The sequence below is a fragment of the Aotus nancymaae genome, unplaced genomic scaffold (genome assembly GCF_030222135.1).
Source record: "Aotus nancymaae isolate 86718 unplaced genomic scaffold, 86718_ANA_hifiasm-v0.15.2.pri h1tg000004l, whole genome shotgun sequence".
NCBI classification, from domain to species: Eukaryota; Metazoa; Chordata; class Mammalia; order Primates; family Aotidae; genus Aotus; species Aotus nancymaae.
In genome coordinates, this window is record NW_026988415.1 from 18,901,919 (window position 1) to 19,042,438 (window position 140,520).

Below are 140,520 nucleotides of genomic sequence, written 5' to 3' on the forward strand. Positions count from 1 at the left end.
GGGATGTTGAAAAATGTTAATGTTCTTTTTAAAAATAAAACTACAAATCCCTAAAAAACATCAGGGTCAGAGGATAGCTCATGATTACACTCTTCTTCTTTTAAGTGTTTAAATCAAATGACCTCTCCAGCATTAACTTTTAAATCTGCAAGTCAAGATATTAAATCAAAGTTCAGATGTCCAATTCGGAGAAACTGGACTCTAAGCCCATGAGAACTACAGCTCAAAGCAGATGGAATTTATGCTGCCTAAATCTCCACATCGACTTTTTTTGCCCCCTTTTTTTTTCTTTTTAAATTTTTTGTAAACCTAACCAGAATTCCAAGATGCTGCTGCCAAGTTCTCACACTGCTCTAAAGCCGAGCAGGTCGCTCAGCTCCTAGTAGGTCCCTTTAGAGGCCAGGCCCTGTTGCTGGGAATTCACCTTTGGCCACTTCTAGCAGGCCCTAAGGCAGAAGAAAGGGGCTCAGTGAGACACCATCCAAGCCCAAAGTGGGGAGTGGAGAGTTGGGGGAGGGCGTTGGAGAAGAGGAAGAAGATAAAGGGCACTAAGCTGACTTCCAATAGCCCCCAGCCGTTCTCAAAGCAGAGCAGGCAGGAGACTAGAGAGCTCAGTGCCTGCTCCGGGTGGGTTCGCCCACGCATTCCTCTGCTCTGCTGGGAGCCACATTGCAGTCCTCGAACTCGCCGCCTCTCTCGCAAATGTCCCGGCCACGCCACTGCCCTCTCCCGGAGTCCCCTACCCCGCGGCGACGCGAGCTCCCAGGCGCGGGGGCCTGGGTCAGGTAAGGGGTCCATTTGGCTTCCGCCTAGAGGAACCGCAGCGGCCAGCGGAGATTTGAAGTGATCCGGGGCTCAGCAACGTTAGAATTGACAAGTTTCAGGGAACTTACCTCTGTCCAGTGCCTTGTTTGAAGCCGCTGCAGCCTAGACGTCTCCAGCGAGGGCTCAGGGGTCGGAAAGCTCCCCTCTGGAAGTCCAGGACGTGTTACTAAAAAGAAAACAGGCCGGGTGCAGTGGCTCATGCCTGTAAACCCAGCACTTTGGGAGGCCGAGGTGGGCAGATCATTTGAGATCAGGAGTTTGAGACCAGCCTGGCCAACATGGTGAAACCCCGTCTCTACTAAACATTCAAAGTTAGCCAGATGTGGTGGCGCACTCCTGTAATCCCAGCTACTCGGGAGGCTGAGGCAGGAGAATCACTTCAACCCAGGAGGCGGAGGTTGCAATGAGCCGAGATCACACCATTGCGCTCCAGCCTGGGCAAAAAGGGTGAAAATCCATCAAAAAAAAGGGGGAAAGAAAGGAAAGAAAGAAAAGAAAGAAAAAAGAGGAAGGAAGAAATAAAAGAAAAGAAAGAAGAAAGAAAGAAAAGCAGAATCGCAGACAACTAGTCCGGCTCTCTCCCAGAGTCCTCCTCTCCCTGCTTGACCGCCTCCTACTTTTGCGGCCCTGTCTGCGGCTGATCAGCCTTGGAGCTGCCAAGATAACCTGACTTACTCCGGTGTCGAAGCCACCCGCTCGCACTAGTGCTCCGAAGCCTGGGTGCCGGCTCGAACTGAACACTGAGCCCCCATGCTCGTGACCCGGGACGCGATCCCACTCCACTCCTGAACGAAGAGGGGACTCTGGATGAGGCGCAGTACAAAGGAGCGCAGGAGTTGGGGTGTGGGGCCAGAGCACCTCTCCACCCAAACCAACACCATCTTCCCTTTGCCCCACAGCCCGCAATTGCCTGCCGCCCCATCGCAGTGTCCAACCACTCACATTAAAGTTCTCTTTGGCTGGCCACGCACAGTGGCTCACGCCTGTAATCCTAGCACTTTGGGAGGCTGAGGCAGGCGGATCACCTGAGGTCGGGAGTTCGAGACCAGCCAGACCAACATGGAGAAACCCCGTCTCTACTAAAGATACAAAAAATTAGCCGGGCCCAGCTACTCGGGAGGCTGAGGCAGGAGAATCGATTGAACCTGGGAGGTGGAGGTTACGATGAGCCAAGATCGCGCCATTGCACTCCAGCCTGGGCAACAAGAGCGAAACTCTGTGTCCAAAAATAAATAAAGTTATTTTTGTCTGGAATGGTAGGCTCGGGATTCCCCCTCCATTGCCCGCATGGACTCTGGGATCCGAGTAGGGGAAGCGGCTCTCTTGCTGGCAGCCCCTTCCTCCCGGGGCTGGACTGGCGGTCCCTCGGAAAACAGCTTCCCTTCTTTGGGGTGGTCTCAGCACTAAGCTCGGCCCAGCTCCCCACTGGGTACCCTCTAAACCTGGAGAAAGTCCCTATTTAACCCCTTAGTGTTCAGTTTGCTCCCACCATTTGAGAGGAGAAAGTAGGAGCCGGGTGAAGCGGCGCAGAAGAGCTGGCGGAAAAATGGAGGGGCCACTACAAGGCCGCAGGACAAAGCCCTCAGTGGCGGAAGATGGACAGGAAGCGCGGCAGAGAGAACCTTGCAGGCACCCAGGGAAGCAGGGCAGGCCCTCCAGCTGGGACAGTGGAGGCCGGGCCTCCTAGAGAGCGTGGGGCAGTGAGCATCATGGAGCCTCCTTTCTCCGTCTCTTCTGGATCCCTTCTGGGTCCCTGAAAGAGAGCCAGAACAGGAAATAGCTGTGGACGCATCTGGATCAGCTGCCCGGGCTGCTCCTGGCTGCAGTCCCTGAGCCAGCCGTGCTAAACACTGGGAGCTCAGGCCCGGGGAGGCTGCTCTGCACTAAGCATTGAAGTTGAGCGTGTTGGGGGAAGAAAAGATTGTAGTACTCCTCGAGGAGTAGGCTGCGGTTCCTCCAATTCAGTGCTGAGCCCGATTCAGGGCCACAGAATCGCACAGCGGAACGAGTCTTTGGAAATGGATTGGGACGTTTTCGTTTACAGAGGAGGTCCAGGCAGGTTCTGTCACACAATGACTATGGTACAAGTTCTGAATGTGGCCTGAAGAAGAGCCCTCAAGTGCAGTAGAGAAGACAAGGCAATTAAGTTTCAGTTCTGTTCAATTCGGGGATGGAAGCAAAGATTTCTCCAGTGACAGCCAGTCCGTTTTGGGGTCACTGGATGCAGAAAAGATCTATACAGCTCAGGCAGAAGAGACACTGCTGAGAAAGAAGGCAAAGCACATCCAAAGTAATAAATTGAAGGAAGCAGCCACCATCTGAGGGCAATAACATGTCAAGAAGAGCTATCGGAACTCAGAGTTGGATTCCATGGAAAATACGGAAATACTTCTTTACCAGCAAGAGTTGTTCAGCAGGAGAAGGCAATTGTATCTTGGGGGGTTTCCATGATATTACCAATGGCTAAGCCAAGACCCTGTGGTAGCCACCCCAATATTCACCTCTCTTTTCTTGGTGGCCACCTCACGTCCTTTAGTGTCACATTCCTGTGCTGGCTCACCCCTGGAACTATAATTCTAAAATAAACAAATTAGCGTAATTCCTATCTAAATCAGTCAGCAGAGTCCCATTCCCCGCCATTGGTTGATTTTGTTCAGGCTTTGGGAATAGTTTTTCTTTCGTATTTGGGAGGAGTTTAAGAGGCAACCCTCTCTTCATGCGCCCAAAGAAACAAGGAAATTTGGAGCTGTGGGCAGCCATATCTCAACCACAAGGAGAGCCAAGTTGAAAGAAAGCAGACATCAAGAAAACATAGGCAGAAAGAAATCTGACTTTGGTGCCATTTTTGAGCCTCTGAATCAAACAGGTTCTAAACCCAGGTCTACTTTTGTTGGTTACGCCAGGGGGATTTGATTTTTCTCTTACTCGTAATTTAGTGTTTCTGATACAAGCCCATTGGTCATTTTCAGTAACAAAGACCCAAGTATGAAATAAGCAGGATTAGATAACTTTTTTTTCTTTTTCTTCTTTTTTTTTTTTTCTGAGACGGAGTTTCACTCATTCACCCAGGCTGAAGTGAAGTGATGCTATCTCAGCTCACTGCAACCTCTGCCCCCTCACCCACTCCAGGTTCAAGCAATTCTCCTGCCTCAACCTCCTGAGTAGTTGGGACTGCCGGTGAATGCCACTATGCTCGGCTAATTTTTTTTTTTTTTTGTATTTTTAGTAAAGACAGAGTTTCACCATGTTGGCCAGGCTGGCCTCAAACCCCAGAACTCAAGTGGTCCGCCTGCCTTGACGTCCCAAAGTGCCAGGATTACAGACATGAGCCACCACGCCTGGCCAGGATTAGGTAACTTTTAAGGCCTCATCCCAGTGGTAATATTCCACAGCTCAGTGGCAGAGCTATAGGGAAATCCTGAGAAAAGGAGGAGACATGTAATCTGATCTGATTCATGCCTTTTTTTTAAGAATAATGGAGAGCCAGCTTCTTACCCTTCCCATACATGCTGACTCAGAGGAAGAAATAGCCATCTGCCCAAATATTCAGTCATGAGAGCTCCTGTAGTGGGACTGACTGGTGAAAAAAATTATTTTTTTGAGACAGGGACTCACTCTGTTCCCCAAACTGGAGTGCAGTGGCACAGTCGCAGCTCACTGCAGCCTCGACCTTGCAGGCTCAAGCGATCCTCCCTCCTCAGCCTCCTGAGTAGCTGGGACTGCAGGTGCATGCTACCATGCTCAGCTAAATTTTTGTACTTTTTGTAGACAGGGTCTCACTATGTTGCCAAGGCTGGTCTTGAACTCCTGGGCTTAAGTGATTCTCTTCCCTTGGCCTCCCAAAGTGCTGGGATTACTTGCATGAGCTACGGCATCTAGCTATGAAATTTTTCATATCTATTATTGTCCAGAATATTTTATACTTCCTTTTTCTCATTAGACTATGAATTCTTTGAAGATTGGGGCTGCCAAGCATCTTTCTACACTATTCAGCTAATAAGTTAGACACTCAAAAAATGGGAGCTGGAATGAAATTTATCAATCATTTGACACTATAACAGTGCATTTCTTTTCATGCTCTAATGCGGCCTTTGCATGCGCTCTTTTCTTTACTTTTTTTTTCAGACAGAGTTTCACTCTCGTCATGCAGGCTGGAGTGCAATGGTGCGATCTTAGCTCAATGCAACCTCCACCTCCTGGGTTCAAGCGATTCTCCTGCCTCCACCTCCGAAGTAGCTGGGATTACAGGCATCCACCACTATGCCCAGAAAATTTTTGTGTTTTTAGTAGAGATGGGGTTTCACCATGTTGGCCAGCCTGGTCTCAAACTCCTGACCTCAGATGATCCACCCGCCTCAGCCTCCCAAAGTGCTGGGATAACGCGTGAGCCACCACACCCAGCCGCGTGTGCCTTTTTCAATGAGAAAATATTATTCCCACAAGTGTATTTCCTATAAAATCTTTGTCCACTTGGGACTAGAAGGGATAATATGATGGAAAAGTTAGTTTAATAACAAACCCTTCAGTTAATCACACACCAATCACAGTTGAACTCTCACTATTCTCCTCTAGCTAGCAAGAATTTCCCACTTCTGGGATTTCCTGGCAGAAAACTTGTTTACATTTACTCTTTTAACATTGGTAAATACAAAGATTTCCCTAAACCTTGCTGATGTTCTTGTTTGTTTTTATTAAGGTGAAATTCACCTAACATACAAGTCACCATTTAAAAGGGCATCTACTAGTCTAATAAAGCTGTGCAACCACCGCCTCAAATCCTTTCATCATCAAAGAATAACATTATGTACCCAGTAAGTAATAAGAAAATTAGGAAGCTGCTCACAGAATAGGAGAAAATATTTGAAAATTATATATCTCATGTGAGTCTAGTATTCAGGATATAGAAATAACTTCCCCAACTCAACAACAAAAAGATAAACAGCCTAGTTTAAAAATGGACAAAAGACTTGAACAGATGTTACTGCAAAAAGGATATCACATGTCCTATAAACACATAAAAAGATGTTCAACATCATTCTAATGCAAATCAAAATCCCATGAAATGCCACTTCACACCTACTATTATGGCTATTCACAAAAAGGAGAAAATAGCAAGTGTTGGAGAGAATGTAAATAAATTGGAACCCTTGTGCATTACTGGTGGGGAAGTAAAATAGTGTAGCTGCTATGGAAAACAGCTTGGCTGTTTCTCAAGTCAAATGTATAATTACCATGTGATCTACCAATTTAATTACTGTATATTTACCCAAAAGTATTGATAGCAGGGACTCACACAGGTATTTGGATACCCATGGTTATAACAGTGGTTATTCACAATAGCCAAAAGGTGGAAGCAACCCAAGTACCTATTGATAGATTAATGGATCAACAAAATGTGACGCAATGAAATATTACTTGGCTTTAATTTTACCCCATATTGGCCTGAAAACCCAACCTTGAAGTTGGCCGTCATGCATTGGAGAGGGGTACAAGGCCAGGAGCTAGACGACCCTGACTTGGCTTTAAAAAGGCATGAAATACTAATACATACTATAGCATAGATGAACCTTGAAAACATTATGCTAAGTGAAATAAGCCAGACACAAAAAGGCAAATATTGTATGATTCCACTTATATGAAGTATCCATTATAAACAAATTTATATATGAGAAAAGTATAATACAGTTTATCAGGTGCTGGAGGACAAGGGTAACAGGGAGCAATAGCTCAACAGTTACACTTCCTGTTTGGGGAGATGAAAAAGTTATGAAGTCGACAGTGGTAATGGTTATGCTACAATGGGAATGCATTTAATGCCACTCAATTGTAACCTTAAATTGTTAAAATGTAAAATTTGCAATTTTTATATTACACATATTTTGCTACAATTTTTTTAAATAATGTAATATACAAAAACCATTGCACTCTACTCTTTAAATGAATGATTTGTATTGTTTTTGAATTATAGTTCAATAAGGCTGTTTAAAAATCCATTACCACCCCAGCCAGGCTCAGTGGGAGGCTGAGACAGGCGAATCATGAGGTCAAGAGTTTGAGACCATCCTGGCCAACATGGTGAAACCTCATCTCTACTAAAAATACAAAGATTAGCGGGGCATGATGGTGTGCACCTGTAGTCTAGTTACTCGGGAGGCTGAAGCAGGAGAATCGCTTAAATCTAGGAGGCAGAGATTGCAGTGAGCTGAGATCTCACCACTGCACTCCAGCTGGGCAACAGAGCGAGACTCCATCTAAAAAAGAAAAAATCCATTATCACCCCAAAAAAGTAGCATCAAAAAGAATAAAAAGGCCGGGCACAGGCGCTCGCACCTGTAATCCTAGCACTTTGGGAGGCCAAAGCAAGTGGATTGCCTGAGTTCAGGAGTTCAAGACCAGCCTGGGCAACATAGTGAAACCCTGTCTCTACTAAAATAGAAAAAATTAGCTAGGCGTGGCAGTGTGCATCTATAATTCCAGCTACTCGGGAAGCTGAGGCAGGAGAATTGCTAGAATCCGAGAAGCAGAGGTTGCAGTGAGCTGAGGTCACGCCACTGCACTCCAGCCTGGGCAACAGAGCAAGACTCCATCTCTAAAAAAAGGACAAAAATATTAGAGAACAAATTTAACCAAGAAAATGAAAGACTCATACACTGGAAAATGCAAATTATTCTTTAACAAAAGTTAAGAAGACCTAAATAAGTGGAAAACCAGTCTAGTTTCATGAACTAGAAAGCCAATGTTTTTGAGATGGCAATTCTCCCCAAATTGATCTGCAATTTGAATGCATGGCCTACCAAAATACCACTTGCCTTTTTTGCAGAAATAGACAAGTCTATCCTAAAATTCACATGTAATTCAAAACATCTTCTAATAGCCAAAACAATTTTGGAAAAGAACAATGGGGAAGAACCCATACTACTGAATTAAACAACTTACTACAAAGCTGCAGAAATCAAAACAGTATAGGTCTGCCATGAAAAAAATATACACAGCAATGGAATAAGAGTCTAGATATAAACCTATAAATCTATGGTCAACTGATTTTCAGCAAGGGTGCTACACTGATTCAATGGGAAACAACAGGGTTTTCAACAAATAGTTCTGTGACAATTGGATATTCATGTGAAAAATAATGTATTTGGCCTCTAACCCATACCACTGACAAAAAATTCACTCAAAATGGATCAAAGACCTAAATATAGCCTAAAGCTATAAAACTGTAAAAGAAAACACATACTAAATCTTTATGACCTTGAATTAGGCAATGGCTTCTTAACTATGAAACCAAAAGTACAAGTATGAAAATAAAAAGTAGACGAATAGGACTTTATTAAAATTAGCAATGTTTGTGCCTCAAGGGAAACTATCAAGAAAGTTGATCAGGCAATCCACAGAAAGGGAGAAAATATTTGCAAATAATATAACTCATAAGAAGATGGTATCCAGAATATATAAATGATTCTCTCACAACAGCCCAGTTTAAAAATAGACAGAGAACTTGAACAGGTATTTTTCTAAAGATATACAAAATAAATATGCAAATGTAAAGAGAGCCAATTCATTAGTCATTATAGAAATGCTCATCAAAATTATAATGAGATATTACTTCACACCCACTGGATAGCTACAATTTTTTAAAAGTTAAAAAACAAGTATTAGGAAAAATGCAGACAAACTAAAACCATCATACATTGTGGATGGGAATCTAGAATGGATCAGTCCCCGTGGAAAACAGTTTTGCAGTTCTTCACAAAGCTAAACATGGAGTTACCATATGACCAAACAATCTGCTTCTAGGTGTATACCCAAAAGAATTGAAAACATGCTCACACCATATTTGTCCACAAATTCTCATGATGTTCAGCATTATTAATAATAGCCAAGGCCGGTTGTGGTGGCTCACACCTATAATCCCAGCACTTTGGGAGGCCGAAGCAGGCGGATCACCTGAGATCAGGAGTTCAAGACCAGCCTGACAAACATGGAGAAACCCCGTCTCCACTAAAAATACAAAATTAGCCAGGTGTGGTGGTGCATGCCTATAATTCCAGCTACTCGGGAGGCTGAGACGAGAATCATTTGAACCCAGTAGGCAGAGGTTGCAGTGAGCTGAGATCACGCCATTGCACTCCAGCCTGGGCAACAAGAGCGAAACTCCATCTCAAAAATAATAATAATAATAACAGCCAAAAGTAGAAAAACCCAACAGTCCATCAATTGATGAATGAGTAAACAAAATGAGATATATCCATACAATGGAATACTGTATAGCCTAAAAAAGGAATGAAGAACGGACATATATTATCACATAGACAAACACTGAAAACATTATCCTAGGTAAAGAAGTTACACACAAAGACAACTTATTCTTTGCAGAAGAGGCACATGTAAACAGAGAGAGCAAGTAGACTAGTGGTTGACTATGATTAAAGGTTACGTAGGATAGAAAAATGATGACTAGGGCCGGGCGCGGTGGCTCAAGCCTGTAATCCCAACACTTTGGGAGGCCGAGGCGGGTGGATCACGAGGTCAAGAGATCGAGACCATCCTGGTCAACATGGTGAAACCCCGTCTCTACTAAAAATACAAAAAAATGAGCTGGGCACGGTGGCGCGTGCCTGTAATCCCAGCTACTCAGGAGGCTGAGGCAGGAGAATTGCCTGATCCCAGGAGGCGGAGGTTGCGGTGAGCCGAGATCGCGCCATTGCACTCCAGCCTGGGTAACAAGAGCGAAACTCCGTCTCAAAAAAAAAAAAAGAAAAAAAAGAAAAATGATGACTTAAGACTACAGAATTTCTACCTAAGGCAATGAAAATACGTCATAATCAACTGTGGTGATGATGCACATATCTGTGAATATACTAAAAACCATTGAATTGTGCAGTTTAAACGGGTGAATTTTCAAACAAAGCTATTTGAAAAACAGTTGTGTTCCTATATACTAGCATAAAATAACCAAAAGCAAAACTAAGAAAAGAATTGCATTTTAAACAGAATCAAAGCTAATAAAACAGGAATAAATTTCACCAAGGAATCTTAAGACTTGTACACTAAAAACTATCAAACAATGTTGGAATAAATTAAAGAAGATATAAATAAATGGAGCGCCTTCCCAGTTTCATGAACTAGAGAATGTAATATTATTAAGATGGCAAACTCCCCAAATTGATTTACAGATAGGCCTATCAAATCTGCCTTTTCTCCCCAACATAGATGAACTGATCCTAAAATTCATATGAAACTGAAAACTACTCTAAAGAGCAAAAACAGTGTTGAGAAAAAACAATGTAAAAGAACACAGATCTCTTGATTTCAAAACTTATTACAGGCCAGACCTGTAATCCCAGCATTTTGGGAGGCCGAGGTGGGTAGATCACTTAAGCCCAGGAGTTCGAGACCAGCCAGGCCAACATGGTGAAACCCCACCTCTGCTGAAAAAAAAAAAAAAAAAAAAAAGAGACAAAACAAACAAACAAAAATTAGCTGGACATTGTGGTGCATGCCTGTGATCCCAGGTACTCGAGAGGCTGAGGCATGAGAATCCCTTGAACCCAGGAGGCAGAGGTTGCAGTGAACCAAGATCGCCACCACTATACTCCAGCCTGGGTGAGAGTGAGACTCCATCTTAAAAAAAAAAAAAAAACCTATTACAAAGCTGAAGTAATCAAAACATAGGATACAAACACAGAGAAGTGGAATACAATGACCGTCCAGATATAAACCAACACATCTATGGTCAATTGGTTTCTTTTTCAAGTTCAGAGTCCTTTATTTATTCATTTCTTTATTTATTATTTTTTATTTTACTTTAAGTTCTGGGATACATGTGCAGAATGTGCAGATTTGTTACATAGGTATATATGTGCCATGATGGTTTGCTACACCTATCAACCCATCATCTAGGTTTTAAGTCCCGAATGCATTAGGTATTTGTCCTAATGCTCTTCCTCCCCTTGCCCCCCATCCCCTGACAGGCCCAGGTATGTGATGTTCTCCTCCCTGTGTCCATGCATTCTCACTCTTCAAAAAAGATAAACCAGTGGCCAATAAGCACATGAAGGGATCCCCAACATCAGTAGTCATTAGGGATATACACATCAAAACCATGAGATACCACTTAATATCCACTAGGGTGGTTATTATTAAAAATTTTTAACACAAGTATTTGCAAGGATGTGGAGTATTAGAGCCCTGATATGAGGGTGGTGAGAGCATTCTGTAGTACAGCTGATGTGGAAAACACTTTTTTACAGTGTTTTACAAGTTTAGCATACGTAGAGTTACCATGTGACTCATCAATTCGCCTCCTAGGTATACACCCAAGAGAATTAAAAGCATACTTTTGTAAACAATAATGCTTCCACAAATGTTCATAGCAGCATTATTATTTTTTTAAGGTTTTTTTTTTTTTTGAGACTGAGTCTCGCTCTGTCGCCAGGATGGAGTGCAGTGGCGAGATTTTGGCTCACTGCAACATCCACCTCCCGGGTTCAAGTGTTTCTCCTGCTTCAACCTCCACTTTCTGGGTTCAAGTGATTCTCCTGCCTCAGACTCCCAAGTGGCTGGGACTACAGGCACACACCACCACACTCAGCTATTTTTTTGTAATTTTAGTAGAGACAGGGTTTCACCATGTTGGCCAGGATGGTCTTGATCTCTTGACCTCGTCATCCACTGGCCTCGGGCTCCCAAAGTGCTGGGATTATAGGTGTGAGCCACCACGCCCAGCGTTAGTTTTTATTTTAAGTTCATGGGCACATGTGCAGGATGTGCAGGTTTGTTGAATAGGTAAACATGTGCCATGGGAGTTGGCTGTACAGATGATTTCATCACCCAGATATTAAGCCTAGTATCCATTAGTTATTTTCCTGATCCTCTCCTTCCTCCTACCTTCCACCCTCCAAGAGGGCCCTGGTGTATGTTGTTCCCCTCTACGTGCCCATGTGTTTGCATCATTTACTTCCCATTTATATGTGAAAACATGTAGTATTTGGTTTTCTGTTCCTGCATTAGCTTGCTAAGGATAATGGCCTCCAGCTCCATCCATGTCCCTATAAAGGACATTATCTCATTTTTTATGGCTGCATGGTATTCCATGGTGTATATGTATCCCATTTTTTTATCCAGTCTATCATTGACGGGTATTTGAGTTGATTCTATGTCTTCGCTAAGCAGTATTATTCTTAATAAACAAAAAGTAAAAACAACCTAAGTGATCATCTGATAAATGGATGAACAAAATGAGGTATAACCATAAAATGGAATAGTATGCAGCCATGAAAAGTAGTGAAGTATGGCTACATGCTACCACATGAAAAAGAAAAACCTTGAAAACATTATGCTTGGTGAAAAAAGCCAGAGACAAAACTTGCACATTCTTTAATTCCATTTATATGAAATGTACAGAGTAAGCAAATCTAGGGATACAGCAAGTCGATTAGTGGTAGATTACATTTTGGGATGATAGAGAGACACTGAATCACACATAAAGTGCACAGTTTCTATTTGAGGTGATAAAATGTGCTAAAATCGGCTGTGATGATGTTTGCACATATCTGTGACTATACAAAAAACATAGGAGTGTAGACTGTGTGGGTAAATTCTATGGTACATGAATTATATCTTAACAAAATGCATACATATATAAAAATGGTTGCTTTTTTATATATTGTCACTGAATAATCCAAAACCAAAGTTAAGGAAACAATTGCATTAAACCTTGTCTCATAAAGGATAAGGTACTTAGGAATAAATATAACCAAGGAAGTAGAAGATTAATACACTGAAAACTACAAAATATTACAGAAAAGAAACAAGATTAAGTAAGTACAAAGATACCTGGTTCCATGAATTAGAAGACAATATTGTTAAGATGCCAATACGCACAAGATTTAAAATGCCAATGCCCCCCTTTTTTGCAGAAATGGGCAAATCGATTCTAAAATTGATATGGAATTGCAATGGAATAGCCAAAACAGTCTTGGAAAAGAGCAACAATGTAGAAAAACACTCACATTCCCAATGTCAAAACTTATGAAAAACCTGCAGTAATCAACACTGTGGTCATGCCAAAAGAATAAATACTATAGCTGAGAAATACAATGATAGTCTGTCTAGAAATAAAGCCCATACGATAAGAAAAAATAGTGTCTTGAACGAATGCTTCTGGGACAACTGGATATAAACATGCAAAAGAGTGAATTTGGGGCTGGGCCCAGGGGCTCACACCTGTAATCCCAGCACTTTGGGAGGCCGAGGCAGGAAGATTGCTTGAAGTCAGGAGTTCAAGACCAACCTGGCCAACATGGTGAAACCTCATCTCTACTGAAAATTAAAAATAAAAATGACAGGTATGGTGGTGCATGCCTGTAATCCCAGCTACTCAGGAGGCTGAGGCAGGAGGATCACTTGAACCCAGGAGGCAGAGGTTGCAGAGAGCTGAGATCGTGCCACTGCACTCCAGCCTGCGCAACAGGGTGAGTGAGACTCTCTCAAAAAACAAACAAACAAACACAAAAGAGTGAAGTTGGCCCTTGCCTAATACCATATACAAAAATTAACTCAAAATAGATAAAATACCAAATTGTAAGAGCTACAACTGTAAACTCTTATAAGAAAACATAGGTGTAAATCATTGTGACCTCAGATTAGACAGCACAAGCTTAATTATGATACCAAAAGGACATGTAAGAAAAGAAAAGTAAATGAATTGGATTTCAACAAAATTAAATATTTTGTGCCTCAAAAGATACTATCAAGTAAGTGATGAGACAAACCACAGAATGGGAGAAAATATTTGTAAATCACAAATTTCATAAGGAATTAGTGTCCAGAATATATAGAGAACTCTCTCAACCCAAGAGTAAAAAGGAAAACAGCCCTGTTTAAAAATGGGTTAAGAAATTGAAGGATTTCCCCAAAGAAGATATACAAAAGGTCAATGAACATGTGAATAGATGCTCAACATCATTAATCATTAGGGAAATGTACATCACAACAACCACAGTGGGCTACCACTTCGTCTGGCAATAGATAGATGACAGTTGCACAATATTTTGAATATAATAAAAATGACTGAACTGTATACTTTAAAATGATTACTTTTATGGTATGTGAATTTTACATCTCAAATAAAATTGTTTTCCATAATGAAAAATATAGAAAGCAATAAAAACTTATGTTTTATTTTTAATCCCTCCAAACAGATAGCCAGTAAGGACTTCTTAGTATATATTCTTTTCCTTCTAACCTGTGTGTGTGTGTGTGTATACCACATATTTCAAAACTGAAAGTGAGATCTTAAGTACAAGTTTATTACCTAATTATATTCTATGAAAAAATTTATACCCTTATCATGTGGATACAACAGTATAATTAATCCCCATGTACCTACCATTTAGATCAACAAATATTCAACTCACAGCCAATTTTGCCTTCTCCTTACTTCTTGATTAATTTGAAGCAAATCCCAGATATCAATTCATTTCAATGGTATCAGCTGCAGCAGGCATGGCTGGGGCTGCACACACTATGGAGCAGGCAGGAGCCCCATCCTCCTGGGTGGGGCTGCAGCTGCCCAAACTGTGGCTGTAGATCCGAGCCTCCCTGTGCTCTTGGTGGGTGCCAGGAGCAGGCAGGATCTCTGCCCTCCCAAATGCAGCTGCAGTCACCTGACCTGTGGCTGTAGACCCAGGCCTCTTGCTTCACTCCACAGACAGTAGCTGGGGACAAGCAGGAGCCCTGTCCCTTCTGAATTGGCTGGACCGGAGCTCCTGGGATGCAGCTGTAGCCACCCTTCCAGTGCAGGACCCTGGTGTTTCTGCAGCCTGCACCCTCGGGGGCCTGGAAGGCCATAGCCCCCTGTGTCCCTGCAGGCTCGTGGGTGTTTTCTGCTGCTGCCTGGCATCTCTCTACTCCCCGCACTCCCTCTGATCTTGGAGCAGGGTTGGGGCTGAGCTCCAGTGCTGTCACGCCCTGGCTGGGTGTACACAGATTCAGAGCAGTGTTGACATACAGGCCTCTGCCGCCTGGGACCCTCCAGACTTTGGGCACCAATGAGCACAGGAGGGAGGCCAAGATGGGACTAGGGGCAGCTCAGCACTGGCCTGCAGGTGCCCCTTGGCTCTAGCAATCCGGGTGCCATAGGCAGAGGCAGGAGGCAGACAGGCTACTGGGTGGGAAAGAATGGGTCCTGGGTAAGACCTCACCTTCAGGCCAGGGAGAGCCTGAAGGCTGGGGGCCAGACTGCCAGACCTGCTGACCAGAGTGGGGTCTTGTTGTGCCTCTTCCAGGCCACCCATGGCTGCCCATGGACCAATCAATATGAACTTCCTCCCCTCTGAGTTCCATAAAAGCCCCAGGCTCAGCCAGAGCAGGGCAGAGGAAGGAGAGGGCAGAGGACAGAGAGATGATGGGATGACCAGCGGTAGAGAGGAGCTACCCTCTCTGCGGAGAGCTTCAGAGACCTGCAGAGAACTAACTGATATTCAAGTTGTCCTCTCTTTGAATCTTCAAGTTGACCCCTGAGTCCTTTTTTGACATGATTCAGTGGTCTTTGGTACTTAATTTCTGGTATGACAAGATGTTCCAGGATCATCTTGTAATATCTTACTTCAATTCTATTTAATGTTTAAGGAAAGCCTGGTCAATTGGCTCATTTATGGTCTGGCACATAAAATAAACTAAGGTACATCATTTGCCTATTAGAAACATCTGTCTCTAGAATGGGGCTTGCAAACAATGAACTAAAAGGTGGTAACAGACATGAAATAAAACTTTTTTGTGGTGAGGGAGGATAGGTATACATTTAGTCTCTGATACTCACTACTGATACAGAATATCTAAGGATATTCTGCTTTTATTTATTTATTATTTTTTTTGAGACAGGGTCTCACTCTGTCACCAGGCTAGAGTGCAGTGGCACGATCTCAGCTCACTGCAACCTCTGCCTGGTTCAAGTGATTCTCCTGCCTCAGCCTCCCGAGTAGCTGGGACTACAGGTGCACGCCACCAATTGACCAGGCTTTCCTTAAACATTAAATAGAATTGAAGTAAGATATTACAAGACAACTTGAACATCAATTAGTATAATAAATATAATGGATTGGAACATATCAAATCTATTTCAATGCATTCATTCAGATTGATATTCTAAAACAGTGCTAGGGAATCAACTTATCATTTTGAAGACTATAAAACAAAAGAGAATGAAACAAGCAATTATTTTACCTTTCATATGCATGATGTACCTCAGATTAATCATAGCCAATAAAAGGACATTTCTCTTCACAGAGGTATTCCAACTAATACGTGAAGAAGAAATGATAGAAATTATTATTCCCAATGAAACAGTGTGGATGGAAAAAATCTGCAATGGTAGTTAACTTCACAAAAACTGACAAGCAGGTATTATTGCCCTGGCGGCATATATACAACACCACATATGAAGCATTCTTGCAAAAATTCAAACTAAACTCTGATCAAGCCTCTAAATGTATATAATAATTTCAGAAAATACAGAGGATAAATAACACATTAAATGATAATTCTTTTAAACCTAGATTATGGAAAACTCTATAGGACAGACTTTCTAGTATTGCCTCAGCATATAAATTGAACGAGAAGGAGGGAGGCATTCTAGATTCAAAGATGCTTAAGACATTATCAAACCAATATAGTGTATGGTACTTATTTGAATCTCAATTTGAACACATCAACTGTAACAAAATCATTCATGATACAGTTGGGGGAAATCTGAACACTGTTGATGTTATTAAAAATTATAGGTATAAGGCCGGGCGCGGTGGCTCAAGCCTGTAATCCCAGCACTTTGGGAGGCCGAGGCGGGTGGATCACGAGGTCGAGAGATCGAGACCATCCTGGTCAACATTGTGAAACCCCGTCTCTATTAATACAAAAAAAAAAATTAGCTGGGCACGGTGGTGCGTGCCTGTAATCCCAGCTACTCAGGAGGCTGAGGCAGGAGAATTGCCTGAACCCAGGAGGCGGAGGTTGCGGTGAGCCGAGATCGCGCCATTGCACTCCAGCCTGGGTAACAAGAGCGAGACTCCGTCTCAAAAAAAAAAAAAAAAAAAAAAAAAAAAAAAAAAAAAAAAAAAAAAAAAAATTATAGGTATAATAATGGTATTATTGTTATATTTTTTAGAAGTGTCCTTATCTTTTAGATATGTATATGAAATGTTTATGAATAAAATTGTTACCAGATCTTTAGAGTATTAATTTTCTTCTCAGAAACCTTTGTGGTTGGTGGCACCTTTGCCTGAATTCTTGACCTGTGTTCAGGAAGAATAAGGCATGCAGACAAGTGAAGGGTGAATAAGATGAAGAAGAGCTTTATTTAGTGTTAGAACAACTCAGAGGAGACCCGCAGTGGGTAGCTCCTCTCTGTGGGCAGGTCATCTTGTGGAGTGTTCAGCTCTCAACAGAGAGGAGGCCTTTGGGAGGCTGGCTCTTCTCTGCTGGCAAGTCGTTCAGAGGTCTCTGCAGGTCTCTGAAGCTCTCCACAGAAAGGGTAGTTCCTCTCTACTGCTGGTCATCCCATCATCTCTCTGTCCTCTGCCCTCTCCTTTCTCTGCCCTGCTCTGGCTAAGCCTGGGGCATTTATGGAACTCAGAGGGGAGGAAGTTCATACTGATTGGTCCATGGGCGGCCATGGGTGGCCTGTACTCCACTCTGGTCAGCAGGTCTGGCAGTCTGGCCCCCAGCCTTCAGGCTCTGCCTGGCCTGAAGGTGAGGTCTTACCTGGGACCCATCCCTTCCTGTCCAGTAGCCTGTCTGCCTCCTGCCTCTGCCTATGGCACCCAGATCAGATCACTAGAACCAAGGGGTACCTGCAGGCCAGTGCTGAGCTGCCCGCAGCCCCATCTTGGCCTCCCTCCTGTGCTCATTGGTGCCCACAGTCTGGAGGATCCCAGGCGGCAGGAAGCTGTGTTGTAAATCTAGCAATCCTATGGATGAGTAGAGAGTAGTGGTGACTGATCTTTGAAAATTAAAAAGGACTACATATTGTATAAAGTAGAGCAGCACTTCTAAACTTTAATGTACATGCAAATTATCTGAAGTGCATGTTAAAAAGCATATTCTGGGTTGGGCACAGTGACTCACGCCTTTAATTCCAGCACTTTGGGAGGCCTAGGTGAGTGTGGATCACAAGGTCAGGAGATTGACCATCCTGGCTAACACAGTGAAATCCCATCTCTACTAAAAATACAAAAAATTAGCCAGGCATGGTGGCATGCACCTGTAGTCCCAGCTACTCGGGAGACTGAGGCAGGAGAATTGCTGGAATCCAGGAGGCAGAGGTTGCAGTGAGCTGAGATCACGCCACTGCTCTCCAGCCTGGGTGACCGAGCGAAACTCTGTCTCAAAAAAAAAAAGGAAAAGCATATTCTGATCCTGAAAATCTAGAGCAGGACCAGAGCTTCTGCATTTCTGACAAGCTTCCAGTTGATGCCAAACCTGTTGGTCTGTGGACTACTACAGTTTGAGCAAGGCTGCAGTGGAAAGGGCTGTGTGTGTGTGTGTGTGTGTGTGTGTGTGTGTGTGTGTGTTTACTGTCCGACATCTGAACTCACTTTCTGCATCTAGAGATTTGACCAACATATGAATCTTGAGGAAAGTTCAGCATGGTTCCCACTATAGAAGCTGATAGAAGGCGTCAAATACTCACTTTACCAGCTTCCTGTACAGCCTGGATTTAGTTATATGGCCTACACTCTACCAATCAAAAAACCTGCATAGGAATTTGAGTTATGAGCTAGTCACATAAAAGCTAGGATAGCAGTGAGTTCTCTCTCTTTCAACAGCCACAGTTGTGGGCAAATTGATCTCCCAGAGCAGTAGTGTTGGTAGAGGAAGGGGCAGAGTCCAGGACACTCAGTAGAATTAGTTAAATCAGTCTTCTCACTGGACTGAATCTACAGCATGGTTTGGAGCATCACTCCCAGATACAGAGCTTTGAGTTTTTTTCTCAACCTTCACAAGATTCTGTGAGCTGTCCAATTTCTTTCACACTTCAATCACTCAGAATTGATATTTGTTGCTTGAAACTAAGAACACTGATCAAGCCAAAGCGTCTGCCAGAGTCTAGCTGGCTTGTACAACTGGCAGTATGTGTGTGGGATCGCCACTTGGGGTAATCTCTGCATCTCTGGGTGAGGACCATTTTGAAAGAGGGATAACCTTCACTTGTGGGAAGGTTATCTATTTCCTGCTATGTCTCTTATTATTGCCTCAGCTGATGACTGATCTTGGCACAATAGGACTAAATTCATATGCTAACCCTATCATAACTAGTCCTCTGTTTCCTTGGCTGTTAGAAGAGGCAAAGACAACTACATGGTTTTACTGTTGCATTTATTCATATTACATTCTTATTATTTGTTTTCTCTAGTTTCATTGACGTACAAACTACACATCATAAAATTCACCCATTTCAAGTGTACAATTCAATCACTCTTAGTAAATTTATCATGTTGTGTAACCATCACCATAATCAAGTTTTAGAACATTTTAATCTCCTTAATAAAATCCCTCAGGCCTCATTTACAGTTAATGCCCATATCCAACGCCAGGTAAGCACTAATCTACTTTCTGTGTCTATAGATTTTTTTTTCTGGCCATTTCAAGTAAATAAGATCATACAATTATAATTATTTGTCACACAAGTTTTTGCTGCTAGATGGTGAGTTCCCAAAAGGCCTGTGTCTAAGAGCAGAAATCAATGAAATTTAAAACAGAAAATAAAGAAAATCAATAAAACAAAGAGCTAGATCTTTGAAAGGATCAATAAAATTGACAAACCTCTAGCAAGTGTGACAAAGAAAGAAAGACACAAATTACCAATATCAAAAATGAAACAGGGAATATCACTGCAGATGATGAAGACACCAAAAGGTCAGGAAGAGAATAATACAAACAATTCTACACAAATATATTTTAGAGTCTAGATGAAGTTGACCAATTGCTTGAAAATCACAAGCTGACAAAATGCACCAAAGACAAAATAGATCATCTGGATATTCTTATAACTATTAAAAAACGTGAATTCATAATTTAAAACCTCAAAAGAAATCTGCAGGCTCAGATGGTTTTATTTGTTTCTACCAAATATCTAAACAGAAATAACACCGATTCTCACAATCTCCTCTAGAACACGAAATAGGAGATAACACTTCCCAACTTATTTTTGAGGTCATTATTACCCTGATGGCAAAACCAGACAGACAGTACAAAAAAAAAAAGAAAGAAAGAAAACTACAGATTACAGACTAGACCTAATAGGAACTTAGATGCAAAATTCTCAACAAAATATCAATCAAAAACTGAATCTAACAATGTATAAAAAGAATTATATAGCATGACCAAATGGGATTTATGTCACCTATGAAAGTCTGGGTCAGCATTTAAAGATCATTCAACATTTCCAACTATATCAACAGGTTAAAAAAGAAAAATCATATGATCATATAAATTTATACTGAAAAAGCATTTGGCAAAATTTAACCCTCCATTGATGATAAATGGGCTCAGTAAACTAGGAATAGAGGGGAACTTACCCAACTTGAAAAAGAATATCTACAAAAACCTACAACTAACATTAGCTTCATAATAAAAGGGCATCATACATAATAGTAGAAAACTATTTTCCTAGGGGAGTGAAATACACCTATCTGGCCCCAAGAGAGGAGCTAGGGTCCAGCCTGCCCACCTCTCTCTGCCCCCAGGCTCTGGGTGGCACCCATAGCCCCGAGAAGGGACAGTGGTCCAGCACAGCAGGAAGTCCAGGGCCTCAGCACCTTTGTCTGCAAGGACGAGTGGCAGAACATTAGTATCCCTTATAAAATAAGTTTGGGGAAAGATGGTTCCAAGGCAGGTCAATCGAGTAAACCAAGGATGTCATCAGGACCCAAGTGAATTTTTTTCTTTCTGCTTTGCCACCTGCAGTATGTAGTAATATTCCTCTTACTTCCTGTCATCGCTGTAACATGGCTTCAGCATTACTTGGTGTCAGATACAAATGGGAGCACCTAGAAAAGAAAAGGGATACTACCTTCTATACCTATGATTCATTCTCTCTCTCTCTCTCTCTCTCTCTCTCTCTCTCTTTCTCTCTCTCTCACACACACACACACACGCACACACATCTCTCTCTCTCTCTATCTCTCTTTCTCACACATCTCTATCTCTCTCTATCTCTATCTCTATCTCTATCTCTATCTCTATCTCTATCTCTATCTCTATCTCTATCTCTCAACAAAGGAAGGGAAGCCCTTTCCAGAGACCTCTAGCAGAATTATCCTTGGGTCCCATTAGGCAAAACTGTCACACATCTATCCTAAACTAATTCTTTGTAAGGAGAATGAAATGAATCAAATCCACACCTCATCACTTTCCCAGAGCATGTGGTAGGGTAGGCTCCAAACAACACCAAATTTTGCCAGAAAGAAATACGGAAAAATGGCTGTGGCTTAGAACCTTAGAACCAGATTTCTTCATCCTCTCTCTCCTCCTCTTAAAATATATTTGTACATAGGACCCCTACCGCAAAATGTTTCTGCACCTACCCCTCTTCATCACCTTTCAATTGGTCTATCTTCACCCAGATTCTTCAGTATTTTAAGAGAAGAGGTAATCCCCCTTCCATTTCAAGACCTAGCTCTCTATCTCTCTACCTGATAGATCCTTGACCCTGTTCTTGTCCTAGCCCCTCACACTGGTCCCTGAACCACACCTGCATCCTGTTCTATTTATCACTCCATTAGTGAGAATCAGAGGAGATCTAACACTCTTTTCTTTTTTTCCTGGGAGAATCCAGATTTAAAGATGCAAGAATCCTTTCGAATCCTATTAAGTGAGGCAGGAGTAGGAGTGGGAAGGCAAGGACCAGAAGCATGCTTTATTGTTTACTACCAGGATTCTGTACACAAGGATTCTCTGTCACACTCTGGGATGTAAAAGTACCATGTGGTATCCTTAGCCGCTTGTCTGGGGTCTGTTTCCATCTCTTCTCCCCTACTCCCTAACAGTCCCAATCCCTTAGAGATAGGATTCCACCTTAATTTTCTGTATCCCATCCTGGAGAAACTCTAAAAATGACTTGGCTTGAATCTGAAACTTGTTCCATTTCTTTTGTATACTCCCATTTATTTATCCATTCATTCAACAAATATTAAACTCTATTCCAAGCACTACATCTTTGGTGAATGAGCCATGGTTCCCTGCCTTCATGGAACTTGCATTCTGTTGGGGTAACTTTGTCTCTCCCACAAGACGTGGCTTGAAATTTATGGCTCTCTCACAGGGACCAGAATGGAAACAAACTTAACAACAATGCTGGCCAGGTGCAGTGGCTCGCGCCTGTAATCCCAGCACTTTGGGAGGCCGAGGTGGGTGGATCACCTGAGGTCAAGAGTTCAAGACCAGCCTGGCTAACATGGCAAAACTCATCTCTACTAAAAATACAAAAATTAACTGGGCATGGTGGCAGGCACTTGTAATCCCAGCTACTTAGGAGGCTGAGGCAGAAGAATCACTTGAACCCAGGAGGCAGAAGTTGCAGTGAGCCAAAATGGCACCACTGCAATCCAGCCTGGGCAACAGAGTGAGACTCCATCTTAAAAAAAAATGCTGGAAGTAACTCCTGACGGGCACTCAGAGCAGTTCCGATGACTGTCCACAACCTGTACCTGTTTGACCGGAATGGAGTGTGTCTGCACTACAGCGAATGGTACCGCAAGAAGCAAGCAGGGATTCCCAAGGAGGAGGAGTACAAGCTGATGTATGGGATGCTCTTCTCTATCCGCTCCTTTGTCAGCAAGATGTCCCCGCTAGACATGAAGGATGGCTTCTTGGCCTTTCAAACTAGCCGTTACAAACTCCATTACTACAAGACGCCCACTGGGATCAAAGTTGTCATGAATACTGACTTGGGCGTGGGACCCATCCGAGATGTGCTGCATCACATCTACAGTGCGCTGTATGTAGAGCTGGTGGTGAAGAATCCCCTGTGCCCACTGGGTCAAACTGTGCAAAGTGAGCTCTTTCACTCCCGACTGGACTCCTATGTTCGCTCTCTGCCCTTCTTCTCCGCCCGACCTGGCTGAAGCAACCTACCTCATGTCTCAGCAGAATTAATATCTGCCTGGGGCCCTTCCAAACCTGTGCCACCTAAGGGCTCCCACTGTAAGCCCCCCATCCCCCCACCCAGAACAACAGCCTAAAGGCCTGCCCCGATGCTCTCCTCCTACCAGAATGAAGCCCACAGAGTCCCTCCACCTTCAAACCAGGCCCTCTCCAGTTTTATCCCCTGCCTGACGCTGTGAGAAGCACAGAATAAACTTTTTGTCACTCTCAAAAAAAAAAAAAAATGCTGAGTTATTAACTCTGTACAGCATCACTCATGTCTTAATTCTTCACAAACAACTATTATAAGTTTAAATAATTTTAATCTTTACACAACTAATAACCTATTTTTTTTATTGAGGCCATTGTTTTAGACAATTTCTGTTTCTACAAAGATAAGCAGAGCACAGGGCAATGTACTCGTAGGACAGTGCACTTTATTAATAACAGGGCTTGTCATCTGAGCAGGTTATGGATGGATGATTACAACAAACATTGGGCCCATATCTGATCTGAGTTTATGTATCATCAGAGTTGTTAGCCTTTCTTTTCTCACAGTCAGGAATCTGTCAAATTCTTCAGTAGAATGATTTACAGAAGCATTGTTAGGAGATAAAATATTTACTGTTACCTATCCCTCCTCCTTTGCCTATACTTGCTTGAGGATATATAGTAAAAGAGAATTGTAATTTCTTCTTTACCTTTCAAAATTCACCTGTTTAATATTCCCATTTTGCTCTTAGTAAAAAAAAAAAGAGAGAGGGGGAAGGACTCTCAGAAAAAAAGTGCTACACTATATGGAAATTTAAAAACTGCTTTTGTGGCCAGGCACGGTGGCTCACACCTGTAATCCGAGCACTTTGAGAGGCTGAGGCAGGCAAATCACCTGAGGTCAGGAGTTCGAGACCAGGCTGGCCAACATGGTGAAACCCCGTCTCTACTAAACTACAAAAATTAGCCAGGTGTGGTGTCACGTGCCTGTAGTCACAGCTACAGGGACTTCTTGGGAGCCTGAGGGAGGAGAATCATTTGAACCTAGGAGGCGGAGGTTGCAGTGAGCAGAGATCACACCATTGCACTCCAGCCTGGGTGACAGAGCGTGACTCCATTTCAAAAAAAAAAAAAACTGCTTTTGTATTTTCTACCAATCAAGCTTCTTCTTTAGATGGTATCATGGACCTTTGGTGTCTAATTTATCCTGAAAGAAACCAATTCACAACGTAGGTCCTGAAATGAGTCCAAGAAGGTAGATGTAGCCAAAGTGAAACCAGAGCATTGAAATGAAATATGACTCAGTCCAGGCTGAGGCAGGAGGCCACATGGAGCTTACTTCTATCATAGTACTTATATGTTTGTGAACCCTTTTTCACCACTTGAATGTAAACAATTTGAAGGCAGAGACTGTATCCCATTTATCTCAGTATTCCCAACATGTGGCATGGTGCTCAATAAACATTTGCTGCATGAATGATTATGTACATGAATAAATGAGTAAGTATTTAAACTCATTTCCCATACCACTCATGTTATCAGTAGAGGGTCTTGACTGCAAGTTGTCCAGGTTCTTGGCGTTTTGAACAAAGAATTGGACAAAATGCACAGAAAAGGAAGGAAAGAATGAAGCAATGAAAGAATGAAAGCAGAGATTTATTGAAAATGAAAGTACACTCTACAGTGTGGGAGCGGGCTAAGCATCGGCTCAAGGGCTCCAGATACAGAATCTCCTCAGGTCCAAATACCCACCTAGAGGTTTTCCATTGGCCACTTTGTGCTCACCTCCTAAATGAAGTGGTGGCCCACAATCAGAGGCTGAAGTGAAATTACAAAGTCTTTCACTTTGTGAAACTCCTGTGCAAAGACTTGGCCTGAAATCAGTCTGATTGGTTGCAGAAAGCAGAAAGCAACCAATCAGAGGTGTTTTCAATTTTCCATCTACTATGCAGAAAAGGTAGGGGATTGCAAAGGGAGTAGCCTCTGGTCCTTCTGTCACTTAGTCAGGAAAGTTAGGGGTTTCCTTTCAATTTATTACCAGAAAGTCAATGGGAAACTGCCTTGGGTTCCCTGCCTCCAGAACCTATTCTCCTGCCTCATCTCCCCCCGAAAGATGTGATCCCCATAAATCTTTATAGGAGGCAGAGGGACTGACAGTCTTTCTTCTGTAACTGCTTCACGCTGACTTGGAGCATAGTCCCTACCTGTTGGAGATCATGGAACTCTTGTCCTACGCTGTCTAGTGCAGGTGGCTTCTTGATGGCTGGGGGTGGTGTCTTCACCTGGAACTGGCTGGAAACCTTGTTTCATGAACATCTGAAGCGCAATGGTCTCTATGCAAGAGGAAATGAATTCAGTTAAAAGATTTAATGGGAACTATGGGGGTGGATATCTATGCTGTCAAGAATGTTTGTTATAGAAATGTATTAAAATATTCTGCTTAATTACTACAAAGGTAGTGATTCCATCCATTTGGAAGAAGGCAATTAAACTGCAAACGTTTTTTTAAAAATGGCTACTATTATCCAGCCTACAGTAACTACTATGCAACAAAGACACCAAGGAAAGTTGGTAGGCATTTTGGCTGTCTTCTAAACAGGTATTTCAGGGCCTCTACAGGTTCGCAGGTATAGTGGCTGATGGGAACTTCAGGTTCCCCCAGGGCTTCTAGGTTTTGCTGGTTTGACCCTTGAAAGATGTATCTAACTATCTAATCCTAGTACTTTTAACACAGAAGCCATGGCCAGTATTACTGAAAACGATCCCTTCCATTTTGGGTTGTAATTGTTGATCAGGTGATCTTCCTTCCATGTTTTAACAAGTACTTTATCTCCTGGTCTGATTTGGGGTTGCTGATTAGTTCCCAGCGTAGACAGCCTCTGAATTCCAAACTTTTTTTTGTAAAGCCTGCTGAAATTGTCCTAGGCGACTAGGTATTTTACTGAACTGGCTGTTTCTGGATCAGTAATTATATCATTAGTTAAGAATGGCCTTCTGTATAACATTTCATATGGGCTTACATTAATTTTTGCTGTAGGGGTATTATGGACCCTTAAGAGGGCTATGGGCAGTAAGCTGACCCAAGTTTGATGTTTCCTGACATAGCTTAGCTAACACTCATTTTAGAGTTTGCTTAGCCCTTTCTACTTTCCTAGAGGATTGAGGCTTTCATGCTGAATGTAAAACAGTATTTGATTCCAATAGCCTTAGCAACCCCTTGAGTTATTTGGGAGATAAAGGATGAGCCATTATCACTTTGGAGGCTCTGAGGTAACCCAAACCAAGGGATTCTTTTTTTTTTTTGCTGTTGCTGCCTAGGCTGGAGTGCAATGGCACAATCTCAGCTCACTGCAACCTCCTCCTCTTGGGTTCAAGCGATTCTCCTGCCTCAGCCTCCTGAGTAGCTGGGATTACAGGTGCGTGCCACCACACCCAGCTAATTTTTGTTATTTTTAGTAGTGACGGGGTTTCACGATGTTGGCCAGGCTGGTCTTGAACTCCTGACCTCAGGTGCACCCACCTCAGCCTCCCAAAGTGCTGAGATTACAGGCGTGAGCCACCGCGCCCAGCCCTGGATTATTTATTTTAAGAGAACCTTTATAGTCTCATTAGCCTTTTCTGTTCTGGTAGGATAAGCTTTGACCCAACCAGTAAAGGTATCCATTAGCACTAACAAAAACTTGTATCCTCTGCAAGCTGGCATATGAGTGAAGTCTAATTGCCAGTCTTCCCCTCAATAGGTTCCTCTCCTCTGGACTGGTTCTTTTAGAGGAGACATTTTGTTTCCTGGGTTGTTAAGTGCACACAGTAAGCAGGCTTGGCAGACCCGCTTAGCCACTGAAGCCAAGTTAGACCCAGTAAAGAGCCTATTTATCATGGCCAGAGTTGTATCCCTCCCCACATGGAAGGAGACATGCAGGGCTTTTATAACTTTCCACTGGGGTGTCTGAAGGAGATACATTTTTGACCCCATATGCCACCAGGATCCTTGTTTTTGTCCCCCTTGTTCCTTTAACTGTCCTTCCTGTAGTGTGTACTCAGGTTCTACTGGGGAATCATAGAAAGGCAGTAGTGCTAGGATCTGTTGGGATTGCACCCTGAGGGCTGTGGCTTTGGATTCTCTATCAGCCTTTCTGTTCCTTTGTGCTATAGGTGTTAAGCCCCTTTGATGCCCCCTATAATGGATTATAGCTACGGCCTTGGATTACAGCTACAGCCTTGGTGTATTGCTTCCAATAGCTAAAGAATTTCAGGCCCATGTTTTATGGGGGAGTGTTTGCTAGTTAGTAGTCCCCTTTCTTTCCTGATTGTAGCATGAACATGAACCACAAGGAATGTATATTTAAAATCTGTATAGATGTTAAGTTTTTCCCTTGTCCCAACATTAATGCTCGGTAAGAGCAATGATTTCAGCCTTTTGTGCTGATGTGCAAGGGGGCAGTGGCTGGGCTTCGATAATTGTGTTATTAGTCACTACTGCATATCCAGCTTGGCACTCCCCATTTGATGCAAAACTACTGCCATCTGTGAATCAGTCATCCTCAGAATCTGGGAGAGACTGATCTTTTAAAGCAGGCCAGCTAACATATGCGCAATTGACCTGCTCATAGGAATGATCAGTTATTGGGCCTGTGGGCAGCAATGAAGCTGGATTCAGAGTGTTAAAGATTTTAAGGATTACATCTGGATTGTCTAGGAGGATGGCCTGGTATTTGGTTATCCTTTCCCCCATCATCCAGATGTGTCACTTTATCTCTAAGACTAACTTTACCTGATAAGGGGCTAGAACTTCCATTGGTTGGCCCAGGGGGATTTTAGTGGCTTCCTCCACTAACGCAGCAGTGGCTGCTATTGCCTGCAGGCAACTTGGCCACCCCAAGGCTATTCTATTCAACTTCTTTAAAAAGTAGGCAGTTGGTCTGAGTTCTGATCCAAATTTCTGGGCTAGCACTCCCACAGCTATGCCCCTCTTCCCTATTACATACAAAGAGAAGGGCTTAGTTAGGTCTGGGATGCCAAGAGTGGGAGCCTGGGCGAGAGCCTGTTTTAACTTAGCAAAGGCTCCTCTCATTTCCAGGGTCCATTCCATTAGCTGATTTTCAGGCCCTCTTGTCGTTTCATATAGGGCCTTTGCCCTGAGTCCTAAATTTGGTACCCATGTTCTGCAAAATCTGGCCATTCCCCAAAAGAACGAGCAGCTGCCTGGCGTGGGGGGCCCCCAAACCACATATGGCTCGCACTCATTCTGGGAATATTTGTCAGGCTCCGGGTGTTAAGACATACCCTAAATATTGGACTCATTAAAGGGTAATCTGTGCCTTCTTTTTGGACACTTGATATCTCCTGTCTTCAAGGAAAATCAAAGTTTTTATAGTATTTTGATGAGAAACCTCCTGGGTTGGGCTACACACAAGAAGTTCATTCTCATGCTGAAGTATACTCCTGTTCTCCAATTGCAGATCCCTCAGACCCCTCTCTAAGGCCTGGACAAAGAAATGGGGGCTATTCCAAAAGCCCTGTGGGAGCACCATCTTAGTGTATTGTTGCTTTTCCCTGGTATTAGGATTTTCTCATTTGAAGGGAAAAAGATAATGGGACTCCGGGGCCAAGGGATTGGAGAAGAAAGCATCTTTTAGGTCTAGGACTGAGAACCATTTTGCATCCCCTGGAACCTAAGCCAGGAGGGTATATGGATATGCCACCAATGGGTGGACAGGGATAACAGCTTCATTAATTATTCTGAGGTCCTGTACTAACCGGTATTCCCCTGAAGGTTTTAGAACAGGTAAGATGGGGGTACTGCAGGGAGAATTACACAGCCCATAAGTAAGTAATACACCTTAACTATTGCTTTTTTTTTTTTTTAATGGAGTCTCGCTCTGTCACCCAGGCTGGAGTCCAATGGTATGATCTTGGCTCACTGCAACCTCCACCTCCTGGGTTCAAATGATTCTCCTGCCTCAGCCTCCTGAGTAGGTGGGATTACAGGTGCCCACCACCATGCTCAGCTAATTTTTGTATTTTTAGTAGAGATGGGGTTTCACCATGTTGGCTGGCCAGGCTGGTCTCAAACTCCTGACCTTGTGATTCACCCACTTCAGCCTCCCAAAGTGCTGGGATTACAGGTGTGAGCCACCACGCCTGGCCATAGCTGGGGTTTTTAAGCTGTATTTTGACTGGCACTGCCATTTTAGCCTTGCCCAGTTTTCTAGTATACCATGCCAGCAGGTTAACCTGTTTTTTAATATGATCTGGGACATTGTCTGTATTTTTGACTATTAGCAATTTCACTGGGTGATGATTAAATTATTGTAGTGTCCCTATTTTATCCACAATATCTCTTCCCAACAGGGGTATTGGACAGCTTGGTACTACTAGGAATTCCTGCTGGAAGATTTGTCTCAAATTGAAAAATCAAAAGAGGAGTAAAAAATCTTGTCTGTGGCTTCCCTTCCGTTCCCATAACACTTATGGACTGGGAGGAAAGTTTTCCTGCATAAACAATAAGAAAAGAGTAATTTGCCCCTGTATTGAAAAGAAACTGAATTTGGGTGCCTGTGATGTCCAGAGTTACCTGGGGCTCCTCAGTACACAGGGGCTGCCTGTGATGTCCCAGTAAAATGTTCCTGGACAAGCATGGTTTAAAAGAATCTCAGCCCCTTCAGTCTTCATCTAATTCCTCCTTTTGCACTGCTAGAGTTTTGCCTGACTGAGCCCTTTGGTGAGAGAAGGGACAGTTAATTCTCCAGGGCCAGGGGGCATTACTGGTGCCTTTGTATTGATAGCAGGGGCCTGGCCAGGGCTTAGTACATTCCTATGCCCAATGCCTATTTTTCTTGCATTTGAAGTAAGAGCCTTTGCTGGCATTATCCTTATGGCCCTTTGGGTTTTCCTTAGATGCTCTTTGAGCATTCAGAGCACTGCCAATGATGGCTGCCATAATTTTGGCTTGCCGTTTTTCTTTACTCTGTTCCCTTTCTTCCTTCCTCCAGGTCACAGTTGTTATACACCATAAAGGCAGTATCAGAAAGCTGATTTTGATTAGTTTGTGGCCCCATTTGTAGCTTTCAGGGCTTACATCTAATGTCTGGGGCAGACTGGCTAATGAAATGCTGTGCCATTAATATTTTGCCTTTGGGAAAGGAAGGGTCCAGATTAGTATATTTTTTAAAGGCTTCCTCTAGCCTACCATAAAACATGGCTGGGTTTTCCTCCCTGCCTTGTATAATCTCCCTTACTTTATCACAATTCACTGCTTTAGTTATTCCCTTTCTCATTCCTCCAAGGAGAGCCTCAAGAAATTTAGCCTGGTTGTTCATTCCCACAGGAGTGTTATAGTCCCAATTAGGATTGGTAGTGGAAACTGTGCCTGGGCCTGGGTGATTGCCCTGAGGGTTTTAGGTGAATAATTTGGCCACTTTCTGGTGGGTGGCCTCAAGGACTTGTTCCTTTTCTGAGGGGGTGCAATAGGTTGCTAGAATGAATTGAACCACTCTCCATGAGAAAGCAAAGGCTAAGGTCAAAGTTTGGAAGCTATCTGCAAATTTCCTAGGATTCTCAGAATAGCTTCCTAGCTTTTCCTTACAGTGTAGTATATCAGTTATAGAGAAGGGGGCCTGCACTAGGACTGACCCCTTGGCTCCTGCTAATTCCCTAAGAGGCAGCAGGACTGAGAGTTGAATAAGGTGTTCCCTTCTGAGTGTAAGGGGGACTTAGTAGGGTCCCTGGTGTTTGCTCCTCGGTTTTAGCCTCAGGAACACTTGGCAAGGGGCTACATGGGGGTGGTCACTGTTCACCCTGAGAGACAGGTGGCCCTTCTAAAAGGGGGTCATCTATAATATTTAGTTCTGCCTTAGAACTTTCCTTTTGGGGGGGTGGGTTCTGTGAGTTTCACATATTGTTAGGTTTTGTTATAGGATCGTGAAAGCCTATACATATGGGATTTCTGACCATTTGCCATGCCTCTTGCAAAATAGGTCTAATTGCAGGGTGATGTCATAATTAAGCTACCATTGACTGCCCATTGGTCCAGGCTGGACAGCTCATAATGGGGCTAGACAGTATGCAGAAAAAAATTATACCTGTTCTCTTTAGATTGTCAGGGTCAAATTGATTCCAACAGTGGATGATGTAGCTAAGCAGGGAATCAGGTGGAATAGGTGGGGAGCTGCCCACAGGGGAATCAGGTGGAATAGATTGAGAGTTGCCTATAGTGATCTGGAAAAGAGAAGAGGACTTTGAAAAGTGGAGGGCTTATTAGGTGACCCAAATTTTACCCGGGTGTCCCCAGGGAAAAATTCTGGGCCCAGACTAGGTTCCCTGAGGGCATCCCCGCTTAAGGACCCCAACTTAGTCTGTCAGACATCTGACCTTAGACGTGTGGCGGCACCGCTTTGGAATGGTTCCCTCCACCACTGAGGACCTACTATAACTTTCCTTAAGGTTTCTCTGTCTCACTTAAAGCAACCCTTTGACACTCTCAATTGAGGCAATAATAAATTCCCTTTCATGAATTCCCCTTTCCACCCCCCCCCCCCGGGGAGAACGGAAAATTTTAGCATAAGAAAAGGAGGTTTAAGTCGCCTGAAATGCGTTAGTTCGCTCTGGATGAACTGCCGCTGCCAATCCCTTCACACATAGGGATCAGGGACTATAACGGAAAATGATAGAAAAGAGTCTTTCCCCCTTCTGGACAGGACAGCGATCCCTGTTCACTCCCTAGCCTTCAGACAACAAAGTGGACCCCGCCAGTTCCCCTCAATTACTACTACTAGGAAACAGCAGCTGAAAGACTGAAAAATGAAAAAAGAAAAAGAACTCATAAAAAGGAAAAAAGGAATAGGACTCAGAAAAACAAGAACAAGGGAAGGACTCAGATACCTTACCCAAACCAGATGGTGGCAGTCAGGCACTTCCACATGGAAGCCTTTCAGTTTCACCAGAGTAGCCCTGGCCAGAAAGTTGCAGTTGTCGGCGTGCTTAGGTGCTGTCCACTGAGGCCCCTGAGTTGGCAAGGAAAAGAGGCAGAGAGAAAGATTTCCCTGTATGTAAAAGGGGAAAGGAGAAAAATAAATCCGAAACTTTGGGCCTGCTTTCTCCTGGCCGGCTTGCCAAAATATGTTACCGGTAGAGGGTCTTGACTGTAAGTTGTCCAGGGTTCTTGACATCTTTTTGTTTGTTTGTTTTTGTTTTTGTTTTTGTTTGTTTGAGACAGAGTCTCACTCCGTCACCAGGCGCCATGCTGGAGTGCGGTGGCGCGACCTCAGCTCACTGCAACCTCCGCCTCCTAGGTTCAAGCAATTCTCCTGCCTCAGCCTCCCAAGTAGCTGGGCCTACAGGTGCTCACCACCACGCCCAGCTAATTTTTTTGTATTTTTAGTAGAGACGGGGTTTCACCATGTTGGCCAAGATGGTCTCGATCTCTTGATCTTGTGATCCGCCCACCTTGGCCTCCCAACCTGCTGGGCTTACAGGCGTGAGCCATCGCATCCGGCCAACGTTTTTAAATAATTGGACAAAATGCACAGCAAAGCAAGGAAAGAATGAAGCAACAAAAGAATGAAAGCAGAGATTTATTGAAAATGAAAGTACACACAGTGTGGCAGCGGGCCTGAGCAGTGGCTCAAGGGCTCCAGATACAGAATCTTCTCAGGTCCAAATACCCCCTAGAGGTTTTCCATTGGTTGCAGAAAGCAACCAATCAGAGGTGCTTTCAATTTTCCATGTGCTGAGCAGAAAAGGTGAGGGTTTACAAAGGGAGTAGCCTCTGGTCCTTTTGTTACTTAGGCATGGAAAGTTAGGATTTTCCTTTCAATTTAGTTCTAGGAAGTCATCAGGAAATGGCCTTAGGTTCCCTGCCTCCAGACCCTATTCTCCTGCCTCGCTCATACACGACATTTCCTCTAATCAGACTGGTCCCATTATTGTCTCACAGAAGCATTCTTTTCAATTCTGTCTCCTTACCTTTTCTCCTATCACTACTCTTACCTGAAATGCCTCTTCTTTGCCTTATTAAATTGTATTCAACCTTCAAGATCCTGCTTAGTCTAAACTCAAGCTTAAGAACAAGCCTTCCATGTCTACTTCCATCTGTTATAATTTTCCATTTCTCTGAATTTTTTTCTGTACTTGACCACACAGAGTTAATATTTGATTGTACATGTTCTTGCATTGCTCACTAATCATTTCTGGAGTGTTGGGCCTAACTTGCCAATAGCTGTTAATGCCATAAGAGAAGCGTCGATATTATATACTTATCTGTGCCTTTCTTCTAACATATAGCATAATGCAAAGTACTGATTACATACACTTAAACCTCTCACTTTGAAAGGCTAAGTCAATTTATGTATACAGTTATCAGAGGACTGTGAAAATTCTCTTTTCCTAGAAATTATATAAGTGGCCTGATCACCCTTGTGACTAGCTCAAGAGTCCTCTACCACTAAGTGGCTTAATCAGAAATGTGAGAGGCATAGAAAGGTCTTAATTGAAATCTTAGAGACCCAGATGATTAAACATATCTCTTCCACCAAGACCTTTGACAGGAGTGACTTTTCTTCCTGGGAGATACATTCTACCGGCTACTTACTCTATTTCACTTATATTTGGTTCTACATGAAGACAGCATGGTGTGATATTCCCTCTGTTATTTATTTATTTATATTTTTTTTAGGTGGAGTCTCGCACTATCACCCAGTCTGGAATGCAATGGCATGATCTCAGTTCACTGCAACCTCCACCTCCTGGGTTGAAGCAATTTTACTGCCTCAGCCTCCCAAGTAGCTTGGATTAAAGGCGCCCGCCACCACACCCAGCTAATGTTTTGCATTTTTAGTAGAGACAGGGTTTCACCATGTTGGTCAGGCTGGTCTCGAACTCCTGACCTCAGGCAATCCACCCACCTCAGCCTCCCAAAGTGCTGGGATTACAGGTGTGAGCCACCGTGCCCAGCCTCCCTCTGTTATTTATGACATACTCCAAAGCTTCCAATCTTGGTGTCTCATGCTATTTATACACTTATTCATTCATTCACTCAACCTATATTTATTGATCACCTAAAGAGACAGGATAGTATAATGGCTAAGATGCCAGATGCTAGAACCAGAATACCTGGGTTCAAATCCTAGTTTTACCCCTTTCCAGTTTTGTGACAACAAACAATTTTTTAGACATCTCTGTGCCGTCTGTAAAATGGGATGTTAATAAGAGTACTTTACTGATAGAGTTGTTGTATGAAATAATTCATATTTATAAAATACTGAGAACAGCGGTGGCTCACGCCTGTAATCCCAGCACTTTGGTAGGCCGAGGCGGGTGGATCACGAGGTCAAGAGATCGAGACCATCCTGGTCAACATGGTGAAACCCCATCTCTACTAAAAATACAAAAATTAGCTGGGCATGGTAGCGTGCGCCTGTAGTCCCAGTTACTCGGGAGGCTGAGGCAGGAGAATTGCTTGAACCCAGGAGGCGGAGGTTGCGGTGAGCCGAGATCGCGCCATTGCACTCCAGCCTGGGTAATAAGAGCGAAACTCCGACTCAAAAAAAAAAAAAGTACTGAGAACAGTGCTTTGCACACAGTAAGTGCAGTATAATTTTTATCCACAACTTTTGTCATTTGTATATATCCAGTATCTCTACTCCTACCCCTCTTTTCTTTCCTTCTATTCATTAAAGTGAATACCTTCCATTCACTGAAGTGTTCTGAGGGGGCATATTCTCTAGAAGGCCCCACTCATAATAAACATACGTTCCTGGGAATTTTTATTATTTTATTAGACAGACTACTTGACATATTCATTTTTGATGGGATGAGAAATAGAACAAGAAACATTTAATGCAGTATTATTAAGTACAGATGGGAAGAGCATTAGACTGGGATTAAGGAAACCTAGGTTCTAGTACTTGCCCTGCCTTTTTTCTCTCATCCCTTGTGTGATGTTGAATAACTATTTTAACCTTTCTAGGTTTCCATGAACATATCTTTAAAATTGGTGGCTTGGCCTAGAACAATAGCTTTCAAATGTTTATCACTTATTTCATGTCAGTGGAAACTTTTCTTCAAAAAATATTAGGAGGAGCTCAAAATGTAAACATGGAGTTGCTGCTTTGGCTTAAGAGAATATAAGGAGCTTTCTGAAGCACATTTACTTAAGCATTAGACCATAGAGACTGAAGCCATAAAATTCAACCAGGGGTTTATGCTGGTAATCCAGCTCTCATTGGCAGTGTTTGTTGATTTCCTGTGGTGTTAGTACTCCCACTATGGCAAATTTCAACCTACCAACGTGACATAACTGAACAAGTAAAGAAGAGATATCTACAATCAGCTCTTCTAAAGTGAGTAGGGGCCAACTCCAGCATTTTTAGACTTTTAGATTCCAGCCAAGGAGAGTTGAGAGGACTTAGAGTTTGCGTGGATAGGCAGAATGTAGGGAAATGATGTGTGCTCTTGAATGCCAGATGGGAAGAGATATTTATTTATTTATTTGAGATGGAGTCTCGCTCTGCCACCCAGGCAGGAAAGCAGTGGTGGTGCCATCGTGGCTCACTGCAACCTCTGCCTCCCAGTTCCAGTGATTCTCCTGCCTCAGCCTCCCAAGTAGCTGGGATTACAGACACCCACCACCATGCCCAGATAATTTTGTTTATTTTCTTTTTTTTCCTCATTATAAGACTTAGCAGCTAATTTTTGTATGTTTAAAAGAGACAGGGTTTCGCCATGTTGGCCAGGCTGATCTCAAAACTCCTGACCTCAGGGTCCTCCTGCCTTGGCTTTCCAAAGTGTTGGGATTACAGGCATGAGCCACCATGCCCAGCCAAGATATTTAAAAGAAAGATAACAAGGGTTAGTTTTAACATTTTGCCAATGTTACTTTTGAGGGCATATGACTAGGGATTTAGCACTTTATGTATTTACTTCCAAATTGTCTCCATATTTCAGAAGGAGAATGAGCTGACCAAAAGCCACTGAAGATCCATACTCCTACTGAGAAAAAAGAAAACAAAACAACAATCTTACAGATGTTTTTTATAATAATAAGTAGAGTAAATTGAAAGCACAGATAATCTGTCAGCCCACTTCTTGATGTTGCCTGGACAGCCCAATAAATATTCCTTTGTGACCTGCTTCGAACTTCTCTGTGCTTGGGAACATTATAGCTGATAGATGAACACAGAACACCTACCTTGGGCATCAGGTTCAGCCCAAATTCAAGCCAGGAAAGAAACTGGAAATGGAACTAGATGAAATGGTTCAACTTTTTCAGGTCATGGATAATTCTCCCTTCCTCTCCATCCTTTCTTATCTCTTCTCCTTCCTTCTATCCCTTCTCATCCTCATCTCCCATCCTTTCCTTCATCCTCTCCCCTCCTTCCTCTCTTCCTTTACCTCCTCCAACTCTTCACCCATGCCATCTTGCTCTAGAAGGAGGCTGTTTATTGGGCTTCTGTGTACCAACCTAAAGCACAGCGATATCAAAATAAAAATGAGAATGCCTCAGGCTCAGGCAGATGGCAGATGTGAGGTTTAGTTTCTCTGACCTGTTCCCAGTTCCTGTGTAACATGGATGTTGAATGGAGAACAAGTGGGCCCACCCCAGCAGATCAAAGGGTGAAACCCAGGACCAGTAGACTGACTGTAGGAAGTGACAGAAATTCTGAGATCAAAAGCCAGCAGACACAAAGGTACTACTTTACACTCACTAGGATGGCTAGAACCAAAACAACAAAAGCAAAAATGGAAAACAACAAGTGTTGGTGAGGTTGTGGAGAAATTGGAATCATAATAAATCCTAGTGGGAATGAAAAAATGGTGCAGCCACTGTGGAAAAATTTAACAGTCCATTAAAAGTTAATTATAGTTATCATATGACCCAGCATTTACACTCCTAGCTATATAACAAAGAGAAATGAAAATATATTTTCACCCAAATATTTGCACATGACTATTTACAATAGCCCAAAAGTGGAAACAACACAAATGTTCATCAACTGACAAATGAATAAATACAATATGCTATAGCCACGGAATGGAATATTATTCAGCCACAAAAAGGAAAGAAGCACATGCATTATGCTAAGGGAAAGAAGCCAGTCCCAAAAGTCAGTATATTATACAATTCCATTTATATGAAATGTAAAGAACAGGCAAATCTGCACAGACAAAAAGTAGACTAGTAGTTGTGTAGGGCAGGAGAGTATCTGGTAGGAAGGGTGGGGTGAGTAAGGATATGGTGACTAATGCGCACAGAATTTCTTTTTAGGATGATCAAAGTGTTCTAAAACTGACTGTGGTAATGGTTGCATATACCTGTGACTATACCAAAAACCATTAAATTGTACACTTTAAGTGCATAAATTGTAGCTTATGTGAACTTTATCTTCATAAAGCTTTTTTTTTTTTTGAGATGGAGTTTCGCTCTTGTTGCCCAGGCTGGAGTGCAAGGGCACGATCTCGGCTCACGGCAATCTCCACCTCCCAGGTTCAAGCGATTCTCCTGCGTCAGCCTCCCGAGTAGCTAGGATTACAGGCATGTGCCACAACGCCCGACGAATTTTGTATTTTTAGTAAAGACAGTGTTTCTCCATGTTGGCTAGGCTGGTCTTGAACTCCCAACCCCAGGTGATCCACCCACCCCGGCCTCCCAAAGTGCTGGGATTACAGGTGTGAGCCACCGTGCCCGGCCTTCATAAAGCTTTTTAAAAAATCTTGTACACCAATTGATATGGCTAGGCTTTGTGTTCCCACCCAAATCTCATCTTGAATTGTAATCTCCAGGTTTTGAGGGAGAGACCTGGTGGGAGGTGATTAGATCATAGGGGCAGTTTCTCCCATGCTGTTCTCATGATAGTGAGTGAGTTCTCCTAAGATCTGATGGTTTTACAAGTGTTTGACATTTCCTTCTACACACACTCTCTTTCCTGCCACCTTATAAAGAAGGTGCCTGCTACTGTTTACAATAGCAAAGACCTGGAACCAACCCAAATGTCCATTAACAATAGACTGGATAAAGAAAATGTGGCACATATACACCATGGAATACTATGCAGCCATAAAAAACGATGAGTTAGTGTCCTTCATAGGGACATGGATGAATCTGGAAACCATTATTCTCAGCAAACTGACACAAGAACAGAAAATCAAACACTGGATGGCGTCATTCATAGGCGAGTGTTGAACAATTAGAAAACGTGGACACAGGAAGGGGAGCATCACACACTGTGGTCAGTTGGGGGAGACTAGGGGAGGGACTGTGGGGGTGGGGAGGGTGGGGAGGGATAACGTGGGGAGAAATACCAGATATAGGTGATGGAGGAGGAAGGCAGCAAACCACCTTGCCATGTATGTACCTATGCAACAATCCTGCATGAGCTGCACATGTACCCCAGAACCTAAAGTACAATTAAAAAAAAAAAACACCGGTGCCTGCTTCCTCTTCCTCCATGGTTTTAAGTTTCATAAGGCTTTCCCAGCCCTGCAGAACTGAGTCAATTAACCCTCCTTTGTTTATAAATCACCCAGTCTCAAATAATATCTTAATAGCAGTGTGAAACAGACTAGTACACTGATATTCATGGCTACATTATTTATAATAGCCCAAAAGCAGAAACAACCCAAATGTCCACCAACTGAAGAATGGATAAACAGAAAGTGATATGTTTGTACAATGAAATATCATGCAATATAGAAAGAAATGAAGTGGCCCCGGTGCAGTGGCTCATGCCTGTAATCCCAGCATTTTGGGAGGCTGAGGCGGGTGGATCACTTGAAGTCAGGAGTTCAAGACCACCCTGGTCAACATGGTGAAGCCCCATCTCTACTAAAAATACAAAAATTAGCTTGGCGTGGTTGTGGGACCCTGTAATCCCAGCTCCTCAGGAGGCTAAGGCAGGAGAATCACTTGAATCTGGGAGGCGGAGGTTGCAGTGAGTGGAAATCATGCCACTGCACTCCAGCCTGAGAGACAGAGCAAGAGTCCATCAAAAAGAAAGAAAGAAAGGAAGAAGAAAGGAAGGAAGGAAGGGAGGGAGGGAGGGAGGAAGGGATATGTGCTACAACATGGATGAACCTACTTTAGAAACATTATAGTGAATGAAAAAACCTAGACATGAAAAACTACATGATTGCATTTATATGTGATATCCAGAATAGGCAAATCCATAGATAAGAAAAGTTAATTAAGGATTGGTGAGGGGATACAAATAGGAGGAAATTAGGAGTGGCTACTCATAGGTTTGTGGGTTTTCTGGTGGGAGGTAATGAAAATGTTCTGGAATTAGTGGTGATGGTTGCACAATACTGTAAATATATATAAGAAATCACTCTATTGTACACTTTAAAATGGTAGCTTTTTTTCATGTTAATTTGTCTCAATTTTTAAAATTGTCAGAAAAAGCTATACAGGAGTAAGCCCTTATTTACTGGAAGTGCTGAAAAATAAAAAATAACATACAGCCAGTTAGTCAAGAGAACCAATATAGAGTGGTTTTCTACAAGCCTGGGGAAGAGTTTTAAGAATAGACAAAACTCACGCAATTTCCCATGTGTTAATTCCATTCTCACCAGACATTCTTTTAATTATTATTATTTAGTTTCTCAAATTTTCGTTTGATAGAAAATTGCTGACCAGAGTCTGCAAAAAGTCAACTGACTAGAGCCTGCTGGTCTTCTTGGAAATATTTTTCAGGAAAAAAAGAATAAGTTAGATTGAAAATTGGGTGTGTGAGTGTTTTCTGGTCATGCTGCTGAGGCAGACTGACCCTTCCTCCTCCTAATTTTAGGTTGGATATAAACACTCATGACCCTAGATATGCCAAGAGCATTTGAGAGAAATTTTATTATCCAGGGAACTAGTGGGGGTAGGGGAGTGGAGGGGTAGGTGCTGCAAACAGGTCTGGGCTGGCTTGAGAGAGGCAGAGGAAGTTGGATGGGCCTTTACAGTGTCTAGTCTAGGAAGCGGGGCTGGGGAAAACGCTGCACAAGCTATAGATTTGCAAGTTTTAAATTTCTCAACTGCACCAATTTTTGTTGCCAGTTTTAAATTTCCCACCAATGCCAAAGAAGGAGACAAGCTGGAGAATTACAAGTTTTAAATTTCGCACTAGTGCCAAAAGCAAAGTCATGCGGGCTGTAGATTTGCTAGTTTTACATTTCCTGCTGGCACCAAAGGAGAAGGTGCATGGACTTTATCACCCTGACCAGAAGCAGGGACCAACTATGCATGCTCCAAGATTTGGGGACTTTTCACTTTTCTGTTTATTTTGATTATTCTCTGTCTTTTCCTGTAAAGCTTATTTTCAGGGTCAGAGGTAAATAGCTGTATAGATAAGAAAGAAGAAACTAGCTCAAATAAAAAAATTAGTAGGATTCAGTGACTGCGTTTATATATGCGTTATGTGAGTCACACGATATTTTCAGTCTCGGCAACTCTTAAGAGATGAACCGGGTCAGGCACGTTGGCTAACGCCTATAATCCCAGCACTTTGGGAGGCCAAGGTGGGCAGATCACCTGAGATCAGGAGTTCGAGACCAGCCTGGCCAACATGGGGAAACCCCATGTCTACTAAAAATACAAAATTAGCCGGGTGGTGGTGCACGCCTGTAATCCCAGCTACTAGGGAGGCTGAGGCAGGAGAATCGCTTGACTCCAGGAGGCAGAGGTTGCGGTGAGCCGATATCCCGCCATTGCACTCCAGCCTCGGCAAAAAGAGAGAAACTCCGTTTAAAAAAAAAAAAAAAAATGAGAGCCAGAGATGAACCAGTACTGCCATAAACCTTGTGGAGAAAATTGGGAGAGGGAAATTTTACAGTTGAAAGCACAATGTTTAGAAAACGTTTCTGTAAGCAGTATTTTGGCAAGTGTTTTCCTGTACATGTATTTTTTTTTTTTTTTTGAGATGGAGTTTTCATTCTTATTGCCCAGGCTGGAGTGCAATGGTGCCATCTCGGCTCACTGCAACATCTGCCTCCTGGGTTCACGTGATTCTCCTGCCTCAGCCTCCCGAGTAGTTAGGATTACAGGCATGTGCCACCACACCCACTATGTTGGTCACACTGGTCTCGAACTCCTGACCTCAGGTGATCCACCCACCTCGGCCTCCCGAATGCTGGGATTGCAGGCATGACCTACGACGCCCGGCCATAAATGCTTTTATTCTTAGCACTTTCATAACTACTATAGGTATCCATATAGCAATTAGAAGTAACAGAAAGACAAGCAAAACCATATGCTTAAAACAAAATGTGGTGGCTAGGTGTGGTGGCTCACGCCTGTAATCCCAGCACTTTGGGAGACCTAGGCGGGCAGTTCACAAGGTCTGTAAATCGAGACCATTCTGGCCAACATAGTGAAATTCCATCTCTACTAAAAGACAAAAAATTAGCCAGGCGTGGTGGCGCACGCCAGTAGTTCCAGCTACTCGGGAGGCTGAGGCAGGAGAAATACTTGAACCCGGGAGGCAGAGGTTGCAGTGAGCTGAGATTGCGCCACAGCACTCCAGCCTGGTGACAGAGCAATACCCCGTTTCAAAAAAAATACAGTATTTTGGACGTGTTTAAAGTACAGTATTTTAAAAAAAAAAAAGACTATACATATATATATATATATAAAACGAGTGTCTTTAACTCTCACACCCAAGGAAGACCCAGAATTCATGTTTCTATGTGGTCAGATACAGCGTATTTGGGGGGAAGATAACCACAGGTTAAATGGAAGGTTTGCTTAGAAGAGGTGCACGTTGGTACATTGCCCTTGCTCACGTGACCTTCGATGGTGAGTAAAGTAGCTGCACAAGTAGTACCCGCCGTCCGCGTCGGTTAGGAAAGGCGCCGGACGTTCAGGGGGTGGAGTCGGCGTCTACCCATGAGGCAGCGCGCGCAGTTATATACCCCTCCCCGGGACTGAGGTACCAGTTTTGCGCTGGAAGTCTCCGTGGGAGTCGCTATTGCTGAGGCGTTTCCCCGGGGTTTTCGCGCTCCTCCTCCTCCTCCTCCGCACCCCAGTCAGGCCGATCTGCTCTGCAGTCGGTAAGCGTTCCCCGCCCCCGCCTGTGCCGCGCGGAAGCAGGCAGTGGTTCTCCCGCGCGGCCGAGGCAGCTTTCCCCAGAGGACGGTTCTGAGGGCGGCGGGCTGAGGGTCTGTAAGCCGGCGCGGGTCGACAGGGGTGCGGGGGAGGGGACAGGCTTGGCGGCGCGGTAGCTGGTGGGCCACCATCTTGCGCCGGGCCCTGAAGGGGGAGGGTTTTCTGGAGGTACAGCCTGGCGGGCCGCAGCGGGCTGTAGCTTCGCGGGCCGCGGCGTCTTCGGCCGCCCTCTCACCTGCGGAGTCTTGCCGGTCTGTTTCCCACCTGGTTTTGGCTTTTCTTTTTGGCGGCAACTCCCCTTGGTCTTTCGTACGGTCGATACCGCTGTTTGACGGAGACCCGCCCACCCTCAAGTCTCTCCAGTCAAACGAAAAGAGACTTGAGGGGCTTCCGAACTTTCCGGCATCAGAGATCCTGCGACCCCTTCGTTCTGCCCAGGTTCCCTCCACACAGGGGACCGGTCGTTCCATGCCCACAACCTTGTTCTGGCCAAAGGGACTTCGCTTCTCTGTCACAGAAATCGTGCTCCATTCCGTTATTGTCTAGAGGATAAGAGCCCTGAGGAGAAACGTGGAGTTAAATCCACTATTTTTCTAACAGGGAAGTTTGCAGATTTTACTTAAAGGGATGGAACAAATTATGCTGAGGTAGAATCCTGCTCTAGAAGTGGAGGGAGTTCCTCTCAACTTCTCTCAGGTTTTCATGCTTTTTAAGGAGAAATTCGAGAGGAAAATGTAAAGTGAACCAGCTTCTGCAAGCACGGGAGACCTTCCAAGGGATTCTCTTTGTTTGGAAAGATTTGTTTGGTGGATTTTTTTAAATCTGCAACCTTAAATTTTTTTACTATTGTTTTCAGGTTTGGACTGTGAGTTGTAATGTCTTTTAGTGCCACTGAACATAAAATAGAAACCTAGAAGTAGAGTTTTAAACTGCAAAAGTCTGCTCTTAGTATTTGTGAGGTGTCCTGGTTTGGGGGTTACTGTGTAAACTCAGTCCCCTTAAGCAGAAACTTTACTGAGCCTACAAAGTCAGTGATTTGCTTATAAAATTAGGGCTGTGTACCTTTGATGTTTCTACAGCACTGTAAATTCCATTATAATCGTATTTTGCGTTTGTATATTTCATTGGTAGCACCCCTTTTGAGATGGGCTGGAGGGTGTTGATAGAACTGTTTGAAGATGAGGAAACAGCCTCAAGGACAGAACTTTACTGAGGTCGTGTGCCTGGGAAGTGATAGAACCAATTTTTAAACCTAGACTTTCTGACCCTCATCCAGTGTTCAATTTGCTATGTTATGTCTCACTTTGTGTGAGAGTGAGGTGGTCACGGAGATTAAGCAAGGAGGCTCACTTAAAAACAATTTTTTTTTTTTTTTTGAGATGGAGTTTCACTCGTTACCCAGACTGGAGTGCAATGACGCGATCTCGGCTCACCACAACCTCTGCCTCCCGAGTTCAGGCAATTCTCCTGCCTCAGCCTCCTGAGTAGCTGGGATTACAGTCACGCGCCACCGTGCCCAGCTAATTTTTTGTATTTTTAGTAGAGACGGGGTTTCACCATTCACCATGTTGACCAGGATGGTCTCGATCTCTTGACCTCGTGATCCACCCACCTCGGCCCCCCAAAGTGCTGGGATTACAGGCGTGAGCCACCGCGCCCTGCCCCAAAAATTTTTTTAAGTTTTAATCAATTATCTTTTTCTTTGTATTTTTTCCTTTTCCTTTGTATATTTATTAAGGCTTTTTTTTTTTTTTTTTTTGGAGACGGAGTCTCGCTCTGTTGCTCAGTCCGGAGTGCACTGGCGACATCTTGGCTCACTGCAACCTCCGCCTTCCAGGTTCAAGTGATTCTCCTACCTCAGCCTCCGGTAGTTGGGATTACAGGTGCCCACCACCACGCCCGGCTGATTTTTTTTTTTTTTTTTAGTAGAGACGGGGTTTCGCCATATTGGTCAGGCTGGTCTCAAACTTCTGAGCTCAGGTGATCCTGCCGCTTCAGCTTCCCAAAGTGCTGGGATTACAGGCGTGATCCACTGCACCCAGCCGTTTTTCAACTTTTTAATACTTTAATGTTATTTCCAAGCATGTTGAAAAGTTGAAGAATAGCCTATTGGAAAAGTTCTTAGGTTGAATAACTTCAAATCTCAGCTTTTCCTGTTCAACCTATTTTCCCTAGTTAGATTTTCTAGTTTAGTCTGGCTTTTGCAGTCCAGTGTTTTACTACTCAGCCTTGTCTTTTTTTGGTAGGGGAGAGGAGAACAAGGGGAAGGGGATATATAATCCTGTACCCTCCTCTCCCATTTGTTTTCTTTCCTTTATTCAAGAGGATGTTTAGAACCATACCAAGAATTTTTTGTTGCTGTTCTCCTAACTAGGCAGGTGAAATACCTAAACAGAATGGCAATTTTTGAAAATAGAAAGTAATCTATAGTTTTAAGTGACGGGATATTGAAAATTTATATAGAAAACATTATGTTATCCAAAAGTAACTTTTTCCAAGATAATACTTATTATTTATGTTCACTAATTAGATATGTAACCTAAATATTTTTTCTGTGTCTTCCTGCTTCAGAGAGAAACTTAAAAATACTTGGTTTTGGCCCAGGGCTGTGGCTCATACTTGTAATCCTAGTATTTTGGGAGGCCGAGGCAGACAGATTACGTGAGGTCAGGAATTCGAGACCAGCCTGGCCAACATAGTGAAACCCTGTCTCTACTAAAAATACAAAAATTCCCTGGGCATGGTGGTGGACACCTGTAATCCCAGCTACTTGGGAGGCTGAGGCAGGAGAATCGCTTGAAACCCGGGAGGCGGAGGCTGCAGCGAGCCAAGATTGTGCCATGCACTCCAGCCTAGGTGACAGAGTGAGAATCCGTCTCAAAAATAAATAAATAAATAAATAAATAAAAACCTTGTTTTCAGTCAGTTTGTCTTAAGTAATGATTCAAAAAGATTTTATTTCCTCCATTTTTTTTTTTTTTTTGAGACGATGTCTTTTTTTAATAGAGACGGGGTTTCACCATGTTGGCCAGTCTGGTTTCAAACTCCTAACCTCAGGTGATCCGCCCGCCTTGGCCTCCCAAAGTGCTGGGATTACAGGCATGAGCCACCACGTGCCGCCTTCCTCTGTAAATTGAATCAAAAATATGTCTAGAATTTTTTTCCCAGTGCTCTGCATGTTCAGAGAAACATCACTAGTAATGAACTGTAGAAATTACCCCTGGCAGTATAGTGTTTGTCTAGACTTTATTCATTCACTGCAAAGTAGTTTTTTTTAAGCAGTATTTCTTTTTTTCTCTTTTTTTTGTTTACTTTTTAATTTTTTATTGGCAAATGATAATTGTATGTTTATAGGGTACAATGTGATGTTTTGATATATGTATGCAGTATTGAAAGAATCAGGCTAACTCACATAGCCATCACCTTACCAATTTATCATTTTATTATAAGAATGTTAAAACTCTATTTTAGCAATTTTGAAATATACAATACATTATTAATATTAGCTGTGGTCACATTGTAGTGCAATAGATAACTAAAACTTATTCCTCCAGTCTAATTAAACTTTGTACCCTGGGATCAACATCTTCCTTTTCCCCATCTGTTCCACCCCGGAACTCCCAAGCCTCTGGTAATTATCTTTCTACCCTCCGTTTCTATGAGATAAAGTTTTTTAGATTCCACATGTAAGTGAGATCATACAGTATTTTTCCCCAGAGACTGATAAGAGAATCCAGCTGCCTTTTATTAAGATAAATATTAAAAGCATTTGCAAAAATGTAAATCAATATTACTTTTCTCATTAGATTTTTTTTAATTATTCTCATTAAAAGTATTTTTATTAACTTGTAATGGGCTTGTAAATATTTTAAATTAAAGCATTAAAATAATTTCTAATATGGGAAATACCGACGCATATTATCCATATAAATATAAAGCTCATTGGCGTTCTCAATAAATTTTAAGTGAAAAGAAATCCTGGGGCAAAAGAGTTTGAGAACTGATGTGATGCAGTTTATGATACCATTTTCCATTTTAATTGAGCTCTTTATGTGAACTAGATTTGCTTGTTTTTTTAAGTGCTCGTACTCCTCAACTTATGGTATGACTTCAGGTAAAGAAGGAGAAGTTGAGGAAAATAGTGCAAAGTACTGTAAAAGAATATTTCATGTGCTTTATTTAATGTTCACAGTAGTGCTGCGAGGAAGGTATTGCTGTTTTCATTTTACAGATGGAAAAACTAAGGCTTGCAGAGGTTACGTAAACTTCCTATAGATTTGGCAACCAGGAAGTGGTAGACCAGAAATTCCCACTCAGGTTTTCAGTCCCTATGTCCAGTGTTCCCATCATTGCACTTATTTGATATTTTCCCTGGTAGATAAGTTTTGCTCCTATAAAAAGCAAATTAATAATACATACTTCTTGAGATTACTTTAGGAATTAGTGATTATAGAATATCTTATGAAACTTACATAAAATATTTACTATACAGATTGGCTTCAAAAGGCCAGTAATTGTACATTAGTGTTTTCCCCATGTTATATCTTTTTTATTTTTTATTTTTTTGAGATGGAGTCTCGCTCTGTTGCCCAGGCTGGAGTACAGTGGTGCGAGCTCAGCTCACAGCGCTGCCTCCTGGGTTCAAGTGATTCTCCTGCCTCAGCCTTCCAAGTAGCTGGGACTAGAGAGGTGTGCCACCACGCCCGGCTAAGTTTTGTATTTTTAGTAGAGATGGGGTTTCACCATATTGGCCAGGCTGGTCTCGAACTCCTGACCTCATGATCCACCTGCCTTGACCTCCCAAAGTTCTGGGATTACAGGTGTGAGCCACTGTGCTTGGCTATCCTTTACATATGAAAGATAATAAAAACCTATGCCTATAAAGTCTTTACCTTGTATATAATGTAAAATTTATTTTTAGAAAGTATATTTTATTATAGTGCCCTATCCAAAAACTGTCATAAAAGTAAATGTTTTAAGATATAGGCAAACTTTGCAAAGTATTATACTAATGAGTTTCAAATCTTGTGTAAACTATTTTCTACAAATAGATGAAGTATGAAAATTAACAGAGACAAAAGTTGAAAATGAACAAATTAGGATGAAAATAATAAAGTTATAAAATGTCTTCTTAAAATGTACCCGGACTTCATGTGTTCAGGCTTTCAGAAAAAAAGATAATTTGCACAATATAAAAACTTGGACAAAGAAAAGATGGAGAGCCTCTGTTTTCTTTCTGAATTGTATATAATTTGTTCCCAAAACCTACTTTGGAAGTTTGAATCATTTAGATGCCAGTGAAATTGTCTAAGGAATCGAGGTATAATTCAGTGTTTCTTGGATTTAAGTACTATACCAATTACTTCTTGTTATAAGAAAAACATTTCACAGACACCCCTGAAATTAAAGTGTTTGAAATATTCTTAGAGTTCTTACACAACCATAAACAAAGCAGTCAAGTGAAACTACAAAACTATTGCCATTTGAATCAACTTTTATATATTGAGTGAATATGTATTTTGCTGAAACAGTCACTGCCTACTTCTATTGAGTTTTCCATATCTATAATTCATACTTATATATAATAGCAAGGTTTTTTTATTTGAACCCTTTCAGTACCTTCATTTCTATAGCTAACAATATTGTCATTACCCTTCGTTTAGTGCAAATACATTATTTAGGTATATAAGGTGGTCACCCAGGGAATCCCCAGAGTAGGCTTATGTTAAGTTTTTTAGATAGCAAAAATTAGCAAAACAAAAATAATTATGTTGTTATAGAGCTCTCTTGCACAATCTGTAATTTATCTATTTTCCTGAGAAGTCTGTTGACCCTGGTTTGAAAAATGGGGTAACATTGATGAGTTTATTAATAGTCTTAAACACAGTTGCCAGAATCCTAGCTCGAAGTAGATTAAACCAAAAATGAGTAATTTTTTTCTCTCTCAACTGAAACGCTTTAGGATAATTTGCTTCAGGCATGGCTAGCTTCAGGTGTTTAGATGGTATCATCAGGACTTGAATGTTTACCTACTCTCCTTTTCTCTCTCTAGAATCTTACGGGTTTGCTCTCTTTGTTAGGTTCTTTTTTGGTACTGTTTCTCCACATTACTCCCAAGCTTATATCCTACCAGCTTATTATTTTCTTGATTGTATTATTGAGATACAATTCATATAGCATACAATTTACTCATTCGAAGTGTGCAATTCAGTGGTTTTAGTGTTTTCACAGTTGTGCAAGTAGCACCACAGTTAATTTTAGAATATTTTCATCACCCCAGTAAGAAACCTTGTACCCATTAACAGTCACTTCCCATTTCACACCAACCCTCCCAACTATATGCAGCCACTACTCTACTTTCTATCTATGGATTAGCCATTTCTGGACATTTCATATCAATGAAATCATATGCGGTCTTTTGACTGTCTTCCTTCACTTAGTATAATGTTCTCAAGGCCCATCCATGTTATAACATGTATCAGTGCTTCATTCCTTTTTATTGCCAAATAGTATTCAGTTGTATGGATATATCACATTTTGTTTATCCATTCTTGAACTGATGGGTATTTGAGTTGTTTCCACTTTTTGGCTATTGTGAATAATGCTGCTGTGAACATTTATGTGCAAATTTTTGTGTGGACATATGTTTTCAGTTGTCTTTCTCTAGGAGTATAATTGCTGGGTCATGTGACAACTCTGTTTAACGTTGTGAGGAACTGCCAAAGTGTTTTCCACAGTGGCTGCACCATTTCATATTCCCACCAGCAGTGTATAAGAGTTCCAGTTTCTCGGCCGGGCACGGTGACTCACGCCTGTAATCCCAGCACTTTGGGAGGCTGAGGTGGGCGGATCACGAGGTCAAGAGATCGAGACCATTGGTGGCCAACATGGTGAAACCCCGTCTCTACTAAAAAAATACAAACATTAGCTGGGCATGGTGGCACACGCCTGTAGTCCCAGCTACTCGGGAGGCTGAGGCAGGCGAATTGCTTGAACCTGAGAGCTGGAGATTGCAGTGAGCCGAGATTGTGCCACGGCACTCCAGCCTGGCGACAGAGCAAGACTCTGTCTCAAAAAAAAAAAAAAAAAAGGGTTCCAGTTTCTCTACATTGTTGCCAACACTTGTGATTATCTGTCTTTTGGTTCTAGCCATCCTAGTGGGTATAAAGTGACATCCATTAACTATTTAAATGTTTTTTATTGTGGCAAAATACATATACTGTTTACCTTTTTTTTTTTTTTTTTTTTTTTTGAGATATCTCGCTCTGTCACCCAGGCTGTAGTGCAGTGGTGTGATCTCGGCTCACTGAAACCTTCGCCTCCCAGGTTCAAGCAATCTCTTGCCTTAGCCGCCTGAGTAGCTGGGATTACAGGCACACACCACCATGCCTGGCTAATTTTTGTATTTTTAGTAGAGACGGGGTTTCACCATGTTGGTCAAGCTGGTCTCAAACTCCTGACCTGGTGATCTGCCCACCTTGGCCTCCCAAAGTGCTGGGATTACAGGCATGAGCCACTGCTCCCGGCCTTATTTACCATTTTAACTATGTTAATCTATTATTTTTAACTTTTTGTAGAGCAAAGTCTTTTAAAACATAGTTGAATTTTAGGTATATAAAAGCTGAAAGAAAAATAAATAGAAATTATTCATACAGGCAGTCTTCAAAAAAATGAATGGTTGGTGTTCAATAGGTGTTTCATAAGTCAGTTTTCAGAATTCGTTTTTCCCCCAGAAGAACAGTGTTAACATGGGCGTAGTATCCCCACCTGAATCAATAGCTGAAATATAGAGTGTTCTTTCCTCTTTTGCCTATTTTGGTGCCAACTCTGAGTTGCAGAACCTAGAGACCCTCTGGAGTTGCTATTAAAGGAGTTCTAAGATTCCCACTGCATATCTTTGCTGCATATTCCATTTCTCTGGCAGCTGACTTAATCCTCCATACAATTCCTTCCCTACCACCAAAATTCTGATGTGGTGACTTTAGGGGTTTTTGTGATGATAGTTTTAGAAGGCTTCAATCCTTTCCCAAAGGAACCCGTGAAATTTTATGTATTTGTTTATTTTTAAAACTAGAACTAAGTATGGTAGTATTCTTTTGACGTGTTGTCCCATAGAAATTCCATGGCTGCACCATCCACTACAGTAGCCACTAACCACTTGTGGTTTTTGAGCATTTGAAATGTGGCTAGAGTGACTGAGGAGCTGGATTTTTTTTTTTTTTTTTTTTTTTTTTTTTGGAGACATAGTCTCCCTCTATTGCCCAGGCTGGAATGCAGTGACGCAGTCCGGGCTCACTGCAACCTCCGCTTCCCGGGTTCAAGCGATTCTCCTGCCTCAGCCTCCCGAGTAGCTGGGACTACAGGCATGCGCCACCACACCCGGCTAGTTTTCTTTTATTTTCAGTAGAGATGGGGTTTCACCATATTGGCCAGGCTGGTCTTGAACTCTTAACCCCGTGATCCACCCACTTCAGCCTCCCAAAGTGCTGGGATTACAGATGTGAGCCACTGTGCCTGGCCTGGATTTTTATTTTTTAATAAAGTTGAAGTAGCCACATGTGGCTAGTGGTTACCTCATTGGACAGCACAGCTTTGGACTGAAGTTATCACTCGGCATCCAAAGATAGCCAACTTTTTAAAATGTTTATGAACATACCATTTGAGACTCCTTAGGGGCTGCATTTGGGCCTCACAAGCTATCTCTATAACCATAGGCAGTAGATATGACTTGTTTATATAGACTACTTGTACATTTAGTAATCATTTTAGGATGGTTATGCCAATAAATATTTTATATGATCATTTAATTGAAGTGTTAAGCCAGGCACAGTGATGTGCACCTGTAGTCCCAGTTACTTAGAAGACTGAGGTGAGAGGATCACTTGAGCCCAAGAGTTCAAGGCCCTATGGTATGTGATGATCAGTCGTGCCTGTAAATAGCCACTGCACTCCATCCTGGGCAACATAGCGAGAGACCTTGTCTCTAAAAAATAAAAATTAAAAAGAAACAAAAAAAACTAGTGTTATATGAGTCTCATAGGCTGTGCAATTGTGACTTTAAAAAATGCTGTGCTCATGTATACCTATGTAACAAACCTGCATGTTCTGCACGTGTACCCCAGAATTTAAAGTACAATGTAAAAAATAAAATAAACTGCATGTCAAAAAAAATTATATGCTCTTGGTAGCAGTAGATCCTTAATGGTAAGCAAGAATTGTCTTATGTTTATCTACATGACATATGCATTACCTTAATTCTAATTTAGGAACAAGCACTAACTATTCAAATAGGTGAGTTTAAAGAGATGTGAATAGTCAGACTTCAGAACTAGGGACATTTACTAAATTACAGAATTTACTAGAGACTCTTGTAGAAATCCAAACATTTATATAAGTAACTTCTTCTGGAGTTAAAGTAATATTTTCCCCTTTGGTCTAATTCAGTCCAAATAATTTGGAATTAGGGAAAGTTTGCTTTTGCCATTTGGAAGATAAAGACAAATGTGGAGACTGAATTAGCTCTGTGTATCCTACTTTAGATTTCTCATGTCTAATTTTTACCTTTTTTGTTTTATAACTGAAATCGTATTTTAAAAGTGTTCTGTATGTAGACTATATGGTATGTGCAGTGCATAAGAATTCAGAATACAAATTCCTGTTTCAGAAAGAAGTTCAACATTTTTTTGATAATGTTTAATGTAACAGCTTTTTGAAAAGCCCAAAGAACCATAGACAGGTTGTAAACTTCTGAAGACAAGGACTATGACTTACTCATCTTTGTATTTTCCCTAGAACCTAGCACAGTACCCTGAGCACAAAAGACAATGAGTAGTTACTTTATAATGAATTGATCTATTATGCAATTTATCCAGTTATTTTTCGGTTACTTTTCAATTTGGAGTTTATTCAAAAAACTAAAAATACCTAAATGTGTTTTTTCTTATAGTAATAATAATATTTCTGAAATGTGAAGAATAGGCATCAGTTTAAGATTAATGTCACTTAGCATTTCAGAATTCAGATTTACTAAAACAGGTATATTACAGGATAATTATTCATTTTTGGATAAAGATGACTTTTAAAGTTTATTTGTAATATGATAACTCAGATTTCTTCAAGTAGTTAATACATTTAACATTTTATTTAGTAAATTTGCATTCATTTGGGAATGAACCAGTTATGGAAAATGAATTACCTGTATGTATTAAACATATGAAACTCAAAAGCTGAGTTTTTTGTAGGAGAAAAAGACTAAATTTGTATGCATTCAATTTAACAAAATTCACACTAGTAGACATCTTTATTTTAGAGGGTGGAAAACTGAGACCTAGCTTACTATCTTGTCTGGAGTCATATGGTGAGTGTGCTGCAGATCAAAATTAGACCCAAAGATTTTGGATCTCAGGTTTCATGTTTCAAAACTTGGTGTTAAAGTGTCTCATAACACTGATTGATGTCATGTGATGGTATTTAGGTGACCTTGCAACTTGATGGATGACGACGAAACTTTTCAACGAAAAAGTAAGTATTTCTGCTGTTGTTGATACCAATAGACATGTTTTTTATACTGTAAACCTTTCTTCAAAAGAAAAGATTGGAGACAGAAGTGGGCACATTTTCTTAAAAACAAATATTTACTTATTTATTTAAGACAGATTCTCACTCTGTCACCCAGAGTGGAGTGCAGTGGCATGATCTCAGCTCACAGCAACCTCTGCCTCCTGGGTTCAAGTCTCTTGAAGGGAGGGAGTAAAGGAGAGAGAGAGGTAGAGATAGGTGTGTATGTGTGGGCACATGCACATTCCTACATACTCCCTGTTTTTTTCAAGCTAAAAAATTGAAAGCATGTACTTTCAGTTGTTTAGCTGTTTTTCTAATAATTCCTTCCACATTTCTTCATTTTTAAAACTCATATATACATACAGTTGTCTCTTGAATCATCAAGTTTTGCCATTACCTAGTGATTTTCTATCAAGGAAGATGAGGATTTTAGTTTTCTTAAAATTTTCCCTCTTTTTAAGCATCTCTCAATGTAGTTATAGCTCAATTTTTGAGTGAACCATATTCGATGATTTTATGATAACTGTAATAAATAGTGTTCACAGGTGAGCATGGTACTTGTTAATATATTATGATGGGTAAGTTTTCTTTTTTCTCTTCCTTTTTTTATATATTGCTCAATTAAAATTTTTCATTTTATAAATTAGCAAAGTTTATTAAAGCCTATAGCCACTCACACCCTTCCAGAGCATCTTTCTTTTTCTTTATTTTCTGAGACAGAGCCTCACGTTGTCACCCAGGCTGGAGTGCAGTGGTGTGATCTCAACTCAGTGCACCTCCACCTCCTGGGTTCTAGCGATTCTAATGCCTCAGCCTCCCACCTAGTTAGGATTAAAGACATGAGCCACCACGCACCACAAATTTTTGTATTTTTGTTTTCACAAGAGACGGGATTTTGCCACATGGGCGACGCTGGTCTCATACTCCTGACCTCAAGCCCGCGTCAGCCTCCTAAAGTGCTGGGATTAAGATTTTGAGCTACTGTGCCCGGCCGTATCCATCATCCCCTTTTTTTCTTGAGACGATGTCTCCGGCTGTTGCCCAGGCTTAGAGTGCAGTGGCACAGTCTTGGCTCACTGCACCTCCCCTTCCCGGGTTTCAGTGATTCTTGTGCCTCCACCTCCTGTGTAGCTGGGAATGCAGGGGTATCCCACCATCATACCTGGCCCCATGGCCTCTTAATTCACTTTTCCTATACTGTGAAACTTGTCAGGTTATCTAACAATTTAAAGTTTAATATTTTGGAGGATTGGCAGGTCTCTTGGGAGTGGTATTCTCCTGCACTCTTCTGGCTTGTTGCTCTAGGCCTGCTGCACAGCTATTGCCCTGGGTCTTTGTTTTGTTTTTATATTGTGCTGAATGTCATATTTTCTGCATCCTTTGATGTTTTCCTTCTTAAATCTCGTTTTGGTGGATTCTTCCTGAGAAAGGGTGAATGAGAGGGAAATGTTGTATAATATTGCTGGTCTTTATTCTTATTTATTTATTTATTAGAGATAAGGCCTTATCCTGTTGCCTAGACTGGTGTGCAGTGGCACCTTCATGGCTCAGGTGATTCTCCCACCTCAGCCTTCCTAGTAGCTGGGACTAGAGGTGCACGCCACCATGCCTGCCTAAGCTGTTCTTTATTCTTGTTTGTTTGTTTGTTTGTTTTGAGACAGTCTCATTCCATCACCTAGGCTGGAGTGCAGTGTCAGGGCCCCATCTTGGCTCACTGCAACCGCCGCCTCCCAGGTTGAGGCGATTCTCATGCCTCTGCCTCCTAAGCAGCTGAAATTACAGATTGTGCACCACCATACCCAGCTAATTCTTGTATTTTTGGTAGGGACAGTGTCTCATCATCTTGTCCAGGCTGGTCTTGAACTACTGGCCTCAAATGATCCACCCACCTCGGCCTCCCAAAGTGCTGGGATTACAGGCCTGGGCCACTGCACCCAACCACCTGGCCTTTATTCTTGATGAAAGAATATGTACCTTATGCTTGAAGAAAAGATTGGCTGAATATAGGACTCTAAACGGAAAATTGTTTTTATTAAGACTTCCTAAAGCATTATTTTCACTTTCCCCTCCAACACAATTTTAAAGTATTTTCTTTATTTCCAGTATTCTGAAATTCCATATGTCCCTGCAGTGTAGTTTTTACTCTTGATCATTGTGCTGGCTGCTAGTGGGCCCTTTCATTCTGGAGATTTATGTCCATAAGAACTAGGAATTTTTCTTGTATTTTCCTTTGATTACTTCTCTCCTTTTTCTCTTATTTTTTTCTGAAGCTTTTGTTAGGTGCATTTTGTACCTTTAAAATTGATTTTTCTACCAATCTTGTTTTGTGTTTAATGTATGTATTTTTGTCTTTTGTTTCCACATTTACTCAACTTTGGCATTTGACATGGTTTTTTTTTTTTTTTTAACTGAATTTTGGCTGTGTTTATATAATTTTCCTTATCTCTTTAAAGATGCTAATTGTATCCTATCATTGTCTCTTGCTCTCTGTATTATCTCTTTCTTCTTTTTTTTTTAACTTATTATTTTAAGTTCAGGGATACATGTGCAGGTTTGTTGTGGGTAAACTCATGTTTTGGGGGTTTGTTGTACAGATTATTTCGTCACTCAGGTATTAAGCCTAGTATGCATGAGTTATTTTTCCCGATTCTCTCCCTCCTCCCACCCTCTACCCTCAGGTACACCAGCATCTGTTGTTCCCCTCTTAGTATCTGTTGTGTTCTCATCATTTAGCTCCTGCTTATAAGAACATGTGGTATTAGGTTTTCTGTTCCTGTGTTAGTTTCCTAAGGATAATGGCCTCCAGCGCCATCCATGTTCCTGCAAAGGACATGACGTTGCTCTTTTTTATGGCTGCATAGTACTCCATGGTGTATATGTACCACATTTGCTTCATCCAGTCTACCATTGATGGGCATTTGGTTTGATTCCATGTCTTTGCTCCTGTGAATAGTGCTACGGTGAACATATGTATACATGTGTCTTTATGATAGAATACTTTACATTCCTTTGGGTATATACCCAGTAATAGGATCGTTGAGTCTAATGGTAGTTTTGTTTTTAGCTCTTTGAGGAATCGCCACACTGTCTTCCACAGTAGTTTAATTTATACTCCCACCAACAGTGTATAAGTGTTCCTTTTTCTCTGCAACCTCCCCAACATCTGTTATTTTTTTTTATTATTTTTTGCTTTTAAATAATAGCCATTCCAACACGTGAGAGATTGTATCTCAGTGTGGTTTTGATTTGCATTTCTCTAATCATCAGTGATGTGCTTTTTTTCGTGTGCCTGTTGGCTGCATGTAGTCATCTTCTGATAAGCGTCTGTTCACGTTCACTGCCCACTTTTTAATGGGATCGTTTGCTTTTTTCTTGTAAATTTGTTTAAGTTCCTTATAGTTGCTGGATATTAGCCCTTTTTCAGCTGCCCAGTTTGCAAAATTATTCTCCCATCTGTAGGTTGTCTGTTTACTCTGTCTATAGTTTCTTTTGCTGTACAGAAGCGCTTTCACATAATTAGAGCCCATTTGTCAATTTTTGCTTTTGTCACAATTGCCTTTCACGTCTTTGCCATGAAGTCTTTGCCCATTCCTACGTCCACAATGGTATTGCCTAGGTTGTCTTCCAGGGTTTTTATAGTTTTTGGTTTTACACGGAAGTCTTTGATCCATCTTGAGATGATTTTTGTGTGTGATATAAGGAAGGGGTCCAGTTTCAGTCTCCTGCATGTGGCTAGTCAGTTACCCAGCACCATTTATCGAATAGGGAGTCTTCTCCCCATTGCATGTTTCATCAGCTTTGTCGAACATCAGATGGTTGTAGGTGTGTGGCCTTATTTCTGGGCTCTCTGTTCTGTTCCATTGGTTTATATGTGTGTTTTTGTGCCAGAACCATGCTGTTTTGGTTATTGTAGCCCTGTACAGTTTAGAGGCGGATAGCATGATGCCTTCATCTTTGCTCTTTGGGCTTAGGTTTGCCTTGGCTATCCAGGCCTTTTTTGGTTCCATATGAATTTTAAAATAGCTTTTTCTAGTTCTATGAAGAATGTCATTAGTAGTTTGATAAGCATATCATTGAATCTATAAATTGCTTTGAGCAGTATGCCATTTTAACGATATTGATTCTTTCTACTCATGATCATAGAATGTTTTTCCATGTATTTGTGTCATCTCTGATTTCTTTCAGCAGTGTTTTGTAATTCTCATTGAAGAGATCTTTAACTTCCCTGGTTAGCTCTATTCCTAGATATTTTACTCTTTTTGTGGCTATCGTGAATGGGATTGTGTTCCTGATTTGGCTCTTGGCTTGACTGTTGTTGGTGTATAAGAATGTCGGTGATTTTCGTATGTCAGTTTTGTATCCTGAGACTTTGCTTAAGTTGTTTATCAGCTTAAGGAACTTTTGGGCTGAGACTATGGGGTTTTCTAAATATTGGCTCATGCTGTCTGCAAACAGGGATAGTTTGACTTCCTCTCTTCCTATTTGTATGCCTTCTATTTCTTTCTCTTGCCTAATCACTCTGGCCAGGACTTCCAATACTGCGATGAATAGGAATGGTAAGAGGGCATCCTTGTCTTGTGTCGGTTTTCCAGCAGAGTGCTTCCAGCTTGTGCCCATTCCATGTGATGTTACCTGTGGGCTTGTCATAGATGGCTCTTACCATTTTGAGGTATGTTCCTTCAATACCTAGTTTACTGAGATTTTTTTTTTTTTTAGACAGAGTCTTGCTCTGTTGCCAGGTTTGAGTGCAATGTTGCAGTCTTTTTTTTTTTTTTTGAGACGGAGTTTCACTCTTGTTACCCAGGCTGGAGTGCAATGGCGCGATCTCGGCTCACCGCAACCTCCGCCTCCTGGGTTCAGGCAATTCTCCTGCCTCAGCCTCCCGAGTAGCTGGGATTACAGGCACGCGCCACCATGCCCAGCTAATTTTTTGTATTTTTAGTAGAGACCGGGTTTCACCATGTTGACCAGGATGGTCTCGATCTCTTGACCTCGTGATCCACCCGCCTCGGCCTCCCAAAGTGCTGGGATTACAGGCGTGAGCCACTGTTCCCAGCCATTTATTGAGAATTTTTAACACAAAGGGGCATTGAATTTTATCGATACCCTTTACTGAATCTATTGAGATAATCAGGTAGTTTTTGTCCTTAGTTCTGTTTACGTGATAAATTGCATTTATTGATTTGCATGTGTTGAATGCAACTTTATCCTGCATCCCAGGATAAAGCCCACAGGATAGTGGTAGATATGCATTTTGATGTGCTGCTGTATTTGGTTTGCCAATATTTTGTTGAGGATTTTTTCATCCATGATCATCAAAGATGTTGGCCTGAAAGCTTTTTGGTTTTTTGGTTATTGGCTTTTTCGTTTTCTTTTTTTTTTTTTTTTTTTTTTTCCTGAGGCAGCGTCTCATGCCGAGGCTGGAGTGCAGTAGTGTGATCACAGCTCACTGTAACCTCCTCCTGGGTTCAAGCAATTCCCCTGCCTCAGCCTCCCAAGTAGCTGGGCATGCGCCATCACACCCGGCCAATTTTTGTATTTTTAGTAGAGATGAGGTTTTACCATCTTGGCCAGGCTGGTCTTGAACTCGTGGTGTCTCAAGTGATCCACCCACCCTGGCCTCCCAAAGTGCTGGGATTAAGGTCATGAACCCCTGTGCCTGGCTCCTTCTATCACCTCTTTTTTTTTTTTTTTTTTTTTTTTTTTTTTTTTTTTTTTGAGACAAAGTCTAGCTCTGTGTCCCTGGCTGGAGTGCAGTGTTTCAATCTCATCGCACTTCCCCGTCCCTAGGTTCCAGAGATTCTCGCTCCTCAGCCTCCCAAGTAGCTGGAACTACAGGCCTGTGCCACTGCTGTGCCCGGCCCCATGGCCTCTTAATTCACTTTTCCTACACTGCGAAACTTGTCAGGTTATCTCACAATTTAATGTTTAATATTTTGGAGGATTGCCAGGTCTCCTGGGAGTGGGATTCTCCTGTACTACTCTGGCTGTTTGCTCTGTAGGCCTACTGCACAGCTATTGTCCTGGGACTTTCTTTTGTTTTTGATTTGTGCCAAATGTCAGATTTTCTTCATCTTGTGTTCTTCATAAGTTTCATTTTGGTGGATTCTTCCTGAGAAAGAAAGGGTGAATGAGAGAGAAATGTTGTATAATATTACTGGTCTTTATCTTCTTCCTCTTCTTTTTTTTTTTTTTTCTTTTTTTTTTGAGACAGGTCCTTACTCTGTTTCCTAGACTGGAGTACAGTGATGCCATCATGGCTCACTGCATCCCCTACCTCCTGGGGCTCAGGTGATCTCCCACCTTAGTGTTCTGAGTAGCTGGGACAGAAGTATGTGCCATCATGCCTGGCTAAGCTGTTCTTTGTTTTTTATTTATTTTTTTATTTTTTTATTTTTTTGCCACAGTCACAGTCTTACTCTGTCTCACAGGTAGCTGGGATTACAGGCATTCATCACCCTGGCTAATTTTGTATTTTAGTAGAGACGGGGTTTCACTGTGTTAATCCAGGCTTGTCTCCATCTCCTGGCCTCAAGTTAACCACCCGCCTCAGCCTTCCAAAGTTTTGGGATTACAGGTGTCAGCCACCTCATTCAGCCAAATTTTTTGTTGTTGTTGTTTCTATTCCAGGTTTTGTTATCAGGACGATTAGAAACGACTTTCAGTAGGAATAGTACCAGCTTCTTTGTATATCTTGTAGAATTCAAGTGTGAATCCATCTGGTCCTCACCGGTTTTTGGTTGGTAGGCTTTTTATTACTGATTGAATTTCAGAGCTCATAATTTTTCTGTTCAGGGTTTCAGTTTATTTCTGGTTCAGTCTGGGGAGAGTGAATGTGTCCAGAAATTTATTTGTTTTTTCTCTGGATTTGCTAGTTGGTGTTCATAGAGGTGTTCATAATATTGTCTGATCTTTGTTTGTATTTTTCTGGGTTCAGTTGTAATATCCCCTTTGTCGGTTGTTATTCGTGTTTATTTGGATCTTCTCTCTTCTATATTAGTTTAGCTAGTGTCCTGTCTATTTTATTAATTTTTTTTCAAAAAAAAACAACTCCTGGATTCATTAATCTTTTGATGTCTCAGTCTCCTTCAGTTCAGCTCTGATTTTGGTTATTTCTTTTCTTCTCTCTTAGCTTTGGGATTGATTTGCTCTTGGTTTTCTAATTCTAATTCTTTTTGTTATGTCAGGTTGTTAAATTGAGATCTTCCTGTCTTTTTGATGTGGGTGTTTAGTGGTCTCTTTACATAATCCCATATTTTTCAGAAGTCTTGTTTGTTACTTTTCATTCTTTTTTCTCTGTATTTTTCTGGCTGTCTTATTTCAGAATGCCAGTCTTCAAGCTCTGAGATTCTTTCCTCCACTTTTTCTGTTCTGCTATTAATATTTGTGATTGCATTATGAAATTCTTGTATGTTTTTCAGCTCTATCGAGTCAGTTATATTCTTTTCTATACTGGCTATTTTGTCTGTCAGCTCCTGTATTGTTTTATTGTGATTCTTAGCTTCCTTAGATTGGGTTTCAGTGTACTCCTGCATCTTGATGACCTTTATTCCTATTCATATTCTGAATTCTTTTTCTGTCCTTTTAGCTATCTCAGCCCCTTCAGAACCCTTGGAGAGCTAGTACAGTTGTTTGGAGGAAAGAAGGCATTCTAGGTTTTTGAGTTGTCAGAGTTCTTTTACTGGTTCTGTCTCATCTTTGTGGGCTGATGTTCCTTCAGTCTTTGAAGTCGCTGACTTTGGATTTTGTTTTTCTTTTGTCCTATTTGATGACCTTAAGGGTTTGATTGTGGTATAAGGTAGATTCAGTCAACTGGCTTCATTTCTAGAAGATTTTAGGGGGCCAAGTTTCAGCTTACAACTCCTGGAGTTCATGCTTTAATTTTGCAGGACTGATACCGGTCCTCTACTTTTTTCTCTGGCTTCTCGAGGTTAGGAACCCACTATGCTGTGGGGACTGAGGTGTTTCTGGACCTCTTGTCCCAGTGTGCCAATTGGTGGTGCCAGCCAAACTGTTTCATGGGGCAGTAACAGCAGGGTCCATCCTTGTTCACACATGCCAGTGGCAGCACAGCGGGGTGCATGCTTATCAGCTACTGCAGGGTGCTAGCGGCTTCCACGTGGGCTTTCACAGAAACAGCAGAGGCAGCTTGGCTCAGGGGTGCAGGGGCCCCAGCTGGTAACTCTGCATATGGTCATGCTGGTGGTAGCGTTAGCATGGGGATCGGCACTGGCTGATGCAGGACCGTATGTGCCCTTTGTACATGTTGATACAAGCAGAGATTGCTGCTCAGGTTGAGGGAGGGTCTACTGTTCTCCATGCCTGGTTGCATTCTAGTGGCAGTGCTGGCTCAGGGTCGTGGTGCTGGTAGGCACAGGGCTTCGACTACAATGGCAGTATGGCAGAGGAGAGTGGGCAAAGTGCACTCCCACTGGCAGCAGGCAGGGCAAGGTGCACATACACGTGTGCTTGTGAGGCAGGGAAGGCAAGATCCACCTGAGCGTATACACACTAGCAAAGTGATGTGGAGGGTGGCTGTGGGCCCAGGGTAAGCTAGAGTGGGGAGGATGAGCAGGTGGCCCAGTGCATGGCCACAGGGGCAACTCTGCTGGAGCTCTCCACTGGTCAAGCCTGGTTGGCCCACTCAGGAGCTGTGATGCAGGCCATCAGGGCACCCTAGGCTGTACTGCAAGCAGGAATGGCCAGGCTGGGGCCCCAGAGAATGACAGCAGACCAAAGAGTGCTCAGGTCAGACCAGCCCTGTGTGATGGGCAAGACCACCCTACAGAGTTCAGGTCTGACAGTTCCCCTAGTGCTAGAGTCTCCTATGGGAGCAAGCAGAGCCTAGGGGGATGGGCATCCCGGGCTGTGTTCCAGTACAGATGCTACGGCAATAAATCCTCTGGGCTCCACACTGGCTAGCGTGCTGCCTCTACCACTCTCTAATCAGCTCTCCCTGCCAACTAAAGTGTCCATGGTAATCGAGGGATCTCCTCTTGACGGGATTCCCAGAGGTCCTTGGCAAGAGCGAGTTGCTCCTTGCCAGTTTAACTCACTCATTCCCCCGGAGTCACTGGGGGCCAGGAACCAGTCCCAGTTCACAGTAGCCCCATGCAGGCTTCTCAGTTTCCTCTTGCTTCAGTTCAGCTTCTGTGTCTTCTCTCAGCCTACTCAGTGCCTTCCCTTTGAAGATCTGTTAGGATTGCGCCAGTCATCCCAGTCCCTGGGTGGCAGCTGTTCCACCTGGCTGCATCTAGTCCACCATCCTGCCTAACTCTTGGTTTTCTTTAAAATCCTTTTATCTGTTTTATTGCTTTGGTCTTTCACACTGAAGGTTTTCCTTAATTTTCTGGTACTCATTGGTTGTCCATCCATGTTTAAATATTAAACCATATTTAAGAGTGAGGCACTGAAATGCTTCCCAGGAGATCTGAGTTTGGTCAGAACTTGTAGGCTGGTGATATTCACAGCTTGTTTTTTAGTTAGTATCTTCAAATGAGAAATGTCTACTCTGTCCTGGAATGGAATTAAGTTTCACCTAATTTCCCCATTTTCAATCTAGTACCTCATCCCTGCTTTGCGCTGTGCCTGATACACCTGAGTCTGGTTTTGTTTTCCTAGTATATATCCTACCTATTGTCTCTTATTCTTGGTTTATCTCTCTTTTGTTAATACAAGTGGAGTTTGTTTGTTTTTTTTCAGATAAGAGATACAATCTTTTTCGTACATATAACCATTCTAGTCATATAACTAAAACTCACTTTGTTTGGATTTGATCCTAAAATGTATTGGCCACTGTAAATGACTACTGTCCTTTATCACCTATCTGTCTAGCCAAGTTTGACTAGTTTAGATCTTAGAGATTTAGTTCTGAGTTTCTTTTGCTACCATGTACTGATTACAAATAACAAGTCAGTAGGCTAGTCCTGGTGGCTCATGTCTGTAATCCCAGCACTTTGGGAGGCCAAGGCAGGTGGATCACTTGAGGTCAGGAGTTTGAGACTAGCCTGGGCAACATGGTGAAACACCCCATCTCTACTAAAAATATAAAAATAACCAGGCACGGTGGTGGGCGCCTGTAATCCCAGCTACTCGGGAGGCTGAGGCAGGAGAATCATTTGAACCCAGGAGACGGAGGTTACAGTGAGCCAAGATCACGCCACTCACTCCAGCCTGGGCGACGAGCAAAACTCCATTTCAAAAAAGAAAAAAACAACCAAGTATCATGTCAGTAATTGCTATTAGGATTATTAAAGTGCATCTTATACTGTGTATTGCACAAAAAATATTTTTCCCTTTGAAAATAAAGCTTGCTTCTCTCCTTTTGAAAATTAGACATTCCAAAAATGACAGAACTCTTTATGGAATGTGAAGAAGAAGAGCTGGAGCCATCGCAGAAGAAAGTAGAAAAAACTCAGGATGAGGATGATGATGAACTGATCTTTGTTGGAGAGATATCAAGTTCAAAACCAGCCATTTCAAGTAAGCATTTACTTTCAGTGAAGTAACGTTTCTTAAGATGGTTGTTTCTAACGGAAGATATATGGGATATCTTATCTGTCCTTGATGTTGTTGTTCTTTTGTAAGGAGTTAGAGGTAAGAGGGAGAATAAAGGTCAGTAAGAACTTGTGAGAATCAAGGCAGGAATGTAGTTGAAGACTAGAGTAAGTAGGTGAGAGGATAAAATAACAGGTGTGATCAAAAGGAAATAGCTAAGTTAATTGAGGGTTAAGATGACCTGAACAGCAATGTAAGCTTTCTGAGATTAAAAATCATAATTTTTAATGGAGCCAAGTAGACTATGTTTATTATTTTTTTTCTCCCTTAAACTCAGATGTAGAGAAAAGGAAGTGTTTGGAATGCTTTTCTTAAAATATCATAATATGCTTAATATGTTTGTGTTAGTGTCTGATGGGAGTTCTAATGTCTAAGCAACTGCCTTATCAAACTATCATCTTGATATATGACTATAAAATGAATAGGTGCTGCATGATTATAGAGTCTCTGGTCTGTCTACCAGCATGTGCTGTAGCCTCTGGCTATACCCATCTTCCAGCAACTGTTTATATTCATGAGGGAGGAAGGGCCTGGTTTTCCAACACTATACTTGGACAATGCAGGCAGTCAGCACACTTAAATCTTTATGGCTTTCTAGCAAAACATGTCCAGTAGTACCTTTGTGGATTGTTAGATTTCTGTTAGACTAATTAGACTTGGCATTATAATACTGTTAAAGTGAAGATATTGGTAATGCTTATTAAAATGTCTTCTTGTAATTCTAGCACTTTGGGAGGCCAAAGTGGGCGGATCACTTGAGGCCAGTAGTTTGAGACCAGCCTGGCCAATATGGTGAAACTCCTAAAGATAAAAAAATTAACCAGGCATGGTGGTGCGTGCCTGTAGTCCCAGCTACTCAGGAGGCTGAGGCACGAGAATTGCCTGAACCTGGAGGCAGAGGTTGCAGTGAGCCAAGATCACGCCACTGCATTCCAGCCTGGGTGGGAGACGAAGATTTCTCAAAAAAAAAAAAAAAAGTCCTCAAAAGTGTATAAAGGGCAAGGGAAAACCAGCATAACTGAATTTCAGGAGAGTAAGAGGAAGCAGATCCTTTTTCATTTTGTTTACTTGTTTTAGGCCTGGAGAGGTCAAGGAATGTAGCCAGCATACCAGTTTTCTTACTTAGCATGGCAGTGACTAATAGTGTGGCTCAGAGATGAGTTTTAAATTTTCTGAAAGCCTAGTTCTTCTCTTGACTCTAAACTTGGAATAGCATTTCTACTCAGTTTTATCAGAGGCAGAATAATTTAACTAGTTGAATTCTCAATATCATTTCCTGTGGTAAATTGGAAGGTTCTAAGGGGAGAGCCACTTAAATTATTAAATGAACGAAATACATTTGGCATATTTATTGTTGATAGTAGAATAGGATATTCTCTTATTTCTAGTCACTCTGACAAATTTTATGCTGAAATAATACATTTCAAAATTATTACTCAAACCATTTTATCGAAACATGACAATTAAGATTCAGGTTGGATTTATATTGATTATAGATTACTGTTAACAGTACTCAACCAAAACAACATGTATTAGTTTTTTTTTTTAAAGAAAGAAAGAGAAAGAATAAAGAAGAGGAGGAAAAAGGAAGAGAAAGAGAGAGAGAGAATGGGAGTATTGCTTTCTTGCCCAGGCTAGAATGCAGTTTAGTAATGGGTATTGAAAACCTCTTTTATACCAATAATTATACTTGATGTAAACAGGAAGGAATAAGGGAAGAAAATAACAAACGAGCAGCCAACCAATATTTCATTTAAACCTATGAAGTGCTATGCGATTACTGAGGAGTGATTTACTTCCAATTATGTAGTCACTTATAGAATAGGTGTGAGGTGGTAATGTATGTTTTATGTATTTGAAGTGGAGAGTTCTATAAATGTTTATTAAGTTTACTTGTTCTGGGTCTGAGTTCAAGTCCTGGATGTCCTTGTTAATTTTCTGTCTCGTTGATCTATAAAATCATTAGCTCTTCTTGTTACATTGATCCTTTTGCCATTATGTAATGTCCTTCTTTGCCTCTTTTGCTCTTTGTTGCTTTAAAGTCTACTTTATCAGAGGCGAGAATTGCATCTCCTGCTTTTTATTTATTTGTTTATTTTTACTCTCTGATTGGTTGACAAATCTTCCTCCTTTTTATTTTGAGTCTTTGTGTATCGTTGCATGTGAGATGGGTCTGGATGCAGCATACCAATAGGTTTTGGCTTTTTATCCGATTAAAATATATATAACTTTAATACTGGCATTTGATGCTAGCTGGCTGTTTTGCCCATTAGTTAGTGTAAATTTTTCGTTGTGTTAATGTTCTTTTCTTTTTGATATATTTTTGGAAAGGCTGATATTGGTTGTTCCTTTATATGTATAGTGCTTCTTTCAGAAGCTCTTGTAAAGCAGGCCTGGTGGTGGTGAACTCTCTAAGTACTTGTTTGTTCGCAAAGGATTTAATTTTTCCTTCGATTATAAAGCTTAGTTTGACTGGATAGGAAATTCTGGGTTGAAAGTTCTTTTCTTTAAACTCTCTTAGGTGAACGAATGCACAGCAGAGCAGTTTCAAGGACACGTTTCTCCAGAGTTTTAGACGAAGTCTTACTGCTGTTTCGTACATATGCCGGTATTGGGCTGGAAATGCCAGTTTTGGGATTCTGCACAGAAAGTGTTCGCAAACTGCTGAGTCCACACATGAGTTTAAGGATGTTAAATATTGGTCCCCACTCTTTTCTGGCTTGTAGGGTTTCTGCTGAGAGATCTGCTGTAAGTCTGATAGGTTTCCCTTTATGGGTAACCTGACCTTTCTCTCTGGCTGCCGTTAGTATTTTCTCCTTCATTTCAACCCTAATAAATCTGGCAATTATGTGCCTTGGGGTTGGTCTTCTTGAAGAATATCTTTGTGGTGGTCTCTGTATTACCTGGAGTTGAATATTACCCTGCCTTGCCAGGTTGGGAAAGTTTTCCTGAATGATATCCTGAAGAGTATTTTCCAACTTGGATTCATTCTCTTCATCACATTCAGGTACACCTATCAAACGTAAATTAGGTCTTTTCACATAGTCCTATATTTCCTGGAGACTTTGCTCATTCCTTTTCATCCTTTTTTCTCCAATCTTGTCTTCTTGTTTCATTTCACTGAGCTGGTTCTCGACTTCTGATATCCTTTCTTCTACTTGATCAATTCGACTGTTTAAACTTGTGCATGCTTCGCGAAGTTCTCGTGTTGTGTTTTTCAGCTCCATCAATTCACTTATATTCCTCTCTAAATTGTCCATTCTCGTTAACATTTCATCAAACCTTTTTTCAAGGTTCTTAGTTTCTTTGCATTGGGTTAGAACAAGTTCTTTTAATTCACAGAAGTTTCTTATCACCCATGTTTTGAAACCTGCTTCTGTTATTGGGACACACGTGTAATCTATTAAGCCTTGTTCCGTTACTGATGAGGAATTGCGATCCCCTGTGGAGGGAGAGGCACTCTGATTTTGAGTATTCTCTGCCTTTTTACGCTGATTTCTTCCCTTCATTATATATTTATCCGTCTGTTGTCTTTGTAATTACCGACTTTCTAAATAGGTCTCTGAGCAGACGTCCAACTTGTTGATTCCCAGTGCCGAAGTCTGAGCAATCCACTGCGCCGGCCAAAACAGCGGTGTTAAGATGGATGGTGCTTTTCTGCCCGGGAATCTCCGGACTCTGCACCAAAAACTGGTGCGCTAAAGCGCCAGCTAAACTGCCGCGCTGGCCACAAGAGTCACTCTGGCGACACATGGGGCTCCTCCGCTGGGAATCTCTTGGTCCGTGAGCAACAAATATTTGTCTGAAAGTGTGGCGTCCTCTCGTTCTCTGCGCTTTCACTGGGAACTACGAGCCCGAGCTGCTAGTGATCAGCCATCTTGGATCTCTCCGTATTAGTTTTAAGAGATTGTATCAAAAAGGGTATTGACCCCACTAGAATTTTTCTATATTGATAACTCAGAATTTAAGTGATTTTATTGATGTTTTATGTGTAAGCCATAAAATATTTTAGCATATGGAATGTCATCTAAATGTTTATGTAGAACTACAATGAAGGCAGAGGAGGAGGAGAAAAAACTTGTGTTTGGTAGACTATAACCACCAAAAAGTAGAAATAACTCTTAGTGAGTGGATTAAGTAATACTTATCTTGAATTTCTGAATTAAATCATTATCAAGTTGTTTGAGGAGATTTTTCTTCTGGAAGACTTTTGTAGTGTTTACTCATAGACTACTGCATTTCTGTGATCAGAAAACAACTCTACTTTTGTGTGACCCTTCACTTGATAGAAATGTTTTATGGGATCTGGTTCTTTTCTACTAGGAGAGAAAAAAGGAAAAATGTTGAGGTTTTATGGATTTGTTAATGCTTTGTACCTTTTCCTGTTAAGCAATTTTAGGCAAATCACTATTCTTCCAAATTTCAATTTGACTCCTCAGTAACCTAGAAGTTACGGAGTTTCGTATGGGTACATAGGTGTGCAATCTTAAACTGATCCAGAGGGTTTTGTGAGGCTCAAACTGACTTCCGATGTAGTAATAGATTTGAAACCCTTTACATTAATCAGCTACTCTGGAACTCCAGGTTCAATTTAGTCTGTAGTCTCTGTTAATTTCCTATTCAGAACTCAAGAGTAATGGTGCAAAAAGATAATCCAGTCAGCCTCCCATCATGAAACTTCCAGATGTTTAGAGGTGTGAATGTGGCACAGGGTTGGGGAAGGGTTTGATTTCAAGTCATGGGGATCCAAATCTGTACACAACCCTGTCATCATTAATGGAAAGAAATATACTTCAATTATAGGTTATATAAAGATATATTTTGGAGGGATTTTTCTATTATCTTAGTATATATTTCATTCACATAACAAATTTTAAATATAATTTTATAGATATTTTGAACAGAGGCCACTCCAGCTCATCTTCCAAAAGAATAAAGAGTGAGCCAGCCAGTCCAGGTACAGTATTACTATAGTATTTCAATTTTAAAGTGAAATATTTTGACATAATTGGTTGTATAGAAATATATTCAATATATTGTATAATTTTAAAATACAGGTATTCCTGAAATATTCAGGACTGCAAGTCAACGCTACAGAGACTCATCATCAAATGCAGTGACAACCTTGCCTAGATTTCATCCTGAATCTGAATCTTCACAAAGCTCTGCTACTGTTGACAGTGAGTCTAAACCTGTAAGTGTTTATAAAATTAAACAATTAACTCAGGGACACATTGGCTGTTATAATACTGAGTTAAAATTGTGATTTATCAGCCGGGCACAGTGGCTCATGCCCGTTATTGTTGGCACTTTGGGAGGCCAGGGCAGGCAGATCGCTTGAACCCAGGAGTTCGAGACCAGCCTGGGCAACATGGCAAGACCACATCTCTACAAAAATACAAAAAATAAGCTGGGCATAGTGTTGTACTACCTGTAGTCCCAGCTACTCAGCAGGCTGAGATAGGAGGATTGCTTGAGCCCTGGAGGTCAGGGCTGCAGTGAGCCAAGATCATACCACTGCATTCCAGCCTGGGTGACAGGGTGAGATCCTGATTCAAGAAAAAAAACAAAAGCCAACACAAACCCCAAAATTGTGAACTATCATAGTTAGTTACCATTTCAGTAGAAAAGTAATCCTCATCTTTATGATACACTTCAACCAAAACCCAAAATAATAACTGCAGGAATTATCTAACGCATTAATAAACCAGCTAATATGCTTAAGTAGATACAATATTGAAAACTATACTATGTAAATATGAGTTAAAAAGTATGATCAGGCTGGGCATAGTGGCTTACTCTGGTAATCCCAGAACTTTGGGAGGCTGAGGCAGGTGGATTGCTTGAGCACAGTAGTTCAAGACCAGTCTGGCCAACATGGTAAAACCCTGTCTCTACTAAAAATACAAAAAAATTAGCCAGGCACGGTGGCATGCACCTGGAGTCCCAGCTACTTGGGATGCTGAGGCAGGAGAATCGCTTGAACCTGGGAGGCAGAGGTTACAGTGAGCCAAGATCGCACCACTTCACTCCAGCCTGAGTGACAGAGTGAGACTCTGTCTCAAAAAACAAAAATTAAAAAAAGTATGATCAGTAATGAACATTTTTAAGTTAATAAACTGAAACAGGTGTTCTTAAATAGGAAAGAGTGTTCTGAAGTCATTGCTGCTTATTCTGAAAACATACTTTCATAGGTTAGCTTTAAAAACTTCTAGTAAAAGTAATAGATAATGGTAATACTTAACATTTACTGGGCTGTTAATATGTACACATCTTTGTGCTAAATGCTAGATATAAGTTAATCGTGTTTAATTCTTATGGCACCTTTATGAGGTAGGCATTTTTTTGTTTTTTTTTTGGAGCCAGAGTCTTGCTTGCTCTGTCTCCCCAGGCGGGAGTGCAGTGGCACGATCTCAGCTCACTGCAACCTCTGCCTCCCAGGTTCAAGTGATTGTCCTACCTTAGCCTCCTGAGTAGCTGGGATTACAGGCATGTACCACCACACCCAGGTAATTTTTGTATTTTTAGTAGAGACAGGGTTTCGGCATGGTGGCCAGGCTGGTCTCGGACTCCTGACTTCAAGTGATCCACCTGCCTTGGCCTCCCAAAGTGCAGGATTATAGGCGTGAGCCACTGTGCCTGGCCGAGGTAGGCATTATTATTATTCCCATTTTATAGTTGAGGAAACTGAGGCTCAGAGAGGATAAATGATTCACTCAAGGATACACAGCTGGTAAATGATGGATCTGGGATTTCAATCCAGGTTAACCCAGAGTTTTAAAAATGTGTGTATACACACATCCATTTATACATTTAAGCATATACTTTTATTTACTTATTTAGAGACAGGCTTTTGCTCTGTCACCCAGTCTGGAATGCAGTAGCATGATCATAGCTCACTGCAGCCTCCAACTCCTGGGCTCAAGCGATCCTTCCACATCAGCTTCCCAAGTAGCTGGGACTACAGGCACACACCATCACGTCCAGCAAATTTGGCTTTTAATTTTTTGAGATGGGGGGATCTCACTATGTTTTGAACTCCTGACCTCAAGCTGTTCTCTGCCTCAGCCTCCCAAAGTATTGGGATTACAGACGTGAGCCACTGCACCCAGCCCCATTAAGTATGTACTTTTTAAGTGGAAGCACTGCCTTAGAGCAGTGGTGTAGTCCACAGACCCTTAAGATTCCCTAAGTCTCTTTCAGGGGTCTGTGAGGTTAAAACTCTTGTCATAAATATTTGCACTTTTCACCGTATTGACATTGTAAAACTCTCCAGGTGATTGTAATGTGCAACCAGGGTTCAAAATGATGGACAGATATTCTCGAATGAATTGAGAATCCTACATAAGGAAATTTTATTTAAAAATTTAAATCTATTTCATTCTCCCTATCTCAACTCTTTCAGGCAGGGAAGGAGAGTATTATTATCTCTTTTAAAGTCCGTTTGATATAACTTAAGGACACAGGCTTTGTAATCAGGCAGACCTTAGTTCTGATTCCAGCTCCATCATCAGTAACAGGCTGGGTTGTACTGGAAACCTTAACTACAAGAAATTTTAGTTTACCTATGTATAAAATGTGAGATAATATTAGGTCTTTATTAGTACTATTATGACAACTACTTAACATAATACACGTACTGTGAAAGAGGCAAGTACGTTTTAAATACATAATTATTGGTGGCTGTTACTTCAGTTGGAAAGGTAAATAACTTGAAGCTCAGAAGTAACTTGCCCAAGGTTACATAGTTAAATAAATGGACAGGTCTTCTGAATCTCAGCCTATTGCCTAGTCTACCTTACTGTTATAGTTGTTATCTTTCTGAACTATTTTATGAGACATAAGAAATTCCCAGTTGGTAAATTATTTAACAGGTTATTTGTTGAATAATGTGTCTGCTTTCTGAAATTGTGGTACTTAATTTATCAGAGATGTCACCTCAGAAAAGGTTGAAAGTGCTATCTTTATTCAGAGGAAGTGCTACCTTTATTCAGAGGAACTTCTGTTAACTATTTTTGGATATTGCAAATGGGTATTTTCCACTTTTAAGTGCAAATATTTAGAGAAAATATTTACTTTGTGTTAAGATTGTGCTTGGTTACAATTAAGTCATAGTCTAAAACCTAATGATCTCAAATTGTAAGCACAAAACAAGCAAGCAAGCAAAATCTTTATATCCTCATTATAAAAGTAACATGTAAGGAGGGGCAGGTTAGAAAAGAGACAGGGAAGAATACATACTGTATTTTGATTTTTGTTTTCTTAGATGGTTAGGGTGACATTAGAGTATATCAATCAGGACTATATAATACATATTTCATGTCTGTTCCTCATTTTTCACAGAACATTGTACTGGGAACGTTGTGCTTTGTCATTGGATATTTCTCAAAAAATGTTATATGATAGTATCATTTAGTCATTTCTTTATTAGGCATATAGATTTTCAGTTTTTGCTATTATAAATCATCATTAAACATTTTCATTTCTTTAGCATAGCTTCTTAGAGTAATTGGAATAATTGGACCAAAGAATATGAACTTTTTAAAGCCCTTGATAGATACTGCTAAAATTTCCTTGCAGAAAAGTTGATTCAAAATATAACCTCTACTTTGCCAATAATATTATTTTTAAATTTTAGTGTTTTATTTCAAACTAATTTTAGATTTACAGAAAAATTAAAAAAATAATATATAGTTCCCATATATCCCTCACCCAGTAGATGCTAATTTTGACAGAAGCTGATAATTACCTTTGTGTTTCATACCATATTAGTAATTGGGTTATTAAGGTTCTTTATAGTATTGACCTTTAAATTTACCTCTGTATAAGTTTATGAAGCAAAATAATTATAACTTTTTACAGGATTCTACAAAGAATTCACAAGTTGAATCGGATAATTCTTCAATCTTACTGTTTGACTCGACCCAGGAATCAATTCCACCATCCCAAAACATACCGGCAATTTTTAGAGAAGGTTTGGTTTAGCACTCTTTCATAAAAATTATAAAAAGAGACTTGGTGAATATACATATGGAATTAAATTTCTGTTTTAAAGCCTATACCTTCATGTTAAGTTTTTCATATATTATAACGTGGAATAGAGCTAATCATTTCTGAATGCCTTTCTTGGGTGATATATAAAATTATATTTAGTAATAGAATATTTTATTTCTTTCTGTTAAGTTGGCTAGCACATGTTCTTTGCACTCTTTCTCACTTGGCACCAGCCATGGACTGAAAAAATATAATTTCTGTGAGTCAAGAAAGACCCCTGATGCCTTAAATACTCTGAAAACAAGTATTAATTATTTGGAAGACACTTAGTATGAGAAAAGGTGCATGGTTATAGTTTATTCTCAATAGCCTAATGTCTTTCTATTCAAATAAATGATGTAGATATGTTAGTTAAATATGATTATAGAGTAGTATTATAAAATGAAAGAATAAAGAAATAGTGATTTCTACATGGTAAGTATTCAGTAAATATACATTGAAGTAATAGTGGAAATTTTCTAGTTGAAGTGTTACAGTTCTTTGAAGTCTACCTTAACAAAGTTCTTTATCAACCTAAAATAGGTTAGTATGCCAATAAAAGAATTTTGTATTGTTGAAAAATTCCCTATAATCAAAACAATTACTGTTCTTTGTATTAGCTAGTTTGATATATTTCACTAAATGGAAAGAGGGACACAATGATTTTTTGAATATTATTTACTCATAAATCAGTATATAACCTTTACCAAGCCGAAACAAAAGAATTATAGTAATAGGAGTGCCAAAAATATTTTCCCATTTTGATATTATTTGGTTTGATATTCACCTATCTAAGTGTCACTTATCTAGTTAGTAAAATAGCCAAGAACCAAAATAAACAGAGAGATAAAATAGTTGTTTTAACTCGGGTTTTGCAAAGCACATGATCTTTATTCATAGAAAAAGTGTGAATTCTTGAAACTCCTAAAGGGTAAAGACAGTGACTCCTCCTCTCTCTCTAAGATTAATAAAGAAGAGAGTGGAACTTTGTCCTGAATAGTAAATAGGGTTGTAGTTGATTGGAAGATACAGGTTTAAGCCTTTATTCTAAACATTTCTGTGGCCTTTATCAAGTCATCTAACCCCTTGATACCTCAATTTTGTCACATTATTAAAATACTTTCATTTTACTCGCATAAAGCATTTATTCTCCAGACCTGAAATGAGCCATTGGATATTAAGTTTTAATTCTTGCTCTGTTTATCTCAGGGCTTTTTTGAGGCCCAAATAAGATAAGTGGAAAGTGAAAAATGCATTATCAGTTTTAAAGGACTTGACAATAAACAGTTATTAGAATGATAATCATGAATGGTAATATGTGCTGTATGTTCAGAAGCATGATTAATGGACTTCTGTCTAAGATGATCATGGAAAGTTCTTAGCGAAAGTTGGATTTGAACTAGATTTTGAAGAATGAAAATAGGGTTTTTATCAGCACAGATAAGAATAGGTAGGGAACAGCACGAGCAAAACACAACGGAATTAAATAAGCTAAAGGGTCAGAATTTAAAACTATTGAGCTCAGGTTGATTTTATTTAACTTAGATTTATCATGCTTAAAATAAGTATATATTAAAACATCTATTTTTATTATCCAGCTGGTTATATAATCAGTTACCTAGTCCAAAGTACTAGCGCACTCATTGGTTAAGTAACCTAAGCGTCTCAGAAAAATGTTAAAGTGATGACACAAAAATTACTGTTAGGTGCCTTCAGTATAGCCGGCAGTAATCATGTTCTTTGCAGATGGAAAAAATCATTTGTGTTTAAAGAAAAAATTACTTCTATTTTATCTCAAAGAATGAAACACAGATTTAACAGAGGAACCCACTAATGTAATACTCTTATTTTCCTGGCATATATCTACTCTACTACTCCAGTTGTACAGTTGTGAATTTTAAAACACGATGTGCCATTTTAAAACCCTTATCACAAAGTACAACTGTATATTATTTTCAAAAATCACTTGTGCTGGGTCTGGTTATAGCCTAAATACCCCATTTGTTATGGAAATGCCCTGAATTACATAATCCTTTGGTCTTTAAGATGGTGGTTCTCAAACTCAGAACTCTATTTAGCAGTGAAATTCTTACTCAAACAAAATTTATGCAGAAAGCTAATAAAATGTAAAAGGAGAGTTTCTTTATCTGACATGCCCATTATATTTTCTAAGACCCATTGGACTTAGGGGAACATACTTCGAAAGTCATTATACTAACTTTAAACCTTTTCACATGAATGAGTGAGGTATTATCATTCAAGATTAGTTGTATATAGGGAATAAACAAGATAATTTAATCTGAACCACCTGTTAGGTTTGTTAGGTAGAAAAAGAACCAACTTGAATTTTCCATTACACATCTTAAGTTTTTTAAAAAAAATTTGAAAGTGTTTCTCAATGTTTAGAAAAATTTTTTAAATATTTTACAAACTCAAATGCATTTAAGCATCTAAATATAAATTGATGTGTAGAAACGTAACTCAGAGTATTCTCTGGGCTATAACTTTTATTTCTTTTATTTTGCTTGGAATTTTTTGTTCTAACTTTTTTCATGATACCTGTTTATGTTTTCTTTAGTTGAAAGCGTTTTTAGAATATAAGTTTATTTTGTGAAGTAAAGATATGTAGTTCATAGTAGTTAGCTGTTTGTGTAATTTCTTTCTACTTCCTCATATAAATTTTAATCATTCTTTGTCATTTGTATGATATGCTAATTAAATTACATTACCTTTAGTTCCAAAGTATTTTTGCTCAATTTTAAATATAAGGCCATTTTAGTAGCAGTTTTACATAAGCTATATTCCATATTAAAACATTTACAAATATCTTTCTCAATATTTAAATCTTTGTAGGTATGAAACATACTTCATATGTATTAAAACGTCCTTCTACTTCTAAAGCAAACAGTGTTACTCCAAAAAAACCAAAGACCAGTGAAGATGTTCCTCAAATAAAACCCTCCACTTCATTCTCTTCAACTGACTCTCCTCCAGTGACATCCTCCCTCGTTAGGCTAACAAAAGGTAAGCATGAAATCTGGCGTGTAAAAAAAAAAAATTGTATTACTTATACATGCGTTTTAGAAATTGTAATGAATTTTAAAACCATTATTAGTGGTCGTTTAAGGTTTTAAAAAGATGAATTTGAGTCTTAAAAGACCTTAATTTATTTTAGGCACAAATACCTCACCTCCATATGATGCCGAAGCATATTACCTAAGAGCTTGTCCAAAGTGCAATGTTCAGTTCAATCTTTTGGATCCCTTGAAATACCACATGAAGGTAAAACTGTTTTCAGAATTCAGTTTTTAAAAATGTTTATAGATTCTTGAAAATATTAAAAATTTATATACAGCAAATGCTAGTTTATCTAGATATTTAGATAAGAAACCTTCTTATATTGATTTCCATGTAACTTAAAATTGATATTCACAATGATTATTTTTATAAAAGATTTTAAAATCCTTTCCAATGATGAAATTTTTAAAATTAAGTTTGCTGTGGATAGAACTGGAGGCAATTATGTTAAGTGAAATAAGCCAAGCATAGAAAGACAAATATCACATGTTGTCGCTCATATGTGAGAGCTAAAAAGTTGATCTCATAGAGGTAGAGGGTAGAACGATAGTTGCCAGAAGCTGGGAAGGGTGTGTGTGGAAGGGTAGGGGAACATGAAGAGAGGTTGATTATTATGTACAAATAAACAGATAAAATGAATAAGTTCTAATGTATGGCGCAGAGTAGAGTAGAAAATAGCTAGGAGAGAGCACTTAAAATGTTGCCAATGCAGAGACATGATAAATACTCGAGGTGATGGATACCTCAGACACTCTTGATTTGATCATTATATATTCTGTGCACTTAAGAAAATATCACATGTACCCCATAAACATGTATAACCATGTATCAATTTAAATTTTTAAATTAAGTTAATATGCACTACAGTGTATGCCTATTGCATTTTAATTTAATTATTTATTTATTTGAGACAGACTCTTGCTCCGTGGCCCAGGCTGGAGTGCATTGGCACAATCCTGGCTCCCTGCAACCTTTGCCTCTCCAGTTCAAGCGATTCTCTTGCCTCAGCCTCCCGAGTAGCTGGAATTACACGTGGCATCACCATGCCTGGCCCATTTTTGTATTTTTAGTAGAGATGGGATTTTGCCATCTCTACTCGAGACCAGGCTGGTCTCGAACTCCTGGCCTCAGCCTCCCAGAGTGCTGGGATTATAGGTGTGAGCCACTGCACCCAGCCTGTGTTTTAATTTTAAATGAAAATAATGTATAAATTGGAATATTTTATTGTCTAAATTACACCATTCTTCATACTTCTTGTAAAGCAGGTGTTTTATTAGATGCTTAATCTTTTGTGTAAAGTAAAAGCTCCTTTTGTTTACCTTATTTTTTCCCCATGGTGATATATGCATGTCACATTACTCTATGAAAACCTTAGTCCTTACATTTTAATTTTCAGTGCTCAGAAATAAACTCTTAATGATGGAGCATTTCATTTGAAATGATAGTTTTAACTCAATCCATAATATAGTTTATGTTGTTATAAGTGAATTCTAGCTTTATATTAACATAGGAAGTTCTTGAAATTAGGTTTTAGGTAATTTTCACAGTACTAATGGAGTATGTGATTAAGGTAACATTCTACTTAAAATATGTTAGTAGATATTACAGTATTATGTGTGTATAAAGATAGTCTGTATTCTCCTCGCATGCCCTGAATACATGCCCTGTAAATGACAGGAAGAGGCAAAGGAGGCAAGAAAAAAGTCAGTGTTGATTATATGTGGGAAAGAAGTGATGAGAAGAGTACAAAGCAAAGAAGCAACTTAGGAAAAGGAATTGTTCACTATTTCAAAGATTGACAAATTTTTATTAAAATTCAGCATTTTACAAGAAAGAGGGATTAAAAAAGGAGTTCTAAAATTCCAAATACAAATTTCTTTACTCTGAGGCAAAACTATATTAGATCTTTCGCCATTTCCACCTCTTTGAGTGTGTTTGGGAAAGGGGAATCCCAAGTCTCACATTACCACTAATTCCCTTGATATCTTCCAATTCTGTTTCATGGTGTTGCTCTTTAAGACACAGATGTATTCACTCACATTGTAAGCACACCCTTTAGCATTTTTATACTGTCCTTTTTGTCTGTTTAGTGCTTTTTGTTTGATATCAGGCTCACAACCCTTGCTTTCTTGTTTCCATCTGTCTGCTACATTCTTTGCTTATCCTTTTATTTTCAACCCTCCCAAATCGTCTTCCTTTCTTTCACCAGAGTTGTTTTTTCTTTTGTAATCCTATATGAAAACTTATTTTCTTTTAGAAGTTGAGTTAAACACTTTATATTCATTGGTAGGAGAAATTTTATTGGTCTGATAGGTTTAATTGGTCTTGGTTTTATCACAATGTTTTGTTATGCTTTCTTTGTCCTTTTTTTTAGAGTCTTTCACTTTGTGATTTTAGGAAAGTTTTCTCTTTTGTTTTCCACTCTAACTTGTTTTAGTATGTAGTCTTTTTTAAAAAAAATAACACTTTATTGAGGTATGATTGACCTGTAAAAATCTGTATTTATTTAATGCATACAACTCGATGAGTTTGGAGCTAAGTATACATCCATGAAACCATCACAGTTTGTGTCATAAACATAACCATCACCTCCAAAAGTTTCCTTCTGCCTTCTTTATTATTATTACCTGTTTGCGATATGAACACAATAGAAAAATCTACACTTTCTAGCAAATTGTTTAAGTGTGTAATACAGTATTGTTAACTCTATGCACTGTTCTATATAGTAGATCTCTAGGACTTATCTTGAATAACTGAACCTACGTACCTTTTGACAAATAGCTTCCCATTTTTCCCTCCCTCTAGCACTGGCAATCACAATTCTACTCTCTGCATCTATGAGTTTGACTATTTTAGATTCCTCATATAACAGAAATTATTGAATATTTGTCTTTCTGTGACTGCTTATTTTCCTTGTGTGTTTTCCAAATCCATCCATGTTGGTACAGATGATAGTATTTCCTTCTGTTCTACGGCCGAATAATATTCCATTTGTGTGTGTGTGTGTGTGTGTGTGTGTGTGTGTGTGTGTGTGTGTACACACCACATCCTCCTAATCCATTTGTGCATTAATAGACATTTTGATTGCTTTCATGTCTTGGCTATTATGAATAATGCTGCAATGAACATGGGAGTACAGATGTCTCAGGATTTTGATTTCAATTCCTTTGGGTGTATACACAGAAGTAGGATTACTGAATCATATAATAGTTCTATTTTTAACTTTTTGAGAAACCTCCCATGTTTTCCATAGTGACTGCACCAATAACATTCCCACCAACAGTGTAAAAGTGTTCCCAATTTCCCACATTCTCACCAACAGTTACCTTTTGTCTTTTTGATATAGCTGTTCTAATAGGTATGAGGTGATAGCTCATTGTAGTTTTGGTCTGCGTTTGCCTAATGATTAGTGATGTTGAGCACCTTTGCACATCCCTGTTGGCTACTCGTGTGTCTTCTTTTGTCTGTTCGAGTCCTGTGCCCATTTTTAAATTAGTTTGTTTTTTTGCTATTGAGTTGTAGGAGTTTCTCATGTATTTTGGATTTTTACCCTTTCTCAGATATACTTTCTCCTATTTTTTTCTCCAGTTATTCTTGGAGAATTCTTCTAGAGAAAGTCTACAACTATGAAGTATATACAATAAATAAATTTTATCTCATTGGATAAAAAAGGCTTATGTATGAAAGTATTCCACATTAGGATCAGTTCATATGATGTCTTGATTTCATTCATGAGGTAGATTTCCCCTTCAGATATTTAAGCATTCTAGATAGAATATGTTGAGATATTTAAAATGTAACTGATGCTTCTTTTTTGTGCCCCACACATTTTCTAGCATGTTAAGTCTGGAGAATGACAGGTTAGCTGTGCTCAAAGTCTAGTTCCAACCAGGCCTCACTTAAATATTCCTGTGTTATTTGATAATCAAGGTTATACATAATAGCATGTAAAACTACCTTTTAAGGTATTTTTTTTTTCATTATTGTAGATTTGTGGGTACATGTGCAAGTTCATTACAAGGGTATATTGATTGCATGATGCTGAGATTTGGACTTCTACTGATTCTGTCACCCAAATAGTGAACATAGTACCCAATAGGAATTTTTTCAGCCCCTGCCCTCCTCACTCCCTCCCCACTTTTGGAGACCTCATTGTCATTCCATCTTTATGTGTGTACCCAATATTTAGCTCCCACTTGTAAGTGAGAACATAGGATATTTGGTTTTCTATTTCTGGGTTAATTCATTTAGGATAATGGCCTCCAGCTGCATCCATGTTGCTGCAAAGGACATTATTTCACTCCTTTTTATGGCTGTGTAGTATTCCATAGTGTATATGTACCATATTTTCTTTATCCAGTCCACTGTCGATGGTTATCTAGGTTGATTCCATGTCTTTGCTGTTATTAATAGTGTTGCAATGAACATACAAGTGTAGGTGTCTTTTTGGTAGAATGAGTTATTTTCCTTTGGGTAGATACCCAGTAATGAGATTGCTGGGTCAAATGGGAAACCACCAAACTATTTCCACAGGGGCTGAACTAATTTACATTCGTACCAACAGTGTATAACATGTAAGCTGTATCTTGACACAGATATGGAACGGGTGATTTTTGGCCACGAAACAAATTATTATTAAATATTTACATCTAAAAAGAAAAATTGCAAGAAAATGTATTAGATAGATATATAAACATCGCTGATCTTAAGGTTTTCAATTTGTTTTTGAAGTTAATCCTTTATTAAGATAGTAGGTGTTTGTTGTTTGGATTTTTTAGAATATATAAAGATGGAAGCCAAAATTTTGGTGAATATCTTTCCAGATATATTGCCAAGCATAGTTTTATGTCATTGGACCTTAGATGTAAACACAATCATTTTTTAGGTATCTAATCTTAAAAGAGATATAGACAAGGCTCATATTTTTTTCCTCTTTCAGCATTGTTGTCCAAACATGATAACTAAATTTTTGGGAACAATCATTAAATCAGAACGTCCATGTGCTGAAGACAAAAATGAGATTGATCCAGAGACAGGAAAGTTGATCATGTTAGTCAATGAGTTTTATTATGGAAGGCATGAAGGAGTCACTGAGGAAGAGCCAAAGACTTACACAACCTTTAAATGCTTCAGTTGCTCGAAAGTTCTTAAAAATAATATTAGGTATGTAAATGCTTATTTTTCTTTCTGTTTGAAAGTTGGGATATGACAGATAAGAATATAGTATCTTTACTTTGCTGTGCCATCTTTGTTAAGTAATTCTAATACTTTCTACTAAGAACAGAGGCAGATTATCATGTTGAAAAGCTTTTGTCCCTTCTTGTATTTTAAGAGTTTGACTCCAGGATCCACCTAGTTGTATTGTTTTCAGATAGCTTAAGAAAAGACAAAATGTATTTTAATTTAGGGGGAAATTACTTTTTTTCCCTACACTTATCACTGAACTGGGATTTTCTAGCTGACTTTGAATCGTAACTTTTCTCCTTGTCATAAGAAGAACCACTATGCAGCATGACGTCCTCCATACTAACCTTATTTAAAGCTCAAATTTTTCAATTTTAAAATACATTGCAGACACTTACCAAAACAAAAGAGAGTTTTGGAGGTGTGAAAAAGAGATAAATGCCCAAACCTTCACAATGATTGCTATCTAGGTGATGACATTATTACGTCTTTCAAGATTATTTTCTTTAGTGATTCATAATTGTAAATAGTTGACCCAGTCTTAAAAGTGTTGTTTGCATTGAATAACTTTACTTTGAAATTCAGCAAAAAGCTTTAGTAAGCTCTTTGAAAAAGGTATGCCCGTTTATATTGTACTCTCTGCCATTGAACATCATTGTTCCTTCTCTTCAGAAGCCTTTTAGAGAAGCTAAAATGGCAGAATGTAAAACTGAAAAATAGTGCTACACAGGGCACAGCCTGCTAAGAAAAATAGTTTGTGCTAACGGTAAGCCAATATAATTAGATAAAACAAAAGGTTATTGTAATTATAGACATTGAAATTGCTATTGCATGCATTTAGAAACTAAGACACAAATAAGAATATACCAGCAGTTTGTCTTTTGAGCAGCTGATTTCAAAACTTTCAAAGACTTGTCTCTTCACTGTAGCTGCTTTTAGTGATAAGGTTTCCATCCTTTCAGTATTTTATTTTAAAATATAAATGGTATTTCATGTATGGAAAAGAAGCCTGCTATTTTTCTTTGCTATAAAAAACCTTTTAATCTAAAATAATGATAAAACATTACAGCAAATTAGTGATGTTTCATACTAATACATTAATGGATTATTTTAAAAACAGATGAAAAAACACCTTACTGAGCCACTTAATGAAAGTAAATTATTTAAAGTACACACTTTTCTAGAGGACTTTCAGGCCTTGGAGGTGTTATTTTGAGTCATAAAATTACATTTTAAAAATTTAGGTTCAGAGACTTATTTGCGAGGCTTTTCTTTGGTTATAAGTCTGAATTTTTTCTCTTGTTGGCAATTGTTTATAGGTTTATGAACCACATGAAACATCACTTGGAACTTGAGAAGCAGAACAATGAAAGCTGGGAAAACCACACCACCTGCCAGCGCTGTTACCGGCAGTATCCCACACCCTTCCAACTGCAGTGCCACATCGAGAGTACACACACTCCCCATGAGTTTTCGAGTAAGTGAAAGTTTCTTTGGAGTCCTGAATATTATTGATCATCTGAACTGTGAGGAAACCTTAAAAATTCTGACAGAAAAAATAATAAGAATTAGAGCTTGTAATTTGAGGGCAAAATTGAAAAAAAAAATTACAACTTCTATAAATTTAGATGAAATGTGTTGCTAAAGCCAGGTTCAGTGATGGTGCATGCCTATACTCCCAGCTACTGAGAAGGCTGAGGCAGGAGGATCACTTGAGCCCACGAGTTCAGCACTGTAGAATGCTATATCAATTACACCTGTGAATAGCAACTGCACTTCAGCCTGCTCAACATAGCCAAGACCCTGTCTCTTAAAAAAAGAAAAAAAAATTGTTAAAATTGAAATCCCTCTTATAAAACAATTCATTAGTGGAAATTTCCTTGGCCTGACGCATGCATTGTATGTAGAGGACTAAATTAGAACACCCAAATTCCATGGTTTTCAAATTTGAAATCAATGGTCTTGATTTACACTTTAGACAAAAAGTAACTATAATGTTAGTTAAGATTTAGAGCCTGAGAAGCGGATAGATTTGGTTCAGATTCCAGCTTTGCCTCTTACTATAGCTGTGAGATCTCAAGCAAGTTACTTAATTTTTCTGTGCTTCTGGTTCCTCATCTGAAAAATAGGAATAAAACTAACAGTACCTTCTTCAATGATGTTATAAGAATTAAATATGCTAATATAAGTCATGTCCTTGGAACAGCATTACAGAGTTAACAGCTATAGAATTGTTAGAACCACATCATTGTTACTTCTACTGTTATTATTGTTGTTGTTATGGATGTACAAAATGAATCTTTTTTTATATACATCCTTAAATGGTATAATGTGGTTTTTTTTTCCCACTTTCAGCTATTTGCAAAATCTGTGAATTATCATTTGAAACAGAGCATATTCTTTTACAACATATGAAGGACACTCATAAACCTGGTGAAATGCCATATGTTTGCCAGGTACACATTTTATTGTGTAGTTAAGTGTTTGTTTAATTTTCATGTGCCATGTAATAGTATTGTTCTTTTGATTTGTTAAAACTATTTAAATAAAATTAGTTACTATGCTAAAATTGAAGACCCTCTTCATTAGTGGGAACCCCCTTGGGTTTAACTTATGCATTATATGTAAGGGGGTGGACTAGCTTTTTTTGCCTGTGGGTTGTAGTTTGCTGACCCCTGCACTAGAGAAGGAAATGCCCTGCTAGAGAAAGACAAATATGTGGGTTATCATATAGGGAAGATTATAGATATGCCAGAGAGATGGGAAAATCTCTTAGTTATAGAAAATCAAATTAAACACTTTGAGATCAGTGTTGCAGAATTTGAAGTGGCTTCCAGTAATAAGAAAGTGAGATAAAGATAAATTGACACTGGCATAGCATGGATGCTATTTAAAATCTGAAGAAGAGAATACTGTTTTATATATAGCAAGAAAAGCTTTTTAGAACAAGACTTGGCAGAGCTTGAAAATTCACAAGCTAGAGGATGGTAGATTTGAAAACAAGAAGAGAGTCTTGCTGTGTTTTGGAATATATGCCTAAACTTTGAAAGATATCTTTCAAAGGTTATCTTTATTATTTGCAGTAATACGATTCTTGGTTGTATAGGCAGCAGAGCTGGACTAGTAGTGCATAATGTCCTTCCAAACAAATGACCCGTTATTGCTACCTTGATGTAATTACAAGACGTTATAAAATTTCAAGTTAAATTAAGCCTTCTTTATATTTCTAGGTTTGCCAGTTTAGATCATCAACATTTTCTGATGTAGAAGCTCATTTTAGAGCAGTGCATGAAAACACTAAGAACTTGCTGTGTCCATTTTGCCTCAAAGTTAGTAAAATGGCAACCCCCTACATGAATCATTACATGAAGCATCAGGTGAGATTAAGCAGTTCTTACTTATTCATATTGTCTTAGTGAAAAGATAAAGATCTGTATGTATAGATCTATAGCTACATCTATATCTATCTATAACTTAGAACATTGGTTAGATTTATTCTGGACAGAAAGCAAAGTTGTTCTGAATGACACAATTTATAATTTATGCTGAATTACTTGTGAAACTCTCACTTCTTTTCCTTGCTTACTTTCTGGTGACACTGAGAATCATAAATAGTAAAAGTTCTGAAAGATAGCTAGACATAGGAACCCCAAAGTGGAGGAAAAAAACAGAAGATTCGTGAAATATTTAGGTTAGTTATTTCAGGACTTAAGGGTGGTGGAACTGGGAATGATTTTGAAGGTGCTTATCAAGAGCAAGAAAAAGAATAAGTTTGAATAGAGGAACATAAGATTAAGGACTCATAACCTTGTGTTTTCCTCTTTCTCTAGAAATCTTAGTTCCACTTTCTAGCCCGCTTTTTATTATGAGACATGTGGTTGTCATCTGTGACCCAGAATTAACTTTTGTAGCAGCCAGTAAAAGGAAACAGCAAGAACACTTACAACCAGATATGTGAACTATACCAGAGAACTATATTTAGGTTGTAACTTATTTCCTTTGTGACTTTTGCCAGTTCTGCTATATAATTTCTGGGATACCAGTATTGATGCTTGCATCTTTCCCTTGAATTCTGATTTTATGCTTACTGATTCTTTTCCTCAAACAATTAAAGCGTCCTGTGGGCTGAAAACTTTGATTAAACAGTGGGCCTATTCTTGAGTGTTTGAAACAGCCATAACACCTTTCCCAAAATCAGAAGTCAATGGATTTAGTAAATCTGGTCATGTAATCGAGCTTTGCCTCCTGATCACCTCATTACATTTTGTAGTATTGATTGCATTGTCTCAGCAAGTTCATTCAGTACTGACTCTAACGTGGCCCTTGGTTCTAGTCATTGGATGATCATGAAATCAACTTGTTGTTAATTGGGGGAAAAAATCATAAAAATAGAATTTCCAAATACATTCAGATTACCTGTGTTATGACTTGGATAGTACTAGTGTCTCTTTTTTCTTTTTTTTATCCTGGTAGGCCACCTCACCCTTGAAAACCTTTGGCAATATCTTTCTAGGGTTTTCCCAACAGTGTTCCCTCTGATGTTAATAAGTGTTCCCCTCTTAACTTGTTCCTGGTAGAAGAAATTTAGTGAATGGCTGGATTTACGAAGTTCATAGGGGTGTTTTTTGTTTATTTTTAACAACAGGACTTTTCAGAGCTTTTAATATGCTAATAGATATTGTAAATCTCCAAGCAAGGGACATAGTACAGTGATGGTCCTCAAACATTTCTAACCTTTGAGCCCTTTATTTGCATAATACCTACTAATATTTCTTGAGGTGTAGAGTTTGGGAAACACTGTTCTTGGTGCTTGTATTTCATTTTTTGGCCTTTGATTTTGAAAAGAAGAAGGGAACATAAAGCATTATCTGTGACTATCTAATTATGGGTCTTTTAACATAATTATTTCCCCTATGCTTTACTAAGCTCCATAGTGATATAGATGTAGATTTGGAGGGAGTGATAACATGCTTAGAAAGGTAAGAAAGACGTAGATGAATCCACTATGTGAGTTGTTTCTCATAAGTGGTTTATCTGATCTGTAGTCATTCGTCATACCCCAAGTTGTATGCCTTTACTTGCCATATGTACTGGAAAGAGTTACCCAACAGGTTTGGGTTGCTCAAATATTGCACAATTTCAGAAGTGCCTGCTAGTATAACTGGCCCTTGGCTAAATCTTGGATATTCAGCTCCTAGAATGTTCTCTGTGTTAGTAACTGATAAGAGAGTTTTACATGCCTGGAACCTTGAGCCATGTTGTACCAGTTTGTCAAGAAAATTTGCAGAAACGATACGGTTTTTTTGTTTGTGACCACTTGTTTTTCTTGCAGGGTAGGAGTCATCTGAAGATTTGGTGACATACCCCATAAAAAAACCTAAGCTCTTAGACTTGAGAGCTTTGCTGTCAAGCAACACTTTATATGTGTTGCTGCAGTACATTGTGAGGGATTAAGTGTGTTCTGTGTGACTCCATTGAAACAGAGCTCTTAGAAGTTGGTGCCTGGTAATCCTCTAGAGGCCATCCAATATACTATTTTCCTTTATTAATCCTACTCTTTACCCTTACACTGTAATAAAACATAGTTGTGAGTATAACAGTGTCTAAGTCCTATCGATCCTTCTGCTGAATCATCAAATCTGGGAGTAGTCTTTGGAACCACCGAGGTGCCACAGGTGCTTAGTCTGTTTGAGCTGCTATAACATTACTATTATAATATAGACGGGGAACCTTAAACAACAAGCATTTATTTCTCCCTGTTCTGCAAGCTGTAAAGTCCAAGATCAGGGCACCAGCAGTTCAGTGTCTGGTGAGGACCTGCTTCCTTGTTTATAGATGGCCAAAAGACTCAAAACCTGAGCTAAGCAATATTATAAACTTATAGTTGAGATGGCATTATTAGTGCAATTTTATATAATAAGAATTATTGACTTATGGTTTATTTTTGAAGACATTGATTGCAACTTTTTCCTAAAAATAATATATTATTATGTCTTGAGTGGTTTTGGAGTTAGCAATGCAGTTTATACAGTTTTTAACAAAGGATGAAAGACTCCAGATGTGTTAAATATCTTCATTAGCTCTTTAATTATAACAATAAGCAGTTAACATATACTAATCACTTACCATTTGACAGCCACTGGTGCTTTTACATGCATTATCTTGTTCAGCCGCCCTATGAGGCAGGTATATGATTGTTTCCATTTTATAGATGAGGAAACAAAGCTTTATAGAAAGTAAGTAATTTTCTCAGTGTCACATTCCCTAATAAATGATGGAGCCAAAAATTGGTTTATAGCCCAAGCTTTCACTGCAGACTCATATTCCACACTGACATTAAGTCTAAAAGCAGAAATTGCAGATAGTTACCCTTGAAAATCCCTCAAATTGGCCAGGCGCAGTGGCTCATTCCTGTAATCCCAGCACTTTGGGAGGCTGAGGCAGACGGATCACCATAGGTCAGGAGTTCGACATCAGCCTGGCCAGAATGATGAAACCTTGTCTGTACTAAAAATACAAAAATTAGCTGGATGTGGTGGTGCATGCCTACAATCCCAGCTACTCAGGAGGCTGAGGCAGGAGAATCGCTTGTACCCGGGAGGCAGAGGTTGCAGTGACCTGAGATCATGCCACTGCACTCCAGCCTAGGTGACAGAGTAAGACTCTGTCTCAAAAAAAAAAAAAAATCCCTCAAATCACCCAAAACCATATAGTATTCATATCAAGAAGTTCAACCCACAACTTTTTCTCTACCCTTGGAACAAGTTACTGTTTATTCGGTTAAACATTATTTTATTTTTAAAATGTATCCGCTGAGCACTATGACTCACACCTGTAATTCCAGCACTTTGGGAGGCCAAGGTGAGTGGATCACTTGAGGTCAGGAGTTTGAGACCAGTCTGGCCAAATGGTGAAACCCTGTCTCTACTAAAAATACAAAATTAGCCAGATGTGGTGGGCACCTGTAGTCCCAGCTACTTGGGAGGCTGAGGCAGGAGAACTGCTTGGACCTGGGAGGCAGAGGTTGCAGTGAGCCAAGGTCACGCCATTGCACTGCAGCCTGGGCAACAAAAGCAAAACTCTATCTCAAAGGAAAAAAAAGTATCATCATTGTGATTAGTAGCACAATGCAAGCATACATGCATAAGAGAGATATGCAGGACTTGAGTACAATTTAGGACTAATAGATTATTGTCTCCCATCTTGGGGCTCTGAACAAATAAACGCTCATTGAATGAAATGGCAAACACTTTGAACTAGTTAAATTGTGCCTGCTGCTCATTTGTACTCTGTCAGTCTCTTGCTGTTTGCCTCATTTTATTTCTTAATGAATACTTGAGTGCCTAATATATGCCAAGGACTGTTTTAGGCATTGGGGATACAGGATTAAGCAGAGCAAGGTTTGTACTCTCTAAAATGTGCATCATGGTAGAGAAGGAGTGTGTGTGTGTGTGTGTGTGTGTGTGTGTGTGTGTGATGTCAGAATATATATATGTATGCCAGCTGATGGTAAGTACCATTGGAAGAAAATATAGGTAGAGAGGGAGTGCCAGGGCTCAGTTGAAGGAGGGGTTTCTGTTTTTTTTTTTTCAAATGGTGTGGTCAAAGAGGGCTTTTCCAAAGGGAATAAGAGAGTAAGTCATGTGTCTATCTGGGAGAGAATGTTCCGGGTAGAGGGAACAGTAAGTAGGTAATGATATAAACGTATACCTAGGATATTCAAGGCAAAACAAGGAGGCCAGTGTGGCTGGAGTACAGTAAACAAGTGAAAGGAAAAGTAATAGGGGATGAGGTTGTAGCAATAGAATGCAAGCCAGATCATATGAGGACTTGTAAGCCAGAGGCAGGATTCTGGAGTGTTATGGAAAGCCAGTGGAGGGTTTAAAAGATCACTGTGACAGCTATGGGAAGAATAGACTGTAGAGAGAGAAAGGGTGGAAATAGGGAGAAGATAGAAGGCTATTGCAAGGGTCCTCGTAAGTGGCTCAGACAAGTATGGTATCAGTGATTGGAGGTGATGAAAAATGGAAAGATTATACATTTTTTTGAGGTATCACTAACAGGTTTTACTAATTTGTTGAATGTGGGATGTAAGAGAAAGAGAAGAGTTAAGAGTGACCAAGCATTTTTTTGTCCTGAGCAGCTGTAAGAACTTATTTCCCATATACTGAGATACTGGGAGGAGTAGGGAAGGAACAGATTTTGTACCCTTCCCCACTCAGAATGAATGAGGGGGAATCTAGAGTTCAATTTTTTTGTCCGTGTTGATTTGAAATACCTATTAGACATCAAGAGGTGTCAAGTATGCAGTGGGTGGATGCTATTTAAAGGCATGAAACTGGATGAGGTGTAGGTAGAGGCAGAGAAAAAATTTGTGGGAACTATACTCTGGGGGAATGAATATTCTATCTCTCATCTTAATTTGCTGTCTGTTACTTCACTGGGTTTTCTTTCCTCCTCTCTCTTGAGCACCTACAAGTAAATCTGTTTATGTTTATTGTACCTATGGTATGATCCAGTGCACCACATTTCTATAATAGTCTGAAGATGATACTGAAATAGTAATGCAAACATCTTATCTTTATATATCGCTTTGAACTTTGTAAAGAACTTTAATTCAGCAAATGTCTTCTGTGCATCAGTAACTGTACTAGGTACTTTCATACACGTTACCTCATTTGATTTTCCTAAATGACTGTATTTTATATGAAAATGACGAACTGGTGGAGATATATCTTTAAAGAAAGCATTCTTTTGTATTTGTATGTTGTTCTAAATTTATAATAAATATAAAATATATTTTAATCAACAAGAGCATATACATAAAGATTGCAATTGATAACGTATAGTAGAAAGAACACTAACCAGCTATGGGCAAGTGACTTAAATTTCTCTTGGGTCCTGTTTCCCATTGGTAAAATAATGGGACTAGGTTTGAGGGGGGACTTAGGGATTTCTCAAACAACAGATTGGGATCTGTTCTTATTTATGCCTCTACTATCAGTATAGAAATTTTCTAATTAAAACCTAATTATATACTTTTTATCTTTGATGCTTATATTGTAACGAATGCTTTTGAAACTCAGCTAATGCAAGGAGTACTTTTAAGTAAAATAATAGATAATTTTGGATTTTCTGTGATGGGAGATGGTAAAATTCTGGTTGTAAATTTATTTAGATTTTAAAATTAAGAGCAATTTCAGGTCCTAGGATTTGTAGTGGTAAAAGTTATTATATCTAATATTTTCTGTAAACAGAAAAAAGGAGTTCACCGTTGCCCAAAATGCAGACTACAATTTTTGACCAGCAAGGAGAAAGCTGAACATAAGGCCCAGCATCGTACATTTATAAAGCCTAAGGAACTAGAAGGATTGCCTCCTGGAACAAAAGTGAGTTCGCGGGGGGTTCAGTGGTTTTTTGCACATTCTATCAGTTTTTTATTTTTGTTTCATATATATATATATATTTATATTTATTATACTTTAGGTTCTGGGGTGTATGTGCAAATCATGCAGGATTGTTGCATAGGTACATACATAGCTATGTGGTTTGCTGCCTCCGTCCCCTCGTCATGTGTATCTAGCATTTCTCCCCATGTTATCCCTCCCCAACCTCCCAACCCTCCACTGTCCCTCCCCTATTCCCCCCCAACAGACCCCAGTGTGTGATGCTCCCCTCCCTGTGTCCATGTGTTCTCATTGTTCAACACCCGCCTATGAGTGAGAACATGTGGTGTTTGATTTTCTGTTCCTGTGTCAGTTTGCTGAGAATGATGGTTTCCAGATTCATCTGTGTCCCTACAAAGGGCATGAACTCATCATTTTTTATGGCTGCATAGTATTCCATGGTGTATATGTGCCACATTTTCCTTGTCCAGTCTATCATCAGTCGGCATTTGGGTTGGGTTCCAGGTCTTTGCTATTGTAGACAGTGTCGCAGTGAACATACATGTGCATGTGCCTTTATAACAGAATGATTTATAATCCTTTGGTTAATACCCAGTAATGGGATTGCTGGGTCAAATGGAATTTCTATTTCTAGGTCCTTGAGGAATCGCCACACTGTCTTCCACAATGGTTGAACTAATTTACACTCCCACCAACAGTGTATTTTTAATTATTATGGATAGAAGGAATAAGGTCTAGTGTTAGGTAGCTCACTAGGGCAACTATAGTTAACAATAATTTATTGTATATTTCAAAATAACGAAAAGAGTGGAATTGGAATGTTCCTAACACAAATAAATGATAAATGCTTGAGGTGCTGCATACCCTAATTACCCTGATTTGATCATTACATATTATATGCTTGTATTAAAATATCACATATACCCCAAAAGTGAGTTTTAAATATGCTATATTTTTAACATTTTGCATGATAATAGAAACTACTGCCTGGTTTTATCTATTGAATATAATATTAAATTTGACCTCTGATTGTTATTAAGACTTTAATTTAGGTTTTGTCATTCTTATTCTTGTAAAGAAAAACTTCTAATCATTGTTTTTTTAGTTGATTGACATGGTTTGTTGGAGGGGTATTTCTAGTGCAACTAGATTGTAGACTAAGTTGGCAGGTTGTCTCAATATTCTGTAGGCTGTTTTCGAGCTATTCCAGTTGTCAGTGTGTATGTCTGTTTCAGTTGCTAGACTATAAGATAAGATAAGGAATTTAATTTATCTTTATGTCCCCAGCATCTGTCATAGTGCCTTGAGTGCTATAGGCTTGTTGAAATTGGTATTACTAATCTCTCAGAGAAGCAAGTTTTGCTCCTGGATAGCATTGGTATTTTTCATTAGCAAGCACACATTGGACTACAGATTTTCTTCTCCTTGTTTGCCTTATATACTTATGCTTTCTCTGACTCTTTTTTTTTTGAAAACGGAGTCTCACCCTGTCCCGCAGGCTGGAGTGCAGTGGTGTGATCTCTGCTCACTGCAACCTCCGCCTCCCGGGTTCAAATGATTCTCGTGCTTCAGCCTCCTGAGTAGTTGGAATTACAGGTGCATAACACGATGCCCAGCTAATTGTATTTTTAATAGAAACCAGGTTTCACCAACATGGCCAGGCTGGTGTCAACCTTCTGGCCTCAAGTGATTTGCCCACCTCGGCCTCCCAAAGTGTGGGATTACAGGCATAAGCCACCATACCTGGCCCTCTGATTTCTTTATACAAAGTTAGCTCTTGAATATTTTCTCCAGTGAAGAGATAGATAATCCAAGGTGAAATAATCCTCAAACCTTTGTATGTCACTTTAAGTACATACTTTTGAATGCGAGTATGTCTGCTATTTAAATTAACAAAAATAATATAAAACAATTATCTGAACATCTAGAGTAAGATAAACCATCTGGCATCCTTCCCTGCAATCCATTTGTTCCATATTGGTATTAGACATTCATAATATTAATTTAGGCAGTACAGGCCTCTCTCACATCTTCCCTTATTAATAAAATACCAATAGTAATAATATTGTTAATAACGATACTGTGTGTCTTATAGCACTTTAGAATTAAGTATTCAGTGTGCCTTTCCGTACATTTTATTATTTAATCTATGTGATGATCCAATGAGATAGACAAGGCAGGTATTATCCCTATATTAGAGATGAAGAGGCTCAGAGAGGCTAAATTCCTTACTCAAGGTCATGTAGCTAGGAAGAGGTAGTACTAAGATTCTTAAACTCGGGTCTTTTGACTTCTACTCCAGTGCTTTCAAAAAATTTATTTATTTTCTATTTGCAAGCTAACAAGTTCTGCTCCAGTGCTTTTGTGTGATACCACATGTATTTCATAGGACTTCACAGAAGCTGTTCTTCAAGTACATGGGGGAAGTGTAGTCAAATAATTAAAGAGAATGTTAGTGGGTGACTGTGTTTTCTATTATTAACCAATAATAGATAAAGTTTGTATTATTATTAAGGAAATTCTGAGCATTATTGTAATCACCATGCTGTGTGATGAATTGATGTAAACTCCACCATAACCTTGGAAGCAGAAATCATGCCCCCGACCCCCAGGAAGAAGTCACATTTACTGAAAATATTTTATAGTTACCAGAGGGTAATGCAGGCCTTTCCAGAGTTATTATTTCTGGCCTCTGTATTAAATTTTGATCTCTATATTTGTGAAAGCTTTTTAGTTTTTTTTGTTTTTTTGAGACAGGGTCTTACTCTGTCACCCGGGTTGAAGTGCAGTGGTGCCATCTCAGCCCACTGCAACCTCCACCTCCCAGGTTCAAGCGATCTTCCCACCTCAGCCTCCTGAGTATTTGGGACCATAGGTGCACGTCACCATGCCCAGCTAATGTTTTTGCATTTTTGGTGGACACAAGGTTTTGCTGTGTTGCCCAGGCTGGTCTCGAACTCCTGAACTTAGGCAGTCCACCCACCTTGGCCTCCCAAAGTGCTGGGATTATAGGTGTGAGCTACCACGTTGAAGCACAAAATAGCTATGGGATGTGTTCTTTTGATATTCATCTCATTTGTACTAACTCCTAATATTCATTAATATCTGTGTAGACATAAAATGGCTATCAAGATAAAACTGGTGTTACAGTAGTAAGTATAAATACCAAGGTAAATTTCATTTAATTGGTATGGCCATTTAGAATAAGTGGGAGGCTTATCTGATTATAGTTTATACTTGCCATTTACAAAATAATGATGTTTAACTTTTTGTATTACAGTGATTTTTTGATAACAGTTTTATTGAGATATAATTCATATATCATACAATTCACCCATTTACAGTATTCACAGTTCAATGGCTTTTAGCATATTCAGATTTGGGGAAACATCACTACAATAAATTTTAGAACATTTTTATCATTCTCAAAAGAAACCCATATGCATTAGCATTCACTCTGTTTCCCCTCCACTAGCTCTGTGCAAACTTTAATCTGCTTTTAGTCTCTATGGATTTTCCTGTTCTGGACATTTTGTATAAATGGAATCATACAATATGTCATCTTTAGCGACTGGTTTATTTGGCTTAGCATAATGTTTTGTAGGTTCATCAATACTGTATCATGAGTACTTCATTCTTTTTTGTGGCTAAGTAAATACTCCATTGCATAGAAAAATCTACATTTTATTTATTCTTTCATCTATTGGTGGGCATATGGGTTGTTTCCTCTTTTTGGCTATAATGCTGCTGTAAAAATTCATGTACAGGTTTTTGTGTGGACATATGTTTTCATTTCTCTTGAGTATATGCCTCTGAGTAGGATTGCTGAGTCAAATGGTAACTCTTACCTTTAATATTTTGAGAAACTTCCTGTTTTTCTTTTGTTTGTTGTTTTGTTGAGATGGAGTCTTGCTCTGTTGCCCAGACTGGAGTGCAGTGGCATGATCTTGGCTCACTGCAACCTCCGCTTCCTGGGTTCAAGCGATTCTCCTGCCTCAGCCTCCCGAATAGCTAGGATTACAGGCGCCTGCCACCATGCCTGTCTAATTTGTTGTATTTTTAGTAGAAATGGGGTTTCACCATGTTGACCAGGCTGGTCTCAAACTCCTGACCTCAAGTGATCCACCCACCTCAGCTTCCCAGTTCAGGGATTACAGACGTGAGCCTTCGCACCTGGCCTGCTAAACTATTTTTCAGTCTAACTACAGTTGTGCATTTTGACCAGCAATGTATGAGGGTTCTCATTTCTCTACATCCTAGCCAATACTTGTTATTTTCTGTTTATCATAGCCATGCTGGTTGGTGTGAAGGGACATCTCATTTGGGATTTGATTTGCATTTCCCTGATGACTATTGATGTGGACCATCTTTTCGTGTGCTTATTGGCTGTTTGTATATCTTCTTTGAAGAAATGCCTATTCATCGATTTTCTTTTTGGTTGCTTGTGCTTTTGGTGTCATATATAAGAAACCATTGCCTAACTCATGCTCACAAGGATTTACTACTATGTTTTCTTCTAAGAGTTTTATAGTTTTACATTTTAAAATTTAGTCTTTGATGATACATTTTGAGATAATTTTTGTATATAATAGGTAGGGATTCAAATTCATTCTTTTGCACTTGGATATCAGTTTTTGTAGCAGCATTCATCAAGACTTTTCTTTGCCCCATTGGAAATGTTTTGGCACCCTTGTCAAAAACCAATTTACTGTAAATGTGAGGGCTTACAGTGATATTTTTGATACTAATGTGATTTATTTTCTAAAAGTATATACTGCCTTTGTTTTTATAGGTTACTATTCGAGCTTCACTTGGACCTCACCAGTCAAAATTACCAACTGCACCTTCTGGTTATACTCCAGGCACTTCTTTTCTTCAGGTTACACCTCCGACATTTCAAAACTCAACTGCTGAAAATCCTATAAAATCTAATGCCAGTAAATCTAAGACAAGTAGGCCTCGTGCAACTACATCCACTGCAAGTAAAGCTAATACAAGTAAGCCAAGGGGACATACAGCTAAATGCAAAGCAAAACCCTCTTACAAGCAAAAGCGACAGCGCAACAGAAAAAATAAAATGACCTTAGCTTTGAAGAACTTAAGGTAATATCTTTTATTCTTTATATACAATACAAACTTAAGTATTAAAAGTTTATTTTTTATAATTTATCATATCATAGAACCCTCTGACACATTTACATGGTAATCACTTATCTGGCATAAAGACAAAGCAAATAAGAAAAAGGTACTTTTTACTGCTGCTGATCAGAACTTGAGTAATTGTGTTTATTCTGTAATTTTCATCTTTTATACTAATATTTTATGCTTTTATCTTATGATAGATTAATTGGTTTATTTGATCCTTTTTATTCCAGGGAAATGTTAACTGGTGTTAAATTTTTTACACTTATTCTAGCTTGTTTCAAAGCATATTTTGAAATTCTGAGTTTCTATTTAAAGATATCAATTTAAACATTTTGGCTTTAGTTAATAAAATGTTAAGATTTTCCCCTATTATTTTTGTTTTATAATCTATTTTTATTTTTATTTTTCCATCTCCATAAGGTGTTGTCGGGGAATTCACAAGTGCTTTGAGTGTCATTCCAAAATAAAAGATTTTGCAAGCCACTTTTCTATACACATCCACTGCAGTTTTTGCAAGTATAATACCAACTGTAACAAAGCCTTTGTTAATCATATGAGGAGGTAAGTTAAACATGTAAACTGCCAATCAGAATTGCCATTCAGGTCATTTGTTTTTTGAAAACAGAGTTGTCCTATTGGAAGCAAGTTTGTCTCATCAAGGAACTAAAAGGGTCTAGCAATAGGGAACTTCTAAGATGTTCCTTGTACTGTTTTCCAGCATAGTAACTCATAAAATTACTGGGACAAAAACTCTGAGAACAATTAGACTGATGAAATTAAAATGAGTTTGTTAGGGAAATTTGTTTTTTCTGTGGGACTTTTTTTTCTTTTCTATGTCTTTCAAAAAGTAGTTATTTTTCAACATAAAATGTTAAGTGTTTTCAGTATATTTATCAAATAAATACAGTCAGCTCTTGCATTCCACATCTGTAAATTCTGGATTTATAGAATTTACAACTGTGGATCAAAAGTGTTTTAAAAAATTAAGTCTATACTGAACATGTACAAACCTTTTCCCCTGTCATTATTCTCTAAACAATACAGTATAAAACTATGTAATAGCAGTTACATTTTATTAAATATCATAGGCTTACAAATAATCTAGAGATTATTTAAAGTATATAGAAGGAGATATATACATATATATATATATATATAGTTTATATGCAAATACTATGCCATTTTATATCAGAGACTTGAGTCTGCAGATTTGGGTATCTGCAGGAGGTCCTGGAACCAATCCCCCATGGATACAAGGACCCCTGGATATGTAATTTCGTGAGTGTTATCCTCTTCAAATCGATCATTTTGAGAGGCTCCAGGCTTTTTAATGATGCTGGGAACATTATTCTGTCTCTGTCTCCCCCATCTGTCTGTCCATTTGTCTTTCTGATCATCCATCTTTGCATTCATTCAATGAAATGAGACTGTAGGAATATTCCCATCATGATGCTACTGTTGGAATTCCTTTTCATACATCAATTCAACTTATATTATTTGAGCACCTATGATGTACTCTATACAAGGGAAAGACTTCAGAGACCCCATTACTTGGATTTGAACCTTGTTCATAGGGGCTTGCTTTATTCCTTCAGAATGGATTTTATTTTAAATAACCAAAAAGTGTTCAGATATAAATAAGTTGATTATTTTAATTAAGATAGTTCCATTTATTTTCAGTTATAAATAAGATATAACTAGCCAGACACAATGGCTCACGCCTGTAATCCCAACATTTTAAGAGGCCAAGGAGAGAGGATTGCTTGAGCCTAGGAGTTCGAGACCAGCCTGGGCAACATAGCAAGACCTTGTCTCTATTTTTAAAAAAGAAATAGGTATAACCAATAAAAGTGGTTTTCTTGCAGATTATAACAAGACATCTATATTATTTTCTGCTCATAATCAGCTACCACTTTGAAGGATTCATCCACCACATTTTTCGATGGCTTCAGCCTGGCTTGCAGGGGTTTTTTTTTCCCTTTGGTGGTCAGCCTGACCTTATGATACCTTTATTTCTTTAGTGCAAGTACTTCACATCTCCCTCTGCTTTGTTGTATCCCCTTTCTTAACACCATCCCATTTTACCTCATTGTAGACAATACTTATTTTGAATTCTCATTACCCCATGACTTTGAGAGTCTTGAACCTTTTTTTCTAGTCCAGTAGTACCAACTGAATTTTGTAGCCAACCACACCCTCAAGGTCTTCTGTTTTGAATGCTGCTTTGTTTCTGTCCTAAAATCCTTTATATTTTCAGGCATGCTTAGCTTAGCCTTGCTATATTTGTATCTTTTATCCTTTTTTTTTTTAATCCCAGCTCACGTTCCCTATTAGTGGGGCATCTTTTATCCTTTTTGATGTATCCCTGTGCTCAGTTCTAGACCACCACACCATGCTTGATTCAATCAGCTCTGAATTCATGGTCTTTAATTTGGTCCTGCCCTTTTAAAAATACCGCTTTGTTTTTATCTACCACATCTGTCAGATTTTTTATTCTAGTCCCTCAGTTGTTAACTTTGCCTAATAATTACTCAGAGGTCATCCTTTTTGTTTTTCTCAAGATTAACTTTTTCTTGCCTCAAGGGTTTTTTTTCCTTCATCCAGACATTAATCTCAGAAAACAGACATGTCCCCACTTTTTTTAAGTTAACCCTGTTCCTCGTCTCTTGCATTTCCTCAAGATCCTTATTTCATTATTTTGGACCTTCAGTTCATCTTTCTCTCTACCACATTCATTGTGTCTGCTAATATTTTCAGGCATGCTTTGAGGATGAGGGAGATCTGCCTTTACTTTGCATGTTTTCTTGTCTTCCTTTTACTATCAACATTTGTAAAGATTATACTTTACTAGCCTGTTTGTCATTTTTGACCCTTTGTGATTTGAGTGTCACCCCCTCCCACCTACACACAGCTAAAGCTGCTCCTTTAAAGGTTATCAGTCATATCCTAACCACTGAATCTACTCATTATTTTTCATTCTTACTCCTCTATGACTTCTTCAGATTATTTGACATTTTTGATCACTTACTTGTAGAACTCTTCTCAACTTCTGTTAAACTGTTACCACCATTTTTCTACTTTCCTTTTGGCTACTCCTCCTCTATATAATTATCTTTTCTCCCTTCAACTGTTCTTGCCCCTTTATAATCCCTTTCTTGGTACCCTAACCATTCTTAAAGTTTTATCTTCTACCTTTCAACTGTAAATCCTCTGATTTCAATGCTGAGTTTCCCTGAAACCCAACTCTTTGTTTCTAACTAGGATTCAAACCACTTTTACTTCTGTACCCTTTAAGCTCAGTCTGTTTCAAGGCATCATTTGCATAAACATGAAGCACCAGCTAGGAATGATTTACTATCCCAAGTTTCTGAAGCCCCTGGAGTTCTCTTGATCTGCCACCATACATCCTAGCTTCCTGAGAGTCCACCTTCTGCAGTTTACCAATCTGCCTCTTCCACTACTACAATGGTTCTGCACCTATACCCCAGTTTCTCTAAAGCAGATCCTAGCCAACCCTTCCCCCAATACACTGCTGTGAGTAATGTTGTTCTCTTATTCTGTGCCAAACACTTGACTGTCCTAATGAGGCTTTAATTCTGCCCCTAATTTATAGAGGATTAAATTGGAAAATATTTTTGACATTTCCTAAACCATGTGTTCTTCCATCCTCACCTCTCCCATTTTCCGTAGGCTTATCAACTGTCTTGTAGAACCTTCAGCCCCATTCTATACCCAAACATTCCCAATTGGCCTAAAGTTACCTTCTTAACCTTTTCCTAATTTCTGGTGATCCCCAGCCCTGCACTGTCATCACACACATTGAGCTCTTACTCATCATTAACCTCATATAGAACTGAAAGCTTCCACTTCTACTCTTCTAATGGCCTCGTAGGTCCCTTTGCTTTTCCCCTATTTCAACGGCACATTGTTTCCCTTGCTGCTTCAGGTACCTCCCTCTGAATGGTGCACCCTCAGTCCTACCTGGTGTGGACTTTTGTCATAGGTTTGAACTCTGTATGTTCAGAGGCTTCATTTTCTCAGAGGTTGAGTACCTTTATTCCCAGCCTATACCAACTCTATTGTGAGAAGACAGGCCCCCAGAATTGATCAGTCTTCCCCAATGTATAGGTTCTTCATATTCAGTATCTAAAGTAGCTTTTTCTTATTCTTGATTATTCTCTGGAATGCCCCTCTCCTTCCCTCTCATTTCACCCTCTGTGAAGTATCTGATCAGCACAGCCAGTCAGAGGAATCATTCCTTTCTTTAGGTAATGTAACATTCTCCTCTTCTGCCTCATATGTGTCTCTGTTACCTCTTTGAGAGAGAAGCTCTTTGTATTCACCATGGTTCCTATTCTGAGAATGTATTCTTGGAATTATAGCTGGCCATAATCTTTATTTTCCCATGCATATATAGTATGCTGGTGATGGTTACCTTGTGTCAGGGTAACTGTTGACCTACTGTGTTGGGTCTGTCAGTACAAGATAGGGCTAGTGCTTCTCAAACTAGCTTGCATAAGAATCAGCTGGAAAACTTGGGAAAACAGATTTCTGGGCCCACTGTCAGAGATTAGTTCACTATGTTTGCAGTGAGGCCTGAAACTGTATTTCTAACAAGCTCCTAGGTGATGCTGATGATGCTGGTCCATGGACCACAGTTTGAGTAATACTGTGCTAGGCTAATCCTGGCTAATCTTGCCTGGTTTTCTAACACAGGAAAACTTTCCTTATCAATGTAAAGGGAAGCATAAAAGCTATTACCATTGGCTATGAAGTTTGGTTAGTGGTTTTCTGATCTGTGTGTAGGAGAAGCATTGTTTTAACTCATGAGCTCTGCTTTTAATTTACTCTCTTTGAAAGTTCTCCTGGTAATTGCAAAGGACCCTTTAAGTGCTTCGTTTTTATTGAATTAAGCAATAGCATTTAGCTCAAGTAGTGTTTACTTCCAGGATCATTCAGATTATCCCCTCTCCCCAAACATATTAAGATTAAAATGTAATAAATAATTAATGTTCTCCAGCCTGGGTGACAGAACAAGACTCTGAAACAAAAAATAATAATTAGCATCATTATAACAATTTCTATCATAGCAAAATACATTATTAAATACCTTTTAAATTGTTCTTACCCTTAATAGTTAAAAAACTTTGACACTCTTTGCATTTTTAACTCAAGTATTTTTTTAGTAGTGGTGAAGTACTGATAATCTAAGAAAATTCTCAGGGAAATATGTCATTTCTCCTAAAGTGGAATGTAAGGTAAAATTCTTGAATTAAACAGAGTTGACTGTCTTCGTCCATTCAGGCTGCTATAACAAAATACCATAGACTGGGTAGCTTATAAACAACAGAAATTTATTTCTCACAGTTCTGGAGGCTGGAAAGTCCACGATCAAGGTGCCGGCAGATTCAGTGTCTGGGTGAGGGCCCATTCCTCATAGACAGCACCTTCTCACTGCATCCTCACATGGTGGAAGGGGCACACTGGCTCTCTAGGATCTCTTTTATAAGTGCACTAATCTCATAAGGGCTCTGCCCTCATGACCTAATCACTTCCCAAAGGCCCCACCTCCTAATACCATCACTTTGGGGGTTAAGATTTTAACATATGAATTCTGGGGGACACAAAAATTCAGATTATAGAAATAACCAACAGAATTTTATTATTTAGATCATGATCTTTTATTCAAAACTAAGAAATTAAGCATTGGCTTGAAATGTCATAAAACTAATATGGCATTGTATAATAAAATTAATAAAATCTTGTTTGTCTCATGTTTCTCCAGCTCTCATAGCAACCATCCAGGTAAACGGTTTCGTATTTTCAAGAAGCATTCACGAACTCTCAGGTAATCATTGATTTTTTTTTTTAAATTCTTTTCATTGAAATATTGCAGTAACTTTTAAACCTGATGTTGAAGTGCCTACTTTGGAAATCTAAATGATTGCTACTGAACATGATAGAGTTCTGTTTATTGTATCCTTAGACCAAAGTTGGAGGGATAGCCTATCATCTCTGTCTAAACTCTCAGTAGTGCCAAGCATTAAGATGAAACTTTCATGCATTTGCATTGTAAAATAACTAAAATAAGGTTCTCCAACCATATTTGAATAGAAGTAAGTTTATGAAAACATTATAATACTTGAAGTCAATATATAGCCTTCATAATTTTTAATGTTTTTAGAATTAAAGTATATCTTATTTACTGTACAGAAAAACTTATTGATAAATATTTCTAAAGGCATTGATAATTAACATTGGTTATACCACACACACTTAGCTCAAAATCCAGTAAACATCTATTTTTTACACTATTTTGATATATTTTGACTCCATCTTTCTTTTTTAATTATTTTGCTCATGTTGACAGATGTTTGCCAGGCACATAGTACCTGGCGCATAGGAGGCACTTGGTAAATGTTTGTTGAATAAGTTAGTGTATATGTTGAAAATGAATTATGTGGATAATGTTGGACCAACAACTCATAGAGGAAATTTTTATTGTATTTTTAAAACATATTCATGTTAGGCTGGGCACTGTGGCTCATGCCTGTAATCCTAGCACTTTGGGAGGCCAAGGCAGTTGCATCACCTGAGGTCAGGAGTTGGAGACCAGTGTGGCCAACATAGCAAAACCCTGTCTCTACTAAAAATACAAAAATTAGCTGGGTGTGGTGGCAGGCACCTATAATTTCCAGCTACTCGGGAAGCTAAGGCAGGAGAATCGCTTGAACCTGGGGGGCAGAGGTTTCAGTGAGCCGAGATCATACCACTTTACTCCAGCCTGCACAAAGGAACAAAACTCCATCACCCCAGAAAAACCAAATACATATTCATGTTATTTTTAAAACATTACCGAATACAAGGAATTAGAAAATAGTAAAATATATTAGGTGTTACCTTTACTGAAAAATGTTTATAAGAATGAAAAGATATTTATTAGTTCTAAATATGAGACTTTGATTTGATTTTTACCACATTATTGTCAAGCTCAATTGTGTGCTTGGTTTTTAAATTTTTAGCTGTGTGATTTAAAAGATCTGAGGTGCTTTTTTTAAACTTGAGTGGATCTCACATGTAAATAGAAAATTGGTCAAATTCTGTGTATGGGTCAGGCACAGTGACTCACGCCTGTAATCCCAGCACTTTGAGAGGCCAGGGCAGGTAAATCACTTGAGACCAGGAGTTTGGGACCAGTCTGGCCAACATGGTGAAATCCTGTCTCTACTAAAATACAAAACTTCACCAGGGTGTGGTGGTGTACACCTGTAATCCCAGCTACTCAGGAGGCTGAGGCACGAGAATCACTTGAACCCAGAAGGCAGAGGTTGCAGTGAGCCAAGATGGCTACATTCTAGCCTGGGCGACAGAGTGAGACTCATTCTCAAAAAATAAAAAAATCTGTATGGAGTTAGTATTTTATATTTCTATAAACAATTTTTTCATAATTACTATTTTGTTAAAATGAAATGTTCGTTCTTTAGCTATTTATAGTGCACCTATTGTGTATAACACAATGTAGCAATTCCTATACAGATGACAGCGATGAAGAAGAAGGCTTGTGCCAACCTTCAAGGAATGTACAGTTTATTGAAGGGATATAAGGTGTGAACATAAATAACTACAGTAATACAAAGAGGTTTCTAATAAGTACAGTGAGAGATACTGATTTCAAAAGGGAGAGAGGTTTCTTCTTATAAGAAGAGGCACAAGGGCATTCTAGTTGGAAGAAATAACATGAATAAACGTACAGAAAGGAAAACGCAGAAACCATACATATTCTTCTGAATCACAATGAGTAACTAGGAGTAAAATTTGGACAAAGCACAAAGTGCATTTATCGTAGTATTAAGATCAAAGTTGGCCAGGTGCAGTGGCTCATACCTGTAATCCCAGCACTTTGGGAGGCCAAGGTGAGTGGATCACCTGAGGTCAGGAGTTCGAGACCAGCCTAGCCAACATGGCGAAACCCCATCTCTACTCAAAATATGAAAAAAAAATAGCCAGCCATGGTGGCATGCGCCTGTAATTCCAGCTACTCGGGAGGAGGCAGAGGCAAGAGAATCTTGAACCTGGGAGGCAGAGGTTGCAGTGAGCTGAGATCGTGCCACTGCACTCCAGCCTGGGCAACAGCAGGACTCCATTCCAAAAAAAAAAAAATCAGTTTTGGGAGATAGTTTTGATTTATTTCAAGATTGTGGAATCCTTGAAAATGAGGCTAGGGAGTTTGGGCTTAATTTTCATTTGGAAGACATTGGGGAAGCCATTGATGTTTTAAGTAGAGTCAAGGGCGCTGAAGGAAGATCACTTTGGAAGGGTATACGGGATGAGTTGTAGCTGCATGAGACACACAGCCTGGATAAGGCTATTGTAGTGGTTAAGATTTGTTTAATAATGCCCTGGGCTAAGGTAGTGGGGTGGTGTCACATCATGTTTAAGAGCATGGGCTTCAGAATCAAAGGACTCCCATTTCCAACCTGATCCTGGCCTCAGTAGATTACTGAAACTGATCCTGTCCTCTATAAAGAAGTAATTATAGCACCTATCTCTTTGGGTTGCCGTAAGATGTAGATCAGATAGTATGTCTAAAACCCTCAAACTGGCATAGAGTTAAGTGCTCAATAAATTGTTAATAACATAAAACGTTTGAAATACTGAATGTTTTACGTAAGAAGAGAGTCAGATATAACTACAAATTTGAACCTCAATATTAGGAAAATGGCATCATAAGAGAGACTTTCCCCCTGAATTTCATGGGGAGAGCACATGATACCAGTTTTATGAAGAGAATTTTTGATGTGCAGGAGTTCTGGCTAGGTGTAAATACACAACAGGTTGTTAAAACTAGAGAAGTCAATCTGAGGTATGCTACTGGTTTCCTACACAGGTGAAATATTTATCTGATGAACTTCAAGCATATATTGTTAATAAACTGATAATAATAATTACATGATTTTAAAGGCTTCACATTTCTTTTCTAATTTTATCCTCATTTGACTAAGATACTAGATTGCAGAGTCCACAGACTGTACCTTTTTTATTCACTATTGTATCCATAATACCTAGTAGTACAGTGTGGGTGAAGAAGGTTCTCAGCAAATGTATATTTATATATTTGAGTGAATGAATATTACATCCTTCCTTTGCAAGTAGTAACTTGTACACATTACTTAAGTTGTTAAGGAAGACTGGGCTGAGTCTCTTGATGCCTAGCTTTTAGCAACAAGTTGAGAGGTGACAATTTATAAAGCACTAAATATTAGCATAATTTGGATTTGGATATGCCATTTTCTTTTCTTTTTATTTTATTTTATTTATTTTTTGAGATGGAGTCTCACTCTATCACCCAGACTGGAGTGCAGTGGCACAGTCTCAGCTCACTGCAACCTCCACCACCCGGGTTCAAGCATTTTTCTGTCTCAGCCTCCTGAGTAGTTGGGACCACAGGCACATGCCATGATGCCCAACTAATTTTTGTATTTTTAGTAGAGATGGGGTTTCACCATATTGGTCTCAAACTCCTGACCTCAGGTGATCCACCCACCTTGGCCTCCCAAAGTGCTGGGATTACAGGCGTGAGCTACTGCACCCAGCCAACGATGCCATTTTCTAGAGAACCATTTTAGATATATCAAGTTTATATGATAAACAAAATTGGAAAATGATTGTTGTGGTGACTAAAATGCAAATCAAGTAAGTACATGGAAAAATAATTACTGAGCTCGTGTGGATTTCTGTAAATGATAATCTTTCTTACTGTCTTCTTTTTTTCATAGTGGCATTACTCTAGTGTGCCTTAAATGTGATTTCCTAGCTGATTCTTCTGGCTTAGATCGTATGGCTAAACACTTAAGTCAACGTAAAACTCATACTTGCCAAGTTATAATAGAGAATGGTACGTATATGTAATTGTGTTACTTTGAGTTTCTGATACTTATTTCAGTATTTTTGATCGGACATCATATGGACCCATGTATTAAATTGATAGTCTCACTTGTCATATATGCTATTTTAAATGTAAAACTCTTTTGATTTCAGTTTCCAAAAGTACCTCAACTTCTGAACCTACTTCTGAGTAAGTTTAATTTTCCTTCAGTGCATTTTGCTTTGATGGACTTTAGCACTGTTGTATCTTTTAGTGTATCATTAATAGAAACGAAAAATATTAATTTTTTTTTTTTAAGCTGCCCATTGAAATAGATTCCTGCTCTATGGAGTTCGTGCAACCTGGTGCAAGACAAGTTGGAATTTCCTAAGTTCAAAGTTCTGAAGTGTTTTCTCATACAACAGCAGTTAAACAGCCAAGTTCATAACACTAGCTCTCATTATTCAGATCTTTTCAGCTTTCAGATGGCACTAGACTCTTATTCCACCTTATCTTTGTGTCAGGTTAACAGATCTTAACATGTTTTTTTCTCCAGTTGGCTCTCTCCAAAAATACCTTTTGTTTTTCTCTGCTGTACTTGCCTTGCCTTCAGAATATTACATTCCAGATAATGTAACTGTTCATCTTTTTCTGTCTGTTTTTTCTGCTTTTCTTAATTTCTTTTAAGTCTTACATGTTTAGGTCAGATAGCCAATTTTTCTTCATTCCTTGTTCATTATTTTTCTATTTTTCAAATGAAGAAGCAACACATTAGTTTCAAAAAAATGTCCAGGGGACTCCTGGACAGTGTCCCCTTTTGATGGACACAACTGATACCTGTTCTCGCTTTCCAAGAAATGTGAATTATTTGACTGTGAGACCTCCTCTAGTTTGTGGCCTTAAGAAATCAGGTCTTGGGAGAGTCCCTTCCTACCTGACTGACCTCCCATAAGGCTGATGCTGATTTGGCCAGAGATGACCTCAAGACCCACCAAATAGAGCACAACTTCCCACTGAGGGCGTTGGCTTTTGATCTTAAGCTTATGGGTCAGTTCTAACCAAGAAAAGTCTATGAGATCACTGCTTCAACATGCAGGTTGAAGTTTAACCAGTTTGGCTGCTTCCTCTAGCAGGCATGCAGTACAAGGAATATAAAAATTCTGGTTGTATTGGGAACCAAGGTTACTTTCTTGTTCTTGGTAAAACAAAATTTCTACAATTACAGTTCCCAAAGTCACAGTTGTTTATGTTATCATTTAAAGTTTTATCCAGTATTATAGTAATTTTCAGCAATACTAATTCGCATTTTTAAACATATTTAAAATTTTATTTTGTTTTATTTTGGTAGCTTGGTTTTATCTTGTTCTTAGATAAGTGCTTCAGCATCCACGTTGACGGTTTGCCATTTTGGCTGCTGCTCTTTAATCTTCCCCTAGCAGGCATGCAGTCCAAGGAATATAAAAATTCTGATTGTATTGGGAACCCAGGTTACTTTCTTGTTCTTGGAAAAACAAAATTTTTACAGTTATATTTCCCAAAGTCAGTTATTCATGTTTTCATTTAAATTTTTATCCAGTATTCTAGGAATTTTCAGCAATACTGATATTCACATTTTTAAACATTTTTTTAAATTTTATTTTATTTTGGTAGCTTGATTTTATATTTTTCTTAATCAGATTTATTTTACTGTTTTACTTTTCTGTCACCTACTTGTCCCAGATTCATGAAATTTACTGATGTCCATTTTATGTCTACTTTTTAACTCTTCTCTTTGTGTTTGTTTTGTTCTTGTTACAAACTCCAAGTCATTTCTTAGAATTGTCTATAAATTTCATGTAGCTACTTATTGGTAGCTTCTTAATTTGGTACTTGTTCAGACCACTAGACATTATTACATGCTCTATCATTAACATTAACTTAGGGATTGTGATTTCAAAGACAAAGAATTGGCGAAACTCTTCTTACAGACCTTAAAAGAAGTTTTAAAGTTATGTTTCCATACATCTAATACATAATATCTTCTTAGCCATTAATGTAATTTCTCTGGATAAAGATAATATATTCAAAAAATATTGGGACCAAAAAATGCACTTGTTTCTTGCCCATATATATATAGATGTATATATTTTTTAATTTGGTGTTTGTTTATTTTGGTTACATTGAATATAGATTTGCTGAACAGTTTTGATGTTAATTATTTTTTTAATAAAATTTGTATTGTTAAAGTGCCTTGAAAATTATTTTCTAATAATTTCATATAAAAGCTGTAGGTTGTGTCATACAACTATAGGAGCATTACTTTGCTCCTAGTTCCAGGGAGCCTGATTGCTTAACCCACAGACCGAAAGCTTTATCTACTGAGCACATCTTGCACTTTTTCTTCCAGCACAGTTAAAAGCAAACTATTTATACTTTACTAATTCCTTGAGCAACTAGCAAAATACCCCTCTGTGATCTTAATAATCGTGAAGGAAGGTGGGCAGGTTCTGAAGTCGTTTGACTCAATATGGGTGTTTTTTAACTCTAAAATTAGAACTGGACCAGGTACAGTGGCTCATGTCAGTAATCCCAATACTTTGAAAGACTAAGGAAGGAGCCAGGACTTTAAGACTAGCCTGGGCAACACAACAATACTCTGTCTCGACCACCAAAAAAAAATAATTAGTTGGGTGTGGTGGCATATGCCTGTAGTCCTGGCTACTCAGGCTGAGGGAGGAGGATCACTTGAATCCAGGAGTTTGAGGCTGCAGTGAGCTATGATCATGCCACTGTATTCCAGCCTAAGCCACAGAGCAAGCCTCTTTTTTTTTTTTTTTTTTTTTTTTTTTGAGACGGAGTTTCGCTCTTGTTACCCAGGCTGGAGTGCAATGGCACGATCTCGGCTCACCGCAACCTCCGCCTCCTGGGTTCAGGCAATTCTCCTGCCTCAGCCTCCTGAGTAGCTGGGATTACAGGCACGCACCACCATGCCCAGCTAATTTTTTGTATTAGTAGAGACGGGGTTTCACCATGTTGACCAGGATGGTCTCGATCTCTTGACCTCGTGATCCACCCACCTCGGCCTCCCAAAGTGCTAGGATTACAGGCTTGAGCCACCGTGCCCGGCCCGACTCTTTTTTTTTTTTTAAGAGAAGCTTTTTAAAAATCAAAATTGCTTTAATGTACTTTGAAACACTGAAAGTGTCAGTGGCCACTGCTATGTAGTATAATCCTTGCAATTCGTAATCAGGAGTTGAATCCATTAATTTTAATTTTTCGAACAGTTTTCTGCTGTAAATGCTTTACCAAAATCTCCAAAAGCGGCTTATGTCATAGTCGTTGACTTGGTAATACTCTGTTCTTTCTTTCCATACCTGTCTCTAGGATGTTTGGTGAAACACTGTTTTCCTACCTGCTTTTTTTTTTTTTTTAACTTTTTTATTGTGGTAAAATATAGCATAAAATTTGCAGCTTAAATCATTTTCAAGTGTATAATTCAGCAGCATTAATGACACTCAACTTTAAGTTTTAAACTTTTTCCCAGGAATAGCAACTTCTTTGCATTTTTAGCATTGGTCCTCTTTTTATTTACAGATATTTTCTGTGTCTCTTTCACAGTTCAAAAATATGAAAAGCCACATTCTTGCTATGGCAGTATTTTAGGTAGAGGTACAGCTTTGTGTTCTTCCATAGGGTTCTATTTCTTATGCTATGTATCAGCTTATTTTTCTTAAAGTATAATATTCTGAAAGTTATGTGTCCCCTAGCATCACTTTTTTTTTACTTTGTTTAAATAAAACGATTCATGCAGTCAGTACTAAGCTTACTTATGAGCAATTGAGTTTTAATAAGTGTTAATGAGTTTTAGCTTGACAATCTGATCCCTCTTTACCTTCAGACTGTTACAGTTCTTTCACCTGTTTCAGAAATAGCCGTTTCATGCATACATCCTTTTTTGTTTTCAAATGAATAAAAGGTATGATTGGCTCAGTTTCAGTCCATCACTATTATTATTTTTTAAAAACCACTAAATGACAAAGACTTGGATTCTTGCCCTTTCTGTCACACTTTGGCAAAACACCTCTTTCAGCCTTTTATTTGTTCGGTAAATATTTATTACCTACTATGTGCCTGGCACTGTTCTAATTGTTGGAAATACAAACTGAAATCTGCCTTCATGGGACTTATATTTCAGTGGTGGGAGACAGACAATAGAAAACAAATAAAATCGTATAGTATTTTAATGGTGATGAAGACTATGGAGAAGAATAAAATAGGGAAGGAAGATAGCAACATATAGGTTGGGGGTTGGGAGGTTGGCATTTTAAATTTGGTCGTCAAGTTTGGGCCTCCTTGAGAAGATGACATTTGAATAAAGACCTGAAGAAGGTGAGGAAGTCAACCGCCTGGGTATCTGTCAGAGGAGTTTTCTAAAGAAGGGAAACAAGTGCAAAAGCCCTGAAGCAGAAATTGGAACCCTCCTGTATTGCTGGTGGCATTGTAAAATGGTTCAGCCACTATGAAAAACAGTTTGGCAATTCCTTAGAAAGGTAAGTGTAGAATTACCATATGACCCAGCAATTCCACTTCTAGATATATACTCGACAGAATCCAAAGCAGATACTCAGATACTAGTACATGCATTTTCATAGCAGCCCTATTCACAATAACCAACATGGAAATTGCCTACATGTCACACACGCATAAAGGGATAAATTTATGGTGTGTCGCCTGGTGCAGTGGCCCATGCCTGTAATTCCAGCACTTTGGGAGGCCAAGCTGGGTGGATCACCTGAGGTCAGGAGTTTGAGACCATTCTGGGTAATGTGGCAAAACCCTGTCACTACTAAAAATACAAAAATTAGCTGGGCGTGGTGGTGTGTACCTGTAGTCCCAGCTACTGGGAAGGCTGAAGCACAACAATCATTTGAACCCAGGAGGCAGAGGTTGCAGTGAGCTGAGATGGCGCCACTGCACTCCAGCCTCAGTGACAAAGTGAGACTCTGTCTCAAAAAAAAAAAAAAATTGTGGTATGTCCATACAATTGAATGTTTTTCAGCCACAAAAAGGAATGAAGTACTGATACTACAACATGTATGTATCTCTTAAACATTATGTTAAGAAATCAGTCACAAAAGGTCATATGTTGTATGATTCCATTTATATGAAATATCCACACAGGAACAGAAAACCAGATAACCACATGTTCTCACTTAGTAGGAGCTAAAAAAGAACTCATGAACATACAGAAGGGAACAACAGACATTGTTGAGGGTGTTCATGACTCACTTGTGCAACATGTAACTGGAGGCTGGCAATAATCATTTTCATGCCTGGTGTGGCGGCTTATGCCTGTAATCCCAGCAGTTTGGGTGGCTGAGGTGGGTGGATCACGAGGCCAGGAGTTTGAGACCAGCCTGGCCAACGTGACAAAACCCCGTCTCTACTAAAAAATACAACAGTTCACCGAGTGTGGTGGTGGACGCTTGTAATCCCAGCTACTCAGGAGCGTGAGGCAGGAGAATCACTTGAGCCCGGGAGGTGGAGGTTGCAGTGAGCCGAGATTGCACTACTGCACTCCAGCCTGGGTGACAGAGCGAGACTCTGTCTCAAAAAAAAAAAAAAAAAAAAAAACTACAAAGCTAAAGTAATCAAAACAGTGTGTTCTTGCCATAGGATAGAAACAGAAGTGGAATAGAATGAGAGTCCAGAAGTAAACCCACACACTGCACTCCAGAGTGACAGAGCAAGACTCTCAAATCATTTTTCACATTTTTAGAAATTATATCAAGAAAAATAATATGGTCATTATTGTGTTTGTAAAATAGGTATACATAAATGAGACAGTTACTTTAAATGATTTCAAATCCAAGAAGTTTCAGACTTAATCGTGTCTAGCTTCTCTCTATAACATGCTTAGCTTATTAATCTACCTACTTTTCTTGGAACTATTACTATCTTCAGCCTATTACCCATTAACAAATTTCTTACTCTGTAAAGTCTTAGTTCCTGCTTAAACAGCTTCAAGAGATTTTCTTAATACTAGGTTTACAAGGTCCGAGATTCAATACCTGATTCCACAGTAAATCCTCTGCACCATTAAAGGGGCAGTGCAGTGGAGTGGTTAGAACCCAGGCTCTGCAGCAGACTGCCTGGGTTGGAGTTCCTGCTCTACCAGTGATTAAGATGTGTGTTACTTTAGTCTCTGTGTGTCACTTTCCTCACTTGTGAATTGCATGTAACAGCACCTACTCAAGAGTAGAGGGAATTAATTGAGTTAATACAGTATATATATATATATATATCCCACTTAGAACAGTGATTGGCAGGCAGGATATGTCTGCCAATAATAGTCCAACGTTGTTACTGTTATTGCTAGTCTATGACTACCTTTCCTGATCTTATTTGTCTTAATTTTATTCAGATAGAAATACCTCAAATCTTCACCCAATTTTTCATTCCAACCTTCTCATACCACCTTCACAATCAATTTGTTAACTCTCTTTTCCTAACCCAGTAGGTTTCTTGAGGGTCACTGTTGAAACACAGTACTAAAATAGGCATACCTTTACATTTTTTGGTTTCTCAAGCTCACCAGACTAATATTTTTAGGGAATGTCTATCAGTGCTCCTGGGTTCATTTTAGTCATAATTGTCATTTATAAATATTAGGTTAGTGCAAAAGTAATCACAGTTTTTGCCGTTGAAAGTAATGGAATTGCTAATAGTATTTAATAGTATTACGATATTTACCCTAAATTATACTGCCTTGTACTTGACCACACCATGGTTCACCTCATACACTGCTCTGATTTTGAAACCCTTCTGCAGTCTGATTCTTGTCAGCTTGGTATTTGACCACCTGAAAAAGCTTAGTATCATCAACAAACTTGGAGAGACTGCTGTGCATGTCTCCTACTGTTTCTAATCCTCCACACTGAAAAATATCTGTTTAGCCACACCACTATGATATACGGTGGCTAGGGGTGCTGCTGAGGAGAGTGCACCCTCGAAATAAGGCAGTCCTAAGTTTCAATCCTGGTTTTGTATCTAATCATCTGTGTAGCCTTCAGTAAATTACCTGAACTTGTTCAGTCTCAGCTTCCCCATCAGTGAAAGGCATGTAATGGTGATTTTCTTGCAAAGTTGTTGTAAGGAATATATATATATGTGTGTGTGTGTGTGTGTGTGTGTGTGTGTGTGTGTGTACACAAACCCTCCTCAACTTACAATGGGGTTACGTTCTGATATACCCATCCTAAATTGAAAATACCATAAATTGAAAATGCATTTAATGCATCTAATTTACCTAACATTCTAGCTTAGCCTGGCCTACGTCAAACATGTTCAGAACACTTATATTAGCCTACAGTTGGGCAAACTCATCTGGCAACACAGTACACTCTGTTTTTGGTTGTTTACCCTTGTGATTTCATGGCTGCCTGGGAGCTGTGGCTTGCTGCCACTGCCAGCATCATGAGAGAATCTCCTACTGCATATTGCTAACCCAGGGAAAAAAAAATTGAAATACGGTTTCTAGTGAATGTGTGTGTATCTCTTTCACACCATTGTAGAGTCAAAAAATCATAAGTTGGCATGACGCAGTAGTTCATACCTGTAATCCCAGCACTTACGGAGGCAGGCAGATCACCTGGCCCAGGAGTTCAAGACCAGCCTGACCAACATGGCAAAACCCCATCTCTACTAAAAATACAAAAATTAGCTGGGCATGGTGGCGCATGCCTGTAGTCCCAGCTACTCTGGAGGCTGAGGTGGGAGGAGCACCTGATCCCAGGAGGCGGAGGTTGCAGTGAGCCAACATGGTGCCCCTGCACTCCAGCCTGGGTGAGGGAGCAAGACTACATTTAAAAAAAAAAAAAAAACTGTAAGTCAAACCATTGTAACTCAGGGACCATCTGTATATTATATATATGTATAACACTTGGCTCTGGCATGACAGAGTAGACAATGAGTAAACAATGCTGATGTTACTGCTACTCCTGCTTCAGCTGGCATTGCTATTATTTCCGTTGCTGCTGTTACTGTCACTACTGCTGCTAATGCTGCGACCCTGGAAACGACATCAGTGGAATCTTCTCTGACAGTTTTAGTGACAATCCATCCACACTGTGGTTATTCATAACTTTGGCTTATAATTCCCAGGTTTTGAAGTACAAACTGCCAGGTGGGTGACATCTTATCACAGTGCTTCAATTACGTGTGGCATATTTCTCTAATGTCGGAAATGAGTGTAGCTCTGGCTTTTTCTGTCTAACGACTACAAAACGACACTGCCTTGTTGAAAACTAGTACAGAATCCTGTCTGCTCTGGAGGAAAGCTTTCCTTTTGTGCTGAAGAAACTTCTTTAAAAGGAACTTCTTTATTCATTATTACCAGGAATTCATTTACAGAAAGAAATGAATCTTGAATCAATGAACTCTTGGCTACTTATTCAATACAATTAATTATATGAAAACATGTATTTTTTTTTTTTTTTTTTTTGAGACAGTCTCGCTCCGTTGCCCAGGCTGGAGTGCAGTGGCACGATCTCGTCTTACTGCAACCTCCAACTCTGGGGTTCAAGTGATTCTCCTGCCTCAGTCTCCCAAGTAGCTGGGATTACAGGCACCCCACCACCATACCCAAGTAATGTTTACATTTTTAGTTGAGATAAGGGTTTCACCATGTTGGTCAGGCTGGTCTTGAACTCCTGACCTCAGGTGATCCACCCGCCTCAGCCTCCCAAAGTGCTGGGATTACAGGCATGAGCCACCGTTCCCGACCAAAAACATGTAATTTTAAATAGCAGTAGTAATGTGTTCTTTACTTTTGTAGGACTTTTAAAATGATTGAGAAATACCTTGCTTTCTCAGAGAGTACAGATACTGTCACTCAATCTTGAAATTGTCCTTTTCTGTTTTCCCCTTATCTCCATTTTTCCCCTTGTCTGTCTTCTCCAGTACGTCCACCTAAATAGATTATCATAACACAGAATCAAAGGAAAGTGTTAAGTTGTACACATTTCTTTTTTCTTGACAAAATGTTGTGAACAGAATGGGATATTTCTATCTAGCAAATCTTCAGAGCCTCAGAACGTAAGAATCCTTGATAAATTAGTAGGTATCTCAAGCTTGGAAAACTTGGCTACTTAACCAGTTGTCTTATTGATTGAGTCAAATGCCTAAAAGGCCACAATTTGAAGTAATTTCAAAAAGTTGATTTAATTCTCTTAATAACTTCTAAGTGGCTTTGTGGTCAAGTTACCTCAGTTCTGAATAAATTAAAAGAAGGACATACTTAACACAGCTTTATTTTTAAAACTGAATGGGAACTACCTGAAGGATCTTCCATTTTCAGTCTTTCCCGGTGTCCTTTGTATCAGGGAAATTGGATAAGGAATAATACACAAATGTTCATCCATAAATTGCATTTCATATGATATTTTATCTAAATTCAAGGAAGTCCCATAAAGGTGATTTCCGATTCCATTATGCAATGGGGAAACTGAGGTAACATCATTCTGAAAATAAATAGTCATGAGGAAGTACTGACTTCACACTATAGGGCACCATTTTCCCTGCTCTGGTGTTAATCTCTCTTCCCTTCTTTCTTTAATGAAAAGTCTGTACTATTCAAAGCTGACTTCTGGGCTGGTCCGAGTGCAGTGGTGTTTACAACTAATTGATCACAACCAGTTACAAAAATCTTTGTTCCTTCTCCACTCCCACTGCTTCACTTGACTAGCCTAAAAAAAAAAAAAGCTGACTTCTGATCTGTTGACAAGTAAACAATCCTTATCTGGAGATCTAAAACTTCATTCTCTTCATAGCTGGCTTAACATGCATATGGCCATAGAAACCAGTGCACAATCACACTATTTTTGATGTTCAGAGGAATGGAGAACTGAAAAGGATCTTAGAGGTCATTTCTTCCCATCCTTCAAATTGTGCAAGAAGCTCCTCTAAAATATCTCTTTATAATTTCCAGTTGTTGAATTGAAACAAATTCCTTCTCGCACAGAAAAACGAAAATGAGAAAAAAGTTCCAGTTGTTTGAGCTGGCCCACCCGATCCTAGACTTTCCACCCCCCTTCATTGCCCTCCCCTCCTGGGAGATGATTTGATCCTCAGGAACCTGCTCAGCCCCTATCCCCAGGTTCTGTGCCTAAGCCTGACCTAAGAATGAATTCAGCTAAGAATGAAGGGAATGAAGTTCTCGATCTCCAGATAAGGATTGTTTACTTGTCGACAGATCAGAAGTCAGCTTTGAATAGTATGGACCTTCCATTAAAGAAAATGCTCTGATTTGAGTAAAACTAGGGCAGGGAATATGGTACTCTCTAATGTGAACAAGTCAATACTTCCTGATAACCATTTATTTTCCAAATGACAAGTTACCTCAGTTTCCTCATCTGCAAAATGGAAAAAAAATCATTTTTACAGGATTTTCTTGAATATTGATAAAATAACATCTGGCATCTAGCATCAACACCCAACTAATTTACTAGGTTACCCTAAATGAAGCAGAGATGAGACCATTAACCTCAGGCCCAGGAGCACATCCTGCTCTTAGGCTTGAGAGAAATAGAGAAAGATAAGGGAAATTAACATTGTGGTTCAGACCATGCAGTTCCAGTCTGCTTCAACATTTGGCAGCCATATGGCCTTGGGCAAGATGCTTTGATCCTTCTGTACCTCAGAGGTCATTGTGATGTGAAGATTAACCATGACGGTAAGCACATAACATTGTACTTAGTATTGCATAGCACTCGATAAATATTAGCTGCTATTAATAATTGTCATTATTTCAGTTGGAAGCATAGAGACTGAAAACCAGGTGTGCTCCAATATCCTTCTCATTTGGTGATCTCCCTAAATAGGCAGAACAACAATACCTGGGGTATCTCTCCTTTATCTGAAGCACCAGGGTTTCTACCTGGAATTGGTGAGTAGGTGTCAGGTCGGCCAGGTGTTTTTGTGGGTTTTTTTTTTTTTTTTTGGTGTTCTGTTTTGTTTTGCTTTTGAAGCAGAGTCTCACTCTGTCACCTAGGCTGGAGTGCAATGGTGCAATCTTGGCTCACTGCAACCTCCGCCTCCCATGTTCAAGCAATTCTCTTCTCCTGCCTCAGCCTCCCAAGTAGTGGGAATTATAGGTATGCGCCATGATGCCAAATAATTTTTGTATTTTTAGAAGAGACAGTGTTTCACCATGTTGGCCAGGCTGGTCTTGAACTCCTGACTTCAGGTGATCCACCTGCCTCGACCTCCCAAAGTGCTGGATTACAGTTGTAAACCACCGTGCCTGGCCCAGGTTTTTTATTTATACTTCTACCTGAAGCTTTCTCTGATACTTTAAGATTGAATTCAGAGGGTCACGGTACCTACTTTATTGCTGGGGAAGGGATTAATTACCACCTATAGAGTCAAATCAGGTTATGAAGTCCATTTCTCATTCTAGTTCAACTGCATCATGGCTTAGGGGTGTCTCTTTATGCCCTCTAGTGGTCGGTCTCTCTCTCTCTCTCTCTCTCTCTCTCTCTCTCTCTCTTTTTTCTGAGATGGAGTCTCGCTCTGTTGCCCAGGCTGTAGTGGCAGTGGTGTGATCTCAGCTCACTGCAATCTCTGCCTCCCGGGTTCAAGCCATTCTCCTGCCTCAGCCTCCTGAGTAGTTAGGATTACAGGCGTGTGCCACCACACCCAGCTAATTTTTGTATTTTTAGTAGAGACAGGGTTTCACCATGTTGGCCAGGCTGGTCTTGAACTCCTGACCTCATGATCTGCCCACCTTGGCCTCCCAAAGTGCTGGGATTACAAGTGTGAACCACCACACCCAGCTGGTGGTCTCTCTTAAAGACTACCAAGACTACTTGCCTACCCAGCTTCAAAATCTGTCTCTCTGGGCGGGTGAGGTGTTTCTCACTGTCTCCTCTCCCTCCCTCCCTCCCTCCCTGCTGCCAGGCTAGTAGGTTTCACAGACTTCCCTCAGGAGAGTTAAGCCCTAGTTATTTGGCAGAGGTAGCGTCAGGGCACTCCCCGCCCATTACCTCTTACAAAAGTAACCCTTCTAGTTCCAGGTATCTAAATGCACAGATTGGGACCAGGATTAGCTCCTTCTGTTTGAGTGTCCATCCCAGGAAATGTTCAGTACTGGTCAGAAAAAAAATTACTAGTAAACACTTTCCTGCCTCCTGCCTTCACTAATCTTACCAGCAGGAGGCGCGCAGCAGACATGCAATCTATTGTATTCTCAATCTCACTCAGGTTATACTCAGGATTAGTTTTCAGTTGCTTCTTATAATTAAGAGGCTCTTGCTTGCTAGTTTCAAGGGAACAGCCCAGGGACATTGGGTATAACTGGAACCGTTTCACATATCCTAAGTTTAGGGCCTGAAAAGATCCACTTTACCAGGCTGGATTCCCTGGTTACCCAGATCACCCTGGGTAGTGAATGTCCTGCTGGCCAAGCTTCCATGGATCAGGGAAACCGGCTGGGGTAAACCTGGCATTCCTACAAGAGTCCCAGAGCTTGGAACTGACTAGAAAGACAGTGTAATATCACAAAAAGAGCCTAGACTTGACTTGAGACAGATCCCGCTGGACAAGTCAGAGTCTCAGTGCATCCATGTTCTTGTTCATACAGTGGAAATTGACCAGGCATGATGGCTCACTCTTGTAATCCCAACACTTTGAGAGGCGAAGGCAGGAGGATCACTTGAGCCCAGGAATACAAGACAAGTCTGGGCAACATAGCAAGACCACATCTCTATACAAAAAACTTTTTTTTTTGAGACAGAGTCTTGCTCTTTCACCCAAGCTGGAGTGCAGTAGCGCAATCTGGTCTCACTGTAACCTCCGCCTCCCAGATTCCAGCGATTCTCCTGCCTAAGCCTCCCGAGTAGCTGGGATTACAGGCACCTGCCACCATGCCTGGCTAATTTTTGTATTTTTAGTAGAAATGAGGTTTTACCATGTTGGCCAGGCTGGTCTAGAACTCCTGACCTCAGGTGATCTGCCCACCTCAGCCTACCAAAGTGTTGGAATTACAGGTGTGAGCCACCGCGCTCAGCCAAAACTTTTTCTTAATTAGCCAAGTGTGGTGGCACACACCTGTGGTCCCAGCTACCCAGGAGGCTGAGACAGGATAACTTGAGCCTAGGAGTTGGAGGTTGCAGTGGGCGGTGATGACACCACTGCACTTTAGCTTGGGCAACACAGTGAGACCCTGTCACTAAAAATAAATAATAAAAAATAAAAATGAAAATCATTATCCAACTCCATAGGGTTGAAGGAGCATTAAATGAGCTAGTGAATGAATGTAGTGTTTTAGCGCAGCGCCTGGTGCATTATAGGCATTGAAATGTTAGTAATTATTTCTCCAGGTCCTGTCTCTGTAGCACAGGTGAAGTCCCAAAGGTACAGGTCTAGATAGTGAAGGGGAGCCATAGAAGAAAGGCAGGGACCAACATAAATAGATCCAGAAACACAGTAAGGCCAAATGAGGATGCTGGAGGCACTCTCCTTCCTTTGAATCCCTCCACTCCTCATCACCCTCACAGCAACAAGAGTCTCATGGTTCTCTGGCCTCCTGGGTTCCCTTCTACTGGGTATGCTGTGGGTCAAGCCCATTCCCATATCCTCTCCCTCAATCTGAGGGAGGCCTGAGAACCATTGTACAACCGTGCTGTTGCCATCATTCATTTCTGGGGCCACAAAAGAGATCTTACTAGCTGTTTGAGACCAGAGTGAACAACACAGCGAAACCCCATCTCTAGAAAAAAGAAAGATAAATTAGCTGGGCATGGTGGTGCACGCCTGTAGGCCCAGCTACCCAGGAGGTGGAAGTGGGTAGTTGCCTGGGCTGAGAGGTCGAGGCTGCAGTGAGCCAGGATCGTGCCACTGCACTCCAGTCTAGGCGACAGAGTGAGACTCTGTCTCAAAAATAAATAAATAAAATAGGAGGCTGGCCGTGGTGGCTCATGCCTGTAACCCCAGCACTTTGGGAGGCCAAGACCGGTAGATCACTTGAGGTCAGGAGTTTGAGTCCAGCCTGGCCAACATGGTGAAACCTTGTCTCTACTGAAAATACAAAAATTGGCTGGGTGTGGTGGCTCATCATAATCCCAGCTACTCAGGAGGCTGAGGTGTGAGAATTGCTTGAACCCGGGAGGCGGAGGTTGCAATGAGCTGAGAGTGTGCCACTGCACTTCAGCCTGGGCAACAGAGTGAGACTCCATCTCAATAATAACGTAAAATAGGAAAAGAAAAGAAAACTTGCAGTCGTGGCCCATAGGGTCCCCATAAACCTGGCCTTACCTATTTCTGTACTTCATTTCTTACCACTCTCTCCTTTACTCACTCTATTCCAGCCATCTCCCTACTGGCCCCCTTTCTGTCTCTCAAACACACCAACATCACACCACCTGTCTCTGGATCTTGACATTTGCTATTTCTGCAGCTTGGGGTTCTCTTCTCCCCTCCCCTCCCCTCCCTTTATTTCTTCTTCTTTCTTTTCCTTCTTTTTTATTTTTCTTTTTTTTTGAGACAGAGTCTTGCTCTGTCGCCAGGCGCCAGGCTGGAGTGCAGTGGCGCGATCTCGGCTCACTGCAACCTCTGCCTCCTGGGTTCAAGCAATTCTCCTGCCTCAGCCTCCCGAGTAGCTGGGACTACAGGTGCATGCCACGACACCCAGTTAATTTTTCTATTTTTTAGTAGAGACGAGGATTCACCATGTTGGCCAGGATGGTCTCCATCTCTTGACCTCGTGATTTGCCTGCCTCAGCCCCCCAAAGCACTGGGATTACAGGTGTGAGCCATGGCGCCCGGCCCCTTTCCTTTCCTTTCCTTCTTGACAGAATCTCACTCTCTCACCAAAGCTGGAGTGCAGTGGTGTGATCGTGTCTTACTGGAGCCTTTACATCCCCAGCTCAAGCAATCCTCCCACCTAACCCTTCCGAGTAGCTGGAACTACAGGTACGCACCATTGTGCTGGGCTAATTTAAAATTTTTTTTCTAGAGATGGGGTCTCACTATATTGCCAAGGCTGGTCTTGAACTCCTGGGCTCAAGCATCCTCCCACTACTGATTACACTGAGTGAGCTTGACCTCCCACCTTGGCTCCCCAAAACTCTCAGATTACAGACATGAGCCACTGCATCTGTCCCTGGTTGCTTTTCTTCATTCAGTTCTCAGCTCAAGTGGCATCTCTTCAAAGATGTCTTTTGTGCCACTCCAGCAACATGTTGCCCTCCCCCACGTCCGTCACCTTCAATTCATTTCCCCTGTTTTGTGGCTCCCAGAGTCCTTATCACTCTCAAATGAGCTCATTTAGGGGCCTCATTTCTTGTTTAGTGTCTGTCTCCTTTAGGAGAGCAGGACTTTGTTCATGTATGTAACCCCAGGATTCAGAACAGTGGCATATAGTGGGTTCTCAGTGAGTGTTTAGTGAAAGCCTAGAAGGTGGCTGGGCACGGTGGCTCATGCCTGTAATCCCAGTACTTTGGGAGGCCAAGGTGGGCAGATCACCTGAGGCCAGGAGTTCAAGACCAGCCTGGCCAACAAAGTGAAACCCCATCTCTACTAAAATTATAAAAATTAGCTGGGTGTGGTGGTGGGTACCTGTAATCCCAGCTACTTGGTAGGCTGAGGCAGGAGAATCACTTGAACCCGGGAGTCGGAGGTTGCAGTGAGCTGAGTTCGTGAGACTGCCGACAGAGTGAGACTCCGTCTCAAGAAAAAAAATTAGCTGGGTGTGGTGGTGGGGCCTGTAATCCCAGCTACTCAGGAGGCTGAGGCAGGAGAATCTCAAAAAAAAAAAAAAAAAAAAAAAGAAAGAAAGAAAGAAAGCCTAGAAGGTGTCAGAGGCAAGAGGACTCATAACACTAGGAACGTTGTCATCCTTGGCCCTGTAACTGAAGAAGGAGGCCTGACCAAGAGGGGCCTGGATCCAAACTGAAGTGCACCCATTAGGACAGATAAGTCCACCTGCAGTAACTGAGCAGTGGCCTAGCCCTGCGAGCCAGGTGACAGCAACCAAAAGGCGACACAACAACAGGTTGTGTCCTGAACAAGGAGTCAGCATCTGGAGTGTGAGACAAGGTCATGGAATGTTTCATCCGGGAGAGGCATAGCAACCAGGCTTCCAGTAGGCAGCTCATCCACAGACAACAGGAGCCCAGCCCTTTGGGGAGATTCTGGGGCTGGGAGTTGGATGGGAACAACTAGTAAGAAAACCAGCTCTAGGACAGGAATGGTGGCTCACTCTGGTAATCTCAGCACTTTGGGAGGCCAAGGTGGGCAGATCACCTGAGGTCGAGAGTTCAAGACCAGCCTGATCAACATGGAGAAACCCCATCTCTACTAAAAATACAAAATTAGCCGGGCTTGGTGGCACATGCCTGTAATCCCAGCTACTCGGGGGGCTGAGGCAGGAGAATAGCTTGAACCCGGAAGGCAGAGCTTGCAGTGAGCGGAGATTGCACCACTGCACTCCAGCCTGGGCAACAAGAGCGAAACTGTCTCAAAAAAAAAAAAAACAGAAAAGAAAAGAAAACCAGCTGTAACTGGAGTGCTAGGCAGGTTCCAAAGACTGAGATCCAGGCAAAAGTCAAGTGATGAGAACCAGACTGGGGGCTGGACTGAGTCTGAGGTCAGGTGGGGATGGATGGACTAGAGAGAGCTGTAAGGATAAGCCACGCATGACCAGGCAAGCTCTTTCTTTGGGTGGGAAGCACATCTGGTGTGTGTTACCCTTCGCTTTCTAGGAGCAGAGCTCCATATGCCTAACAGACAAAGTGTTCAGGCGCTGTCTTCCCGAGACCCTCTCACAGCGGGATTCCAACAGGAGAGCCCTCTAAGGAGCACACCGTCTCTCAAGCAAAGAAATCCACCTGGAGCTATCGTAGACAAGCCTTTACTAGCCACTTTTAGTTACTTTCACAATTGGACAAGGAGCTTTCATATCAATAATAGGACCAGATGTATGAGAAATAACTATAGGACTCTCCTGCTGGAGAACTACCAAGAGCTCTCATTGGCTCAGAAAGCAAGTCCAGGCTGTGGCTAATGCCTTTAATCCCAGCATTTTGGAAGGCCAAGGCAGGCCAATCACCTGAGGTCAAGAGTTCAAGACCAGTCTGGCCAACATGGCGAAACTCTGTCTCTACTAAAAAATACAAAAATTAGCTGGGTGTGGTGGCAGGTGCCTGTAATCCCAGTTACTCAGGAGGTTGAGGCAGGGGGAATTATCTGAACCCTGGAGGTGAAGGTTGCAGTGAACTTAGATCGCGCCACTGCACTCCAGCCTGGACGACAGAGCAAGACCCTGTCTCAAAACAAACCAAAACAAACAAACAAAAAAAGCAAGTCCAAACTGTTGTGCCTGATGCACAAGTCCTCCCCAACCTCAGCTCCCACTAGCACTGCTCAGCTGTCCTTGGCCCAGACCCCCCAGTTGTCCTCTTGTCCAACTTCCAAGGTCATTCCTGCCCTGCTGCTTTTGCCCACTCCTGTCCCCTTTACCAATCCAAGCCTTACACATTATTTAACAGACAAAACAAGTCTAATCATTTTCCTGTGAACCCTCCCTGATAATGAATACATAATGCTCTCACTTCCCATGGCACAACCTCACACTTGGTGATGTTGTCGTCTACTTTTTGTTTGCATATAGTTTCAGTGTGTACATCATTCCTGCAACTAGATCATAGGGTCTCTGAACACAGGGAACGTGTCCTCTTGTAACATTTCTTCCATAGCACCTAGCAAAGGTCTGGGGACATGACCTGATAGATATTTGTTGCTTGAGCCCTCCCCATCCAAGAAAGGGTGGGGGTGGGGGTCACAGTGGGAACAACCTTAGGATTCAAGACGGATTGTGAAAAATAGGAAGCAGAATCTAACTATTCTGGAAGTAATCAGGCTCATTGGGCAAACTACCTTTTTTTTAGACACAGTTTCACTCTGTCACCTAGGCTGGAGTGCAGTGGCACAATCTTGGCCCACTGCAACCTCCGCCACCTGGGTTCAAGTGATTCTCCTGCCTCAGCCTCCTGAGTAGCTGGGATTACAGGCATGCACCACCATGCCTGGCTAATTTTTGTATTATTAGTAGAGACTGGTTTTCGTCATGTAGGCCAGGCTGGTCTCGAGCTCCTGACCTGAAGTGATCTGCCCACCTCAGCTTTCCAAAGTCTTGGTATTACAGGTGTGAGCCACTGCGTCTGGCCATACTTTTTATTTTTAAACTGGAAAACAGGGAGAGAGTAGCCTATCTGGACATTCAAGGCGTGTATCTAGGGAACCTAGGAAATGCTGATGAGCCCACATCTCCTTTCAAGACTTCTCTAGCACTTCGCCTGCACTTGCTCTCTAGAAAAACATTTCTGGCCTGTGTCCTATCCCCACCAGGTGTTTCTGCCTACTGATTACACTGAGTGAGAGAATGAATTAGTTCTGAAGAAGTGACTCAAATGATGAGAATTTCAGAGAGCCTAGAAAGCTGGTAGGGGGTGTGCCCTGGCGTGAGAATGTCACTCTAGTAGGGCAAACTTCCCTGTTCTCCTCATCACAATCAGGAATGTCTTAGAGGAAAGCAAGACAAAAAGCCATGTGATAATCTATACAAATTTTATTTTGATATCAATTTGTATGGAAACAAGCAGGTGTCAGCATTATGCAGGCACAGAAAAAAGGGAAGAAAAAACTCCAGTGATAATTTATCTTGTATTTACACCATTTGGTTTCAACAAGGACAGGAAGCTTTACTGTTAGCTTCCTGTGGGAACTCCAGTTTCTGCACCTTCCCCTGCTGCCTCTCAGCATCACGATACAGAAGGGATTTCTGGGCCTTCAATCGGCAAGCCAGGCACATGAAAATTGACTCCACATTCTGGCTCTCTTTGGGGTCCTTGGCCGAAGTCTCAAACAAGAGCATGTTGTGGGCATCGGCAAATTTCAGAGCTAAGTTGGAGGGCACCTGGATCTGTTCCCTCAAGTCACACTTGTTGCCAACAAGCACTTTGGGGACTAGTGGGGGCACCGCATGCCCATTGCATTCTTGGATCCACATTTTGAGGTTGGTGAATGATGTCATCTTGGTGACGTCATAGACGAAGACCACGGCATGTACATTGCGGTAGTAATGCTCGACCATGCTTTTGCGGAAACGTTCCTGACCTGCTGTGTCCCACACCTGAACCTGGAAGATACAAAAACCCAAACGTAGAGTCAGAAAAGGAAATGTGAACAGAGAGGAGAAAACATGGCTCTGTAGCATTATAAAAATGAGGTGGGCTGGGTGCAGTGGCTCACGCCTGTAATTCCAGCACTTTGGGAGGCCAAGGTGGGCAGATCATGAGGTCAGGAGATCGAGACCATCCTGACTGAGATGGTGAAACCCTGTCTCTACTAAAAATACAAAAAATTAGCTGGGCGTGGTGGCATGCGCCTGTAGTCCCAGCCACTCGGGAAGCTGAGGCAGGATAATCACTTGAACTCGGGAGGCAGAGGTTGCAGTGAGCCAAGATCACACCACTGCACTCCAGCCTGGGCGACAGAGAGAGGCTCCATCAAAAAAAAAAAAAAAAAAATGGAGTGACAAGCCGTGACGCAGGAAGTGGTTCTTTGACAGATGAGCAGAATTGACTTATCAAAGCATAAAGAGAAGTTTCAGGATTTGTCAAGTTTTTCTTAAGATTGTTAACTGAAAATATCGAGTTAAAAAAACTTAAGATTTTTAGTTGAAAAACTGGTTTGTAAATTGGCCAACATTTCTGGAGAGCAATTTGGCAATATTATCAAGAACCTCAAAAATGTTCATACCTCTTAGGACCTGTAATCTCATTTCCAGAAATATATACAAAAGAAATAGGAATGTGGTCAAAATTTTGTACAAATGTCTTCCAGTGTTATTTAGAACTTTTTAAAACACAGGGAAAACCTAAATGTTCAACAGAAGAGGAATAGCTAAAGTTTATATCTATATAGTGGAGCTGGGTGCATTGGGTCACGCCTGTAATCCCAGCACTTTGGGAAGCCAAGGCGGGTGGATCACCTGAGGTCAGGAATTCAAGACCAGCCTGGCTAACATGGTCAAACCCCATCTCTACTAAAAATACAAAAATTAGCTGGGCCTGGTGGCGCACACCTGTAGTCCCAGCTACTCGGGAGGCGGAGACCTGAGAATCACTTGAACCCGGGTGGTGGAGGTAGCAGTGAGCTGAGATCATGCCACTGCACTCCAGCCTGGGTGACACAGTGAGACTTAGTCTCAAATAAATAGATAAATAAAAATAAAAATGAAAATATATCTGTACAGTGGGATATTATGCAGCCATTAAAATAATGTTTTTAAAGACTAAATTTGTGAAAGAAATGCTCACAAAATACAAGTGAAAATGCAGGATACAACATTTTTCATATGCTATGGTCTCAATTTTTTTAAATGTTAAAAATAAACATATGCAAAGCACAGACTGGAAGTGTACACATCAGAACATTAATGGTTATTTATGAGCAATGAGACTATAGGTGGTATATACATTTTTTCATTACTTTTTTTTTTTTTTAAGACAGAATCTCGCTCTGTCACCCAGGCTGGAGTGCAATGGCACAGTCTCGGCTCACTGCAACCTCCACCTCCCGAGTTCAAGCTATTCCCCTGCCTCAGCCTCCCGAGTAGCTGGGATTACAGGCACCTCCCACCACACCCAGCTAATGTTTGTATTTTTAGTAGAGATGGGAATTCACCATGTTGGCCAGGCTGATCTTGAACTCCTGACCTCAAATGATCGAGCCTCCCAAAGTGCTGGGATTACAGGAGTGAGCCATCGTGCCCAGCCTCCAATTTATTTGTAAGTTTACTTTTTTGTTATGTAAAAGGTAACTTAATTCACTGGATTTTTCTTCTGTATTTCAGCTTTTGGGATAAAGGACAAATTATGAAGGAAAAAGCTGCTATCTGTAACATATGCGAAGACACAACTCCCAGGAGATATACATTCAGCCCAATCTATTTCCCTTTATATATTCAACGTCTTGGACAAGGGAGATTCATGCTCAGAATGATGGTCCCAAGGCCCTACACAATTCTCAGTTATCAAAGAAAATTTGATTATGGCCACTAATTGACTGCTATGGCTCTTAAAACGAAGTATAGCCTTTATTTGGAGTTAGCAGTCAGTAAGTATAATCTAGTAAATATAATTGAATCTGCCGGCTGAGTGAAGATTTTACAGGGCCCTGGAGTCATCATTCCATATATCAGTTTTCATTGTGCAGGCTCTCCGTCATCTCCCTCTATTGACATGGCTTCCAAGTTCCTCTGGCAAGACCTTCAGATTGACCCCTTCTTCTATTCTGATTTCTGTGTCCCTCGGCCCTCAGCCAGCCTTTCCTCTCCTCACTTTTGGACTACAGCAAAGTATCAATGCAGTGTCTCCTGAGTACTGCTTTCTTTTTTAGTTCTTCTTTTTTTTTTTTTTTGAGATGGACTCTAACTCTTGTCACCCAGGCTAGAGTGCAGTGGCGTGATCTCAGCTCACTGCAGCCTCCACCATCAAGGTTCAAGCAATTCTCCTGCTTCAGCCTCCCAAGTAGCTGGGATTACAGGCATGTGCCACTGCGTCTTGCTAACTTTTGTATTTTTAGTAGAGACAGGGTTTCATTATGTTGGCCAGGCTGGTCTCAAACTCCTGAGCTCAGGTGATCCACCTGCCTCAGCCTCCGAAAGTGCTGGGATTACAGGCATGAGTCCCCGCACCTGGTCTCTGAATACTGCTTTCTGACTAGCTTTCCTCAATCCCTGCTGGTATCAGCATGCCATCCACCTCTTCAGGAAACGACTGTAGCCCTCTACTGCATGTGCCATCACATGGACTCCACAAATGAAATTCTGTGCCATAATTTGACCCTTCCTAACCTGGTTTCAAACTACTCAGCTACACCTGGTTGATTCCCTCCTCTGTACCATGGGTTGTGCTAGTCTACTCTTTCCCTATAGAATCGCCTGACCCATCATTGCCCTATCCAGATCTCACCCGTTCTTCAAGGTGCAGTTCATGCCTCTGGCTTGTTCCTCAAACCTTTGCCAACTTCCCTTCAGTTCTCTTTTCTTAGGAATCTCTGTTGCACTTTGAGTCTGCATCTTACCATTTCAAATAGATTTATGTTTTCTAATTGTCTCGTCAGTGCTCTTGGCAGCTCTCCAGCAAGACTGTGAGCAGTTTTTTCTGCATCAGACCACACTCGTCACTGAGGTTGTCATCATCATCATTATCAGCAGCAGCCATGTTATCAAAAGGCAGTGATGGCCTGAACCACTAAAACTACAAACAGTCTGGGATCCTAGGTAGCTGCCAAGATGATTTCAGAGGGAACGTCTGACCGTGAGCACACAGAAAAAACACAAGTCTTCAAAGACTGATTTGCTTCTGCAGGCAGAGACAGAAAAGGTTTTCATTTCTTCCCGTTCTCCATGGTATTCCGAACAGGAAGAAAGAGAAAGCAGACCACCAGAGTAATGGAGTTCAGTAAGAAGACAGCAGGCATAGCCCAGAAATTTCATTACAACTTGGCTCCTGATCCCCACTCCCCACCCCACCCCCTAGAAGTCTTAACTCTTGCCTCTTGCCTCTGAAGAAGGCTGAATCCCTACCAGCCCTCAGGCATGTGGCAGATGCTTTAACACCATGAGCTCAGGACTCTAAAAATACCTGCCACTAGCAGGAACACGGGTGGGAGTGTGTGAGGTGTTTGAGACTGAGTGAGGTTGGCCATTTGGCTTTTCTTTGTCTTCATAATTGCATACGCCACCCAAGTTGCCGGAACTGCCAGGAGGGCCCTCACTGCTGGAGACCTCTTCGGCCTTTCCAACACTATTGGGAGCCTTGATGCTTTTATTTGGAAGCTCTGAATTTAAACTGCAGGCACTGCTCCCTTCCAGATCTTTATAAACCCCACCCTGCGTTCTTTGCAGACGTGTCTGCGGTGAGAGGGGGGCCAGGAAGCAGGCTGCTCACAGCAGAAAATAGAAGCAGTGGTGTGGCCTCAGAACCATCAGAAAGGAAGATCACAGCACGCAGGCTCCCTAAACACACGAAATGATCTCCTTTAACAAAATAAATTCAGACAGGGTCTCACTCTGTCGCCCAGATCGGAGTGCAGTGGCACAATCTCGGCTTATTGTGGCCTCAACTTCCCCAGGCTCAGGTGATCCTCCCACCTCAGCCTCCCGAGTAGCTGGGACTACAGGAACACACCCCCACCTACACCAGGCTAATTTTTGTATTTTTGGTAGAGATGGGATTTCCCCATGTTACCCAGGCTGGTCTTGAACTCCTGGGCTCAAGTGATCTGCCCCCCTGGTCTGTCTCTCTCTGTCTCTCTGTCTCTCTGTCTGTCTCTCTGTCTCTCTCTCTCTCTCTCTTTTTCCACACAAGATCTCATTGTGTCACCCAGGCTGGAGTGCAGTGGCGCAATCATGGGTCACTGCAGCCTCAACCTCCTAGGCACAAGCCATCCTCCCTCCTCAGCCTTCCGAGTATCTGGGACTACAGGCACACACTACCACATCCAGCTAATTTTCATTTTTTTTTTATTTCGTACAGATAGGATCCTCCCTATGTTGCCCAGGCTGGTCTGGAACTCCTGGATTCAGCAATCATCCTGCCTCAGCCTCCCAAAGTGCTGGCATTACAAGCATGAGCCACCTTGCCTAGCAGTGATCTCATTTTGTTTGAGAGTTAGGTGTTCCTGTTCTCAGCATCTTCATAAACTCCTGTGCCCCCGCCAGGCAGTGAAAGCATCTCCTTCCTCTTTTGCAGCTGCCTCTCCTCTCACCCTTTCCTCCCTTCCTGTGGGCACCACATGCATACAGTGGATGGGGTGAAGACTGCCTCTTAGCCACATACATGCACCCCAGGTCCTTGTTTCTCTCAGATGGCCAGTGGGGTATAGTGGAGTCAAATCAGCTTGGGTGCAGATCTTGGCCCAAGTCATGTACTAGTTAGGTATCCTTAGGTAAGTTACTTTCTCTGTCTTCAGTGTCGTCATCTGGTAAGTGATGGTAACAATAGTAATCAGGTAGGGATGCTGTGAGGATTAGTATTCCTCGTAAGTACATGACCCAGTGCCTAATACACACTCTCCCTTCTTTCATGGCCCGAAACCTCCACCATTAAGTCTAGATGGGCTGCAACTTGAACAGGCACTGTTGGAAAGGCAGCAAGCATCCCAGCTCTTCTGCGGAGAAGCTGAGTAAACACCATACACATCTTTTAACCTCCCTGAACTGAGCCTTATTTTTCTCATCTCTACAATGGGACCTTGATTCTCCTATGGTCGCTGGGATGATCCAGTGAAATAACACATGAGAAAGGGCTTTTGGAAGATGTCGAGTATTCTGCAAATATTAGTTGTTTCTCTGGTCTCAGAAAGACCATCAAGCCCTCTTCTGTTGGTATGGTTCCCGTGTGCCCTGGGCCCATTGGTTTCTCATCCTGGAAAACACAGAAAGCTTGGCTTCTCGAAGGTGAGACAGATCTAAGGCACAGTCCACAATTTCAACCCAGATTCAGAGACCCTTTATCACTGCATTCCACTCTAGAGGGCAATATTCAGCCCCATAGATTGGGGGAGTTCAACAGGGGAGGTAGAATGCCAGGCAGCCAGTCTTGTTCTCTCTTCTGAGCCAGGGACTCAGGGTTATAGCCCAAGGACCCAGGAGCCTTTCAGATGTCCCCTTCAATTTGCATCCAGGACACCCGGAACCCACCTGGTTTTATTTATTTATTTATTTTTAGACAGAGTTTCACTCTTGTCACCCAAGCTGGAGTGCAATGGCGTTCTCTCAGCTCACTGCAACCTCAGCCTCCGGTTGCAGTTGCAAATTCTCCAATGGGGAGAGGGAGGAGAGAGGAATGCTGACAACAGGCCGTGGGTGGTGGTGAGGGGGCAGGCCCGAACTCATGGGGTGCTGAAGGAGGATGGAGGGGCACGGTGTGGAGAACTGCCAAAGAGAAATTTACTTTTTGAACTATTTTCTGGGTGCTAGCCCTCCCTGAGTGAGCTTCAGCAAGCCCTCCACCCCCTGCACGTGCTCTTAGCTGACAGGGGGATTTCTTTTCCCTAGGAAACATGACTGACATCTTTCTAGAGATGAGGCATGAATGTCCTTTTGTTGGAGGCCAATGGGGGAGGGTAGAAATGCAAAAAAAAAAAAAAAAGGAGACAGATACATCTGTAACCTTTGGAGGTGCCCCAGTGGATGATGGGAAAAGTTTAAAAGAAACCTCTTTTCAACTAGCTGGACTGTCCCATCTGCATCTAAGATCCACTCACAAAGCTGACACAGAGAATGGCAAAGGAGGACAGAGACCAAGAGAAACTCACACACAGAAAGCAGCAGCAAGGGAGACAGAGAAACTCACACTGATGGATAATTAACCATTAAGCTAACTGGCAGAAGATAGAAGCTCAGAAGCCCTAAAGAAGACATGATGTCATTCTGACTGCAGGCAGCTTCCGAGGAACACTTAGCTCAGCCTCCATCCACTTGATAATGTAACATAGGAAGGTGTTTTTTTTTCCCCCAGTGATCAGCAGAGGAACAGAAATTCACAGTCCTGAGCTGTACCTGCCCATAGCCACAGCTGACCTACAGTTTGAATGGTCCCCAGGGCTGGGGCACAGGGAGTGCCCAGCCTGTGAAAGGAACCAATATTATAGACAGAAGTGCAGCTTCCATGCAAATTTACAAAGAATGGTTCAAAAATTAATTTCTTAATTGCCGGGCGCTGTGGCTCACGTCTGTAATACCAGCACTTTGGGAGGCTGAGGCAGGCAGATCACAAGGTCAGGAGATCGAGACCATCCTGACCAACATGGTGAAACCCCGTCTCTACTAAAGATACAAAAATTAGCTGGGTATGGTGGCAGATGCCTGTAATCCCAGCTACTCGGGAGGCTGAGGCAGGAGAATCGCTTGAACCCAGGAGGCGGAGGTTGCAGTGAGCCGAGATTGCGCCACTGCACTCCAGCCCAGTGACAGAGTAAGATTCTGTCTCCAAAAAAATAACAAGTTTCTTAGCCTCCTCTCTACTATATACCCTCCCCTCCCCCCACACACACACCCCTTTTCAGCATTTTCCAATGCATTTAGGAGACAGACTAAATTTAGCTACATCTGTAGGTGACAGACACACCATAGTCATTAAGGGAAGCTCCACCCTTCCTTTGGGGTTGGGGATGCCTCCACCCTTCCTAGGCTGATGTCGGGAAAGACTGTCAGCTATCCCTTATGATGTCCTTCTGGGTCCTTGTCATAGATAACCTGTGGGTTGGATGGATCATGAAGCTAGGCTGGAGGGAGAATTTTGTGCTCTTCTAAGCCAGGCAGCATGATGTGTGGAAAGAGCACCAGAAAGGGAATTAGGAGACCTGAGTTCTAGGCCTGGCCCTGTGTAATCTTGGGCAAGTCACTTTCCCTCTCTGAGTCTCAGTTTCTTATCTGAAGGAGGAAGACATTGGATTACAGAATCTGTAAAGTCTCTTTTATCTCTGAACATTCTCTGACTCTCATATCTGAGTTGAGACAGTCAAGGTGCAAAAAGTAAACCCAGGGCTGAGCGCAGTGGCTCACGCCTGTAATCCCAGCACTTTGGGAGGCCGAGGCAGGTGGATCACCTGAGGTCAGGAGTTCGAGACCAGCCTGGCCAACATGGAGAAACCCCATGTCTACTAAAAATATAAAAATTAGGTGTGTTGGTGGGTGCCTGTAATCCCACCTACTTGGGAGGCTGAGGCAGGATAATTGCTTGAACACAGGAGGCTGAAGCTGCAGTGAGCTGAGATCCCACCATTGCACTCCAGCTTGGGTGACAAGAGCGAAACTCCATCTCAAAAAAAAAAAAAAGTAAAACCAGGTGGGTTCTGTGTGTCCTGGATGCAAATTGAAGGGGACATCTGAAAGGCTCCTGGGTCCTTGGGCTATAACCCTGAGTCCTTGGTCTATAACCCTGAGTCCTTGGTCTAGAAGAGAGAGCAAGACTAGCTGCCTGGCATTCTACCTCCACCTGTCAAACTCCCCCAATCTAGGGGACCGAATATTGTCCTCTAGAGTGGAATGTCGTGGTAAAGGGTATGGTCTCTGAATGTGGGTTGAAATTGTGGCCCTGTCACAGGAAAGGCAGGATAGTGAGGTGGCGAAGTGCTTGGGCTCAAGAGTCAAAGACCGAAGCTCAGATCCATGTGCCATTGTGTTATTTCATCTCTCTCAGTCTCAACCTCCTTATCTATAAAATGGGAATGATAATAATAGTGCTGATTTCATAAAGCTGCTGTGAGGAGCAAATAAGATAATGCATGGAAAGTGCCTAGCCTGGGCTCTTTGCTTATTCAATATGTACAAGTTATTATTATTATCATTATTGCCTACTCATTGGAGGCTTTTCTTGGTGTTCACACAATTGTGTTCATCAGGACTCAACTGCAAATGCTGTGATGGGGTGGGGGTGGGAAACATAATGATTGGAGACAGCACATGGGGCTTCCCCCTAGGGATGGCCTTGATAATTAATTAGAGCGTGGCTCCAACTACACCAAATCAGTTGTCCCTAGCAGGGGTTCATGTATGTGTTACCCTGGGACACAGGGAGGCCGCCCAGAAGAGGCCACACCCTTGCTGTTGGACTGAGAAGAGCTGGCTGAGACCTCCTACCACTCTCCTGCAAGGGCTGGTATGTTACAGCCCAACAGCCTTCTATTGCTGGCTGTGGTCTAGGGTGACCTCGGACTGTCACATTGGACTTTTCTCTCTCTCCCAAAGGGAGAAGCCTTTGGCAGTCATCTCCAAGCATGGCTTTGGCACGTATTCCTTGAACAACTTCAGGCTAGCCAGAGTGTGAGGCCAAATCTTTTCCTATCTAGATCACGTGCTAGCTGCCAGGCTCTGCCGTCTTCCCACAGACATGCTGGTCTCTCGCCTGCCAGCTCTGGCCCTGAGATTGCAGCAGATTTACAAGAGGCAGGGTCACCATCTCCCCACTCCCATGTGCCACTTTGAGTTCCTTCGGAATCTGCCCTCACAGGACTCCTCCATGAGCAGTGTCACAAGGCTTTGTCCTCTTGAAAATATCATCTTCCCAAAAAAAGCCTTTATTAAGCACTTATCTGCATGTGGTGTTGTGCTGAGTTCTGTTTCTTGTGAGTCACACTGTCACAGGCTCTGCCCTCTGGGAAAAAGTCCGGAATCTTTGGCAGAGACTATAAAATCCAGTTTGGTTAAGTACTGGGGTGTTGGAAGAGAAGAAATGGTTTAAAAATTCCCCCAAGGCCACTGGGTGGTGACTCTTCCACTCGTATTCATCTCCCATTCCTCTTCCTAGCTTCCTCCTCCCTCCTTTAGATCCCCAAATACCTCCTTTTTCTCCATCTAAATTTCAGATGGACTTATTCCCCACCTTTTAAATCCAGGGAACTCTTTAGCTCATTGTAACACTTGATTTTAAGCAAATAAGAGCATTAAATATTAAGGTTTTTGAGGGTTTAAGAGCCCATCTGTAAAGATATTTCTACTTTGGGTTACAAAGGCATGTTTTAGGAATTCTAGAATATTATAGCCTTACATTAAAGAAGCTAGACACACACTAGGGGAAGTCCTAACCAAGCAAATGTCAACATAAGAGCCCCAGGAAAGGACAGAGACAGATATCGCCTTTGACTTTAAAAGGAAATGTAGCAATTCCCCTCCAAAATACAAGGGGACAAAAAGATCACAATTTCAAAATAATGTTCTATCTTCCTGACCCTGAGGCTCTCCCTTATCAGCACTGAGCTGTCCATCTTCCTGACATCTAGTGCGCTGGCCCAGTTTCTGAAGCCAATTTTAGAACACATTTATTTTAATAATCAAGGAGTCAGGACTCTTACACAGTTTCAAGTGTTTCATCAGTCACTCAGCTCTTCTCTCCATGTCTCTCAGAAGAGGGGCCTTATGGTCACTGTGGCTGTTTGACCAGCAAGAAGGAGGCTTACTGTCACCCTGACTCTGCGTAGGGTCCAACCACAGGCTCAAGGAAAGACCAGCTGTGAGCCTAGAGTTGTCTTCAGTGATCCAGTGCCTTTATAAAGGCCCCCTCTGCTCCCTGACACACAAAGTTGCCCTTGTTATGTCTTCCCTCCCGCCATCTCCTGCACACTGACATATTCCTGTCATCTCAGGTTTCTACCTTTTCTGAATGAACGGTGAGCACAAATGGTCAGACAAGAATATTTGCACTTCGCCTATTACATAAACTTATGGAGGGGGAGGATTGAGCATTTCCCTGGGCCCCCGGTTAAATCACTCTGCATTTTTACAAAGACCTTCTGAAGACAATACCAACAGAATGAATAAGGAGCAGTTCTTGTATTAGATACCCCAGACAAGTAAAGAAGATACCATTCCAGGGGCCCTGTTCCAAATGAACAAGTTTTGTCAATTACAAAGGGCTGGCTGGTGACCCTGCCTCAATTTCTTCAAAAGGGCTCATGGCTTTCTGCCAGAGCCACTCCACTCCACCCCATCTCAACTCAGTCCTAATCTTAACTTTCAGCTGCAATTTAAAATAAAACAGCTTTTTCATTCTCCATGAATTTCCATCCTTTCCTTCCCTCTAATGCCTTGAGGCTTAGCCAAAGTGGGGTTTTGCAGCCTATCGGCACCCAAGAGGTAGAAGAGACCTCAGGATGTGTAAAGTGCTTTGGGATCCATCCCACAGACTAGGACCCAGAGATGCCTCCTGCCTCCCTCTGCCCACAGGTGCCGCTGCTCTGGCTAGGGGTCAAGGATGGGATCCAACATGCTTTTCCTGGCAGGACCTGTCAGGCAGGGGAAAAGGGTAAGAATGCCACTATTCTTGCCCTCCCTAAAAAATTGAGTGAGGTGGGGATGGGGCCCCGCTGAGAGAGGTGAAAAGGGGTGAGGAGGGGCTGAGGGTCTTTGGCTCAGCAAGAGGCGAAACCGCCACACGCTGGACGCTGGGCTAGAGCTATGCCTCGGGCGAGGTCCCCTCCCAGGTCCCTCCCTTCCCGGACCTGACCCCCTGGATCACCTTGATCTTTTCGCCCTCGATTTCCACTGTCTTCTCCCTGAAGTCCACGCCGATGGTGGCTTCAGTCTTGTCTGGGAAGGTACCCCCGCAGAAGCGGAAGGTCAGGCAGGTCTTGCCCACGTTGGAGTCCCCAATCACGATGATTTTGAAGATGCGAATCTGCACGTACTGGTCCAGCGACGAGTCGAGCTCCAGGGATGCCAGGCCGGCGGCTGAGGTGGGCTGCAGGCTCCCATGGCCCAGGATGGGCTGCGCCATCTCCCCCGGACCGGACCGGGGCCCCAAACCCCCTCGAGGGCTCCACACAAAGAGAACGTCCACGTTCGTGCGCTTGAGGCGAGCGAGCTCTGTGCGTGTGTGCGCGCGCGTGTGTCTGCCCGTGTGAGCGTGCGCCGGCACCGTGTGCGCGCGCGCGTGAAGGGGGTGCCTCTCACCCCGGCCCCCCTCCTCCTCCTTCAGCACACCCTTCTTGCAGCTTGGAGGCACCAACACAAAAGCTAGGGAGAGGAGGAGAGAGGGAGGAGAGTGGACGAGCTGCGAGCCTTCTGCCTGTGTGTACCCTCGGACCGGATGCTCTGGGCGAAGGACCCTACGGCGCTGCTCCAGCCGCCGCCGCGCGTCGGTCCACACCGTCCCCTGCCTGCACCCCAGGGATGGACCAGAGGGAAGAAGCCTCAGGAGGAAAGGGAGGGGGTGGGGACAGCGGCACACGCCACCCTGGGATAGACTTCTTCTTGCCCCCATTTATAAGTTTCGGGCTCCCTGCCCCGACTGGCTCAGAGAGCATAGGGTCAGCGGGCAGCGAGCGCAGCTGGGGAGGACAAAGAGCTGCACCCTAAGGCATCACTGGATCACTTCGACCTTGGAGCAACGCGACTCGGCGGGGGTGGGGTGGGGGCGGAGGCACCTCTTTCACCTCGGGAGCAGCGGACAGCTGAGCGGAGCCTTCCCGGTCCCCGTTACCCCGTCCCCTCTACCCTCACCCCCTACCCCACCCGCGCCTAGGGATAAAGGGATGCTCTGTCTTATTGAGTGAGCAGGTGCACTCGCAGGCCCCAGGCAGCCTGGGAGGGCGCTGCCAAGACACGGAGCGGGTTGTCGGGGGCCTGCACAGCTGAGAGGAGGGAGCCAGCGGGCGCGCGTGTGCGTGTGTAGGGGGTGTTACTGTTTCTGTCACGGACTTGCCAGATGTAGGGGGGCGCGTACCAGGCGCCAACCTCCCCTCATCACACCACGAGCACCCATCCTCTGAATGTTCAGGAGAGCGGCTCCTATTGGCTGCCGCAGTCGGTTGTGTTTGGCTGGCCAATGGGGAAGGCCCTCCGCGGGAGAGGGCCACACAGAGGCTAAGAGAAGGGGGGAAGCTAGTGGTGGCAGTTCCAGCAAAAGGGGACTTTCTTCCTGGGGCTAATCGTTACTGGCTCAGGTGGAGGATCTTGGGACATGGCATAAGCTCCACAGTGCCTTCCATTCCCAAGCCGTCCAGAAGGGTGGAGTTTCAGAGGGAGTTGGGAATCCCTAGGAAGGTTCACTCCCCTGCAGCTGAATGTAGAACAAAGTGGTTGGGTCTAATTTGCCAGAAGCCTAGATTATGCTTGGAAGATGATAAATGAACACAACTTCTTTGCAGTATTAGGGGGCTGCTTCCCAAAGCTTACTAATCATCTCACACAACTTGGTCATGACCGGTATTCCCTCTCCCTAAAGTGATTCGCGGGTTCAGAATTTGTTTGAAATCAACTCTACTGGGGTGCAACTTACATATGATATATGCACCCATTTGTTTGTTTTTAAGACTTTACCTCTCCCCACACATATTCCATAAGCTAAGGTAACACTGGCACACGTTGATAGCACTGACTCCTGAGTTATTGCCAATGCCATCAAGGTCAGCAGCACAGTTGAGTTGCCATCTTATTTGGGAGGCTGAGCTGCAGGAAGACTCAAACATGACCAAATCTATTTCTGCTGAGAGAAAAACAATTCAGTGAATCAGTGATACATCTGAAAGCAAATTGGAATGTGACTTCTCAAGGACGTCCAAGTTACTCAGAATGGTGCCTTCCAGTTAATAAGTTTATTAGCTGAGTTAGCAGATATATTTACAGCTAACCCTTTTCATATATGTGGGTCGCCCATTTCTAAAACCCTAGATTATACTATTCAACATTAAAACTACCCAGATGAGGATTTAATCTTAGTTGGCGAATCAAAGATCATCCTTATGAATACCAATTTTCATTATGTATCAATCATCATTGTACAGTATTTTTGGTTTTGATTAGTCTGATACCTAGTTTGCTGGATCATTTCCCTCTGTATTGGAAGCTAATGCCCCTGGTGATCTTTATCTACAGAATAGCTTTATGGGGGGGGGCAAGGTAACTATTAATTAGGCACATCCCATACACAAAGTAGAAAGGGGCTTTGCCCTTTGCCAACTCACAGTAGAATTAATGCTAACTTCCTGAGAGATATTAAAAAAAATGCACATAATAAGATTATTTAGATGTTTGCTGCTAGCAAAAACTTGTCACTGAGTCTACTTTTGTAAGGAAGAAATTTTTATTTCTGAAAATATGATATCTCAAAATGGGCTTCTTGCCCTAATAAAAGGTGTCTGTTACTTCTGTGGGGTGAGACTTTCGGAGACTTCCACTTCTATTTTTTGTGTTCATAAATTCAATGAGTATATATTGCTTTTGCAAAAAAAAGATAAAAATATAATTTTTAATTAAAAGGACAAGAAAACTACCTTATCGTACCTGTTGTGAAAAAATTAAATGTACTATACAATGCCCTTTGTGTTAATTGTGCATTATTAAATTACTGACTTTCAAATACACGCAGTTGTTTTCATAGCTATCTGATTATCATGTTTTTGACAGTGTTTTCCAGTCTCTTTCACCACCAGATATAATTTTGTACTTAATCAATCCATGTTTATTACTGGTTTTTAGAAATATCAATAAACATCAATGTCCACAAGGCTGTTAAAATATTAATATAAATAATTTTTGCCTTACTTTGGAATTGATATTTTCAATGTTTATTCCCTAAAGAAGCACTACATAAAATGTCACCCACTGCCTGCACTTCTGAACACTGATCTACTCTGCTTAATGGGTAAGGGAACCCTGGATCATTTTCACCCAAAAAAGACTACTTCTAGGTCTGGCACAGTGGCTCACATGTGTAACCCCAACACTTTGAGAGGCTGAGGCAGCAGGATTGCTTGAGCCCAGGAGTTCAAGACCAGCCTGGGCAACATAGGGAGACTCTGTTTCTAAAAAAAAAAAAAAAAAACTTCCTGGGCTAAACTTCATAAAAGAATGTCTTTGTAGGCCAGGCATGGTGGCTCATGCCGATAATCCCAGCACTTTGGGAGGTTGAGGCGGGTCCATCACCTGAGGTCAGGAGTTCAAGACCAGCCTGGCCAACATGGTGACACCCTGTCTCTACTAAAAATATAAAAATTAGCTGGGCTCGGTGGCATGTACCTGTAATCCCAGCTATTTGGGAGGCTGAGGTAGGAGAGTTGCTTGAACCTGGGAGGCAGAAGTTATAGTGAGTTGAGATCCTGGATCCTGCCACTGCACTCCAGCCTGGGCAACAGAGGGAGACTATGTCTCAAAAAAAAGAATGTCTTTGTAATTTCTTTCTTTTTCGTTTTCAAAATAGGGTCTCACTTTGTCACTCAGGCTGGAGCGCAGGGGAGCAGTCACCACTCACTGCAGCCTTGAACTCCTGGGCTCAAGCGATCCTCCCATCTGAGCTTCCTGAGTAGATAGAACCACAGGCACACACCACCACGCCTGGCTAATTAAAATAAAAAATTGTAGAGATGAGGTCTCAGTATGTTGCTCAGTCTGGTCTGGAACTCCTGGCCTCAAACAATCTTCCCAACTTGTCCTCCCAAAGTACTGGCATTACCGGCATGAGCCACTGCACCTGGCCCTGTAATTTCATTCTCTATCCCCATTCCACCACACTAAAAAAGTAACTTCATCACCTACAAAGTTAGGGCCAAATTCTTTTGCTCCACCATACTTACTTGTCCTTATCACTACTTCTTTTTCTCTTTTTTTTTTTTGAGACACTTTTGCTCCATCATCGAGGCTAGAGTGCAGTGGCACAATCTCGGCTCACTGCAGTCTCCGCCTCGCAGGTTCAAGCGATTCTCCTGCCTCAGTCTCCCTAGTAGCATGCCATGGCACCCAGCTTATTTTTGTATTTTTTGTAGAGACAAGGTTTCACCACGTTGGCCAGGCTGGTCTCAAACTCCTGGCCTAAAGTGATCCACCTGCCTCAGCCTCCCAAAGTGCTCGGGTTACAGGCATGAGCCACGGAGCCTGACCACATCAATACTTCTTAGTTTGTACTCTCTATCATTGTCCCCTGAAAATGTGCTGGGTTTTGGTTTTTCAAAATACTCCCAAGCCTTTTCATTTAACAAACAGCATGGTGCTTCCTCTAAGACACTTTACAAATATTAGTTCATTTAGTCTTCTGAACACCCTGGTGAGCCTGGTAGATGAAGAAAATGAGGCACAATTAAGTGACTTGCCCAGGTGGCAGAGCCAGGATTCAATCTGGGTTGGTCTGGATCAAAGGTCAACATGTTTAACAATGAAAAATGTTACCTTTGGTCCCAAAGTATTCATCATCTGAAGTATCATTCCTTTTCCTCCACTATTTGAATTTTGCTACTCATCCTTCAAGACACAGCTCAAATAACTTCTTGCATGAAGTTCTTCCTTAGGGGTTCCATCCCATATTCTTCTCTCTTGCTCTGTCCGGCACTACACCAGATATTATTTATTTCACTGACCGGTACATGTCAACTCCTCAACTAGACAGTGGCCACTTCCTATACAGATGCTACGTCCAAATAAACCCATTGTAAATTGAAAATATCTTAAGTCAATACTGCATTTAATATCCTGACAAACCCATTATAAAGTCAAAAAACTGTAAGTTGAACCATGGATAAGTCCAGATGCTCCTCGACTTACACGGGGTTAGGTCCTATTAAATCCATCATAAAGTAGAAAAATTGTAAGTCAAACCATTGTGAGGGGTAAGCCGGGGACCATCCGTACTTTTCATACCCACCAGAGCCCCTTTTACAGTACAATCCAAGAGGCAAGTGCTCAGTAAATACTTGTTAAATGAGTATGTAAGCCGAATCTTTGAAAAAGGCACATTTGATGTTCTGCATGCAGCCAAAACATTACTTCCAATTTAGCTTACATCTGGCAGAATCCAAACACCTAATTTACACTCAGCCCCTCACCCTACTCCCACAACTCTGAAAGTTCTGCTTAGGATTTCTCTTTCCAGAAAGTCTGAGAAGCACGAACGCTAACATCCTACTCCCAAGCACGGAATCCACAGCAGGAGACTGTGTGTATCTGCAGCACCTGGTACAGCATCTAGGACACACAAATGCACTAAAAACTAAAGGTGACAGGCGGGAAAGAGGGCGCAGAATTACTTGTCCCAGAAACGGGTTGGGTGGGAAAGAGCCAGCAACTTCTAAAAGATGGAAGAAAGTACACGCCGGATCTGAGAAGCCAGGTTCCG

The 140,520-nt window shown here is 41.0% G+C and overlaps 3 protein-coding genes across 4 annotated transcripts; 2 read left to right on the top strand and 1 right to left on the bottom strand.

Moving 5' to 3' along the window:
• The first annotated feature begins 22,481 nt into the window (after positions 1–22,481).
• Positions 22,482–23,151, top strand: LOC105721622 (trafficking protein particle complex subunit 1-like). The gene has a single exon (XM_064384447.1). The coding sequence runs from the start codon at positions 22,512–22,514 to the stop codon at positions 22,947–22,949; it is 438 nt and encodes a 145-aa protein (XP_064240517.1). The 5' UTR covers positions 22,482–22,511; the 3' UTR covers positions 22,950–23,151.
• Positions 23,152–41,887: 18,736 nt separating this feature from the next.
• ZNF280C (zinc finger protein 280C) lies at positions 41,888–107,572 on the top strand. 2 transcript variants are annotated; one of them, XM_012458747.2, is made up of 19 exons: positions 41,888–41,985; positions 52,515–52,561; positions 62,936–63,082; positions 68,049–68,114; positions 68,215–68,351; positions 72,020–72,131; positions 75,044–75,214; positions 75,366–75,472; positions 80,208–80,431; positions 81,772–81,929; positions 82,808–82,908; positions 83,683–83,829; positions 89,710–89,841; positions 94,652–94,962; positions 95,425–95,565; positions 100,790–100,852; positions 104,781–104,899; positions 105,043–105,079; positions 105,189–107,571. In XM_012458747.2, exons 2-19 carry the CDS (start codon positions 52,531–52,533, stop codon positions 105,202–105,204), a joined length of 2,220 nt encoding a protein of 739 aa, XP_012314170.1. In that variant the 5' UTR covers positions 41,888–41,985; positions 52,515–52,530; the 3' UTR covers positions 105,205–107,571. The 2 variants fall into 2 exon arrangements, with proteins under 2 accessions (XP_012314170.1, XP_064217270.1); XM_064361200.1 differs by lacking the exon at positions 68,049–68,114 and having other exon boundaries at positions 105,189–107,572.
• Positions 107,573–123,458: 15,886 nt separating this feature from the next.
• On the bottom strand, positions 123,459–135,293 carry RAB33A (RAB33A, member RAS oncogene family). Its single transcript, XM_012458746.2, has 2 exons — positions 134,935–135,293; positions 123,459–124,043 (listed from the first exon to the last, which is right to left on the bottom strand). The coding sequence occupies exons 1-2, from the start codon at positions 135,190–135,192 to the stop codon at positions 123,588–123,590; spliced, it is 714 nt and encodes a 237-aa protein (XP_012314169.1). The 5' UTR covers positions 135,193–135,293; the 3' UTR covers positions 123,459–123,587.
• Between the last annotated feature and the right edge of the window lie 5,227 nt (positions 135,294–140,520).

What these genes read in the sequence shown, in the direction of transcription:
- LOC105721622 (XM_064384447.1), top strand. Translation starts at nt 22,512, where the DNA reads ATGACTGTCCACAACCTGTACCTGTTTGACCGGAATGGAGTGTGTCTG.
- ZNF280C (XM_012458747.2), top strand. Translation starts at nt 52,531, where the DNA reads ATGGATGACGACGAAACTTTTCAACGAAAAA. An exon ending in ACCGGCAATTTTTAGAGAAG is followed by an intron (nt 72,132 to 75,043) that starts GTTTGGTTTAGC and finishes AAATCTTTGTAG; the next exon opens with GTATGAAACATACTTCATAT. An exon ending in AAATGCCATATGTTTGCCAG is followed by an intron (nt 82,909 to 83,682) that starts GTACACATTTTA and finishes TTATATTTCTAG; the next exon opens with GTTTGCCAGTTTAGATCATC.
- RAB33A (XM_012458746.2), bottom strand. Translation starts at nt 135,192, where the DNA reads ATGGCGCAGCCCATCCTGGGCCATGGGAGCCTGCAGCCCACCTCAGCC. An exon ending in TCGAGGGCGAAAAGATCAAG is followed by an intron (nt 124,044 to 134,934) that starts GTGATCCAGGGG and finishes TGTATCTTCCAG; the next exon opens with GTTCAGGTGTGGGACACAGC.